This window comes from Camelus ferus, chromosome 35, assembly GCF_009834535.1.
Source record: "Camelus ferus isolate YT-003-E chromosome 35, BCGSAC_Cfer_1.0, whole genome shotgun sequence".
Lineage (NCBI taxonomy): Eukaryota > Metazoa > Chordata > Mammalia > Artiodactyla > Camelidae > Camelus > Camelus ferus.
Genome location: NC_045730.1, coordinates 22,977,061 through 23,121,239, shown reverse-complemented (window position 1 = coordinate 23,121,239; position 144,179 = coordinate 22,977,061). Strand labels below are relative to the sequence as shown.

The window sequence follows — 144,179 nt, the reverse complement described above, 5'->3', positions numbered from 1 at the left end:
ATGATGGAATGATTTTTATATTTTTAAGAAAATAGTGTGATGTCAGGATTTAATCTGAGTTTTGGAAGGATGATTCTGACATTAGCATAGAGAATATATTAAGAAGAAAAAAAGATTGTAGACAATAATGTTCATTATAGTGGAAACTTTAATAACTTGGGTGATAATGATGATGATTTAAGCAAGAGTAGGATCATTGGCAATAGGGATAGGGAAGTAGTCTGGCCAACCATTCATCCACCCTTACAGCATCCACCTTTCCATCCATCCATCCATTTATCCATTTATCCATCCACCCATTCACACATCCATCCATCCACCCATCCATCCACCCATCTATCCATCCATCCATCCATCTATCTATCCATTTGCTCAATCAACAAATATTTATGAAGTGCTACAGCCAATTCCAATGCTTTCCTAATAGCCGTTTTGTACCTTTTAAACAAATCTTGATTTATTTCTGATATTGGGTGACCATATACTTTTAGAGAGGCTGGAATCATTCTCAGTTCCAGGCAGTTGATCTCAATTAGTCTAAATTATTCATTCATTCATTCAATATTGATTGAATGCACCTTCTAGGGCACAGGCACTGTTTTCAGGACTGAGAAGAGAGACGTGTCATGAGTAATTATGATTCCTTCCTCCAGTCAAGATGCTCACATTCTATTGTTAGGGATATTTACCTTGACTAGACAGAGTATATCAAAATTCACTGTGCTCAAACTTGTTACATTCATCCACATTTTAAGCTTTTCCCCCAGGTGCACATTTACAGTCAGGCAGGACCAGAGTGACCATTTCTGGCCAATGGGCTGTGGATGGAATTTCACTTCTGGGTAAGTCTTTTCCTGTCATGTTCTTCCGAATGAATGGTCCTGTTCTTCTAAACGAATAGACTCCATGTTCCAGTTGGTACAGGTACAAGAATCATTGTTAGCTGGGATCACAGTCTGCATGGGGAATGGGTGTCCTGCAGAATCACCATTATCTGAACAGACTTCGCTTGAAAGAGAAGTAAGCCTTTGTTTATACATAACAAAGATTTGAGGAGTTGGTTGTTACTGTAACATAACCTAGCCTAATATGCCTGATATGATGATTAATGATAGTATTCAGGGTTGAGCTAAGTGCCATGGAGCGCCAGGAAGGGAGTAACTCATGGTCTGAGGACAAAGTCAAAAGGAGGACTTTGGAGCAGATAACTTGAGCTGGGTCAGGAAAAATGATCAGGAGTTAGGTAAGCAAATAGGCAAGTGAGATGTTTCAGTGTATTGGAAACATCCCAGGCCAAGGCTTGGGGGCTTGAAATAGCCCGCCATGGTGGGATAACCATGCATGGAGATCTTTGGCTGCCCGAAGAGTGTGTGGCTGGGAGAATGCCCTCTGTCAGCCCAGTTCTGCTCATTACCACACAGAGCCTTCCCAGCATGTTGATTATAGATGGCGGAAGGCAGCAAGAGTCCCAAATAAAAGGAGCAAATCAAATGTCAGAGCTTAATCATGATAATTAGGGGTAGAATTAAGGCTTTCCTTTCCACTTCAGAATTTCAGCCTTTGCTGTCACTAAATGCCATTAAATGAAGTGATACCACCTATTAGGGTCTTTCAGAAAATTCCCCCCTGGGCCCATGGAGATCTCTTTAGAGAGATTAAACTTTGGAACCAATGTTGTAAATAGGAATTATCCAGGCAGAGTTAACAAGAGTGGGCGGATGCCACTGGGAGTTGTATATATTTATAGTCTAAAAAAAGAAACCTAAAAATAACCATATAGTGGTGATATGTTTTGTGGCAGATTTAGTTCTATAGAAAGGGGCAGTTACACCATTCACCAGGCATAATTCTTTTTAAAATGTCTTCTCTGTGCCTCACAAACTTTATAATAAAGAAGTACATGCTGTCATAGAAATTGTTAGACGTCTCAAGGAAATGAATTGGCTGGAAAATACTCTTAAGTCACCTTGCAAACCTAAAAAGAATGTTGCTTTTCCCTTTCTTGGTTAGTATTGGTTAGTTTATTTTTGAGTTGATCACATGCTAGATATAATCTAAAAAGTAATATACAAATGCAACAAATTGGGTGTTCCCTCTTTATTTCTTCAAGTTAAAAAAACCATTGGAACTCATAAATGATTTCTTACCACTCAAGACTGTAAACTTCTCTACTTGAAGGCAGGACTGTGCTAGTTAGTTTTATATTTCTCCCAGAGCCTAATACAAGCCAATAAAATTAGTTAATTTTCTTTGAGCTTGCAACAAATATTTGCCCAGTGCATCCTCTGAGTCATGCTGTGTTCTAAGAGCTGGGGGAACAATGGTCAGCAAACTTGACATAAGCGGTGCCTTGAGAAACTTGAAATTGAGTTGGGGGAAGAGATGATGAGCAAATCAATGAATAAATGTAAATACTGTGGAAGGTAAAAAGGTAAATAATGGCAGGTGGTGGTGAAGGCTGTGGAAAACAGCAGAGGGGGTTGAGTGGGGTTTACTGGGGCTTGTTGGCTATTATATACAGAGCAGTTAGTTGGGGAGGGGCCTCACCTTATGGTGAAATTTGTACATAGACTTGAAGACAATGAGGTAAAGCCCCTGTGGATTTCTGGGGAAAGAGAGATCCAGGCAGAAGGAACCTCGAGCTGGCATGTGCTTGGCATGTTGTAGGAAGAGCAAAGAGGCTGGGTGGGGGCAGGAGAGGAGTGGGGAGGGGGCAGAATCAAGGTCACAGTGGTCTTAGGATCAGATCCTCAAGGGCTTGGAGGTCACTCTAGGAACTTTGCCTTTTCTGCATAGTGTTAAGGGAAGCCACTGAAAGCTTCAAGAGGAGTGTGTGCTCTGGCTTTTATAGGCTGAAATGTGCCTCCCAAAAATTCACAGGTTGAAGTCTGAACCCCTGGGACCTCAGGATATGAATGTATTTGAAGGTGGGGCCTTTAAGGAGAAAATTTAGGTAAAATTCAGTCATATGGGTGGGCCTGCATCCAACATGATGGCAGCCCTAGTAACAGGAGGGGATGAGGACACAGACTTGGGCAGAGGGAGGACTATGTGAAGACAGGAGGAGGACAGCCATCCACCAGCCGAGAAGGGGAGCTTCCTGCCAACACCTTGATCTTGGACTTCTAGCCACTGGGACTGCGGGGAGGAAAGAAATGTCTGTGTTTAAGCCCCCCAGATGCTAGCACTTTTTTATGGCAGCGTGAGCAGACTAAAGCCCTGACCATCCTTTTCAGACAAGGTCATTCTATCCTCTGTGTGCGGGCAGAAGGCAGGGGGCGAGGGCAAATGCTGCATGAACAGGTAGATGTTGGTTTAACAATCCAGGTGAGCTTTTCTGGTGCTTCTGAGAGGTAGAAGTGGAGGAGGAGTGATGTGGTCAGATTTGGGATGTATTTTGAAGTTGGAACAGACAGAATTTGCTCTTGTCTTATGTACTGGGTGTGAGATGAAGAGAGGAATGATGACTGTCTCTAAGGTTTTGGGGCCTGAGCAACTAGGAAATGACATTACCATTTTCTGAGATGAGAAGGACAGGATGTTGAGCAGGGTTGGGAGGATGATGTGAGAATCAGGACTGTGGTCTGGATGTGTGACTCTGACATGCCAATTAGAGAGCCAGTAAGTGCATCTCCAATGCCAGGTAGTGGGATTTAGAGTTTCAAGAGCCTTTGTCTACTGAGTACCCAGTAGGTGATTATACAATGCTCACAGAATCAATGAGTATATAAAACTGCAAATGAGGATTTTAGCTTTGCTCTTTTTCTTTTGTCTTCTGGAAAAGCGCATTATCTCTCTGTTTACCTCTGGAAAAAAATTAAATGCTACTGCGGAGATTTAAGTGGTACTGCAGAGTTCTCTTGCTTCAAGCTAAATTTTTTATAAGTTATGATGTGATGGCAGCTCAGGGGTTCACACTGTCAAAAAAATATGCTGCATTATTGTTTTTAGGGAATTTTCCAAGTGTATTAAAATAGGACACATAATTTGAATATCAGAACATTGGCTGTCCTGTCACTTCTGGAGCAGTTCTTGGTGCTTCTCTCCCACTGAGCTTTTAGTCCATTTTGTCCCCTTCAGGTCTGGCTACATCAAGGCCTCCAGGGAAAGCACCCTTCAAGTGTTACCCTATGCAGACACGCCTAACAGTGGCCACTCAAATACTCTCTCCGGAACATAGTGAAGCCTGCTTCAAAATGATGTACACTGGCCCCTAAAGGAGATAGAATGGGTTAGAGAAATGTCAAAATTCCACCCAGCTGATGCACTGTGACACAAATATTTGTGGATTAATTTTTTTTCCAGCTGTGATTTTTTTTCCATGACACTATTTTAATAACATTTAAAACTTACAAGAAACTTTCAAGAATAGGACAAAGAACTCCTGAAACTCCTGGTGACCCTTTACCCCAAATCACCAACTGTTTACATTTTATCTTCCTCTCTCACTCTTTGTACACATACACATTTTATTTTCTTTATTATGTGAAAGTTGGGGACATTATCCCCTTTTACTCCTAAATACTTCATTATGCCTTTCCTTAAAACATGAATATTCTACTATGTGGTCATACTATCATGATCAAGCTCAAGACATTTAACCTTAATAAATTGCTGTTATTGAGTCCACAGTCCATACTTAGTTTCCTCATAGGTGGCAGTCATGTCCCTTTGAGCCATCTTTTCCCAGCCATTTTTAATCTGATGATCCAAGATTACAGATTACCTTTATTTGTTACAGCTTGTTTTTCTTTAATCTAGTTTCTCAGCCTGTCTTCATCTTCCTGATCTTGACATTTTTGAAAAGTAGAGGCCATTCATTTCATAGAATGTCCCTCTCTTTGCCTCATCAGACATTCCTGCATAACTAGATTTGCGTTGTGCATTTCTGGCAGGAAATGGTGCACCATGTCAGGAGGCATACGTCTGTCTGTCTCAATATTGGTGACGGTGACTGCTCGTTTGGTAAAGATAGTGCTTCTGAGGTCTCTCCCTTGTAAAGTTCCCATTACTCCCTTGGTAGTGAGTAAGTAATTTGTGGGGAGATACCATGAGATTTGTATACATGTCCTGTTTCTCATCAAGCTTTCACCTACTGGTTTTAGCACCTGTCTGTGAGTTTCTGCCTCCAGGTTGATTGGCCTTTGTGGGTTATCCGTTGATGAGTTTCTGTCTCCTTGTTGATTAACATCTAAATACATTGATATGACATCTATAATTCAACATTTGTAGGATTATTCCCTCCTAGATTTGTGTGTGGAGCTTAGTGGGTCAGAGCTGAGGCCCACATGTACTCCTGGGCTTCATTGGTCATGAAGACCATGATTAATTAAAATATTTGGCAAGGTGTCCTAGAATTAATGGATGTCCTGGGGAGCCAAAAGGGTCTGTTGCAGTCCTTATTTAATATTTGAAGACCATCTTTTTTTTTTTTTTAACATTTTTTTATTGATTTATAATCATTTTACAATGTTGTGTCAAATTCCAGTGTAGAGCACAATTTTTCAGTCATATGTGAACATATATATATTCATTGTCACATTTTTTTCTCTGTGAGCTACCATAAGATCTTGTATATATTTCTCTGTGCTATATGGTATAATCTTGTTAATCTATTCTACAATTCTGAAATCCCATCTATCCTTTCCCACCCTCCACCCCCTTGGCAATCACAAGTTTGTATTCTATGTCTATGAGTCTGTTTCTGTTTTGTATTTATGCTTTGTTTTTGTTTTTGTTTTTTGTTTTAGACTCCACATATGAGCGATCTCATGTGGTATTTTTCCTTCTCTTTCTGGCTTACTTCACTTAGAATGACATTCTCCAGGAGCATCCATGTTGCTGAAAATGGCGTTATGTTGTTGGTTTTTATGGCTGAGTAGTATTCCATTGTATAAATATACCAATTCTTCTTTATCCAGTCATCTGTTGATGGACATTAAGGCTATCTCCATGTCTTGGCTATTGTAAGTAGTACTGCTATGAACATTGGGGTGCAGGTGTCATCCTGAAGTAGGGTTCCTTCTGGATATATGGTCAGGAGCGGTAAGTCTATTCCTAGTCTTTTGAGGAATCTCCATACTGTTTTCCACCATGGCTGCACCAAACTGCATTTCCACCAGCAGTGTAGGAGGGTTCCCTTTTCTCCACAGCCTCTCCAGCACTTGTCATTTGTGGATTTTTGAATAATGGCCATTCTGACTGGTGTGAGGTGATACCTCATTATAGTTTTGATTTGCATTTCTCTGATAATTAGTGATATTGAACATTTTTTCATGTGCCGATCGATCATTTGTATGTCTTCCTTGGAGAATTGCTTGTTTAGGTCTTTTGCCTACTTTTGGATTGGGTTGTTTGCTTTTTTCTTATTAAGTTGTATGAGTTGCTTATGTATTCTGGAGATCAAGCCTTTGTCAGTTTCATCTTTTGCAAAAGTTTTCTCCCATTCTGTAGGTTGTCTTTTTCTTTTGTTTATGGTTTCCTTTGCTGTGCAGAAGCTTGTAAGTTTAATTAGGCCCCATTTGTTTATTCTTGCTTTTATTTCTATTGCTTGGGTAGACTGCCCTAGGAGAACATTTTTGAGATGTATGTCAGATAATATTTTGCCTATATTTTCTTCTAGGAGGTTTATTGTATCTTGTCTTATGTTTAAGTCTTTGATCTATTTTGAGTTTATTTTTGTGTATGGTGTAAGGGAGTGTTCTAGCTTCATTGCTTTACATGCTGCTGACCAGTTTTCCAACACCACTTGCTGAAGAGACTGTCTTTATTCCATTGTATATTCTTGCCTCCTTTGTCAAAGATTAGTTGACCAGAAGTTTGTGGGTTCACTTCTGGGCTCTCTGTTCTGTTTCATTGGTCTATATGTCTGTTTTTGTACCAATACCAGGCTGTCTTGATTACTGTAGCTCTATAGTATTGTCTGATGTCTGGGAGAGTTATTCCTCCAGCTTCTTTCTTTCTCTTCAGTAATGCTTTGGCAATTCTAGGTCTTTTGTGGTTCCATATAAATTTTATTATGATTTGTTCTAGTTCTGTGCAGTATGTCCTGGGTAATTTGATAGGGATTGCATTAAATCTGTAGATTGCCTTGGGCAGTGTGATCATTTTAACAATATTGATTCTTCCAATCCAAGAGCATGGAGTATCTTTCCATTTTTTTTTAAAGTCTTCTTTAATTTCCTTCATCAATGGTTTATAGTTTTCTGTGTATAGTTCTTTCACCTCATTGGTTAGATTTATTCCTAGGTATTTTATTACTTTGGGTGCTATTTTAAAGGGGATTGTTTCTTTACTTTCTTTTTCTGTTGATTTATCGTTAGTGTAAAGAAATGCAACTGAGTTTTTAACATTACTCTTGTATCCTGCTACCTTGCTGAATTCTTCAATCAGCTCTAGTAGTTTTGTGTGGACCTTTTAGGGTTTTCTATATATAGTAACCTATCATCGGGATATAGTGACCCTTTTACCTCTTCTTTTCCAATTTGGATCCCTTTTATTTCTCTCTCTTGCCTGATAGCTGTGGCTAAGACTTCCAAGACTATGTTGAATATGAGTGGTGATAGTGGGCAGCCATGTCTTGTCCCAGATTTTAGTGGGAAGCTTTTGACTTTTTCACCATTGAGTACTATGCTGTCTGTAAGTTTGTCATATATAGCTTTTATGATGTTGAGATATGTTCCCTCTATACCCACTTTGGTGAGAGTTTTTATCATAAATGGGTGCTGAATTTTATCAAATGCTTTTTCTGCATCAATTGAGATGATCATGTGGTTTTTGTCCTTTCTCTTATTGATGTGATGTATTACATTGATTGATTTGTGTATGTTGAACCAGCCTTGTGTCCCTGGGATGAACCCCACTTGGTCATGATGTATAATCTTTTTTATGTGTTGTTGGATTCTATTTGCTAAAATTTTGTTGAGGATTTTGGCATCTATGTTCATCAGTGATATTGGCCTATAATTCTCTTTTTTGGTAGTGTCTTTGCCTGGTTTTGGTCTCAGTGTGATGGTGGCTTCATAGAATGAGTTTGGGAGTATTCCCTCCTTTTCAATCTTCTGGAAGAGTTTGAGAAGGACTGGTATGAGTTCTTCTTTGTATGTTTGGTAGAATTCCCCAGTGAAGCCGTCTGGTCCTGGACTTTTATTTGTAGGAAGGTTTTTTATTGCTATTTCGATTTCATTTCTAGTGATCGGTTTGTTCAAGTGGTCAGTTTCTTCTTGATTCAGTCTTTGTGGACTGTATGTTTCCAGAAACTTGTCCATCTCCTCTAGGTTATCCATTTTGGTTCCGTATAGTTTTTTGTAATATTCTCGTATGATATTCTGTATTTCTATTTTATTTGTTGTAATTTCTCCATTTTCCTTCCTTATTTTGTTAATTTGTACTCTCTCTTTTTTCTTCTTTGTGAGTTTGGCCAGAGGTTTGTCAATTTTATTTACTTTTTGAAAAAACCAGCTTTTGGCTTGATTGATTTCTCTATGTTTTTTTTAAATCTCTATTTTATTTATTTCTTCCCTAATCTTTATAATTTCCTTCCTTCTGCTGCCTTTTGGGGGGTTTTGTTCTTTTTCTAGTTCTTTTAGTTGGTGGGTTAAATTGTTTATTTGAGATTGTTCTTCTTTTTCAAGGAAGGCCTGTATTGCTATAAACTTCCCTCTTAGCACCCTCATAAGTTTTGTGTGGTTGTGCTTTCATTTTCATTTGTCTCAAGGTATTTTTAAATTTCAGCTTTGATATCCCCATTGACCCATTGTTTTTTTAAAAGCATATTGTTTAATCTCCATGCTTTCCTTGTTTTTCTCCTTTGTTTCTCTGTTGTTGATATCTAGTTTCATGGCATTGTGGTCAGTAAAGATGCTTGAGATAATTTCTATCTTCTTAAAATTGTTGAGGTTTCTTTTGTGCCCAAGTACATGATCAATCCTGGAAAATGTTCCATGTGCACTTGAAAAGAATGTATATCCTATTTGGGGGGGGGTAATGCTCTGAAAATATCCCCCAAATCTAATTTTTCTATTCTATTATTTAATTTCTCTGTTGCCTTATCTATTTTCTGTCTGGAAGATCTGTCTAGTGATGTTAATGTGGTGTTAAAATCTCCAGCTATGACTGTATTCCCATCAGTACCCACCTTTATCTCTGTTAGTAATTGTTTTATGTATTTAGGGGCTCCTATATTGGGTGCATATATATTAACGAGTGTAATATCCTCATCTTGTATCACTCCTTTAATCATTATAAAATGTCCTTCTTTATCTTTCTTTATGGCCTTTGTTTTACAGTCTATTTTGTCTGAAATCAGTACTGCAACACCTGCTTTTTTTGACTTTTCCATTTGCATGGAATATCCTTTCACTCTCAATCTATATGTGTCCTTCTCCCTAAAGTGGGTCTCTTACATACAGTATATTGAAGGCTCTTGCTTTATTATCCAGTCTGCCACTCTATGTCTTTTGACTGGAGCATATAGTCCATTAACATGTACAGTAATTAATGATAGATGTGTGTTTATTGCCATTTTGAACTTATCTTTGCAGTTGATTTGGTATTTCCTCTTTGTTCCTTTCATCATTTGGTAATTTTCCTTTGTATTATCATGGATTTTATTTAGTTTTTGTGACTCCCTTGTAAGTTTTTGGCTCGTGGTTACCCTTTTCTGTAAGTCTATTAGCCCATTACTGTATCTTGAATCCATCCTACTGAAAACAAAAAATTTAAAAAAGAAAGAAAAAAAATACTCTGTATTTTCTTGCTTCCCTCTCACAGTCTTAATGATTTAATGTCTTCTTTTACAATTTCATGTTTATTTTATTTGTAATTCATGAATTATCACCTTTCCAGTTGTGAGTTTCTCATTTCTGTAGCATCCTGCTGCTTTTCTATTTAGAGTAGTCCTTTCAATATTTCTTTTAGCATGGGTTTAGTGTTGCTAAACTCTTAAAGTTTTTGCTTGTCTGTGAAATTCTTTATCTCTCCTTCTATCCTAAAGGATAGCCTTGCTGGATAAAGTATCCTAGGCTGCATCTTTTTTTCATTCAGGACTTTGAATATATCTTGCCACTCCCTTATGGCCTATACTGTTTGTATAGAGAAATCAGCTGAGAGCCTTATGGGGGTTCCCTTGTAACTCACTCTTTGCTTTTCTCTTGCTGCCTTTAGGATCATTTCTTTATCCTTGACTCTAGCTACCTTGATTATGATATGTCTTTGTGTGAGTCTGTTTGGTACCCTTTGAACTTCCTGTACTTGGATATCTGATTCCTTCTTTAAGTTTGGGAAGTTTTCAGTCATGACTTCTTCAAAAATCTTTTCAATCCCCTTTGATCTTTCTTCCCCTTCTGGGACCCCTATTATGCGAAGATTGGCATGCTTTATATTATCCCATAGGTCCCTTAAATTGCTTGCATTTGTTTTTATTTGTTTATCTTGCTGTTGTTCTGACTGGGTGCTTTCTGTTGTCTTGTCTTCTAGGTTACTAATTCGTTCCTCTGCATTATCTAGTCTGCTTTGTACAGCCTTTTGATCCGTTTTCATGTCAGCCAATGAGTTTACCAATTCTACTTGGCTCTTCTTTATAGCTTCGATTTCATTTTTGATGTATTTTATATTTCTAAACACTTATCTCTTTTAGTTCCTTTAATACTTTGATCACTCCTTTTTTGAAATCTTGATCTAGTAGGCTATCGAAGTCTATTTCATTGATTGTTCTTTCAGGGGATTTCTCTTGTACTTTTAATTGGGAATAGTTTCCCTGTTTCTTCATCTTGCTCATATCTCTCTGGCACTGTGGCTTATGGAGTATCAGTTATCTATTGTAGTCCTTTAAGGAGTTTATTTATTTATCTATCTAATGCCTATGTAGGAATAAAACAGATTTTTGGCATCTTTGTGTTTTGAAGAGGACGATGTTCTGTCAGTGTTCCGAAGGTGCTATTTGGCTGAGTGGGTCCATGGATATGAGTCTTGGTGTATCTGTGGGAGAGGGTGAGCTACAAGCATCCTACTACTCTGCCATCTTGGCCTCCCCCTGAAGACCATCTTATAGCACTGGCAGTTCTATGTAGAAGGTACGTGATCTACATATATATCTGGATGGTATAAAAGAAGTTACAAAATAAATTCCTGATATGAGTTTGCTTGGTTTTCATCAATCTTTTCTATTCAAAAGTGGAATGAGCAACATTCCGTTTACTTGAAGGTTCTGTTTATGTTTTCATAAATCAAAGTGCCACATAGCTAGATGTAAAAATGCCAATTTCTAAGCCATTTTAAGAATCTTTATTTCTTATGACAACACAGAAATTATGGAAATGCTGTTGCTCATATATGTATATGGTGCCCACCTCCTCTTCCTGTTACATAAGTTTTGTAATATAGCGAACATGCATTACCCTTTTCTTCCTCAGTTTTTTTTTCATAAGTAACAACTTTGCAATGCCATGAAAACCAAATTGAGGTGCAATTATTATGTGTTTTAAGGGTAATTCATACAAAACAGTGAATATTGTTGATGTCAAGTATAGTAGATCTATTCAAAAACAATGTCTTATAAATAATAAAGTTACTTTGTAAATATTCAACAAAATGAAAAAAGTATTCTCAATTCTCAGTTCTCCTGTGTGTCTCAGTGGCTTCCAGGTTACTAGGTTTTATGGGAGGGAAGGTATAGCTCGAGTGGTAGAGCATATGCTTGGCATGCACGAGGTCCTGGGTTCAGTTCCCAGTACCTCTAAAAATAAGCAAATGAACTTAACTACCTCCCCCAAAACCCCTCCACATGTTACCAGGTTTTTTCAGTTGGCTGTAACACTTCATGTTAATTCTGCCTTGGCATGGAGTCTGACCAACTGGAGCTCTGGCCTCACCCATCTAAGATCTGTTTGCCAAGAACTGGCCCCCTCCCAGCCTCTTTCCAGCCCTCCTAGGTACCCATACCAGACTCAGGGGCTTGCATGAGAGGTCTGAATAAATGAAAGAACAGAACAAAGACTTGCTGACAAGGATAGTAAGTGCAGAGCCACAGAATGCTCTCACTGTGCAATCTGCCATGGGCTTTCTGCAGGACCGCAGGCTGAGTGAGATAGAACCAGGTTTTCATTTGCATGCTGTTGTGGGGTTTGTAAGCAAGTCTCAAGCATCACTTCCAGCAAGGAATGTCAGAGACTTAGAATTTTTAATGTGCTTTTACATTGTGAGGTTGAACTCACAATCTGTTCAGAGACAGCAAGAAACAAGTTATTAGACTCTGATCTTTGTTGCATGTGCTTAAAATGAGAACTCCTGGGTTACAGTTGGATTATAGTGGGAAAGATGAGGATGCAGACCCCTACCAGAGTAGGGGAGCATTTCATTATGAGGACAGCCCAGAGTTAAATCCTTTTGGAGGATGGGCTATTCAGTAAGTCTTCAAAAGGAATAGAGACACGCAGACCTTGTTCTCATGCTAGGATTATCATTTTAAGGAACCTCTAGCTTCCTTAATGTGGACTGAATATTATTGCATCACAAAAGGCTTTCTTTCCAATGTATTCTGTACTTACTGTGCTTTAATTTATAGGACCAGCAAATCCAGCACTGCAGGAGTGAAATACTTCTTTTATAATATTTGGCAAATGGCCAGGAAGTTGAATAGTCGATAAAATAAACTGCTCTTTTTATATAAGTGTATGTGTATCTATTTGGTAACATTTTCAGCAGCATGCTTGGAGGTTTCACTGCTACTTAGAGGAACTGGAAGTCAATCACTCAGTAATTCTTTTTTTTTAATGTAAAATCAAACAAGGCAGCTATAGATCCAAAGTGAAGTCTTTACTTTCTTTGGGAGATTGCTCATGGAGCCAGGCCTGCCTGGCTGCCTCTGTTAGATGTCCCCACTGATCCTGTTCCCCTTCAATGCTTGTTTATTGAACTAGTGGGCTAATAGGTCACTGTTTTATTAAGTGGAAGGGTTTATGGGCAGCTGGATGGTCAATAACATTGACCACTTATAAATCAAATAATTAAGTCAAATGAAGCCCACACAAGGTAAGCTGACAATCGCTTAGAAAGTAACTTCCCACAGGTACTTCGACTGTATAGTTTATTTTGATAGACACCAGGTTATTCTGGGATTAGCTTGGAGTGGTAGCTTTGGAGTTTGGAATGTGGAGTAACACTCATGGCAGCTGTAACTGGGTATTTGTGTTTGTTCTGCCACTAGAGTGAGATGGGGCTGTCACAATGAGTGAGCTGTTATTCCCCCAAGGACCCTCCACAAGGTACTTCTGGATCTGCCAGGGCTCTGGCAGGAAAACCGAAGTCACCACACCCACCTCGTGTTCCTGCAGAACTTGAGCTGTTTCAAAGGGGCATTCTCGCTGGCCATTTCCTCTGTGGAAGAGCACAAATGTTCTCAGCATCTTTTCTCACCTTCTCTCCATGGAAAGACCAAGGTCAGGGAAGCAAAAGACTCCTATCAAACTCAGCGATGTCTTTAGCTTTAAAAACCCTAATGATAATAATACTATATTTGCCGTTTGTGAAGCATGTGTGATGCACCAAGTGTCGTGCTGTAATCTTCACACACATTGACTCAGATGCTCAAGATGACCTTACAGGTGGTGTCTTCATTTTACAAATGAGCTGGACTCTGACTATAAAATGATTAGGTTAGGATTCAAACCTGGATGATTCCTCTCCATAAATATTTGGATAGAAGAATAAGCCAAGGTCAGACGATTCTGAGGTTGGAGTAAACCAGCACTGCTACACACATTTCTAGGGCTTAAGCCTGAGCTGGCAGTGTGAGAAGAGGATGCTGAGATGCAGGGACCAGCATCTCACTGAGCTCTGTGGTCCCAAGGGGACAATAACTAACATGCAGTGTTTAGTAGGTGCTGGTCATCAGTCCAAGCTCTAAATATACAATTATGCAACAAATCCTCATTGTGGATCTATGAGATGCATACTGTTAAGTTCCCCAGCACACCTGCTTAGGTAGCCAGCAGGCTCCCCAGTGCTCCAAATCTTGATGAGACAGCAGAAAGTCACTGAAATCTGACCGGAGAGTGAAAACAACAGCTTTTTCTGAAAAATTCCATTTGTTATAACACTTCAGGTCAATTTGTGCTTTGTCTAGTAAAGCCTAAGACAAGTGTCTGGTACATGCGTTTTGCATTTCACCATTTGTCTGTTTTAATTACAAGGATTTTTTTTTTCAAAACACACTTATGTTTAAAAAAATTTTTTTTGAACCAAAATCTTTTCAATGGAAGGACATGGAATCTCAGATAATCCTCACTCTTTGGGTAAGTCAGGTAGTTTAGGAGAAATCTGGAGGAAGCCACTACGGAACAGAGGCAATCTTGTTGACAGCAGGGCTTGGAGAACACAGGCCTTTAGCTGTAGCAAAGGGAATGGTCCCTCCCAGCGCTCTTGATAAAAACTGATTGTGTCTCTGAATTCCATGGTAGCACACCCACAGGATGTCTGAGGGAGATTCAGAAGCCAGGAACATTTCACCTGCCCATAGACAGATGTCACAAGGAAGTTATTAATTCATATGAGATAACATGTAGTTTGAAATAGAACATTGCTGATAAAAATTACAAACATCTATCATGCAAAAAATTTAGATAACACATAAATTCTCATAACATTATTTATAATTTTCTTACTATTCCAGTAATATATGTCCCTTTAGGAAAAATTTAACAATTAAAATAAGCAAGAATAATTTTTTTTTAATTGTCCAGAGTTCTATGACTCACACACACAAAATCATTGGTTGTTGTTTTTCATGGTTTTATTTCCCAGGACATCTGTGTTTTTCTGACACAGGCTAGCAACCGTGTGATTCTGCTTTGCCTAATTACTCTTGCTGGTAAGGAGCTGTCTGGATTTCTAGTCACTTCCAACAATCTCCCTGCTAAGAGTGGTGGAAAGTGGGAGGGATGTACCATTTTTGCCAAATCGTAGGAAAGAAAATGAGACTGAAAAGGTATTGGTACGTTAAGATGATCTATTTCAGCCAGAGATAAAATGCTTCCTGTAAAGGGACGCAACAAATCCAGCTAGAACAGAACCAGAGCCTGAGACTTTTTTTTTTTTTTAACATTTTTTATTGAGTTATAGTCATTTTACAATGTTGTGTCAATTTCCAGTGTAGAGCACAATTTTTCAGTTATACATGAACATACATATATTCATTGTTACATTTTTTTCACTGTGAGCTACCACAAGAGCTTGTATATATTTCCCTGTGCTATACAGTATAGTCTTGTTTATCTATTCTGCACATGCCTGCCAGGATCTACAAACTTTGAACTCCCAGTTTTTCCCTTCCCCGACCCTAGACTTTATATCCTTCATTGCTCCTTCTCCATCCTCTTGGCCGACACGGGGAGTTCTGGCAATGGCATACACATTCTTCATTTTGGCTCAATTTCTCTTTGTCTTCATCTCAAGTCAAAGCAGTAACTTTCTTGCTTCTTATTATGGGTCCTCAGATGAATGGGTTTTCTGCCTGGGAGCATCTCCACTTAAATCTTTGGTATTTTAAGCAAAGAATTTTAGTTGAAAATGCAGCATGTGTTCATATGCTACCATTTAGTGTTCAATTCAGCTTAATTCCCATAGTAACAGGTGAGGGATGGAGGGGGGTCATTTGAGAGGACAAGACTAAAGGGACAGACAAAAAAGAGACAGTCACCCACTGGAGGTCAGATGGCCATGGATGGGATGAAGGGCCTGGAGGTGAGAAGCACTCATGGGGTGGCATGAGGGTAGAAATCAAATCAAGGGAAAAACCAACATGTGGAAATAAGAGGGGTCGAGAAGCCCAGTGAGAGGGTCTGGGCTCAAGAGAATTGGGATCCAGATATTTCTTCCACCTGATTTTATAATTTAAAAATAGTAGTAGGGTGTTAATTTTTTAAAATTATGTTTTATTGAGTTATAGTCAGTTTAAAATGTTGTATCAGCTTCCAGTGTAGAGCACAATAGTAGGGTATTAATTTTTATTGGAATGTAATTTCTTTTTTTAAAGGCTATTTAGACACACCTACAGCTGACTATTGTCATCATTTCCCTTGTCAATTAACATTTATAATGAACAAATCTAAACTTTATATGATATTTGTAGTCTTCAAGCTTGATCCTTGTGGTGTAAGTATATTCAATAATATTCTCATTTCATAATAATCTACGGAAACAGGCTGACAGTTTAGAATTCAGCATGACTGTGTCAAGAGTGGAAAATATGTCTTCAGTTAAGAAGAAAAAGGAGTTCATGGTCAAATGACTGTTCAAATATAAATAAGAATTGGAATGAAGAAAAAAATCTAGAGAGGGTTATAAAATGTACACAGTTGGCAGTGATGCTAGTTATGATTTTGATGGCCAGGAAAAATATTGGTTCCCAGGCCATCCAAAGGCTAATATCACAATTCATGGACCATATAAGATGTTTTATTTAAACTCCTGGGAAATTTTAAAGCTACACAAGCCAAGCTAGTATTTGAGAAAATAAAGTCTTGTGTTTTAATTCTGTGAGATGGTATAAAAATTATTGACGTGTGGAAGTTCACAGCTCCTGATCCCCTTTGCCTCAGCATCTCCTCCAACCCTGCTTTTTCTGAGGAAGAAAAAGACAAAAGCCACATGCACAGATGCTTGTAAAAGAAACATTTCTTGGAGGTAGAGGGAGTAAGGCAATGTACATGGAGGATCATGGGAACTGGGGGCAAAGATGGGACCAGGATAGGGTAGTTGGGGCGATTTGGTTAGGGCAAAAGAGTGAGCAAATCCCTGGAGACTTGGGGAGCCAGAGAAGTCTAAAGGAGAGAAGATCCTAATAAGAGTTGCATGGATCAATTCTCTGACTTTCCTTAACTGCTGAGAGAGAAATGAGGATGGAAACTCCCTTCTGGACCAGTCTTCTTTCACTGAAGCTCTGATCCACAAGGTGCAGTAAGGGTTAGGGCCACAGAAGGGGTGTTAGCTCCAAGTGACAGGAGATCGTCTCAACCCTAAGTGAGATCCACATTGAAGTTCAGAAGCCTGCTCATTCTGAGCTTAATGCATGTTATCATATATAATCCTCATAAAACCTGTCTAATGCTGATGCTCTTTAATCTCACTTATGGGTAAGGAAAACTGAGATTTGGGGAAAATGCTTGGGATGATCAAGTACCAACAACTTGTACCCATACTCAGTCTCCAGTGGGCAAACCCTACGCTCTGAACCCTTTCCACTCTTCCTAAACAAACTTTTCCTAGCTCAAGATCGATTCTTCTCTGTTCTTTTGATTTGGGGGACCCCATCAAAAGTCTCCTCCTTCTTCCCTAGAAGATGTTCTGCAGAAAAAATGGGTGATGAAATGTTAGCCTTATGTATGGCTTTGCTGACTGGCTTGTTTGATCTCAGGGGACTTAAAGTCTCTGCCTCAGACTTTGCCAAGTGAAAAACAGACATAGAAACATCATTCTTATTCTCACAGAGAGATCGTGAAGATTGGCAAGGCAAGAGCTCCCATTCAACCCCTCAGGAGAAGAGCACTCAGTAGAATCAACAAGAATGGGATCCCTCCCATGGTCATCCTGAGGTCTTCCTCATAAAACCTCAGTAAATGAATGCCTTGGCAAGTCAAGGACTGACTGGGACTCTGGTTCTGTTGCTGAGGCAGAATGTAGAACCTGAGCTGCACTTCTGCTACGTGAGAAGTGGAGGCGAGAAGGGATGGGGCCAGAAATGGTCTCAAGATGTCCGTGTCTTCAAGTTGACATGTTCATTTGTGGACTTGAGTACCAGACCCCATAGAATAAACACTATCCAAACATAGACGCGTGACTTGATGGGTCACAGGTCATATTGCACACACGAGTAATCCTTCTTTAGCTGCTTCTATTTGGGATAAATGGCGGTGTCAGTAATAGGGACTTAAATTCTAGGCCTCAAATCAAATAAAAGCAAGTCAATTCTCTTGCCCATGTTGATTTCATGATAAACACCCATCCAGCGAGGGGCCCTTCTTACTTTGCAAGCTTTTCTGTAACTCAGGGACTGCTTGGATGAAGAGCAGTGATTCCTTTGACACCAGGAGTTGCTCAGCACCCATCTGAAGAGTAAGAGAACCCAAACTCTTTGGCATTGGGAAGATCTTGTGTTTTGTGGTCAGGCAGCCTTATGGTGGCAGATTGCCTAACTTTCCTGAAGCCTCTGAGACCAAGAAACTCAGAGAATAAAGTCATTCCATCCAGAGACTTACAGCAATTTGAAAGTTTCTTTGCTTTTTCTTAGAGCTGATTCCTAACAGATTGGATCCAAGAGCAGTGATGTATTGATTTGGTGGCCTCTTGCTGAGTGTGGTGGTAAGCTGATGGTGAGCTATGAAGTGTACTAGACAAGCCTCTGGTATCCTAACAGAAGCCAACGAAGCAAAACAATAGGGCACAGAGTCCAGGCTGACCCCTGGCAGTCAGCGGGCAGTTCTGGGCACTTTGTCCTGGTGAGGGAAACCACTCATTTCAGTCACAGGGTTCATTTTTCTTTTAAACTTTGGAGGCTCTCTCCAAAGGGAAACATCCTCTCCAAGCCCAGAATCATTAACGTTTCGGTGGGCTGACTTTGGTCCTTATCCTAAGAGGAAGAGAACATTGATAGTAAATTCAGTGTCCCCTTAAATTACCCCTTTATTTAAACTTTTAAATGTGCTTCATTTGTTATTGTTATTTTTAAGCCAGAATGCTTACCCATCGTTACGCCATCTATTTTGGGCAACCATGAGACAAAGAGCTGAAATCAGTGCTGGCTGTGGTTTTCTCAATTAGTTCAAGGGATCCACGAATCCCTATGTGCCCTATGCACTGTGTGTTAACTATATAATAATGACTTACACACATATGCAGTGTTCAATTATTGCAAGAAATAAGATACAAACCTGTTTATAAACAGTATTAAATTCATAGTAGATTTTACCTCATTCAATGTGTATTAACAGTATAATGATTATCATGATATTTTTTTGAAAAGTACAAAGGAATTCTAATGTTGGGAAAGATTGAAGTTAGTGGAGCAGAAAATGAAATTCAGGATAGCACCAAGTTCTCCAGACCTACCATCACTTTATTTAGCTCATGAAAGTAGAACGTGTTCCCCTTACAGGAATGACCAAGAATGGACCATGGAATCAAATGACTTGGGTTAGAATTCCAGCCTGTCCCCTCCACTCTTAGCTATATAACTCTGGCCAAGTCCCACAGCCTCTATTTGCCTCAATTTTCTTATCTGTACTATGGGAACAATAATAGAGCTACTTAGAGTTTTTACCATAAAGCTTGGAATGCCATTAATAGTCAATGAATAAAAGCTATTTTTTTTAAAGATAGCAACAGCTGTAACTTTTCTAAGAGGCTAAGACTGTGACATTTCATTTTAATTGGACAGAACCGCAGTTTATGGTCAAGTGCTGTCAGGACTCTGCTTTGCCTGGGTTTGGTAATGGGGAATTCCAGATGTGGAAGAGGCTGCCTTCCCACCAAGGATAAAATGCAAAAACGATCCCCAGGAAACAAGGCTGATGAAAATGTCTAGTTTTGTTCTGATGGAACAAACTCAGCACATGTTTAGTGGTTCCTTTATTTTTAAATTTAAAGGAAAATGGAGGAGCCGAAGGCTTCCAGATAAACTTGCTTGACAGCTCGGGTTCACTGATCAAGGGTGACCACTGAGCATCCAGTATCCCGTTGGGCTGCCTGCCTGTGTCCTTCGACCTTGACAGCAGGTTCTGGAAGACAACCTGGCTGCCCTCACAGTCCATTAAGACAACAGATGCAAACACACTCAGAAGCCAACTGCTAAAATCAGGTTAATTTCAGCCCCGTCCTGAGGCTGCCCGCTCACAGCCAATGCCAGCTCAACCCAGAACTCCCAAGGTTAGGTCATGGTAAAGCTCCCACTAACGGACATTTCTCAGTGGGACATCTGCTAAATAAATGCAGACCTGGGTGGCTGTATGGCTTCTATTTGGAATAGACATTGCCAGCCTATCATTAGGAGATGGAAGTACAGCAGAACACAGAAAACAAGAGGCAAATGCTCAGAAGGAGAGGCGGGCGAACAGGAAAATATCTGAGGCTTGATCTGCGTTCATTTCCTGGAAGGTGAAGTTGCTTCAGAAACAGTGGACTTACTTGGTCTGTGTGACTGAAATTTTTATGAAACCACAAGGTTTATACGTACCTTCCCATCGCGACAGTGGTGCGTGTCCACATGGAGAAACAGAAAGAGAGAGCTGAGCAGTCCAAGGATCATTTGTCTTTATCTTTTTTCACTGCACTCTCTTTTGCTTACTTGTTTACTCAAGTTTGTACCTACACTGTGAAAATTTCCTCTTATTTTTTTCTTTTGTGATTCAGAGTCAAAGTGGTTTGAACTGAAATTTTGGAAAGATGAAAGAATTTCATGGTAACAGTTACGTTGCCCCTCAGGGAAAATGCCTTTCCATTAGTCTGAAAGGGAAAATAATGCGCTTTTTCTCTCCCACAATTAAATGTCTGCTGATTGTATTCCTCTGATGGGCTGGTCCTCTGCCCACCGTCGGCTCCTTTCCTTGGTGGTGCCCTGACTTCTCTCCCTTCTTTGCCCCAGCACCCAGTTCAGTGTAGCTCAACCAATGGCCATGAGCCCCTGCTCTAGACTGGACATGCGGCTGAGCATTTGAGTATATGAGATAAGCAAGTCTGATCCTTGCCTGTAGAAAATCCATGGTCTAGTAGTATAAGGCTTCTCTGCCTCTGGAGGGAAAAGCCACGGCCAAACGCTGGGGGAATCCCAAGTGAATGCTCCTTACTCTGTGATTCTTACCTCAAACATACTGTGGGCTCATTCGGGTGGGTGGGAGTGAGGGTGAACAGAAACTTGCTTAAATGGGCATTTTCCAGACTGATGTTTTCAGTAGCAGCACTGTCCTTAGTTAAGTGCCTGGGCATTGGAATTAGATAGGAATGGCTTAGCTTTGGCAGCCGCTGGGTTTTCTCCCGTGGAAAGGAAATGGCGTGTTTAGCCGGCCAGATAACCAAGCTGCTCCCATCAGAGCCTTTTAAACGGAGCTTTGCAAATGTGTTCCATGCGGCCTACGGTAATGAGATTCATGCTTCTTCAGTGGTAATCTGCCACCAGACAGCATTTTAAATCTTTTCCTATTTGGTGCACAGAACTGAGGCCCAGGATATATATATTTCCAAGTGTCATTTTTAATTTAATGCATGATTGAATGTATTACCACTGGCACAGCTAAAGAGTTAAACTAGAATCCATCAATTTGTCCCAAAATGTTGACATGCAGGGTAACGCTAGGTTAAATTAAATTTAAATATAAGAATGACAGGCAGCTTGGTTTCCTGGCAGCCCTGGGGCCCACTTTGTCAGGGAGGCCTGGCTACAGGAGGAGAAGGACATTTTAAAATATGAGGTGCACTGTGCCCCTCCCCTCCGTATGGCTCAGGGAATGTGCTGATTCTGTTGTATTTTGGGTTATTTTCCCTGACTGAGTGGCAGAGCGGACCAGGTGTCCAGATTCTGGCAGGAAGGCATTGTGCAAATGTGAAAGCAAATCAGTGTTAATAGGAAAAACCTGCTTTGCAAATCATAACATTTCAGAACGAGAACAGATTTGAGAGACCCCAGAATGTCAGAGTCAGGGAGACCGGCCAGAGCTTTGGTCCAGTTCAGGAAGGCCAGGAAACCTGCCCAAGGACATCTGATTTGAGAACAGGGCCCTCCAACTTGGAGCAAATGTTCTCTCCTCCACATCTTATTACACTTTATGCAAAGACGTGGTCAAGTGTGCCCTGCTGCTCATGTCTGTGAGAACCTAGGCAAGTGAATGAGTCACTCGGAGGTCAGTTTGTTGTCTGCTAAATGGGGATAAAATCACTAGCTGTGTCATGCGGGGTCAGGACAACTACATGAGCTCTAGGTGTGGAAGGATGAGAACAGCGGCTGGCACTTGAGATGAGCTCAGTAGACAGAAATTATTCTTGCTGCTGTTGTTGTATGAAAATAACTTAGGTTTTTTTATCCAGTCAAATGACTATAACTCAATAAACAATGTTTAAAAAATAACTTACTTTTATTATTGACTCAACATTTTCTCTGAGTTGTTTTCTGGGAGTAGGGATGCTTGTGCCATGGAGTTTGTGCTCCATAGCCTGGTCCTAAGGTGATCCCTTGGGGAGGATCTAAGGTGCCCTGAGCATTAGTCTCCTGAGGCTGCTGTAAGAAGTAACTGCAAAGTTGGTGGGTGAAAACGGTAGACATATATTATCTCACAGTTCTGGAGGCCAGAAGTCCAAAGTCAAGGGGTCAGCCGGTCCGTGCTCCCTCTGAAGGCTGTAGGGAAGGAGACTTCCTTGCCTCTTCCACCTTCAGGTGGTACCCAGAGTTCCTTGGCTTGTGCCCACATCACCCAACTCTCTACCTCCATCTTCACATTGCCTTCTTCTCTTCTCTACATGTCTGTCCTATGTGTGTCCCTTATAAGGACATTCATCATTGGATTTAGGACCTATCTGGATAATCCAGGATTTCATTTCATCCCTGATCTCACTGTGAGATCCTTAACTTAATTATACGTGCAAGACTTTTTTTCTAAATAAGCTCCTGTTCACAATCACAGTTCCAGAACATGGCCATACATTTTTGGGGGCCAATGTTCAACTCTCCTCATCTGACTATTGTTGGGGTGAGACCTGGGTATTGGAAATGGAATAAACCTAGAAGGAATTAAACCAATAGACTTGGCTTTGGCTGAATGTTGTACTAACCCACCATAAGTCTCTGGTGCTTAGAGGTGTAGATGTGGTAGAAGGAGAGAGATCTGATTAGAAAGACATCATTTAACTGATCAAAATGAGAAATCAATGAAATAAAGACTAAAAAAACAATAGAAAGAATCAATGAAACTAAAAGCTCGTTATTTGAAAAGATAAACAAAACTGATAAACCATTAGCCAAACACATCAAGGAAAAAAAAGGGAGAGGGCCCAAATTAATAGTCAGAAATGAAAAAGGAGAAGTTGTAGCTGACACCACATAAATACAAAGGATCATAAGCAGCTGCTATGGGCAATTATACATCAAAGAAACCTAGGAAAAATGGACAAGTTCCTAGAAGGGTACAGTCTCCCAAGACTGAATCAGGAAGAAATAGAAAATATGAACAGGCACATTTACTAGCACTGAAAATGAATCAGTAATTAACTGATCAAAATGAAACATGAATTTTGACTGGTAAATAATGTGGCCCTCATTGATTCATTCAACAAACATGAATTGAGCACCTACTCTGTCCCTGGGACTACTGTGTGCTACATACCAGGGATAGAAAGACGAAAAAGACACTGTTTCTATGCTTATGGAGCACTAATCTGGAGAGGAACAGGCAGGAAAAAAGTTTTAATTATAAAACAATACAGTGAGTCCACAGCTTGAGCTATTCTCAAAGTATTATGAGTGCCGAGGGGGAGCATGCAACCAAGTGGGGGATGGGGGTTGAGTGGTTTGTCACTTCAGGCTTCCTGAAGGAGGTGATAGAGGCTCAAATCTGAGTTAAGGAGTCAAGTTGGACACAAAAGATATCCATGGTGGAGAGAGTAGTAAGAGGGTAAGGGCTTACCAGGCTCAGGGAACTGACTGCATGAGCAAAGGCACTGGGGCACATCAACCAATATAAAAACCTAGAGCCAGTACAGGGTTCTCATGACACTGAGAAGGGAGGTGGGAGTGCTTGATGAGTCTATGGCAGTAGGCAGATTATGGACAGCCTCGCTGTGCCAAGTATAGTGCATGGCTCTTGTTCTATGGGATATCCTCGAGGGTTCTTTGGCATTTTAAGCATCGTAGAGTCAGATTTGCTCAGTAGAGGATGCTCCTGGTAATGCAGAAGAGATTTGAGGGAGAGGGGACAGGAGACCAGTTCAGGAAGATTTTGCAGAAATTCAGTCAAAACATGATAAAGACCTGAATTTAGTTACTGAATACCCTGAGAGAAAAGGAGAGAGAAAAGTTGTCCTCTAGATTTCCAGATTGGGTGGCTGGAGGAATGGTGGTGGCACCAAGTGAGTGAAGGGCACAGGGAAGCGGAGTTTGAAGGGGAGATTCTGATTTCTATAATGAGTATCCACATGGAGGACATCCAGGTCGAGGAGCCAGGTGGAAACATGAGTTTGGGGCTTGAGGAGAGGGCTAAGCCAGTGATATTGATTTGAGAGTTATCACCATCAGTATTAGTATCCTAGAGATGCTGTAACAAAGAACCACAAACTGGGTGACTTCGAACCACTGAAAGTTATTCTCTCACAGTTCTGGAGGGTAGAAGCCCAAATCAAGGAATCAGCTGGGTTGGTTCCTACTGGAAGCTCTAGGGAGAATCTATTCCCTGCATCTATGCTAGCTTCTGGTGGATGCCAGCAATCCTTAGCATCCCTTTGCTTGTAGACTCATCCCTCTAACCTCTGCCTTCATCTTTATATGAACTTCTCTGCTGTTTCTATCTCTATCTATGCTTCTCCTTCTTCTTTTACAAGGAAGGGTAGAATGCCTAAATACGGGATATTAAATAGTTATTAACAATAACTTAAAATGTTCTCATTTCAATCCAGATAACGTCACATTTCATGAATTCTCCATCAGTCCCACGCTGGTGAAAGGGAAACACATAAGCTGGGTGAAGGTGCTACGGGTCAAGAGATGTAGCTAAATGGAAGTGTAGTGGACTAAGGAAAATATGTGAATCCCCAAGGATTGTTGATGGCTGGTTACAGCCCTTTCCTGGAGTGGAACTGACCTCTCCAAAGTCACATAGAGGATCAGTGGCAGCGCAGGGGCTATGCTGAGATCAGTGCGCTGACTCAGATGTACTGTCCATGACCGAATCCTGATGACTGTGCCTTCTCAGTGCATCTTGTCACCCATCCCTTCTTTTCCTCATCCTCCGTCTTAGTGCTCACCCTCATCACCTGTGCTAGACTTACCTAGGAAAGATCTAGGTGTTGTCCACACTTCTAGTCCTCTCTCCCCTGATTTTGTTTCACTGGTCACAGAATCATGGAGTTTCCAGAGAAGAAGAATGAGACTTTTGATGGGTTAGAATATTTCTAGAGTTTGCTACTTTCCCTATTTAAAAGTGTTTCATTAGTGGTTTTCTGTCATTTGTTGTTTGTCTGGTACCAGGTACTACAAACAACCTCTACTTACATACCTCACACAACCATCTCGAAACTGCTCTGATTACATTCGTGTGTACCTGGAATTCCTCACTTCTTGTCTCCATTTATGCTTATCCAACATATTTTCAAGCTCCAACTCACGTCCCATATCTTTTGTGATTTCTTCCCTCACTGTTTCAGCCTTATACCAGATTTTTTTTTCCTTCTGGCTTCTTTTAGCTTTTAAAAAAATTTTATTTTTATTTCTTTTGCCTTAATCGAAGGCACTGGGGATTAAACCCAGGACCTCGTGCACACCAAGCACATGCTCTACCACTGAGCTATACCCCCTCCTCTTTTGGCTTTTGTTTACTGTTCATGAGGCATATTTTATATAACACTTTGTATTAGTCTGGCTTTTTTCCCGCATTTCTTTTTCTCCCAGGTAGATTGCAAAATTCTTGGGAAAGTCAACTTGGAATGGTGGACTGTCCTGAAGAGAGGGTAAGACAACCTGAGTATTACCCTAGTTGCATCAGCTACTCTGTGACTTTGTTGTTTTGCTCTGTGGTTGTAAGACCCACACTCACCGCTTCTCCTTCATCCCAAGCTTGCTGAGATCAAGTGAGGTCACGCATGGGAACTGTGCTGCCCTGGTAAGATGCCCTCACATGCTAAGTGCTCAATAAATAGCTAAATCTTTATTCAGAAATTCCCCTCGGATCTTTGTAAAATAAGTGACATCCAGGGGTGAGGGACCACTTCTATTTCCCACGTGGCTCAGAACACAATGGCAGCTCAAGTGAAGTTATGCCCAGAGTACACCCACAAGGATGGTCTGTTTTAAAATTTTGAAAGGAAATTGACTCAATGTGTTTCCTTACTGATTTTCATTTGCTTGTCATTTGCCTGGTGCCAGGTACTGCAACAGAGCAATCTCTGCTTCCATACCTTACGTGATTTCATAAAATGAACCAGAAGTTGAATTGAGTCCCTTGTAGACTCTTTCAAACCCGAGTTCCTGCTGGAATATCCTGCAGGAAAGTCTAATATTTGGATTGTGTAGGAAACAAGGCTAAATTCCCTGGTTGCTAAATTGCTTGGACTTGCATCTCTTGTTATTTTTTTTTAATTGAGGTATAGTCAGTTTACAGTGTTGTGTCAATTGCTGGTGTACAGCACAATGCTTCAGTCATACATGAGTGTACATATAATCATTTTCATATTCTTTCCACTGTAAGCTACTACAAGATATTGAATATATTTCCCTGTGCTGTACAGTGTAAACTTGTTTATCTATTTTATTTATACCAGTCAGTGTCTGCAAATCTCAGACTCATCTTTCGTTACCTTTGAAGCCGAGACTTAACGGGTTTGGGAAAAGAAAGGTAAGGCCCCTCTAGAGCAGTGACATCAGACACAGCTGGCCGGCCAGTCCTGCCAGCCCCACTCAGCCTGCTGTAGGCAGCGTTCAGAGCAAGGGAGGTGGCTGGCCAGCCCCTGACGTGAATTTATCAGCTGTGCAGCTGTGGGCTCTGGCACGTTGCTGCTTGAGCTCGGTGGTAGCCTGCCAGTCCCTGAATTGCCTGTGATTAGGATGAGATGCCCAGCACATGGGGCAGATCTACGCCATGCTGCTTGTGGTCAGCAGCAGCCACTGTTATCCCAGTCCTATTGTGATTTAAGTGCTCAGGTGCTTTCTTAATTCCTTTGGCCCCTGGCCTTTCAGACAACAGGCAGATTTTGTGAGCTCTTGACGCTTTTCCTTTCTATAGTCACAGCTTTCTCAAGCCTCTACCACTGAGGCCAACAGTCCTGGGGCTGATCGTGCCGTGATTAGAATCCAAGATACTTTTGAAGCTGACTTTCATTCCCTGTTCTTCTTATACGATGCCAGAACTTGGAGTGTTCTGCATCTCAGAGGGAATTTCAAAGCCGAAATAACTAATAAAGCTGTGAGTTGGGGGTGGAGGTGGGGGAAGGGATACCAGACAAATCAACAAGAAGGTGGGAGAGTAGAAGGTCTCCTGATGTGTGATGTCAAGGTCACCAGGATATCTGTTCATGACCACCAGGTCAAGGAGTCCTGAAATTTGAGACCAACAGAGAAGCATTCTCTTGACTTAAGCCTGTTCTTTTATTGAAGAGCAAGGTCGTCTGTTTTCAGACACGTCTACTTACAGATGCATGCGTTTGTCAGATCACTTGCCGAGATAAGATTTTGTTGGAAGGCTGAAGGAGGGAGAAAGACAGCACTGGACATTTGAGTGGTGTGAGGAATCAGGAGAGGGGCTGTGAGTAAAGAGTGAGGCTAACTTCATGTACTTTCCTGGGCTTGGCACCATTAAGGAACAGAGTGATGGAAAATCAGGATGTCTTGGATGACGGTGGCAGTGAGAAAGAAGGCTCGGTTAGAATTCTGCTCTCCTAGAGAGACTACCCAGCCTGTGGCTTAAAATACAGCAGTGTTGATTATGGTCCAGGGGCTTTGTCTTAGATGATTTATTTCTGGGTGTAAAACACAGCTTGATACTTTTCAATATATTCTATTTCTCGTTCCTCCCCTCTACCCCCAACTCGACACAGCATTTCATAGACCGCTGCTGGACGCTTAGACCCCTTCCTTAGCTCTCCTGATGCCCTGTTGGGAGGAGGACAAGGACTCTCACACAAGGTCATGCTATGAGGGCTACTTAGTGGAAAATTGAATGCTATGCTTATATTTTAAAGTAAGAGGTATGGACTGTTTTGTAACCCTTGGGTTGTAAATATTGTCATGTCTCCTTTATCTCCCCCAAGTAAATTCAAACTAGCCTGTGAAAACAAAAAATGGTAAGCTTAAAATCATATTATTACAGTCTTGGTTAAGACTAAAAGAAATGAGTTTATAATGGCTTTGATGGGGTCCAATCTTGACACAAAGTTTGCTAATAAAACTGGTTAAGAATTCAAAGTGCAGGGCTAAGAAATTCCAAATCTCAGTGAAGAAAGAATGATTAAATCAAGCGGGCTCATACTTGGTGAGTCAGAAAACACAATGGACCGATGACCCCCAGCCCAAGGGAGAAAACTGGTCTTTTAAATTTTTATGTCTTTTAAATTTTTACATGCTCTGACTCTTGCAGGTATAAAGATGGTTCCTTCTCAGTTTTGATTAATGAAGGGCATAGAGCCCTTTAGAGGGGATCTGGCCTCTCCTTCAGAGATTATTTATTTTTGGATAATTATCACCCAGGGTTGGAACTGACAGTCATCGGCCTGCATTAACCTCAAAGTTTATTTAAAAGTAGTTGTTAAAAGGAACCACATTTATTCCCTTAAACTTATAAACCCTGGCATAGGAAACTGAATTTACTCACTAATAATTGAACTTCTATCTGTGGTCTTACTGGCCACAGTACTAAAATAAGGTATGTTCTCTTGCTTGTCAGAAAAATATTTCACACACCAGAATTTCTTCCCTGAGAGTCAACTATACAAGCGAAATAAGATTTTGTTTATGTCCAAAACCATAAATTCTCATTATTTCACAGCTCACCCCCACCCCCTCAAGATAGTAGGGAAGTCCAGTCTTTCCTGGGAGGAGGGGGGTCTCTCCTCCAAGAAACAGGAGAACCCTGGAGAGCTTATAAGGTCTAACACAAGGCCTGTCAAACCTCGTTCTTAAGGCTGCACGAGTGTACCAGGCTTCCCCATGCGTTCAGCCACCAGAACCCAAGACACTGATACCTGGTTTTCTGATGCCACTGAGCAGAAGTGGGGGAGCTGGGAACATTCAAACACTCCCTCTTAAGTCAGATACAAGAGCCTCAGTAAACTTAATGAGATTAATATATGTGGATGGGTCTATGGTCCACCTGCATCCAACTGGGAGTCTGATTGATTTTATCTAAATTAAAGTACAAAGTCAGGGCTATGTAGTGAATACAGGGCACTTGGGATAGCCACCTAACTTGCTCAGGGAGGCCACGTTTTAGACTTTCAGCATAAAAATAGCCTCGTAAATAGTGTGTATGTGTGGACTGAGCGAAGATTCCTCCTATGATTCATGTGCCTTAGAACTTGATTATTTACACACTGCACTGTACATTCTGAATTCTCACTTAACACCCATTAAGCTTATTAAACCCACAAGAGATCATTGCTAGAAATGATACCTTAATTCTTCTGGGATATCCAGTTCAGCAAACCAAAAATATCAAGACATTTTTTGCTTATCTTGAGCTGCTGAAGGTATGCTGAACTGGAGAAACAGGCATTTGACCAACCATTGAAGTTGAATTCTTGGCTCATGACCTTTGAACGAGGCTTTTCATTGGACTCTTCCAAGGTCAATGTCTCCATCCAGTCCAACCAAGTTCTGCTCACACTTTTTGGATTCCATAGTGTATAACCCGGGGTGTGTACTGTACCTCTCCACACTAAGTGCTTCCCGCTTGAAATTATTTCATAAACTCTCCTCCGTTATAAAATGCTATTGATTAATTGACTCTATTCATTCAGGGTTTTTTTGTTTGTTTGTTTAAAAATAATGCCTGGATTTTTCTTGCCCACTAGTCCAGAGTTAGTCAATGTATACTTTTTAAGCTCTAGGAATAAGGCAGTGAGAAAAATAGACATATTTTCAACTATCACAGAGTTCACAGTCGAGTAAGAAATACGGATTTATAGTAAGTATATAATGTCATTATACTAAGCATATAATGATGACTAATTAAATGCATGATTACAGGTAAGTGAAGTGCTGTAAAGGAGAACTGGGTGCTATGGGAACATTGCACAGGGAGATCAAAGTTGGGGAAGTCAGGGAGGTTTCTTCGAGGAAGTTTAAGCTGAAATGAGATAGATGATACTTATTTATCAGTGTGTAGCATGGATGCTGATTTTACTGGGTTTTAAGATGTGCTTGGGTCCCTGAGTCCCTCTTACTATGCTCTGGTGGCACCTTGAATTGGCCATAAATGTTGTTCCACTTGTCCCTGCATTTCCAGGAGTCCGTGAGTCAATGGGCCATGCATGGAACTAGGGAGCCTGCGCCCAGGTCAGGGGCTACACGGAACGTAAGGGTTTCCTTCAATTTTGAGTCATGGCTGTTAGGGATTTTTATCCTCGAGTATCCCGAGTTGCAGGATAGTCAGTGAGTTAATGAAGAGCCTTCCTCTCTGCCTGAGTACTAATGACAAGGGTAATTCTGGTTTCTACTCCCCTCTCAGTGGGAAGGGAAATCACGTAAATGTGGATCTCACTCACAACGGCTTCTAGTCCACAGCTCCCTCTGTGAGTATGACCTACACATCCTTGCCATCCCAGCCAAGGATTCTTGGGGGGGTCTCCTCCATCTACTTCTGAGTGGAGTGACTCTGAGAATCCTTTCCCGGCTGTCCCAGAAGGATCCCCCCATTTTGCTCACTGTGTGGTTTCTTAACTGTGCCAGTGCCTTTGCGAGAATGCCAGTGTGTGCCTTGCCTCTGAGTATTTTGAAATTAACTTGGGTCTAGGTTCCCTTGTTCTGTTGAAACGAGGCAGCCATGTGCTTAGGGTTAAGAAGAGCATCCATGTTGGTCATCTTCTTTCCTTTGAGTCAAGGTTCCAGTTTACTGTAATCAACCCATTGCTCCTTCAGAAGTTGCACAACGCCCCTTGGGAGAAAAGGAGAGAACTAAGAAGCAATATGATCACCCCTAGAGCTGCCCACCTGTGGTCCCCTTTCCCACCCCTGCAGCCCCTAACACACTTCTTGGGTGACAGTGTGGACTCTTCAGTTTGGAGAAAGAGGTCAGACCCAAATGAAAGGACATCATGTCTCTGAACTCAATGCAGATCATTTTTGGGAGGGGGAGGGCCATCTATTACACACCAGTTTAAAATTTCCAAAGCTCTGTGTGGGAGCGGCTGTTATAAATCCTGTTATCTGTTAATGGGATTTGAGCCTGAAACGCCCACATGCTGCTTTGAAATGTTCCTCCATCTGTTCAATTCTGCAAAGCTGATTTATTTATTTAGGATAAGAGAAGTGGCCTACTAGTGTCCCCAGCCGAACAACTGGGGTGCTAGATCTGAGGAGGAAAGAGAGAAACTGCGTGCTGGGGGGTTCCTGATAGTGACTTCTTCTGCCCCCTCTTCTGGTGTCTTCGGGTGAGAAGGTTCTGGTAGTGGGGTAGATTAGTGGTTGATTAGTGGCTGACGTTCCCAGCATGGGGATTCCTACAGGTTAACAGCGTGGTGTCAACAGGGACAGCTGGAAACTGAAGTAAATAGTTCCAGATCGCAATGCTGTGTAGACCAAAAAGTAATGGGCCAGGGCTGTCCACATGGCTGTGAGAAATAAGATCAAATAAATACTTTGAGACTCAGCTGTGACTCGACCCAACTTAGACCTACTTCAGAAAGGAATCTGTTCCTTAATTCACCTTTGGGAAATTTCAACATAAATTTTGTCTTTTTTTTTTTCAATTCAACTTCTGGATTTTTTTTTTTCTTATCTCCTTTGTGGTTATGAGTCCAGCATACCTCAAGCTGCTTCTCCCAGAATCACTTCCCTCCCCTTTCATGCCAGGTGGGGTTTTGGCCCTGATTCCTACCCAGGTTTTGGACCCATGTCCCAAGCTGTTGTGGACAACCAGAGCCCAAAGCTCTCAGAGCCCCAACCCTTTCTCTCATGTCCCTGCTGCTCTTGGCCACAATCCTTCTATAGACCCAGTTTTCTTTTCAGAAAAAAATGGAGCACTACATCTTGTAGTTATTTCACGATCATAAAGCACTTCCTGGATGTTTAGTCCTTTATCAGATATTTACTGGGTGTCCAATATGAACCAGGCACCTGGGGAAATGAAAATATAAACGAGGTTTCTGTTCCCAAGAAGCTTACAGCCAAGTGGAACAGATCTATATGAAACGAGAAAGTATATGTATGCTCTTAATTTCCCAATTTGGAAAGTGTTGTGAAAAAGAGTGAAGGGAAAATCATCCAAACTGGGGGCCTGATTGAGATGAAGGCTTCCCAGAGGAGGTGACTTTCTGGCTCAAAAGGGTTACTTCTCCATTTACATTATGTTTAGATTCCACTCCGATTAAGGGCATGTGATTGAGAACTGAAACAACTCTTGTAGCTATTAAAAATGAATTTGGCCGGGCATTTCCCCCCATCCCTGTCACCTTTAGTGCTTGATGATTGAGATCAGAAAACCACAAAATATCCAGAGATAATCTATTTTTTAGCACTGGGTTTTTAGAATCCGAGCAACTCATTTGGAAAGTGCTAGAGTCAAAGTCCTACACATTAGTCCTTTTTTCCTGTGATGGTGATGAGGAGGTGATGAGGTTCCTGGGGAGGGAACAGGACTGATAGAAAGGGAGGAGGAAGACTTTGCTGACAGTTAAGACTCCAAGCAGCCAGCAGAGACGCCTTTCTCTGCCGCTCCTTTAGGTAGTGCCAGCTGCCCTACAGGCAGAAGGTTGGTGTAGAAGAGAATGAGTGACAGTAACTGGCTTGGGGATCCACCGTGAAAATCTTTGAGATCTACTCCTTGGAAACCCCAGGCTTAGATGAGTGTTTCCCCAAGACTCCACAAAAGGGGAAAAGTCCTGGAAAGGAGATGAGTGACCTCATATCGACCACTCGGGATGAGCCCCAGAATCTGCATTTCCCTCAAGTTCCCAGGTGATGCTGGCATTGCTGGTCCTGCAAGCCACCTCCATAACTGCTCTCTGGTTTCTCTCCCTGGCCCCTCTCTGCGCCCCTCACATTTTTCACTTCTCATGTGGACACATTTTCACCCACACTTCTCATCACAATTTCTCCTTTCTGTGATTCCACCAGCCCCACCACTCACACTTTGGTCACTTCTGAAGAGAATGAAACAAGGAGAGATACTCGTTTTGCTTTTCCAGCAACACAGACATTGCGTTTGCGGCTTAGAGGGGGCACGTAAATCCATGCCATATCTAGAGAAGACGCCCTTTATTCTGTCCCTTTTGTTTTCTCCGTTAAGATTGTTTCACCCTTACTGTTTTTCTATTGCTTCAGCTGTTTTCTTTCTCACTAATACTTTTAACCTAAAATAAACTTACAAAACGGAACTGCATGTCTATATGGGCACACATTTATAATGAAGTTTCATTACAGATAATTCCACTTTAGTGAACCATTTTTGGATTTATCTGACCACAAATTTGGAGAACTCAGAGGATTTGGAAGCAATGATTCACACATCGTAGTTTGGATTAGGTAGCTGGATTACAGAACTAATGATGTCACACAATGCAATGTGTTAATTTTTACATCTCTAGTAACCACACTTAAAAACGTAAAAAGAAATGGGTAAAGTTAATTTTAATAGCGTACTTCATTTAACTTAGTTTATCTAAAATATTATCATTTCCACAGTAATCAATATAGAAATGATTGATATTTACATTTTTTTGTACCAAGTCTTTGAAATCAGTGAGCAGTCTGGACCAGTCACGTTTCAAGCACTCTGTTGTCACGTGTGGGTGGCTGTTTCTGAATCAGCACAAACAAAGCATCCTTCTCCATTCTGTCTGTGGCTGCCTGGGCTGAAAATGCAGTCAGCCTCTGTATCCCAGGATTTCGCATCTGCAGATTCAACCAATGGAGGATGGAATCTGCAGATGCAGAATTCCTGATTATGGAGGGCCGAGTGTACTGCACCATTTTATTTAAGGGACTTGAGCGTCTGCGACTCTGGTATCCATTTGGGTGCTGGAACCAATCCCCTGCAGATACCGAGGCACGACTGAAATGTCATTTAAAAATCAAAACAGTCTTTCAATATTATTTAACGCATATCCCATATTTTACGGATAAGGGAGTTGAGTCTGGGACAGGTAAAGTGACCTGCCAAGGGTGCGTGGTAAGCTGGGCACAATGTGGGCTCTGAACCCATGTCCTGTACCTCCTTGGTCAGGGCTCTTTGCAGATGGTTCTTCATCCCTGGGGTGTGGTGACCCATGACACGTGCCTAGACAGGAACAGGCCAAACTTTGCAAATGGCTCATTCTTTCCTCTGCCTCTGACTTGAGATAGGACCAATCTCATATCCTTCTCCTGACAAATTCACTTGCTAACTCAGTTCATTTGACTGCCTGCTTCTAGAGATGAGCATTGCAAACACACCCTGGAGAAACTCCATCTGCGGGGGACAGATAGCTCTTACAGCATCAATTGCAACATTACAAAACACGGCGTTAAGGACATAAGTGTGCGTAAGTTTCAGAAAGCTCGGAGATCGTCAAGGAGAGGACTGAGGAAGACATGGTCTGTAGAATGGTGTGCGTGTGGAGGAAAGCCATGCAGAACGGACACATGCCATTGATTCCTAGGCTGAAATTTAGACCTTTATTCATTCGTGCAGTATCTGTTTATTAAGTTTGTATCAGGCACCGGGAAATACAGTGAGAAGCAAGACACACAGTTTACATATCAAAGAAGGTTACTATCTAGTGGGAAACACATACCAAAATCAATATGTTAAAGTGAATAAGTTATAATGAAAAGAGGACAAGAGAAAACCATGGTGCCACAGAGAATGAGGGAGTGGTGGATAGCTTTTTGACATTGGTGGGATGGAGAAAACCCCTGGCTGAGATTTGTGTTAGCATGAGACAAGTGTTTTAAGCATAACAGGAACACCCCCAGAACAGACAAGGGCTCGAAGACAAGTTTTTTCTTTTTCTTTACTCACATAAAATCAAAAATGAATATTTCTGACCAGCAGTTGGCTCTTTTCCATTCAGTGATTCAGGGACACTGGCCTCTTCCATCTTGTGGCTTCTCAGTTTTCAGTAGGTAACTTTCATGGTTGCCATGCTGTTATGCATCATGATTTTCTTCCCAGCTGGGGGTAGCAAGCCTGTGAGTGATGCACATTATTTTTGTTCACCATCGCTTGACACATCTAACTGCAAGGGAGGCTGGGAAGTAAGGTCCAACTGTGTGCCCAGGAAGGAGGAAGAGGCTGGTGAACATCTAGTTTCTGCCGTAGACTTAAAGGATTTAAAGAATTTATGCCCTCAAAGAAGAGAGGGGCAAATGTTCTTGACGGAGGAAAAGATACACGCAAGGCTCTGAGGCAAGAAAGCACTTGGTAGGTTTGAGGAGATGAAATAAGAACAAGGTGGCTGGAGGGGAGGGCACAGGTGAGCAGTAGAGCACATGCTTAGCATGCACGAGGTCCTGGGTTCAATCCCCACTACCTCCATTTAAAACAAACTAACCCAATTACCTCCCTCATAAAGACATTAAATAAAGAAAAAAAGAATAGGCTGGCTGAAGCACGGAATGTGGACATGCAGCAATGTGAGAGAGGTGAAGAAATGGTCAGGGGTCTAATTAGGAGAGGGGCTCGGGGTTCATAAATTTTAGATTGTGGTAAAATATACGTAACATCAAGTTTACCATTTTAACCATTTTTAAGTATATAGTTCAGTGGCATTAAGGACATTTCACATCAATGAGCAGTCATCACCACTGTCCGTCATCCCCAGCTGAGACTCTGTACCCACGAAACACTAACTCCCAGTCTCCTCTTCACCCAGTCGTTGGCAACCACTAGCTTACTTCCTGTCTTTATGAGTTTGACTACTTTAGGGACTGTGTATAAGATCAATCAGAATTTTTGTGTCTGGCTTATTGCCCTTAGCACAATGTCTTCAAGGTTCATTCGTGATGCAGCACTATCAGAATTTTATTCTTTTTAAAGACCAGTTAATATTCCATTGCATATATATCCCACATTTTGTTTATCCAATCATCTTACATCAATGGACGATTGAGTTGTTTCCCCCTTTTGGTTAAATAATGCTGCTCTGAACGTTGGTGTATACATATCTGTTTGAGTCCCTGCTTTCAGTTCTTTTGGATATATACCAAGAAGAAAAATCATATGGAAATTCTATGTTTTTTTTGAGGAACCACCACAGTGTTTTCCTCAACGGCTGCACCATTTTGCATTCCCATCAGTAAGGTACAAAGGGTCTGTTTTCTCTGCATTCTTACCAACATTTATAATTTTCTGTTTTTTTTTTTTTAATTACTGGAGTAATGGGTGTGAAATGGTACCTCACTATGGTTTCGATTTGCATCTGTCTAATGACTAGTGATGTTGAGCATATTTTCATGTGTTGATTGGCCATTTGTACATCTTTGGAGAAAGGGCTGTTCAAATCCTATACCCATTTTTAAATTGAGTTGTTTAGTTCTTCTTGTTGTTAGGAGGTTAGCATTTTTTCTCAGTGCCGTGGAGAGACATCATGGTGCTCAAGCTGGGGAGAACTTGTGCCTTTCTCCAAGGGATTCTGTCATATTCTCCAGCAATGCTGGCTGCTGGGACTAGAAGCAGTGTGGGTGGATACTGATGACATCACTAGCCACAAGAGTTCCCTGTGAGCTAAAAATGTAGTAGAATTAGGACAGAAGGCTTGAGTTCTATTTTTCCTCCCACAAACTTCAGCAACGCCCTATTTTCCATGCTGCTCCCATAGTGTCCCCTATTTCCCATAGACTGAGGCTGAGATGGGGTGGGGGTGGGGCAAAGACAGCTCTGAGCCTGTGAGAGTGGTTCAATCTCCAGGGTCCATTTAGCGTGTGATTCTTAAAGGGCCCGACCAGGGCAGCCCAATTCGTACCAGTGCTGGTATTGGTTGGTGTGATTATGGCAGACACCTGTTCCTTGGGAAGCTGGTAACACTGTTAATTCATTTCACACCAGCCCGAACAGGAACAGCTGAATAAGAGTGAGAGATCATTGATGGGGAAGCAACAGGATTTCTGCTCTTGTGAGAGCCAGATCCCCTCACCCCGGCGGTCATTTGGTTTTATACAGCCTGATACATTCAAGTCAGAACTCGGTGTTGACTTGACAGAGCGCTTGATAATTTGACCAATTTTTCACATTTCATTCTTCCTGCATTTTCTTGTTTACCCACCAAGGCGGTGGTTCTCAAACTTGGGTGCGTGACAGTCGGAGGGCCTGTTAAGTTACAGAGTGCTGGGCCCAGTCTTCCCAGACCTCTGACTTGGTGAGTCTGGGGTGGGCTCAAGAACCTGCCTTTCCCTCAGGTTCCCAGGAGTTGCTGTTGCAGCTGACGTGAGCCCCTTTTTGAGAGCCGCCACATGAAGACACTGAGCATAGCTCTTTGGGGTCACAGAGCAAGCTGATTTTGAGTTATTCAAATCACAGTCGTTGCAGGTGCTGTGTATCAGGGCTGCTGGCCTTTGGGGAAGTTTTCTTCTGCACTATGATTTGCAAGGGGTGTGTGTGTGTGTGTGTGTGTGTGTGTGTGTGTATGTATACACACTGACATGGGAGCCCATAACTCTGGGGATTCTTCAAAGCCTGCTGCTTTTCTGTGCAGAAGCAGCAAGTCCCAGGAAATGTCCCAGGCCGTGAGGTAGCTGGAAGAAATCACTCTTTTTCTACTGTTTGTTTCATGATGAAAAGGAATAGGGATATTGTCTTTATGGCTCAAGAGTCCATGGTCATTAACTGACACCCATTACAACCTTTGATTTCATTCATGAAGTTTATAAAAAAAAAATACTAATCAAACATCTACCTTTGTTCTACATGCCGGAAATACAGCAGTGAACAAAACAAGTCCCTGATCAAGTGGGACATTTTTCCTAGTGGCAGGGATATGAAATAAACAAATAGAAAGGTGAATATGCTGTATGTCCAATGGTGATAGATGATGTGGGGGAAAATAGAGTGTAGGAGATAGGATGTGGTGGGAATGGAAGAATTTGCCATTTGTATGTGGGGGGTGATGTACACACATGCACACATGCAGTGGTCAGGGAGGCATCTCTGAGAAGGTGGCCTTTGAGCATAGACGTAGAGGAAATGAGGGAGTGAGCCACATGGAATTCTAGAAGAAAAGTGTTCCAGGCAGAGGGAGCAGCACGTGAAAAGGCCCTGGGGTGAGAGCACCCTTGGCATTTCAGGGAATAGCCAAGATGCTAGTGTGGCTGATGTACAGCAACAAGGAAAAGGGAGAGGGTGAGAGGGAAATTCAGAGAGGTGACCGGGACCAGATTGCATAGGACCTTGTAAGTTAATGTAAAGATTTTGGTGGGTTGGACATCACTGGAGGGTCTTGATCCAAGGAAGGGTACAGTCAGATTTACAAATTAAAAGGCTTCCTGGTTGCTGAGTGGGGCGTGCACTCCACTCTGGAGTTATGCTGGTGGGGGTGGTGGGGTGGGGAGGTGGGCAGCCGGGGTGGGAGCAGGAAGGCCAGTTAAGATGTGGGTTCAGTAACCAGGGCAAGTAGTGGTGGCTGAGCGGACAGGATGTAGAGGTGAAGGGGTGACAAGTGGGAGGGTTTTGCAGGAAGAACCCATTTAGATGGGAGGCAAAAGAGAGAGGAGCAAGGATGACTCTGCGTTCTTTGCTGAGCAGCTGGAATTACAGTTGCCATTAATTAACAGAGACGGAGACTCTGTGGGGGAGGCAGGCCTGTGGTCTCGCTGGGTGCCCAGGAGAACAGGGAAATGTCACAAGAAGAGGAAAACAATATCAGATAACAGAAGGGAAATCACCCAGATCCTGCAGCCTCAACAGCGCTGGCATTTTTATATTTTTGTGATTATTTCCATCTCACATTACTATTCATTCCTGGTTTACACACAGGAAAAGTTAACATCACTGAGTGGTTAGTGTGTGCCAGTCCCTGTAATAAGCATTTCTCATGCATTATTTCCTTGAATCCTCACAACACCCCAGATTAAAGGCCACAAAAGCTTGGACAGGTTGAATAACACCCAGCTAGGAAGCAGAACTCACTGGACCTGAAATTTCACCCAGGACTGTTAGACTCCCCAAATCCCAGTTATCCTCCCACCACTCTGCACCTCTTTATTATGTACATATGTGTATAAAACCCCGAGAATTCTAAGTCTTGTATCTTTTGGAGCCATTCCTGCCTCTCTCTGGTACTGATGGAATTCCTCACTTTCCACAATATTCCTGTCTACTTTCCTGAGGTCGCTTTTTCCTGGAATAGCTGAAGTAAAGTCGAGATCAGCAGGGCTACGTGTGTCATCCCCCATGAGGTCTGTCGACTTGTTACAATGGGGGAGAATGCTTCAGGGGAGACACAAAGGGGGTGCGGAGGTTATCACAGGACCGGGGGGTGTGCAGAGGGATTTAGGAAATTCAAATAAATCAACTGTTGTGATGGGCTCGAAGCCAAGTAGGGCTGTTGTAAAGGAATGAGGGGCAGACTCGTTTCCTTGGCAACTACAGGGTAAAAAGAAGTGTAGCCCAGACCCCCTGATCTGATGCTCTGCACCTGGGTTGGAAAACCAAGCAGCTTCTCTGCATCAGGGACAGCTTGGATCTCCCAGGTAGGGATGGGATGTTCCATCCTTATGGAAACGGTGTTGAACAAGAAAGTTTCTGGAAGTTTATAATTTTGGAGAACACAGTTTCTCAGGGCCATGTCTTTTTGCTTGTTAACAAAAGTGGTTTTTCACAAGGTCTCAGAATGAAGCTGGCTTCGCTGCTCCTCACCCTTGTGCCTGGGTCTCTGGGTTATCTTGCCTACCCGGCTCATGCGACGGTGGTCCAGTGTCCTGTCCATCCCATAAGTCCTACTCACATCAGCTGCTGATGCTTGTCTGTGTGTTTGGGGCCATGGTGTGGGGTTATAGTACCATGAACATGATGCTGTAAGGTGCACTATCAAAGTGATTGGCATAAAAATTGTTTCGTGCCTCAAGGAAATTTGTCCATCGCAAATCTTGCATACAGCCGTTTCCTTAGGGTTCTCCCCTCCCATTAAGTTTCTGCATCTCCTAGCTTTCCTCTTCTCTCCCATTTTGGGGTTTCTACTGTTCTGTTCAACACAGTATTCTCAAATATGCCCCTGCTTTCTTATGTGCTCTACCCTGTCTTTTCCTTTTCCTTCCAAATCATGACCTGATGGCTGATGGCTCTTTCATAGGTAAAGCGGCTCCTTGGGGCAGTGGGATGGGAGCCCGGCTGCAGGGGCTCAAGAGAGCAGGGGCAGGATGTGGGGGGACACGAGTGACGTTCTCTGGGGTACGGCCACAGAAAGTCCTAGCTTCTCCTGTGCGAGTCACGCCATGATGATGGTCTCTAACGATGCAAATGCAGGTGTAGCCTGGTTTATTTAAGACAGATGCCTCTCTTGGATTTACAGTAGCATTATGTTAAAACCATTTGCCTGGTTTAGAATTGATGAGCCCAGGATGAGGAGCCAGTGTTCTTTATCGTGAAGACAGGAGAAGCGGATTGGGAGGAGGCGGCCTGAGCAACGGCATTACCTCCCTTGGGCGGGAGCTTGGACCTCTCAAGCTTGGGCACGTGCTTCGTGTCATTAAGGAATTCCAGCTGGGCTGCAGGGCCGACCCAGTCCAAGCAAGGAAACAGGTTCTGACTCATTTCACAGAGCAGCCACTCGTTTACCAAATGCAAGTTTTATTGCTTTCTGAGAGCGCCAGGCACCCTGCCTGGCTTGAGTAAAGTGCATACCAACTTGTCCTCAAGAAGCACAGCCGAGCAGTAAAGAGAGACAAAAAATGAATGACTTAAAGAGAAAGCACACAGAGAGCCACGGGGGAAGAACTTTACTAGCATGGTACCCAGGAACTACCGGGCATCAGAGGAGGAAGGGAACTTAGTCTGGATTAAAAAGTCGGTACAATTAGATGAGGCTTCATGGACACAAAGGGAGCCGAGTGGGAGAGGGAGGTGAAGGTTCGGCTGGCTCCCATGGCCCATGTGGCAGGGGTGCAGGGAGCAGGTAGGGGGTGCCTGGCACCCAGGCTGGGCGAGGAAGCAGGAGCTGCTGGTGAAAGTGTTTGTCAGACTGAAGAGCCGGCAGTTGTGGGGGAGACAGTAACACTCCCTAAGCTGCCCTCCGTGAAGACAGGACGTCTCTGATACCCCTTTAACCCTCACGGGACATGGTTCAGAGCACGTAAACAGAGGTGAGCAAGGAGGTCCCTTTCGCCCTTTAGGAAGGACATCTGGCTGCCTGCAGTTAGGAGGTGGTGTGGACCGTCCAGGTGAGGGCTGGGAGAGCCAGCACTGAGCAGCTGTCGGGGGGTTGAGGGGGAGCCAAAGTCACATCCAAGGAAGCCCTGAGAATGTCTGAGAGCGACCGCTAGGGAGACTTGTGAGGTAGCCAGAGCCTCTCCGAGGGCAGGAGCCAAGCTGGGGAGGTGACTCTGTAACGATGGGAGCGTATGGCCCTGGGGGCCACTAGGAGACACTCGCCACCACCCACGTCATGGCTGGTTCAGGCCGACAGGAGAGACCGTTTTGGGGTTGTTTTCTGTTTTGTTGGGCTTGTGCATCTGACCTGGTAGGTGGACTGGATGGGGGATTTCACCCTCACTTCACTTTTTTACTTCATCGGCAGAGTGGACATGCCCGTCAGGGTGTGACTGGTGCTGTCCATTAGCTGCCTGGGGCCATGAGGGGTGCTCAATGGTGTGTAATTAATGACTGCTAACAGCTTTGTTATGATGTACCCTCGAGAGTAAACTGTCACATTTACCTTCACCACATGAGTAAGAAGCATCATTGGATGAGATGCTAGAAGAATTTACTGAAAGAAATGCCCGTGATATAGTGTGAGGGTGAAGGACAAAAGGATGTCTGGCTTTTCTTAAGGTGCCTGACACCATTGATTCACTCAACAAACAGGATTTGAGGGCGTACTCTGTGCCAGGGACTGCACTAGCACTGGGGATGGAGCAGTGAATGGGGGAGGCGAGACCCCTTCTGACGGCAGAGAGGCAGGTGATGAACAAGTAGTCAACAAACAAGCAAGATAATCAGACCGTGGTAAAAGCAATGGAGAGAATGAATTCACATTATGTCCCCGGGTCTCAGGGCTGCGGTGGGAGGAAGGAGGACTGGACAGAGGGCTTTGGACGCCCTTGCCTGGGTTCTTCCTCCTCCAGTCGTGGATGCTGACCTGCCTGCATCACCTCGGGGGCTTCCCAGTTGTGTTGACAGTCATTGTCATCCTTGCAACCACAGCAACATGCCTGAAGCGAAAGATGTACCCAGGACCACAGAGAGAACTTATTACCTTATAGCCTACGACTTTCTAGAAAGACCGAGCAAGGATCACATCAAAGGCACACAAAATGAGAGAGTCATCTATATGTGCGTGTGTGGGGACACATCTGTTCGTGTGCATATATATATTTATATGTCTAAATATACTTTATACATAAAAATTTTAAATATATTTTATGATATATATTGTATTTTTTTGATAACATTTTAAATGTATCAGCCATTAGGTCTCTATAGAAATGAAATCTTTTGAAGGTGACTGTCCTTCCCCCTTGATGTCCAGCACAAACTACCTAGGATAGGATGCTTTGGTGGAGGAGGACCAGCGTCCCCTGCTCTTTGTTGATGGAAGTCACAGCGCTTGAGCTGTAGGGACGGGTGCTTGGGGCACTCTAGGCTGACATGCCTCAGGCAGCCGAGGTCCGAGGGATCAGAGTTCACCTCTGGCGTGTGACTCAGCTCATAACCACTGCAGCTCATGGGGTTCCAGCTGGCTATGCTGACCTGGTCGAGACCTCTGTGAGCTCCTTCATTCTGTCACTGCCCAAGTCTGGCTGGGAGCAGATGGCGTGGGAGGGCCCTGGACATCAGGGGAAGCTCCCTGCCCGAAATGATCCCCTGACTGTGGCATCAGACACTCTTTGTGTTAAAGTCCAGCAAATTAATTGCTGAATTATTTATATTGAAATATAGTTATATTAGTTTCAGGTGTAAAGCAGAGTGATTCAATATTTTTGTAGATTACACTCCACTTAAACTTATTATAAAATATTGGCTATAATCCCTGCATTCGGTACATCCTTGTAGCTTATTTATTTCCTGTGGGATCATTTGTACACCTCAGTTCCCTCCCCACTGGGAACCACTACTTTGCCATCTATATCTGTGAGTCCATTTCTGTTTTGTTATATTCATTCATTTGTTTGAATCCATATATGTTATAAAACATTTGTCTTTTTCTGTCTGACTTATTTCACTAAGCATAAAACCCTCCAGGTCCATCCAAGTCGTTGCAAGTAGCAAATTCTTTTATTAGTAATTTTCCATTGTATATGTGTATGTGTATATACATATGTATGTATGTATATGTGTGTGTGTGTGTATACACACAGACACACACAACACACACACACCATCTTCTTTACCCAGTCATCTTCTGATGGACACTTAGGTTGCTTCCACATCTTGGCAATTGTAAATGCTTATGTGAACATTGGGGTGCATGTATCTTTTTGAATTAGTTTTTTTTCCAATTTATACTCGGGTGGAATTGCAGGATCATATGGTAGTTCAATTTTTAATTTTTTGAAGTGTTTCCATACTGTTTTCTATAGTGGCTGTAACAATTTACATTCCCACCAAGAGTGCACAAGGGTTCCCTTTTCTCCACATCCTTGCCATTCGTTAATTGTGTTCTTTTTGACGACAGCCCTCCTGAGAGGTGTGAGGTGATATCTCATTGTGGTCATTTCTGACTGTGCTGGAAGGTGGGGGGAGCAGTTTCTAGACTGTCTTCTTTTCTTCTGTGACCAGGGAGATGAGGTCACTTATGGAGAATGCATCTCCGCCTTCCTGTATACATCCAGCTGGCAAATATTTGAAGGAGTGCTGTGTACCAGGCACTGTTCACATGTGGGGACAGAACAATCAGCACAGCAGATAGAAGTCCGCGCCCCCACGGAGCTTATATGCTGGTGTCGGGCGGGGCAGATAATGAAGAAATAAATAAGTAGAATGAATAGAGTGTCTAGAAGGTGACAAGTATTTTAGAGGAAGACAAAACAGGGAGGTGACAGTGGAAGGGGGATTAGTGACGCCCTTGTAAGTAGGAAGGCCAGGAAAGTCTGAAGGGAGAAGCAACGACCTGAAGGAGGAGGTGATGCAGTTGTGGGGGTGGGAGGTATTCCAGCTGGAAGGAACAGCAAGTGCAGAAGCCAGGAGGTGGGATTTGGGATCGTGATGGTGACTGAGGAGCTGCAAGGAGGCCGGGAGGCTGGAGTGGCGGAGGTGGGGAGAGAGGAGGGGTGAGGTTAGAGGCTGGAGGATATCAGCTCATGCACAGCCCTCAGCCCTCAGCTTGGAGAGTAGTGGGCACCACTGCAGGGCTTTGAGCTGAGGAGCTGCATCGTCAGACATAAAGGGAAATGTATCACTCTGGCCACTGGGGTCAGGATAGACAGAAGTGTAGACCGTAGATCAGCTGGGAGGTTCTAGCCACAACCCAGGTGGGAAATGACAGTGGGGACCCTGCAAAGGAAGGTCAGTATGAGGGAGGATTCAGGGACCCTGAGGACAAGAGCTGTCTTCTCCATCACTTGGTCTATTGTGAATTTTCCCCCAAATCTCCCTGCCTCCCAGCAGACACGCCAGGCTCTGGAATCACCAATAAGCCCACGGGAGGGGTCACCCACTCCCGCTGCTGTCCCAGGCCCCAGGGCTGGGACCGTGTGTTCCACCTGCCGCACGTGTCCTGGTCCAGGAGCACTTTGTGCTGAGGTGAGCAGCACCCTGCCGCCTCCTACACAAGAGGGACGGACTGAGGTCTCCTTTGTGGCCGGGCTGGGGCCACTGGCTCTCCTTACCTCTTTCTAGTCCTTGACACCTGCTAAGCTCTGGTCTTGGTGACCTCAGACATGCTACTAAATACATAAGCTCCCCGAAGACCAGCTCTCGTGAGGAGGGTGTTTGAGCTGGGATTCCTGTGCTGGTGCAGACAGGAGGCGGGAACCCTGGGCTCGCAGAAGGGCATCTGTTGGTTGGATGCAGATGGCCATGGCTGTGACTCCACCCCAGTATGTTTGCTGAGGTCCAGAAAGGCAGCTCCTGCCCCTCCCCACCCATGGGCGGGAAACCACAGATGGCCCAGCAATCTGATGTGTTGTGATATTTTCAAAGCTCCCGGAGTGGCGTGTGCAGCCACACTGCTTGCTTCCAGGAAAGGGCCGCCGACGTGGGGAATTTGTCATTTGTCTGCAGCTCCATTAAAAGCTGTGTAGTAGTACAAACCCCAGGCAGAAATGGCCTTTTTGTAAATGCCAAGAAAATCACTGGGTTCAGATGCTCTGTGTTTGTAAAAAGAGCTAAGCTGGAGTGATTTTTCACACCTGGTTCACTGTGAATGTGACAAAATATTCCAGTGACAGTCAAATCATTTGCCCTGACTATTTTCATGGTCTATTTCCTTAGAAAAGACAATCTTCTTTTCATCTTTAAAAAATCTGATTGTGAATTATTTTGAAAAACTGATTCTTTCAATACACAGTAGATATCCTTCTTCAAATTTAGATTTCTTTTTTTTAGTTTTAAGTTGAGGAACGCTGTGCTTTAATAGTTACAAAATGACAATTGTATTTGCCCTTTCGTGCAGAACTCCTACTTTAGGAATTTACTTTATAGGTTTACTTTCCTGTGTATGAAATAACTTCAGCACCATATGTAATGACAGAGGATTTTTTAAAGCCACGCCTGACTGACATGGTAATGCTTCTAACATTTATGGTCTTCCATTCTTGAGAGTCCTTAAGCACATTTCAAACAGTCTCGTCAACATACCCAAAACTCCCCTCCAAAAGTCCTATGAGTAAATTAGATTCACCCTGTCTATTTACAGGCACAAAGAAGTGAAACTGTATTTTCTGCAAACATGGACATAAGTAGGACCCAGATCTATTTATGTTCACAGATTAAAGTTAATATGCACACAAGGAGTTTGTTAGTTGCTCAGAGGTTTATAAAGGAAGATTCTGGTATTATTTCCTTGTCTGTTTTATCTTGGTGCTAACAGGCAGAACTCGCGGTGCTTGCCTCTTCCCTCCTGCATTCATGTTCCCATCTGGCTCTTTCCATTTGGCTCTCCTGGGTGATGGAAGCCTCATGGGGGGGAGGGGGGCTCTTTCCCCCTGGTCATCACCACCAGACACTGGGCTCCCATTCTCTGCCCCTCCTTGCCTGCCACCCCCAAAACAGGTACCATAAATGGGTAAAACAATTCCTTCAGCATCTACTCTCATTGGTGGGAAGGGTCAGGTCAGTACAAAGTATTCAGTGTAGAATTAGAGGGCTGCTCCTCTGGGGATGTGACTCACAGCTGACAGGCAGGGCACAAGACAGCCCTAGAACTTGCATATTGGACTTTGCGTATATTGCCTGTGATTTTAGGAAGACTATTTGATGAAGGCTGTATTCTGGAGTGAGACTGCCTGGATTCAAATTCAGGCTTGGCCACTTTCTTCCTGTGTAAATTGGGGCAAGTTCCTTAACCTCATCTGCAAGTGGGGATGACAGCCAGTCATGACCTAGGGGCTGTGGAGACAGGAGAATGCTGTATACATCAGATATGCACAGCATCAGACCTGTTCCCATTAAACACATGATAGATATTTGCTGGGTTGATTAAGTGATGTCTTTCAAGGAGAGTTAAAGCTTAGCTGTAACCCAATGTATATCTTTATAGGCACAAGCCTTTCTCCTCAACTAGATTATGGGCTCTCTAGTTTCTTTCTCCATCTCTTATTAATCTCAGGAATCTTCTTCCAAGTTTAGCATGCACCTGTATCAGTTAGCTTTTGCTGCATAACGAACAACCTTAAAGCTTATTGACCTAATAATGATTTACTTAGATGATCGTTTTGCAGGTTGGCAACTTGGGCTGAGCTTGGCTGGGCAGTTCTGATCTAGGCTGGGCTCTGCTGGTCTCAGCTGGGCTTTTTAATGTGTCTGTGGTCAGCTAGACGGCCATCCAGGGGAGGGCTGGTTTGTCACAGGCCCACATTGGATGGCTGGATATTGGGGCTTCTTTCCACGTGGCCTCTGATGCTCTAGCAAGCTAGCTTGGGCTTGCTAACAGACTGGTTCCAGGGCCCAAGAGCACCAAAGAGGCATAAGCACTGTCTAAAACCTTGCTTCTGTCATAGTTTTCTACTGTCCTCATATGCAAATGAAGTCACAGGGTCAAGTTCAGAGCCAGTGGAGGAGGCGATACCCAAAGGCATAGAGACAGGAAGTGCAAACAAATTAGGACCTATCATTGAATCAGTCTGTGCCAGACCTCAGAGTACAGTTTTCATAACTGTTTACCAATTGAGTGGTTACAGTCTGGTACATTTTCCAGGTTGGGTAGCTGTCAGAGGCCACTGAGATTTGCAGATACTAACTGCTATATATAAAATAGATAAACAGTAAGTTTCTACTGTATAGCACAGGGAACTATATTCAATATTTTATGGTAACCTATAATGAAAAAGATTATGAAAGTGAATATATATGTGTATATGTATGACTGAACTATTATGCTGTGTACCAGAAATTAACACAACATTATAAACTGACTATACTTCAATAGAAAAAGAGGATGCCATTGAGGCTGGCATCCTAGTCAGCTCTCTGCAGCATTCTGGGCTCCACAGTGGCAGCTAGGTGTGAAGTATCTACCCCTTTTGCTGGCTCCACCTAAGAAGAGAAGAACGGGTCCTTCTCATGATGAAGTCCAGGGGTCTATGCTGGAAGGAAGGAAAGGTGAACTAGCATTTATCTAAGGTCTGTTAAGTACCGGGCACTTTATATGTTACTTCATGTAATCCTCACACCAAAGCTGAGTATGGTAGGCCAATTTCTGTAGAAGCAGAAACTGGAATTCAGAGAGGATAAGCCACTTCACTTTTTTTTTTTTTATATGAATACACTTCCTTAATTGTGCAGTGCACAGCCTGTACAACTGTATGTGCCAGTGCTGAGGCCTCAAACAGAATCTCTCTCTAGTGGACATGAAGGGTTTCCATCTCTACTGGGGAGCTAGGGCACTGGGTGGTCAAGGGGGAGAGGGAGAGTTTGCACGGCCACAAATTCTTATTTGTTTTCGAAGGAGATTAGTCTCTACATCATCTTCATTATCTGTAAATGAAGCAGCTTGTACCAGATTCTTTCGGGTAAGTTTCCTTCCAGCTCTAACGTTCTCAGTATTTCACAAAATACAATGTTAATGACACTGGTTAACACCACTCTGGTTGAGGGGAAGGAAGGAAAGGTGAACTAGCATTTATCTAAGGTCTGTTAAGTACCGGGCACTTTATATGTTATTTCATGTAATCCTCACACCAAAGCTGAGTATGGTAGGCCAATTTCTGTAGAAGCAGAAACTGGAATTCAGAGAGGATAAGCCACTCACCTGAGGTCACACAGATGATATCCAGTGGGGCTGGGATTTGAACTCTGGTCTGCCAGGCACCTTCCCCTCTTCTGTGCTACAGCAGAGCCTGGGCGTAGAGCAAACAGCTTGTCTATAACACTCTCCCCAAGAATTCCACTGACAGCCCCCTGTTGCCCACAGGGAACAGCAGTTGTCGACATCAAACCTGGCGGGGAATGGAGGCCTTGGCATGTGACAAGGCGCTTGGAAGAGCATCGTGAGTAAGGAACTAGTGCAGCTGATCACCTAGGCCGGAAGGCAGATCACTGGCCGGCTGCCGGCTTTGGGGAAAACCAGCTGTTTACTGGAGATAATAAAACAAGGAATATTTCAACATTAAGGGAGTGAGTTTTGGCAGGGAAGGATTTGATGACTTAATGGCAAGCACTGGAGGCTACTCTGAAGACAGCAGATTCTCTACCTAGAGCACTAGGCTGAGCTATTAAAATGGAGAGCCAACATGCCTGGAGAGAGTATTATTTAAATTGGGTGGGACAGAGGATGCTCAGTGCCAGACGATGGCTTTTATTTCTATTTAGGATTCATGATGTGATGCTGGGCCTGTTCAGGTCAGCGGCCTGGCTGTGTGGGTGGCACTTCCCAAGGGCTCAGTTGACGGCAGGCAGCTGGCAGCCCTGCCGGGAGGGTCCTCTGGTTTTAGAAGGGGGTGTGGGAGAAGCTGGGACGTCAGCAGTTTGGTGTAGCCTCCCTACATCTGAGTGCCCAGATGCCTCTGGAATTACAACCATCGCTGAGTCACCTGAATAGAGGCGGGGAGTTTGGCTGATCTGTGGATAACTGAGTGTTTCCACCATCGCTGCTGGTGTACCCATCTGGGCTTGGTGCTGGGTGTGAAGATGAATGAACATTTCCTTTTCCTGGCCCCGCCTACAGCATAGTTTACAGGACAAGGGCAACCAGGCAACTCCAGTATGACAAGCTAAGTGACTGGCTAGTGCAGGCACGGGCAGCTATGGATGGGGGAACACCAACCTGTAAGGCATCTTGAGGAAGTGCTAATTCCCCCAATGGATGGGGCTGAGGGAGCCCTGGCCGGCCGTGGGAGGCTGTATCCTCAGGGCCACCAGGGCTCCCACCGGGAGGCATAGGGGCACTTGCCTACCATGATGCCAACAGTGTCACCAGGCTGGTCATCTCCCTCACCACTGTCCGGCCCTACTCGGAGGCCATGTGCAGAGAGGGACATTAGGATGGTTGGGTAGGGGTACTTGGTGGTCCTGCAACAGCAGCTCTTTACCAAGTAGTGTAGTGGTGTCACACTGTAGCTTGAATTTGCATTTCTCTGATGACTAGTGATGATGGACGCTTCCAGTGTGTATACGGCCATTTGGAAATCCTCTTTTGTGAAGTGTTGGGTTCCAGTCTTTTGCCAGTTTTTCTATTGGGTTTTTGGTCTTTTTCTTATTGATTGGTGAGAATTCTTTACATATTCTGGATATGAGTCATCTGTCAGGTCGATGTACATAAATCCTCCCACTCTGTGAATTGTCCTTTTACTCTCTTGGTGGTGACTTTCGATGGACAGAATTTCTTAATTTTAATATAGCCTGATTTATCAATTTTTCCTTTAAGTTCAATATTTTTGGTGTCCTGTTTAAGAAATCTTTGTCTATTTCAAGTCATGGGGATGTTCTTATGGGGCTTCACCTTCGTCTATTCTATTCCATTTTTCAGTTTATCTATTCTTACGTCTCTTCTATTTTCATAATATCTTAATTACTGTAGTTTTAGAATAGGTTTTGATATCTAGAGGTGGAAGTCCTGCAGCTTTGCCCATTTGCTTCACAACTGTCTTTGCTCTTTTTGGCCTTTTGTATTTCCTTCTGAATTTTAGGATCAGCTTGTCAACTTCTAAAACAAGAAAAGGAATAAAATTCTAGGATTTGAGATTGGGGATTGCATTAAACTTATAGATATATTAGGAGAGCACTTGATATGTTTATAATATCATGTCCTTTGGTCCATGCACATAGCATGCCCCGTGATCCATTTACTTTTTCTTTATTTTCTCTCAGTTGCATATTTTTAATTTTCATTGTAGAGCTCTTGCATACCACAGTGGCTATTGAGGCTCTGACTGGGTTCAAAGGCAACAAAAGGAAAAACTGAGAGGCTAGACACATTCCACTGAGTGAAAGTTGAAATGTTTTTCAATTAACTCAGCAACCACCAAGCTACACAACCATTACCGCAGCAAGAGTCTGGATTGAACTTCAGTCCTCTTTTACAAAGGGAGAAAAGAGGACTGCTGTGGGTTGAATTATTTCCCCTACAAAGATACCTTGAAATCCAAGCCCCCTTTACTTGGATGCAAGAGAGTCTGAGAAATACAGCTTTTGACATTTAAGTCTCTGTATGGCAAGAAGGCACACAGAGCAGTGGGAACGGCTGCTGAGGGAGCCAGCTGGTGGCACCTGCTAGAGGTGGAGGACATTTGCTGCCTTGGTCTGTGTCAGGAAGAGAAAGCCTTCTGGGCCAGTTCAGAGGGTCTTCCGGATCTCAGAACTTCTCCACGTTTCCTTCTTTGGGCATAATATTAAGTTCCATCTACCTCTCACTCTTTGTCCCCTAGCAGTCTTGGGTTTTGAGGTTTACCTCTTTCCTGCCCTTTGCTTTGTGAAGGTGACATTAGCACTCTGGTTTAAAAAGCTCTGACAATTCACAGAATCTATTTCAAGTCCATAGGAGAAACTACCACGCGTTTGGTTGGTCTGCCTTCCCAACACATTCAAGGCAGAAGGTGATTCTCGAAACCTCTAGGCACCTCCTCCCTTTGCTATCACCTTTGTTCTCACAGTTCTGTTCCTGGGACAGGCTGTATCTTTGTCTGACGATAGCACCGCGTGGCATTCTGCCTCTCAGTCTACCTCTGATCGGCAGTGCATAATTCTCTCCCCTGGTGCAGCTGACTGTCGGGCGCTTTTGAAATAGGATCAACAACACATGCTGCTAATTGGCACCAGTACACACTCACACATATGTAATGTGTGTGGTCTAGCCACTCTCTTCCACTCTGGCAACTGGGGCACAGACCTTCCGAGATCGCTCTCACACAGCCGGCAGCAGCCAGTGGTGTGTGGATGGGCTCTAGCAAGGGCACCCAGGTGGTCCATGGAGGGACATGTGAGGTTGCCATGGTACCCAAACCCAGGCACCATCTTGCCCCTTCTCTTTGAGTGTGAGAATGGCAGATGAGCTGACTGCATTTGCATTGCTTTGGTGGGAGGTAAAGAGAGAGGAGTTTCATGGGCTTCTGTGACTTTGGCTCCATGTTCTCCTAATGAGCAGGCGGCCCTGAAAGCTGCTCTCTGATCTTTCCTAAGCTCTTGGACAGGCAGAAGTTCGCTGCTGCAGCTGCTCAGATCACATTTCATCTTGGGAGGAGAGACTAGCACTTGCACATGACAATACGGTGTGATTGGTTGAATCAAGTTGGCTGTTGCTTCCTTGATTCCTTAACTTGAATTCATTTTTGCTGTGTATCAGCCAGGGTCCAGGCAGGAAACAGATGGACAACTCCAATGGAATAATTGCAGGGAGTTAATTAAGGTGATTTTGATAAAGTGGAGAGGAGTGATGTAGGGGTACCAACAAGGGACTGCAAAACCCCCTTTGGTGAGCTGAGCTGTTATTTTCCCTGAAGGGCTAGGAGGAGGGAGCAATTCTGAGAACCTGGGGAGATGGGTTGTAAGGAGAGGGCTGCCTGACCAGAGCTGTGACCTTCAGTTCAGAGAAGCAGCCACTCCATGCACCCAGCAGGGAGGGGCTTGGGGGAAAAACACACTAACCTCACATTCTTCCTGCCCTCCAACCTCTCACTGAGCCAACCCAGCCAGAAACCAGAGGGCAAGGAGCTCACAGACAGCCTGTGTAGGTCCGCCTCCTACCTAGGGTACAAAGTGGATGTGGAGAAACAAATGGAAAATCACCAATGACACTGGAATGTACTAGAATGAATTTCTCCCACTATGCTTGGGCACAAGAAATGCCTCATTGCTTTGTTTTTCTAAACTGAGATAATAATGGCATCTTGATCTAGTTTTATGGTAGTTCACAAGTGAGTATCAGTCACTAGGAAGCTCCCTTGTGTGACACTGTGTGACAAAATGTCCTGGCTCTCTGTGACTATGGGAAACACTGGAGGTGGCCTTTTCCTTAGCTCACAGTGGGTCCTGTCTGTAGTAGACATCTGTGTTCCTGCCAGCTTGCTCCTTTGTGTTAGCAAACAGCCTCTCACGTTCACTTGGGAAATGACTTCCCCTCGGTTGTGTCCTGCCTGGGGGGATTTTAAATGAAGTGCCCTGACTTTCCTTTGCCATGGGGTGGGTAACAAGCCCACCAAACCAATCACACCAAACCAATCACACTCAGTTTTTTAAAGTTTGGACTGAAGCCTAGTACTTGATATCTGGACAGAAAATACTTGAAGCCAAAGCATCCCAACACTGGAGCTCTGAGGGGAGTGGACACCACTGGTTCTTTAGAACCCTGGACTGTCTTGATTTATGTCTTTCTGGAGACCTGGTTTTTCAGTTTTCTCTTGATTCTCCCTTTATCCTTTTTAATCGCCAGCATTGTTTTTATTGCTTATAACTTAAGCATCCTGATCACTACACCGTTGTTGCCATGGCAACATCTGCTACACAGTGCCTTTGCTGCCCTGGTCTCTCATCTCCCAGCTGCACCAGGAGAGCTTCACAGAGCTCTCTGCTAAGGTCTTCCCACAGGCACTTTGCCAGAAGGGACCCTTGGTACATCTTGTAAAGCTGCAGACTTAGTGTCCAGCCTGTCATTCTGTCTCCAGGGAGCTGCTAGTGGACCGAGGGCCCATCCCCACCACTTGTGCGAAGAACTATCCCTTTGTACCCCCGTCCCTCTCCTTCAGTCCTGAGGAGTCAGGACTGGGTTGGGCCAGTTCCCTCTCTTCCAATCCCCAGCACTCTCCTCTTTTGGACAAGTGACCTCTCTTACCTTGGTAGCCCACATTTTTAAAAACAAAATATAACTCCTCCCAGGCAAGATATGTCTTGATTTCTCGGGTTCAAAGGCCTTGGACTGTCTTCTTAAGTGGTGGAGTGCTGGGGAAATACATTATTCTGTTGTGAGAGAACTTCAGTACAAAACCAAAACAAAACAACACAAAGAAAGAATAGTTCATTTCTCAGTTAATTTATCCTGTAACATTACTTTCTATGTCTTTGGACAGAATGGATCTAAACCTACAAGAAGAGTACCTGTGGGGTCTTTTCTCTCTCTCTCTCCCCTCAGATAAGATTGTCATGGGTATAATTTACTACTAAGATCTAAGCGGGTTTTAGGTGTGCAAGTAAATTACACTTATCCATAATTGAGTATACGTCATTATATATAAACAGTATTTCTTTTGAAACTGCTAGAAAAATGAATGAAATAATACCTACGATCAATGAATCCCTACTTATTCACTAACATTGATCTTTAATGATCTTACTCAACATCATTAAGGCTAAAACTCACTGTTCTGCCCCAGCTTGGCCACTGTACTCGTTTGTCATCACTCACTTGTGTGTCATGGCTACTGAGCTCATCACTGTTCCCAGCCTTCCCTGTAAGCCTCTGTCTTTCGTAGGTAATCTCCCTCTGGTAAACCTTTTGTCCTTTCATTCTTTTTTGTGTCCAAGTCATATCTCAGCACCCCTAAGAAAATCCCCAAATTGATTGGAATTTTGCCTTTATATGATATGAATGTGTAATATAAATCCACATATGTGTTCACTGTTTCTTCCACTCATGTGTATTTATGCCTGTCTCTAATCTTTCTATTTGTCTGGCTATCTATCTATCTATCTATCTATCTATCTATCTATCTATCTACCTATCTATCTATCATCTATCTCTGTGCTTAAATAAGCAGATGCTTTGTTCATGTGTTAAAACTTAATTATGACAAGTTTCTACTGTACAGCACAGGGAACTATATGCAATATCTTGTAGTAACCTATAATGAAAATAATCTGAAAATGAATATATGTATGTATATGTATGACTGAAACATTATGCTGTTCACCAGAAATTGACACATCATAAACTGACTATACTTCAATTAAAAAAAAACTTAATTATGAGTAAGAACCCATTTATATATATATAAACAAAAGAAGAAAATGGGAGAAAAACTCTTCTTTGCCCTGAATATGCCAATTCGCATTTATTAAAGTCTAGACAAATGGACATAATTTTCTCTAATTTGCTTTTTGAAGAAAGGAATTAAAACTATCTGTAATAATTTAATGGTAACAGATTAGGACTTTATCTTGACATAGGAACCATGAGAATACCAAAGGGCACAATGCCAAAGGTAAGAAAAGTTGATCTAGGAAGGACTATTGTCTAAAAATTTTTAAACGCTAATTGTCTAAAAAAAAATGAGTAATAATTTTGGTAGCCTGGAAGATGGAAAAATTTCTTGAATTACTGAAAATTCAAGTTAGTGTTGGGAGAAGTCAAAGAATACTGTTTGTGATTTATGATTATGAATCATAAAATGTCCAATTTTAATGTAAAGGAGAAAATTAGTTATGTTTACATTTTATGTCCCAGGAAGGGAAGAGCAATTTCAGATTCTTTGTGCTTTATGTCCCTCAAGTACCTTTCAAATAATGCTTCTCAGTTTACGTGTGTCTGCAGAAGTTGACAAGACCCACGAGAAAAGACTTCTAGGTACAAAAAAGGTTTTCTTTGCTCAGGGGTCACACAAATTGAAATTCTATTAGAGATGATTTCTTTGCATTATATGTTGTCCATATTTTCATGATTTATTAATTTTGCAAACCTTTATTGAGCACCAATGTCTTCGGGGAACTGTAGAAGAACATAAAGATGCAGAAGACTTGGTTCTGCCGAAGGAGACGTAGCTTAGTGGGCCCCACGGGCATGTTAATAAATAACCGTACACAGCAAAGCAGGAAATGTGCTCCCAGAGGATTTAAACACAGTGGTGAAGGAGGGAGCCGGGGGAAGGAGCGAGGAGACCCCATGGAAAGACATCTTCAGGGGTCCTGCATGGGGACTTGGAGAACAACAGTCCCAGGCCAGAGTCACCAGAGCACAGGGTGTCCCACTTTGCTTAGGACTGGCCTATCTACAAGATCACTAATGGAATTCAAACTTGCTAGGAGCACATGCCCTGACATTTGAAATCAGGCCTTCTCAGATGGGTGTTTGTGGAACCTCATCAAGTATTCTGAGCCTCCAAGTCCAGAGGTAGGGGTGTCGGCAGGCAGTCTGACTTGTTGAGTTGGAGTTTGCTCTACTGCCTCCCTCTTGCTCCCAGTTCCCACTCTTTCCTTGCTGAACTTTTCTGAATTTAGTCTGTGGGTACCTCTTGCTGCCCCTGCCTCTTAGACTTGTCCCCATTCTTAAGATGTCAGTGCACCAACCACCTGAGGACCTGGGAAAGTTGAACAGTATCCAAAATCATTTTCATTTCATCTCATTGGTCCCAACTTAGTTACAGATACTCCAAGGACTGCTTTCACCTGCTGCCCATTGTATATGCCCCTAGAATTTCCCTGCCCCTGCAGGAAGCCCTACCAACAAAAAGGGGTGAATCGAAAGGGAAAATTCAATTCTGTTGCCTTTCTAATAAGCCCATTGCCCAAAGTCTGCTAGGCCAGCAGCGCCTCTGGTCCTTTGGGCTCTAGACCTTCGGGCCAGTGTCTCTTTTTATACTTGGGTTGCGGAGTTGAATTTGGACTCTGGGAATAGGAAGGGGTCTGAAGCACAGCTTTGGCCATTGCAGCAGCCAGAAGGATGCTGTCTGAGTTTCCACACTGCCAGCCAGGATTGATGACTCAGCAGCACTGATGCCTGCCTTCCATTCAAGGTCGTAACAAGGGATTTGTCCTGGGAAGTGAGCCAGCACACCACCTGACCCAGAGCTCTTAGGTTCCCTCCCCACGCAGAGGGGCCCTGCTGCTCAGGAAAGAAGCAGTTGTGTGACCCAGCATGTAAATGATGTCTTTAGAATGGATTCTGGAGATTTGGCAATGCTGCCCCTTTGCAGATTCTAGGAGAAGGCCTAGTCTTGTTTACGAAACTCTTTTAGAAAGTGTGCAAGCCTAGGAATGGCTTTATAAGGCCCTAATGAGCAGATAATTGGGACATAAGGGGACACTTTTGGTCAATTTGATGGAAAATGAGAGAGGTAGATAGTTATTATGTAAGTTAGTCTTAATCACATTCCATCCACATACTCAACACCTAATCCCAGCAGCAGCTACAAACAGAATGGACAAAACTCTAGTAATTGAAGTAGAATTCCCAACATTTATGTATTTTCTCTCATTCTATGTGAACACATGGTGTATTGGAGCATTAATATTTAACATAACTGCATAGTTGAGACATTTCACGATACACGGCTGGAGGAGTCTGGAATTTACCATCTACTTATTGACCTTTTGGGCATTTGGTATTAATTATTTTATGTGGAACGTTCTCTGCATATTTTTTTTCAGGGACTAATTAGGTTGTGTTTCTGTTTCCATTTGAGAAGCCTCACAGGGGGAGGGGGGCTTACCCCTGAACATTACATAGTTAATTCTTTCTTAGGTTTTATTCTAGCAAAAACTCCCCCATCATTTCCCCACTCCCTCCTCATCTGTCTTTTGCTCTTGCATTGGGCCCGGCTCAGGGGCTCCTAGGTCCCTCTCGTTAGCAGCCAGGAGGAGGAATGAGGTGCTGGCTGCCAGCAGCTGGTTTGATTCTCAACTAGAAGCACAATATTTAAATTCCATGTGAACACTGGCCCTGCCCGTATGCAGCCCTGGGAGAAATCATTACTAAGACAGGAATTCATGTAGGGAAAGAGCAAATGACAAAAGTGGAAATTAAGTACTTAGTGAACTATTTCATAAGGCAGTGTAATAATATTTAGGAGAGACATTAGATTTTCTCTCTTGGATTATTTGTATTTTTAGGTTGATTTCCCTCTGGTTTCTATATTGCATGACTTGAATAACTTTGGTTTTAAAAATACTCTGGAATGGAAAATTTTCCTATATTGCACTGGGTCAATTGAACTAGTTTCCCCTTTAATGTCTTTAGTATTTTTAAGTTAACTTCTTCCTGAGAACGTTAATAGAAATATCATATTTAGCATATTCCTCTGAAATATGAATATTGCTCTCTTGTTACTTTATTAAATATTTAATGTATAAAAACATTGAAAAATATAACATGATAATGGTGGATTAGCTCATGGTCATTGAAGCTGGACCTTTGGAAATAACTCCTGAGATTCATTCGCAAACCACTTCATGCTTCCTTTGATATGAAAACACATTGCTCAGGAGTGTTTGGTCTCGATTCTCCCGTGAGGGAAAAATTGGAAGTCAACCCTGAAAGGTACAGTCACAGAGGGTTGCCATATAGGGATTTGTCTACTCGAATTCATAGCAAGGCTGAGTCTATAAACCCCAAATTTTCTCTGCTCCCAGCTCTTTGCTTAATTTTTCCCTCTTGACATTAGCTCAGGGTAAGGAGTAAAGAATGATAATGTCAAGTTGTGGGTTGTATGTTTTCAACTTATTGACCTGACAGAGCCCAGTCCTGTTAGTTCCCATGGGATGGTGATGAATTTAACGTGTGTTCTCCAGTGGCAGGAATTTTTCTTCTGGCTGATGCTTTGATCTCAGTTGTGTAATTAGGGCTGGAGATCTCTGATTTTGTGGTGATGCCTTGGCTGTCTGACACCTGTTCTCTAGGGTGATCTTTGGTTGAACACCACTGGATAGCCTAGTCTTTATAGACTTCCCTGGTTTTTGATGACATTACAGTTTTAAGGAGCACTATTTGGGTATCTTGTAGAACATCCCTCAATCGGGATTTGCCTGGTGCTTTTCTCATGAGTAGACTGGAGTTGTGGGTTTCGAGGAGGAAGACTGTAAAAGCAAAGTACCACTCTCATCACATCATCTCAAGGGTACATACTATCAGCCTAACATATTAATGTTGATGTTGATCTTGGCCTGGCTGAGGTAGTGTTTGTCCGGCATAGCATCCCTTTAAAAGGCAAATTCCTGCTGCGTATTTAAAAGACAATAAAGAAATTTCTTTATGTACCACCTATCAAAACATAGATTTATTTGAAAGAAATTATATCCATAATGTTAATGTGGGGCAGTGAGAGATTGCATGGATGTGGAATGAACCAAAACTACCGAAATTGACAAAATTATTGCCTTTTCTGACTAGGTTAAAGTTTCATTTGATTTTTAAATATTTACAAGTAGGAGAAAGACAAAAAAAATTTACTTGTAAGTATTCTGAATCCTGTCCTATAATAAACACCAGATTATTATCCACCGAAAGACAAAGGTTAATGTAATTCATTAAAATATTTGAACACTTCTCTGTGCTGTTATCACAGATACATGTGTTAGAATTAAAATCTACCTTTCACTTTTTCTTACCTGTGGGTCTATTATTTGTAGGAAATAGAGATTAGGGAACCTGCCAGATGTTGGTGAAAGGGTCAGGTTATTCAGGAGATTAAAAGAAATTGTAACTCTTGGGCTATGTAATCTAACTATGAAACATTGTCTGCATAGAAGTAGTTGTTGATAACGAACTCCCATCAACTAACCCAGACACAATCATTAATCAATGTTATATATACAAAGAAGGCATATTCACAGGGGCCAATCTAAAATATGTCAGCAAAGCATTTTCTCCTCATCTTGCTTAGCCTCATACTGGCCAAATCATTAGCATTTCCTCTTCTTTGCTCTCTAGGGGACCAACCATTGGCCTGTATCCATGAGAAGGCAATACGCCCAGTTGAACAATATTTCCAATATTTTTAGAAATATCCCTGGAGATTAATTTCATTTTATCATTTAACAGAAAAATGTTTAGCAAAATACATTAACACTCTGTAGGATGACATAGTATGGAAAATTACACCTGCCTGATGAGATGTTTAATAAAACTGAGCACTAGTTCCCAATCAAACCTATGAAAAGAAGGAATAAAAATATTCTTCTTTAATATGATAAAAAGGTCCACTTAATATCATAGGTAAAAATCATACTGAATTTACATATATTCAGAGTGAGTCACCCTCAACTTGATACAAAACAATTTCATTCAATACAGTTCAATTCAATACTTTCATTTGATGCGATTATGTATTGAGGACCTACTTTCTAATGTTGAAGAAAGAGTAAAACAGACAGAAAGCCTTGTTCTCTGAAGCTCATATTTAAGTTTGAGGGGGTGTGTGGAAAGGAGATAAGGAGGGAGATAAGAAATAAATACACATATGCAAGGTCAAATGGTGAAAAGTGCAGTGGAGAAAAGTAACGCAGGAAAGGCTAAAGAATCACAGGGGAGGAGGATGTAACTTTAAATAGGGGATTCAGGGGAGGCCTCACTGAAAATCTGATATTTGAGCAAACCTGGAGGAGGTAAGGGGGTGAGTCATCCAAATACCCCTTGGAAGAGCTTTCCAGGCATCCACAGCAGCAAGTGCAAAGGCCCTGGGGCAGGAACATATCTGATACGTTCCAGCAATAATAGTCTCCCATAGCTAGAAAGAAGTTAGTGAGGAAAAGAGATGAAGGTTGCACAGATGGAAGAAGCAGACCATTTAGGGCTTTGCAGGGAGTGATCAGGACTTTGGAGGTTTTGAGAACAAGTGGGATAATATCTGATCTAAGTGCTCAAAAACTACTCTAACTGTCTTTGGGGCTGTGATGAGGAGGCCATTGCAATAATGCACGTGAGAGAGCTTGGCGGCTGAGGGGGTGGAGCAGAGATGGTAGGCAGGAGTGGGACCCTGGGGGTGGTTTTGAAGGAAGAGCTAGCACATTTTGCTAACAGATCAAATGTGGCTGTGAGTTTCTTTTCAGCGTCAGCAGCCAGCAGGATGGAGTGGTTTCACAATCTCTATTTTGTAGATATTTCTATTTTCTTGTCCACATAATAAAGTACAAAAAAGAAATGGGCTTTAAAAGGAACTCTATTAGAAAACTATGATTCTACACCTAGGAGAGCTGAAGTAATCAGCCAGAGCTATTAGAGATATTAGAACAACAGAGAAGAATTGCTGGTCAGAAGACAGAGTCACACAGATAAGTCCTACGCTCAATGCCTTTATTATCCAGATAAAAATATAACAATAAAAGACTTCCAATTTATGTGAGCCATAAAATTAAATTATGTGTTAATTAAACTTGTGTGAGGGTATATAACATATATTAAAAAAAACTTCTCAATTTTAATGGTGAAAAAAGGCCTGAATAAATAGAGAAATATGCCCTGTATCTGAACAAGAAGGCAGTTTTCAAGTGGAAAAGGCAGTTCTTTTCTGTTTAATTTGTAGTTTTAAGATAACGTCAGTTAAAATACTAATGATGTCATTGGCGTTTTATAGAATTCAAAATAATTGGTTCTGCAGTTTACTTGGAAAGAGAGACAAAAATATTAAAGGGCTAATGAAGAACTAATCATTATCTCATTAAATAGACTGTTTAAAAAACAAAACTAACTGAGTCAGTGTAACCCTGGATTACAGGGAGAAATATAGACCACTGAAATAAAATTGATATACATAAGTAGTTTTTAGTACCTACAAAAAAATGATATACGGCAAATGAGTATAATAGAATTATCAAGAACATAATTATTTTATACATGCTTCTAGAGTAACTTTATTTCAATATGGCAATAAACCAAATTTACCTAAAGAATTAAAATAGAAAATTAAATCATATGTAAAGAGATAATTTATTTAACCAAAGACGGAAACCATTTTAGATTATTAGAAAAGTTATTAGGAAAAGATGGGCAAAGGGTTTTAAATAAAATTCAAACATCTGTACAATTAAAATAAAACAAAGACAAAATAGCAACAAAATAAAGAAACTATTTTTGTTTTATGTACTTGAAAGAAGTCCAAGTGTCATATGGGCAGTGTTATTAAATGTCCTTTAGAATTTCTGATGTTTTACAAATGTACTAATGCAACAGGTAGAAATTTAACATATAAAATACATTAAAGAGCTGATATATCTGAAAATCCCACCAAATCTCCAATAGATAAATATGTACGTGTACATATATACAAATATGTATAAACAAATAAGTCACATAAAAAAGAATTTAACCTCATTTGTAAGAAATTAAATAGAAATTAAACTAGTTCCAGGGTAAATCACACATCTATTAAATAAGTCAGCATCAGAGGAAGTGCTGGTGAATCTCGAAGGTGCCTCATGCAATAGAGATGATGCTATAAATGGACTCACTTCGTCAATGGGGCAATATTTTAGGCAACATTAAAATATTTTTAGCTTTATTCTAGGAGTCTTACTATTGGGAAGTTTTTGTACGAAAATAATTTAAAAGAAAATATACTACCTGGGGTAGTTACAACAATAATGAGAAACCAAATAAATGTTCAACAGTTGAGAATAATGAAGTAACTTTTAGTTTAATAATCTGATACAAGGCTGTTTATTATGAGCCTGAAGTGAGGAATTGGGATAACAGTTATCAGCTAAGTATTATAGGGAAAAATAGCAGAACACAAAATGTTGACCATGATCCAAATATCACAAAGCATTTACCTATGGTTAAAGGTAAGAGATGTTATCAAGAAAGGTAGTTGGGTCTAGGTGAAGGAATTTGGGGTGTAATTTGTATAAATTTTTTTTAAAAATCAGCATTAGAGAATTATGTAAATATCCACATATATTAAGGGGTTCATTGGAGGTATTTGGGTGTTACAGGAAACGTACTGATTTGCCCATTTCCTATGCTTTGTTTTCCCTAAGCAGTATCATTCATTGTATTTTGGAAGTGGGGTGGCGGAAACATCAAGGCTGTTGCACCTTTTTTCTGTGGGCTTTTGGCGTGGGGAGTCCTGATGTGGGTGGGGCTGGCTGTGTGTGCATGACAGGCACATGACCTAGGATTTGCGAATAGGGTTGGAGTCTCTTTGGAACTGGGATGCTAGGCAGGGGACAAAGGCAGAAGCCAGCTACATGGATCCTCCAGTGCAGCAAGGACGTGGCAGATGAAGGCTGTGGGTACCACATATTCTTGGGACAATGCCAGTGCACTCCTTGCTCTGGTTTAGAGCTGGGAAGGACTGCATTTGCTGGTGAGAGGCATCTGTAATCCCCTTGGGTGGCCCAGGGAGGCCAGGGTTGGGGCTCTCATCCACAGCTCTACTTCAGAGGAGCGGGCAGAAGCCTGGTGTTTGAGCCTGGGTCAGAATAGTTGCTGGGCTGGGGGCTTTGGAAGACTTTAGGAAGAGTGCCCTGGAAAGCCTGCCCTCACGCAGGCCTTTATGGGGCGGCCTCCTCTCTGGAACCCTGTGCATTCAAGTTAAGCTACAGTTCCATGTGGGGCTGGCACTGGGGAGGAGGATGGAGGGTGTGAACCATCCTTCCAGGACTAGCATCTAGCAGGGCATGTTATCCTGGTGAAGCAGAGGAATAGAGGGAGCAGAAACCCAAGATCTCTCTGCTGAGATCAAGACCCTTGAATGAAGTGCTTCACGCCCTCCTTAGCAGATTGAAGTACCTCCATTTCCATGCCTCCTCCATGATTTCTCAACACTTCTCTGCATTTTCACCTTTCTTTTCATTTCATGAGAAGACACAGCACTCCTCCCAATGAAAAATAAACCCTCTGTCTGGGATTCCACTCTCCCTCAACTCTTTTGGGATTTAAAGAGTCTTTTCTACGTTCCTGTTATGTGCCTTAAAAGACACCCAGGGCTTCTTCTGCCTTCAACATCACCACCACCAAAATAACAGCAACAAACAACATCTTCTCTTGACCAACTAGCTCCTCTGTCTTTAGCTTCCTTCTTATTTAGCATTAAACAATTTCTAAAAACATTATTTTAATTATTGAAAAATCTGATGTAAGGACAAATTCAAACAATTTGAAACAGGAAAGAAATCACTCAATCTCACCATTCTAACAGAACTAATTTAATTTTGGAGGGGGTTATTATTATACCATAATGTCCCTGAAAAAAACAACTTTACTGAGGTGAAAATGACATGCAATAACCTGCACATATTTGAAGTACACAGCTGGAAAAGTTTTGACACATTTACACATGCATGAGACCACCACCATAATGAAGATAAGGACATATTCATTACCCCCAGAAGTTCCCTCGTGTTCCACAGTAATCCCTCCCTCCTGCCTACCCCTTGTTAGGTGTTCATTCCTTCCCACTCCACCCCTGTGCCCCAGGCAACTACTGATCTGCTTCAAATCACTACACTTGGTTAGAATTATCTAGAATTTTATATGAATGGAATCACACAGTGTGTTTTTTGGTTTTTTTTTTTTTCGGTCTGGCTTCTTTTACACACTATAATTATTTTGAGGTTCATCCCGGTGATTGCCTGTGTTGATAGTTCATTCCTTTTCTTTAAACAATCCAGCTTTTAATGGTACGATTTGCACATAATAAAATTCACCCACTTTAAGTATGCAGTTCGATTGGTTTTAGTGCATTTCCATAATCATGCAACCACTACCACAATCCAGTTTTAGAATACTTCCACTCGCCCAAAAGACCCTTGTGCCCATGTGCAGTCACTCCCATCCTAGTCTCACAGGTTTACCTTTGTTCAGATGTTTCTTATAAACGGAATAAAAGTGTGTCTTTTTGCACACAGCCTCTTCGCTTAGCTTATGCTTTTAAGGTTCATCTGTGTGGTAGCAAATGTAAGAACCACATTCATTTTTACTGCTGAATTGGATTTCATGATATGAATATACAATTTGATCAAATATTGACTTTTTGATGGATATTTGGGTCATTTCAGGTTTTGACTATTGCAAATAAAGCTGTCACTAAGATTCGCGTACAAGCCTTTGTATGAACTTCAATTTTTCTCTTGGGATGGCTGGATCAGACGGCAGGTGTGTGTTTAACATTTTAAGAAACTGCCAAACGGTTTTTCAAAGTGGGTACTTTGCACTCCCACCAGATCTCCGCGTGCTGCCCAACACTTGGTACCATCAGTCTTTTTAACTATGGCCATCTAATAGGTCTGTTGTGGTGTCTCATTATGATTTTAATTTGTGCTTTCCTAGTAACTCACGATGCTGAGCACCTTTCCGTGTGCTTGTTTGTCGTACATATATATTCTTTGGTGAAGCATTTGTTCAACTGTTTTGTACATTTTTAACTGGGTTGTTTGTTTTCTTAATATTATTGAAAGGCATTTATATATTCCTGATACAATATCTCTACCAAACCTAGGCTTTGCAAATATTTGCTGCTATTCTATAGGTTGTGTTTTCATTCTCTTAATGTTGTCTTCTGAAGTGTAGAAGTTTTAATTTCGATAAAGCCCAATTTATCGATCTATTGTTTTATGGATTGTGATTTTTGGTGCCATAGCTAAGAAGTTTTTGCTTTACCCAAAGTAATAGGATTTTCTCCTCCATGTTTTTATCTACAGATCTTATAGTTTCAGGTTTTATAATTAGGTCTATGTTACATTTTGAGTTAAATTTTGTATATGTTGCAAAGAATGGATTGAAGTTTATGCTTTTGCATATGGATACCCTATTGTTCCAGCACCATTTGTTAAAAAGATTTTCTCCACTAAATTGCCTTCAAAAATCAGTTGTCTATGTAAGTACAGGTCCCTTTCTAGACTCCTTTCAGCTTTGTTGCACTTTGTCTGTCTTTCTGACAATATTACACTATTCAGATTACTGTAAGTTTATAAGAGATCTTGAAGTTAGGTAATGTTAGTTCTCCAATGGTATTTTTCTTTTTCAAAGTTGCTTTGGCAGTTTTGTTTTCTGTTCCGTATTAACTTAGAATCAGCTTGTCATTTTCCACCAAAAAAAAAAAAAAAAAAAAAATCAGCCAGTATATTGATTGGGAAGCTGTTGAATCTACAAATCATTTTGGTGAGAATTGGCACCTTAATAACATCAAGTTTTCTGATCCATGAGCCCAGTGTATCTCTCCATTTTAATTACTTTCAGCAATGTTTTATCATTATCAGTGTACAGATCTTGCACATCTTTGTCAGATTTATCCCTAAGTATGTCACATTGTCTGATGCAATTATAAATTGTATTGTATTTTAAATTTAAATTTCCTATTGTTCATTGTTGGTGTATAGAAATACAGTTGAGTTTGGAATATACCTTGTACCTTCAACTTTGCTAAATTTGCTTATGAGTTCCAGTTTTTCTTTCCCCATAAATTCCATACGACTTTCTACATGAGAGATCAAGCTGGTTGGGACTAAAGACCATTTTACTTTTTCTTTTCCAATCTGAATAGATTTTATTTCCTTTTCTGGTCTTATCGCACTGTCTGGTATCTCTGGTATGATGTTAAAGAGAAGTCCAATGAATAGATAAACTTGACCTGTTTTTGATCATAGCGGAAAGCATTCAGTCGTTCACGTTAAGGATGATAATAGCTGTAATTTGTTGTAGTTGCTCTATATCAGATTGAGAAAGTTCCCTCCATTCCTAGTTTGCTTAATTTTTTTTAAAAATCAGGAATAGATGTTGTATTTTGTCAATTACTCTTTTTATATATCTGTCGAACTAATTTTATGGTTTTTCTTTTTTAGTTTGTTTAACAGCAAACTAAACTGGTGAATTATGCTGGTTGCTTTCAGAATGTTAAACCAACTTTGTATTCTTGGGATGAGCCTTGGCTGGGCATGGTGTATTCCTTTTAATATATTGTTAAATTCTATTGTCTATAATTCTGTTTGGAATTTTTACATCCTGGTTCATGAAGGGTAATTAATTTTTAGTGTTCCTTTCTTATATTGTCTTTGTCTGATTTTGATATCAAGGTAATGCTGAACTTATAGAATGAGTTCACAAAATTTCCTCCTCTTCTGTTCTCTCAAAGAATTTATGTAGAATTTTTATTTCTTCCTTCAATATTTGCTGTAACTCACCACTGAAGCCATTTGGGCCTGAAGAGTGTTTTTGTTTGTTTGGTTTTGGTTTTGGTTCTTTTTTGTGGGAAGTTTTACTTCTTTATTTCTAAACTATTTGACTTTTATTTATATTTCTGAAAAAGTCTTTATTTTGCTTTTGTTTTTGAAAGATAATTTTGTCGGATTATAGAATCCTAGAATGATAGTTTTTCCTTTAAATTTTTAAAAGAATGTTGCTCTGCTGTCTCCTCGCTTATATTGTTTATGGTAAGAAATCTAATGTCACCCTTACCTTTGCTCCTTTGTGTGTCATATATGTTTGTCTCCCTCTGGTTGCTTTCAAAATAGTTTCCTTACCACTAATATCGTGCAATTTTCAGCTTATAATTTGGGGAAGTTTTGGACATTATTTCTTCAGATATAACTTCTGAGTCTCCCTTTCTTCAGGGATACAAATTACAAGTGTATTGGGCTACTTGAAGGTGCTTTGTTTAAAAAGAAAATTTTTCAGTGTAGGGGTAGAGCTCAGTGGTAGAGTACATGCTTAGCATGCACGAGGTCCTGGGTTTAGTCCCTAGTACTTCCATTTAAAAAAGTATTTAAAAAACAAACAAAAATTTAAATCTCTATCTTTCAATTAGAATAGTTTCAATTTCAATAGAATAGTTTCAAGTTCACTAATTTTTCTTTCTGTAATGTCTAACTTCCTTTAACCTGACCTAGAGTGGGGTTTGTTTTTTTTTTTTTCTTTTCATTTTTGACACTGTAGTTTTTCCCTCTGAAAGTTCACATTGGTTCTTTTTTTATATCTTCCAGGTCTACATTTAACTTTTTGAACATATTCTGCAGAATTTTAGTAACTGTTTTAATGTTCTTTTCTCCTCTTACATCTGTGTAAGTTTTCGATGATTCTGATTGATTTGTCTTTTATTTAGTGGTCATAATTTCCTATCTTTTTTCCATAGCTGGTAGTTTTCATTAGATACCAGACATTTTAAATTTTACCTTGTCAGATGCTAGATTTTTTTTTATTTCTGTAAATGCTCTTTAACTTTGTTTTGAAACACAGTTAGCTTACTTGGAATTAGTTTGATCTTTTCAGATCTTGCTGTTCAGATTTGTTTGGCAGACTTGGGGAAATAATCAATCTATAACTAATTATTCCTCACTACTGAGGCAAGAAGCTTCTGAGTATCCTACCGAATGCACCATGAATTATGTGGCTTTCCTGGCTGAATGTGTGAACAGGCACTCTTCCTGGCCCCGTGTGAGCACCGGTCACCAATCTTTCTAAACATTTTAGGTGGTTCTTCCCCTAGCTTCACGTAGTTTCCTCTCAGTGATCAGTACTCAGCTGAATACCGAAAGGGACCCTTTTACTGATCCCTGAAATTCTCCCTCTCTGTGCTTCTCCCATCTGGTGTTCTGCCTGTGAACTCTGTCCGTCTTGGTCTCCCTGATTCTCAGCTCTGTGTCTGAAATGTAGGGAATCTGTGGATTTCACTTGGGATCCCCTCTCTGTTCTGTGACCTGGAAACACTCTTAATTCAATAATCTGGGACAATTACAAGGCATATCATGGCTTATTGTCCTTTGTTGTCCTGCATCCAGTATCTTGAAAAGCAGAGGTTCATATATTTTGCCCATTTTTTGTTTGTTTCACTTGGTCCCTGTTACTCCATCCTGGCTGGAAGCAGAAGTTCCTTCATATCCTCTTAAAATACAAATATTTACATGGTTGCAATTAGAGTATATGTATCATTTAATGATCAAATAAACATATCTCAGGCAGGCAATTTCTGTATTTCTAAATAATTTTCATAATTGCCCTTTTAGTAGCTGCAAAATATTCCACAGTGTGCCAAGTTTATTTGAGAGCAGCTTATACATTAAAGAATGATTGATTCCAAAATAGAATCTCAGATGGCTTACTGACAAAAAGACCTACTAAATAAGAGTAATACATTATGAATTAAAAGGAAAAGCAAGGTTGAGAAAAATCAAGGAAGTAATAAAGCCAACTATGATAATGTCTGCTCTAAAATTGAAAGTAAAATTAGGCTTGGGGTATTCTGGCAGCCAAATGCACCAACTGTGATCAGTTCCATTACTTTCATTATCTGAGTGTAAAGGAGACTTAAGGGGAACTATTGGTGACTGAATGCGTACCATGTGCTGCTTAACCAAAAGCCTAAGAGTATTTGATTTGATGTTTACCTTACCCTCATGGTGCTGGCCCGGGGTCACAGAGCAAGTGACAGAATAGGCTTTCTGATTTCCAAGAGAAAAATGGCACAGCAGGGGTTCTGAGCCTAAAGCCATCAGCCACCCAGGTCACCTCAGGAAAGACAGACAGACAGTTTCCCTGTACTAAATTCCAAGAGAAATTTCTTATGTGCGGCAATTTATACAGCCAACAGTGTGTACCCAACCCAGTCATCAGATTGGGACAACAGCTTCATACTAAACACAGAAGAGGGCTCTATTTATTTATTTATTTTGTGGTGACTTTGGGTGGAGGTGACACTGAACTGACGTTCAGTGGAGGAGCTACACTAAAAGGAATTATGTTGTTTTCTCGGGAGGTAACATTAGCCAAGGATGGATCTTAGAGGAGAGGATTGCTGTCCCCCAAACCGTCTACTTTTGTGATCTTTTTTTGGCAGGGAGGGTAGTTAGGTTATTTATTTATTTACTTTAATGGAGGTGCTGGGGATTGAACCCAGGACCTCATGCATGCTAAGCACACTCTTTACCACTGAGCTATACCCTCCCCCTCTACTTCTGTGACCTTGATTGCTCTTGGGCAAGGTCTTGAAAAGACCTAGAGTGCTCATATCTCACTGTTTATTCGATGAGGCTCTGTTTCACACTAATTGACTCCTCTTCCTCACAGATTGCTCCACAATCCTTCCTCTTTGATTTCTACATTCGTAAGTGTACTGAAAGCTCTGGGCATCTTTGTGGAGGGACCACTGTCACTGGAATTCTGAAGTCCTCCTCTGTCAGACTATGAGTTTTCCTCACAAACTCCCCGCGTTCTACCCAGCTCTTCCACAGTGCTGTCTTTGCCCCCTCCTTCTTGTATTTAACATTTTAGTGTCCCCATCGATGCCCAGTTTAATGTTATTGAGCATCTACTACTCTGAGCTGACACTCAGAGCTACAGGAGTGCACGGAGAGGGACGGTACCCAGTTCTGACAGCAGGTTGTTCTCTCTCTAGTTGGAGGACAATAAAAGAAAATGAGTCATTGTCATTAAAAAAAAAAAAAAGAGTAACTTAAAAGTTGTACAAATAAAGCATTTTTGAATGCCCAAAAGGAAAAAATCAGGAAATATTGCATGCAGGATATAACTTTCCACATTGAAAGTTACATAAATGTATACACTTTCACCAGACTGTTTATGCTCCTCCCAGATTTCCTTGACCCCCTCATAGACTCTGGTATTTAGCCCTTTGCTTGGTGGGGAGCCCAGCTGCTGTCATGGTCATTTCACTTTCTAGCACTGATGGCCGTCCCAGCCTCCTCTAAGGTGCAAGCCAGCATGTGGGACAGCTTCCATCACATGTGCTGAGGAAGGACCCTCAGCAGCTCCAGTGCCCAGATCCCATCTAACTGACCCACAGAGGCTGTGGGGTGTCCCTCCATTTCTGGGCTCAGATGTTATGCCTCACTGTCCACGGCTACCTGGAGGAGCTGGTAACATAACTGAATTGTAAGGGAGTTCACGACCTATGGAGTCCATTGGACCAAGAGTCAGCTGATGGGCAGGAGCAGGCTGGTAACCCCACCTTCCTCTCCTTGATGGACCATCCCAGGGAATAAAGTTCCACACCTGTCTGGATGCCAGTCCTCACCTCCGAGCATCTGTACTGTGACCAGCTTCGTAGGTACCACCTTGCACCTGCTCTTGCCCCTTCCCAGCTCCTTCACTCTTGCTGCCCTGAGATTACACCTCCCAATAATGGCTTCACATGTGAGATCTGCTGCAGGCCATTTTCTAGATTCTTTCTTGGCAAAGATTCAGGGTGAGTCTTTCCAAGCAAAGTACGGAAAGAGGAAGTCAGGTGTGCCGAGATCCAACATTTCGAGGTGGACATGGAATCTCTCAGGCCTCCCTGTCAACCCTGAGTGTGTCCTGGACTTCTCCACATCTGGCACTGCTCTGGCTGGGCCCTCTGTGGGGCACATCACCCCCTCTGCCATGTCTACCAGTTGAATAGCACCGATATTCAGGTTTTTCTTCCTTATGCTTTCTGTATTTCCAAAGCATGTGGTCCACATGGAATCATAAAGCAGAAGCCATAAGAAAGGTGTTCTGCTTAGTCTTCAAGTTCTAGCTCAAAAATGACCCCATTCATGAAGCCAAAAGTAAACTCACTCTGCTCTGTGCTGCCTGAGTCGTTTTTAGGTCCCTTTACGGCATTTAACACATGTTGTCTTGTATCATAAATGATTCTTGGTATCATCACATCTACCAGAAAAAAAGCTCCTTGAAGGGAGAGATTATGATTGAGTTTTGCATCTTCTGATTAATTTGGTTAATTCTGAATCATTTTCTGAAACCCACCAGCAAATCTAGAATGTTCTGACAGCTCAGTGCATAGCCACACACACGACTCAGATCATGCTGTGAATCTCAAAGAGCCTGACAGTGGGGAGTGATTCTCTGAGGTTTCTGAGGTCAAAGGCATTAGAATCCAACCAAACAACATGGAAGGGAGTTTTGACCAATTGGGCTACCATAGGATAAACAATGAGAAAAGAAACTTTTCATTCATTCAATTAATATTTTTGAGCACTTACTTTGTGCCAAGCACTGTGATCAAATAAATGCTTTTGAAAGTATAAATTACATAGGGGCAGCGCTATTCTTGCTCACAGGAACGTATAAAGCTTATTCATTTCTTCCCCCCACTTCTTATTTAAAAAATTAATCTCCATGTTCTTATACTCTGCACTGTCTCGTTAATTCCAAGGAAATTTTGGAGTCATTACAGCAGGTGAGTGAAGGAAGAAATCAGAAAAGGACACAAGAAATTGTTACCCAAAGTATTTATAATTACCATTTTTAGTTGAAAAGTGAATTCTATAAGAAAATATAAACTTGACAGTGTTCAGTTTTAAGAAAAGGATGCTTTAATTTTCTTAACTCTTTGAATCTGGGAAGGCTTTGAGCCAATCATCATATAAAAAGACTGGGCAGATTCCTTTTTTTTCCCCCATTGAAAATGCTGTTTGATATAATTTTTGAGGCTAATTTGCTTTTTTTGTGTGTCTTAAGCAGTGTCCCTTGCTACAAATTAGCCTCCCAAAGCTAGAGAGGCTCCTCCAAAATTCCTAGCAGGCAGCCTGGTGGAGAGATGGGAGGGAAGGGGAGGGAGGGAGGCAGGAAGGGAGGGAGGGAGGGAGAGAGAGGTAGAGGGTGTCTGTCTGCTCTGTACATGTGGTACAGGCAGGGAGATCAAAACGCTCACAGAACAGGCAGTGTAATTACATGTTCCTCCGAAGTACGTTAGCCTAACGGCGAACTCAGCGTGCCAGTCTCCTTGGGGAGGAAAAGTAGATTTGGGGATGGTGGAAGGGTCGGTTCATCCCCGACGTGCTGCTCGGTTATGGTGAGGGCATTTGCTGATCTCCAGTGACTGCCTGGAGCTTGTGGTCAGGGCTGTGCTCTCTCTCGCTCCCAGATACTTGATTTTGCAAAAAGGGACACACCTTTCTGCAGGAAGGAAGACATTGACCAGATTGCGAGCGGTAGGTTGACATCCAGCGTGTTTCTGCAGCAGAATTGCTGAAAGATGATGCAGAGAAGGCGAGGGGGTGGAGGGTGGAGGTTGTTCGGGCTGGTTGATTTATCTGCAGTAGGAAATGTTTAAATTGCCAGTTAAAAGAAGAGTTGCTGCCTAGGCAAAGGTACCAGTTAAACATCCTATGTTCTAAGCTTTCCTGTTTCTGTTTGATGTGCTTTCTGTGCTTGTGCAGCTTGGCGGAGCTAGGCAGGGCTCACCTTTAAATAACCTGCAGCTTCCTATTTTCCTTTTTTTCCCCTCTCTCCCTATGCACGATTCCCACCCCTTCTTTCCAGCATCCCCCTGAGCTCCCCAGCTACCCACTGTGAAATGCGACCTCTCTTTATCTTGAGTCCTTTGCGCCCTGAGTCTGGATTCCTGGCTGTTTTGCTGCAGGTTTTTGTGGATGCTTTGCGGTCACCCAGGGCCCAGGCGGACTGACTGCGGGAGCGTTCGTGCATGGGAATCGGAGACCATGGCAGTGCAGCTGGTGCCCGACTCAGCTCTCAGCCTGCTGATGGTGAGTGCTTGGGGAGGAGGTGGGGCCCAGGCAGCGCCCAGCTCCGGCCTCTCCGCATCACACACCGGGGGCTGCTGCTGCTCCCGCTGCTTCCATGGCCGCAGACATGTTCCAAATTGCTCTGCTTTATCCCATAGGCTCCCTTGAAAAGATTTCTTGGGTAAGCATCTCAGCCATGACAAAGCTCTCCCGGGTAAAAGGAGCATGCAATTTGCCGTTTTAGAAACTTGTTGCTTAATGCTATTTTGAGAGATGTGCTTGCAAACAGGTGCTAAGAGCCCCTGGAAACAGATTCCCACCAACGCCTCTCCCTGGATCCCAGCATCCTTTCCCCGCCCCCATGCCTTTTGTATCTAAATCGAGGTAATCATGTTGTTCAGTTTGTTTATCTCTTCTCATGGCAACTGTGGAATTTTTTGCCCACGGGGTAATTGAATAGAGTCTTCTTTCCAGAGGCCCCTGTGTCTGCACAGATCACTGGAGGAGCAGCCAAGGGGGTTGGCTGTGGCCTTTTGTGACACTTGGATTCCAGAGCTGAAGAAACCTTACCTCCCACCATGAGTCCTTGGGAGACCCTGGCAGGCCTTGCCTGGATCACTGACCTACTTTAAGGGACTCTGTCATGTCCATTATGTTAAAAAGGCCTCCACTCTTAGTCTGCTTATGCAAACAAGGTCAGCGGGCATTGCCTTATTTTAACTCGATTGACCTTTTTCTGGATGCTGGGTTCAGAGTTTGCTTTTGCTCTGCCCTGTGGCTCCTCCCTCCTCCTCAGCTGATAGCCCATGTGCCGGGGTAATGCTGGCGGAAGTCGCCCATATCAAGCTTAGTGTGTGAATGGCTCTCACAGTGACACAGCAGATTTCACACACCAAGTACAAGTACCTCCACTCTGAATATTGCTCTCTGTTTTCCAACTGAGAAGGGGAGATACGGCTTTGCGAGACCCGAGGGGTTTATTGAGGTGACTTAGGAGAGGGGCCATTTGGGAGCCTGTCTCCTGGATGGCGAGCAGCCAGGTCAGACTAAGAGACACATACCTTGGTTCTGTGTTATCCCAAATGTCATTTAGGCCACAGAGATATTTGAAATGATTGAGATCTCATGGGCCTCTGCTAACTTCTGATTTCATGGGGGGAGAAGGAGTGGAAAGAATCAAAGCTCTTTTCTGGAGAAATTACCCTCTGTGTGTTTTCCTTTCCTTGCTACTTCTGTGGTGTGATGATACCTGCATCTCTGTTGTCCACCTGTGGTCACATGAGGGGATGGGAGAGGCAGGCATGGGAGTGGTAGCAACTGTGAGGACCAGGAGATGCCCGGGAAACTGGGAGTCTGGGCTCTGTGCAAAAATTTAAAAGAGATGTATCTGCTCACATGTAGGTATGCAAATGTGAATTATCTAATATTGTTTAAATAATACAGAAATAAATCCTGTATTGTGTTAGTACAGAGAAGAAACATGTTCTTGAAAAATGGCCTGCTTGCCTCTAAATTGCTGCTCTGAATTCTCCCCTGTGCTTCTGAGCACTTGGACATGTGTCTGGTTGACTGAGAGCCCTAAGGAATGGCATCCTCAGCACCCAAGCAGTTCAGCATCCTGGTCCAGCTCCTCCTGCCACATACACACCCAGGGCCTCCTGTTCCCGAAGACCCCCAAACATCGTGGCTGCCATCCTGGAGTCTCTGCAGCTCTGACTTTATCCTCTGTTTGTCAGCGGCCTCTGCCCCTAGATCTGCCCCTTGTCCTCACCTCCTGCCTGGATTAAAGGACTGTGTGCATGTCTCGCTCAGAAGCCAGGGGAATAGCTCTTGACTCCGTGATGGGCCATTAGATTAGAGAACCCTGAAGCGTGTGTGTAATCGGAGTCAATGAGTGTTTTCTGGTTCACATGTGGTTCACAGGAATTTTCCCCTACGGACTTCATTGCTTTTTTTTTTTCATTTTTGAGGGTAAACCTCAAAGTAATTGCTTCCCTGACCTACTACATGATGAGTCTTGAAATTTATAAGCAAGTCGAGGAGGAAGGAAAGGAGGAAAAGAGCAGAGCTGCTTTGGCTTTAAGTTCAGGAAGGAAGCTGTAAACCTTATTTATTAGCGAATCAACCCCACCGATCAGTTCTCAGTATTTGTGGTGCACTCACCGACCAAGGGAAGTAGCATGGTATAAGACCAAGAACAGGAGCTCGAGAAAATACCCAGTTTGGGGGAAGTTCACCGTCAGGTTGTCTGACTGCAATTCTACTTCTGTGCCTAGAGTCACTGGGCTGCAGGGAACCCCGAGGGGCAGGCCCAGGAGCATGTGGCCATACCCCTTCCTTTTGGTTAAGGAGGCGGCCAGAGGTTATAGTCAGTTCAGGGCAGAAGATGTTTATTTCATTACGGAAGCGGCAGCAGAGTCTGGACTCAAAGAGCCCTACGTTCTCTTCCCAACTTTCCCTCTCACTGGGTGATCCTGGGTATGCAGCTTCTTCTCTCCGTGCCTGACTTGTGTCTTTTGCAAATGGAGGGGGTCATCCTTGTCACTAGGATCCCTTTCAGCTCTGTTAAACATGATCTGAGACCTCTCAGAATGGTATCTAGATCAGAGCTCCTAATGCTCCATTCCGCATTGTGTCTTATTATTTGTCCCTTAGCATGTGAATAATGGTCTTTTTAGATGGGAATGTGTTCCCTTCCTTGTGGCTTTTATGCTCAGGTAAGTATGTTTCACAGTATTTGCTGGAATGGGTGATCATTAGGGTTCGTTCACATTCTGAGGTCAGGACTCCTACCCTATGAGAGCCTAAGTTATTCTGTTGGACAAGAGCAGGTGATCTTTGAGGAGTGCCTCAGGTGACTTTCCAAGCTGGTGCTGGCTTTAGGCATCTGGGAGGGGTCCTGGGTATGAGCACGCTCTGACTGTCTCTGGGTAGGAGGATTTCACTGATGCTTTTAGTGGGGAGTAGCCCTGTGGGGGATGAGCATCTGTGCAAGATGGAGCCCCTCAAACAACCAAAGAAGTGTGGTCTTGGGGAGATCGAGTGCTGGTAGTAGAGATAGGCTCCTATGCTGTGGAAGAGCCCATCTTTGCAGAAATCTTGGGAAGCAAGAAAAGATACTGCTGTGTTCAACACACTGTTGGGAGTCTTCAGCCTGATGTGACTAACTGTAGAGCAGAAAGCTATTGGCTGTGGGTCATTTGCTGAAGTCACGTGAGTTTGGGGGAACACTAGAACAGCTGGAACGTACCAGAGCCAGAATTTGTTGACTATTTAGTGACCAGATAGAGATGCATAACCAAGGGGCTACCAAGGTGGTATGAATACATTTTGGCTCTTAGATTCTGAAAGATCAGGCACTGATTAAAATGGTTTTTAATGTAAGTTGGCTGGCTGGGTAATAGTGTCCATTGTGCTATTCTGTAAGCAAAATGTTTTTGTATATATTATCTCATTTAATCCCTTCAACGATCCTATTTTTAAGACAAAAAAATTGCTAATCAGAATTTGGGAACCTGTTAGTGGTCACAGATCAAAAATTGATGGTGTAAAGTCTCAAAATTGAGGTTCTGAGACTCTCAAGACAGTGCTTTTGTTGCAGAAAAACATATTACAGCTCAATGTTACAGCTTGGTGTTACAGCTCAGTTGTGACAGCAACCTTGATCTGGGCGAGAGACCAAGCAGCACTCAGAGAACTCAGCACTGGAGAACTCAGGTTTATTACGCCAGCAGGCCCAGAAAAGTTAACACTCCAAGTTTACACAGGCTTTTATAGGCTGCCAGTTTACACTTTGCAACATCATATGTAAATAAGGTGTAACAAAAGTTGACTGATTAGGAACAGGCTTTGTACAAATGGACCAATCAGGGGGGAGAGAAATAACCAATCATGAGTGAAGGAAATGGACCAATCAGGAGTGAGGGAATTAACCAATTAGGAGTGAGCTCCATGCAAATAAAGTACTACAAATCAACCAACCAGGAGTGAGGGAAATGGGCCAATCAAGAATGAGCTCCACTTTCCTAGAAATTAGCCATTTCAGAGGCAAAAAGTGAGATAAAGCCACTGGGTCAGGGAACCAGATGGCACTGGCAGGAGAGTAGTGGCCCTGCCTGGGGGTCCTGCCTGTCTTTTTATGGGGTTTCCCACCTCACTTTCTCTGACACTATACCAAAGGTTGAGAAATTGGCTACCAGGATTTGGAGGTCAGTCCCTCAAGAGGGCTGATCGTGAAGCCCTTCTGCATTTTCCATGTTTCTAGGTCAGTAATCCTGTCTTCCTGGTTATCATTATTCTTTTCCAAGTAGAAATGTAAAATCAAAAATTGATACCACAAATATGGCTCAAGACATCTGGTCTGACTCTAGCAAAATGAAGAATCTCTTATATCCATAAAAGACTTGCCATGTTTTCAAGGTCCCATTCTGTTGGACCCTGTTTCTGAGAAATTGCCAAGAGTCATGTTTTACAATAGAAAAATTAAATATGTAAAAACTCTAATTCATAAGTCAGAGAAATTAGTAGGTGGTTATTCTCAGTGAATGAAGGGTGTGAATTAGATTGCCTGGCAGTTTCTTTCCATTCCAAAAATTTTATTTCATATTTCTGGAATTCTCTCCAGTAGAGTAGCTCCTTGGTCTGTTTTGACAGTTTCCAATTGACAACCTGCTGTCCTGTAACTTTCTCTCCTCATTTCATTTCATCTCATTATAGATTCTTCTGTCTTCAGCCATTTTCCTCATCTGGACATTTTGCTGCTTAGTTAACTCACAAATATTTGCTGAGTACCTACTTTGTACGGGAAGAGTACAAACCAGTCACTGGCTGTAGTGGACTTGAAATCTAACTGGAGAGACAGGGTAGATGAAGACTATCTGAAGGAATTCACAGGACAACTTCAGAGAACCACATAGGGACTGGAATAACCCAACCCATCACCAAATGAGCCCTGGGGTGCTCTGAGTTCAAAAGCACAGCAGGATGGTTAGGTTAGGTGATATGTTGAGGGATAGATGAGTCAAGAGAGCACATTTGAGGTGAGGAGAGTGATTGAATTACAACCAATTCTAGATTGTGTTTGGGAGATGGAAAATCAACTGGTTTGGATAGAGTTTTGTTGGTGACAAAGGGCTGATAGTCAAAAAGGCAGATTAGGGGTGTGACCAAGGTTCTTGTACTATTACTATAACCTAATTTTTTTTCATTTTTATATTCTTTTTCATTATAGGTACTATAAGATATTGTTTATAGTTCCCTGTGCTATACAGTATAAACTTGTTGTATATCTATTCTATACATAATAGTACCTGCAAATCTTGAACTCCCAATTTATACCTTACCCCTTTCCTCCCCTCTCCTGTTAACCATAAGTATGTTTTTCTGTGTCTGTGAGTCTGTTTCTCTTTTGCAAATAAGTTCATGTCTTTTTTTTTTTTTTTTTAGGTTCCACATGTAAGTGATATCATATGGTATTTGTCTTTCTCTTTCTGGCTTAACTTCACTTAGAATGACGATCTCCAGGTCCACCCATGTTGCTGCAAATGGCGTTATTTTATTCTTTTTTATGGCTGAATAGTAGTCCATTGTATAGCTGTACAACAGCTTCTTTATCCAGTCATCTGTTGATGGGCATTTAGGCTATAACATAATTTTCATTTAAGTTCAACCAGTGACAGGTCTCTGTTCAGAATTTCTGATAAGACCACAGATTTTCTCCAGATCCCAGTTGGCAAAGGGCACAGGATAAAACTGAGTTCCAGCCTGAGGAATCTTGCTCTTGAATTAATAATAATAATCCTTATGTTTTTCAAAGTGGTTTTGTATCTGTTGTCTTACTAGATGTCCTCTACAAGCCAAGTGGAACGAGGACTCTGTCTTTCTTTGATATGGTGAAACTAAGATTCAGAGATGTTAAATGACTTGCCCAAGATGACTTAGCTAATTGATGATGAAGTTGAGATGTTAGCCAGGTGTCCATGAAGGCTAACTCATAAGTTTGAAAATGTGACACTGACAACTTCTGTGGAAATTCAGAGAATCAAACAGAGGGTAGCCATCTAAAGCACTATACGTGGAGTGGGGCCATCTAAGCACAGGGCTGGGGGTGGGGCCCCTGGATGTCCTGGTCTACTGCTGTGAATGTTCTTAGTATATTAATCTTTCTGGTTTAGTTAAAGTGGAGTAATTATCCAGAAGCCTCTGGAAAATGTCACATCATTGTTACAACTAAGTCAATGGCTAAAAATCCTTCTTACACTCAATTATCCAGTTTCTAAGGTTCAATTTCCTGATTGACATATCTGAAATATTGATATTAACAATTTTTGTCATAGTGTTTAATATATAAATTTATCTGTCTCAGAGGGTAAAATTTGAAATCAATGACAGTCAAACCCCCTCTCTCAGATCACTTTTTTGCTGGATATATTTTTATTTCATTTTACATCAGATGTGTCTCTCTGGTTGTGACAGATACCTACTCAAGCTACCATTAACATAGAGGGAAAGGTATTGACCAATGTAACTGAGAAGTTCAAGAAATGAAACAGCTCCAGGAAAAGCTGGATCAAGGTCCTGACAGCATCAGAGCCCTGTTTTGATTCTACTTTGTTCTGTGTTGACTTTAGGCTCTGGTAGATTCCTCCCCCAGAAGCTCTAGGGTTACTTGTCCTTGGAGTTAGTGAACCCAGAAGAATGAGCTAGACTTTCCTTACAAGTTCATCTCTTACTATCTGTTTGTCCATGTTGGATAATAGGTTTGTCCCAGGCCTCACTGGGTCCCGGGATGGGTTCTTTGACCAAGCAGTTTGGCTTCTATTTCTAGACCTCAGGCGAGGAAGGAGTTGGGTCAGTTGGCTAATAATTCCATCTGTATAATATAGTGTGGGAAGGGCAATTTCCAAAAGGAAAAGAACTCTTTTACGAAAAGATAGGAAAGGATGTAGCAAGGCAGAAACAATGTGTCCATTATAATGGTCTTTGCACCTTGTGTACCGTTACAGGGCTCCTACGAAAATAGTCAGGGTCATATGGTAAGTCTATTCCTAGTCTTTTGAGGAATCTCCACACTGTTTTCCATAGTGGCTGCACCAAACTGCATTCCCACCAGCAGTGTAGGAGGGTTCCCCTTTCTCCACAGCCTCTCCAGCATTTATCCCACCCCTGGGCTTGTATCCAGAAGGAAATCTACTTCAGGATGACACCTGCACCCCAATGTTCATAGCAGCACTATTTACAATAGCCAAAACATGGGAACAGCCTAAATGTCCATCAACAGGTGACTGGATAAAGAATATGTGGTATATTTATACAATGGAATACTACTCAGCCATAAAAACCGACAACATAATGCCATTTGCAGCAACATGGATGCTCCTGGAGAATGTCATTCTAAGTGAAGTAAGCCAGAAAGAGAAAGAAAAATACCATATGAGATCGCTCATATGTGGAATCTAAAAAACAAAAACAAAAGCAAACAAACAAAAACAAAGCGTAAATACAGGACAGAAATAGACTCATAGACAGAGAATACAGACTTGTGGTTACCGGGGGGTGGAGGGTGGGAAGGGATAGCCTGGGATTTCAAAATTGTAGAATAGATAAACAAGATTACACTGTATAGCACAGGGAAATATACACAAAATGTTATGATAACTCACAGAGAAAAAAATGTGACAATGAGTGTGTATATGTCCATGAATGACTGAAAAATTGTGCTGAACACTGGAATTTGACACATTGTATAATGATTATAAATCAATAAAAAATGTTAAAAAAATAAAATTAAATAAAATTAAATCAACATGTAAAAAAAAAAAAAAGAAAATAGTCAGGGAGGTAAAGAATCAGTGAACCCGAAATCATAGGTTCAGTTTCCCTTAGAGTAAAGTTAAATGGAAAAGCCCACTTGTCTAAGTAGTTTATGCTAGGTTGAACAAGTCTCACCATCTATAAAGTGGGATAAGAAGAACTGCTACATATGACTGAGAATAATTCACTGAGATGTGCATGCAAAGTACTTTGTACTGTTCCTGGACCAAAGTCAACACACAGTAAATACAGTCGTCCCTCAGCATCTCTGGAAGATTGGTTCTAGGCCCCCCATGGATACCAAAGTCCTCAAATTTCTTAAATAAAATGGCATAGTATTTGAATATAACTGACATACCTCCTCCCAAACATTTTAAGTCATCCGTAGATTACTTATGATACCTAATACAATGTAAATGCTATGCAAATAGTTGTTATTCTGTACTGTTTAGGGAATAATGACGGGGGAAAAGGTCTGTAAGTGTTCAGTACAGACACAACCATCTCAGGCCTAACTACATAGTACATGTCAGCAACAACGTAATATTAGTAAGGATTGCTTTCATTTAATGACCTGAAAGAGAAACACATAGAATGAAACATGGATTATTTAAAATATAAGTAAATAGAAAATCCAATTATAAATAGAGAAAAAATATAAATTTATTCTCCCCCTCCTTTCTCTCACTCATACACACACCAAAATCCTGGATCTGCTCTCTTGGTAATCGTGTGTGATGATGGTGGTAATGATGGTGATGATTGCTGTATGGTGCTTACAGTGCTGATGTGGTGAGGTGACCAGTTGTGTGGGCTGTAGGTGAGCCATCAGGCTGACTTGAATCTTCTCACAGGATGTGAGAAGAATCATCTATGTCAGAAGAACTGGGTTCTGATTGTAGATGTTGATGCTTTGGAGGAGGTCAGTAAGACTAACATCGGGATCTGTGGAGGTTGAGGACTCAGGATCTTCAAGTGTGGAAGACTGATATTTCACAGTTGCAAATACTTTAGTTAGCAACGTTTTAGGAAGCTGTTTCTTCTTTCTCTTTGCATCATCAAATATTGTGGTGGTTGTAGGCAAGTTATTATCCATCCCTCTGGTGACACGGAAGCTTTGTTCCATTGAAGGATTGTGCTCAAAAATCATATCCTTTCACATCTGTGCCTGTTTAAAACCTGCTTCAGATTTTTCAATGTCCAAATTAATGACTCTGCCTCCTCTAAATTTTCTGCTGCATCATCACCACCATCACCATCACCACCATCACCACCACCACCACCATCATCATCAACACCAACATCATCACCACCACCCCCATCATCATCACCATCATCACCATCACCACCACCATCATCATCATCATCTGTAGAGAATTTCAACGGATCTTCAAGTTCCTCGTTGGTAAGGGTTTCTCTATGCTCTTCTACATGTTCCTAAACATCATCCTCAATCATGTCAGAGAATTCTTCTCCATGAACTTTCCTGGCACCATTCAAGGTGTTCTTGACATCTGCATCAAGAGTAAAGGGAGCACCTGAAATCACTGGCTACCTCACTCTATAATGGCTTCCGACATGCATTGACTGTCTCGGGCTTTAGGGCATTGATAGCCTCTGTAATTGTGAAGCACTTCCATAAATCCATGATGCTCCGGTCAGTTTGGCCTCAATGGCAGCCCCAATCCTCCTGCAGGTGAGGCAAGTGTAAGTCACCTTAATGCACTTGATGATGCCTTGGTTAAGTGACTGCAGCAGGGATGTGGTATAGGAGGCAGGAACATTGCTTCCTGTTACTGAAGCAGAGAGGTTGGGGGTGTCTGGGAGCACTGTCAGTTATGAGGAGGACCTTGAATAGCAGCTTCTTCTCCAAGGTATTTCTTCACTTCAGGAATGAAGACATGCTGGTGGAATCACTCCAAGAACAAGATGGCCATGACCCAAGCCTTCTTGTTGTATTGCTAGAACAAAGGCTGGCAATTTTTGTCTTTGTTTTTAAGGGCCTGTAGATTACTTGCTCATTTGTTCATGTGATCTGTTATGTTGCTACACAGCACCAGAGTCAGACAATCTTTCCAGGCTTGGATCACCAGGGACGGCTGGGCACTGATAATCGTGGATGTAGGTATGATTAGACACCTTCCTCCAGAACAAGCTTGTATCATCAAAGTTGAAGACTTGTTCTGGGAGGTAGCCTTTCTCTTTGGTGAGTTTCTTGAGCTCTTCTGGGAACTCCGATGCTGCCTCCGTATAGGCAGTGTGGCTTCTCCCATGATCTTTAAGTTCTTGAGGCTGTAGCACTACACATAGCTAGCCAACCATCCCTCACTAGCTTTAAATTCCTTCCTCTTCTCGACCCCCCTCCCAGTAGTGCCCATCCAGGCTTAATGCTTTTTTTATGCATAACTTTGCCATCAACAGGGACATGCCTCTGGGACATGACCTCTAGCCACACACTTAATGATTTCTCAGTCTTGGCAAGTACTTTGTCAACAACCAGAGTGACCTTGTTTGCCATCGTAGGGGCAGCACAAACACTTTCATGAATTTTGGTTTCTTTCTGGTTTATTTTCTGAATTCATGCTCACTGACTCTATGGCTCACTTTGGCAAGTGACATACCACTTTTCAAAAGATCTAAGATTTTAATTTTCTCATTGAGAGATAGCCCTTTATATTCTCTGTTAGCCTTTGAGGGATGGCTTTGACCTTAATTGCTTTGTAAGAGCCTTTTTTTTTTTTTTTTGGTACAGAAACAAAGGGTGTACACAACACAAGCAGTGAATGAATAAGACATGAGGTTGAATTAAGACTCACACAAGGAGTGCTGGGGAGAGAAGGAGGATCTGTGAGGAGGCGGAGGCCACAGCAGGGTGTGCCTACAATTGTGTGTATTCAGCATAGTGCTTTGCATGTGACAAATTCAAGTTTTGCTTTTTGGAACTTTCTGGACTTTTTTTCTGCCTATTTTCTGTTCAGAGTTGGTTGAATCCAGGGATGCAGGACCCATGCATATGGAGAGCTGATTGTATTAGCAATTACTTTCTTTGTCTTAAAATGATGTGAAATGACCATCCACCAATCCACTCATCTCATTGGATTCCTGCATGAGGCAAAGTCAACCTAAAAGAAAAAGTTGCCCAATTCTCTCTTTCTGCAACCCAGTCTCTGGACAATCAGTGACCGCTTTTGGACAGGCAGCCAATGGTTTTAGAAAAACAGGTGCTCCGAGGATCAGGTGAACGATTGCACTTGTGAGCAAATTGAAATTTGCATTCCTATCTTGAATAACTAACAAAATTTTCTTACCCTCTGAGGGGTGATGATTAAAATATGGGCTGCAATATGTTCTCTCTGGCAAATGCAAAATGCAGGCCATCCAGGCCTGGTACTGATGACTGGGCAGCTATGAGTGCATCTCTGCTAAAAAATTTGTGCAGCTGCTTTGCAAAGGTTAATAGTGGCATGGAGTGCATATGCTACTGGTACAGGTAGCAATTTTTCATTGATTTCTTTGCCAAAATAGGAAGTCTAATGGAACATGTGATATTTAATCTGGTTATCATCAAAGGTCCTGGAAACATGCTTGACTGAGACCATGTGAGGACACAGTTCCAATGTCAAGGTAATAATGACCTGCATCTCATGTTGCACAGTAATGAATTGTTCTTTATGACCCTGGATATTGAAATCTCAGTCTCGCCGTCTAGACCTGGAGAAGCAATTTCCTGAGTGGCAGATGCACTTCCTCTCCCCAGGCAACGTCACACACACTCATGGTTTTAACTCTCATCTTACATTCTTGACTCTGATCGTGTCTGTGGCTCAGGCTTGCTCCCAAACCTCCTGATGCCTGCCAGTCCCAATGATTATCACGTTATCCTCCTGCTTGTCCCACAGGAACCCCAGACTCAAGTCACCCCAAAAAGGACTTATATTCTCCTCCCTAGTCTGCATGTCTCAGCTTCACTGGTGAAAACATCCTTTTCCCTGTCTTCCTAGAATTCATCTTCGACTCTTTCTTTGCCCTTATCCAACTTGTCCAGTTATCACCAGGTCCTGTTGCTTCTGCTTCCTCCATTTTTCCCTCATCTGGCGCATCCCTTCCATCCCCCTCCCTCAGCCATAGTTCAAGTCTATAATCGCATGCACTTGAGCCACCTGCAGAGCTGTCTACCTGGTCTTCCTGCCTCTATGTCTGTCCTCTGTACATTTTCCAGAGTGATATTTATAAAATGAATGTCTACTTTCTATACCAAAGATCTTCTGATTACACCTGATTACACGTAGAATAAGGCTCAAGCTTTTTAATATTACCACATTGGCCGCTTCAAGCTCTGGCCTCTGCCCACCTGCCCAGCCTCATTTCCCACTGCTCCTCCACCACCCCCTAAAATTCTACTCTAGTGTTGTATGTACCCCTCACTTCTCACAGACGCCATGCAGGCTCAAGCCCGTGCACTATTGGATGTGCTCTTTCTACTATCTGGACTATTATTATTCAGTTTCTCCTTTACATTTTTTCTGTCATCTCACTTATTGATGACAAGTGTCTGACATTTAACTTTTATATCTATTTTACTTAATAGAATGTGAGCATACCAAAAATAGAGAATATCTGTCATCCATTCATTCAACAAATATTTACTGAGCACCTACTGTCTTCTGGGCACTGTTTTAATGTGAAAGATGCAGCAATGAACAAGATGGAGGGGGATTCCACTATCCTTAAGCTCACAAGGACAGCCGGGGGAGAGATCAAAATAAATCTATTGAAAATAAATAGAAATCTCAAAGAATCGTAAGTTCTCTATTGGGAAGATAAAACAATGATGAGAAGGTAATACTTGAGAGCAGGTAATCAAGGAGGCCTCCTCCAAGGAGGGGGCATTTAAGTTGAAGGGTTATTGGTAAGGAGAGAACAATGGTTGGAAGCTCTGGGATGGGCATTCCAACCAGGGAAAAGGCAGCAGGAATGGATGGAGTTTAACAAGCCCTAGCACCTGGCAGTGCACTCAGTAGATTCAGTAGATTGAGGTCTAGATTGAGGTCTAGACTGAACACTTCCAAGCTTCAGCACTGGATCAGGCTCTGGGAGGAATATGAGATACGTACAGCACATGGCCCTTACCCAGAGTTAACTCTCATTAGAGAAATGGAATTACAGAAAACATCTGAGTAATACTGCATGAAAGGAAATGGCCCCATGTTAATGGGGTTGGTACCAGCAGTATATAGGGAGGAATTCAGAGGAGTGGTGGCAGATGGGGGTGAGACTTAGAGACCTAGTTAAGATGGAGTCTACAGAAGAAAAGGACAGCAAGCCATTTCAAATGCTGCATTTTCCCCAGCTTTATGGAGATAATTGACCTATAACATTGCATAAGTTTAAAGTGCACAAGATGTTGATTTGATATAGATAAAAAAATGATTACTATCGTGGTGTTAGCTGACACCTCCATCATGTCATATCATTACAGGTTCTTTTTTCTGGTGAGAACATCTAAAATCTACTCTTTGAGCGACTTTCAGGCATGTAATACCTTATTAACTATAGTCACCATGCTGTACATTAGATCCCAGAATTTATTCCTCTCCTAACTGGAAGTTTGCACCCTTTTCCCTCATCCCCAGCCCCTGGTAACTGGCATTCAACTCTCTCTTTCTGCAAGTTTGGCTCTTTTAGATGATTCCACGTGTAAGAGAGATAACACAGTATTTCCTTCTCTGTCTGGCTTACCTCACTGAGCAAAATGCCTTCAGAGTCCACCCATGTTGTTGTAAACGGCAGGATTTCCTTATGTTTATGACTGAATAATATTCCATTGTGTACAACATTCCACATCTTCTTTATCTATTCATCCGTTGATGGGCATGTAGGTTGTTTCCCCTGTCTTGGCAATTGTAAATGATGCTGTGATGAACATGGGTGTGCAGATATCTCTATGAGATCCTTTTTTCATTTCCTTTGGATACATACCCAGGAGTGGGATTGGGGTGCATTTATTTTTGATGAGAGAGGGAGGAGAGAAGTTGTCTTCCTAGCAAAGGGAACAAAATGATGAGGGAGATTCAGGAGGAAGTGTGAAGAGGGCAGGAGGGAAGGAGAGATTGGTCAGAAGCATATGGGACTAAATGAAGGAGAGGACTTGGGTTGTAGAGGAGGAAGAAAGCTGGTAGCATCAGGTGAAGGATGATGAAGAAAGATGCTGCAGATGCTTCTGTGAGCACCTGGAGTGGAGCCTGGGCTACCAAAGAGCTTTTCTGCTTTCTGGGGTGGGACTGACTTAATGGGCTTGGGGATGGGGATGTGTAGAGTCACTTGCCCAAACTCAGGAGGGAGGGGAAGAGGCAGCCTGGTGGTGGTTGTGAGAAAAGAGGAAAGTGGAGGAATTCAAGGAGCTTTCTGAAGGCAGAATCATCAGCACTGTATGAAGGATTGACAACAGGAGACCATGCACAGGGAGGAGTCAGCCAGGACGACGGAGGGTTGGGTATTGGAGCTGCAGGGAGTGGTGACCGACAGGAACCACTCTGAGGTGGGAAGTACAGTTTGAAGAAGACTAGGCTGCAATTAACTTAGGATCACGAGTGGAAGGTGCTGAGGTCATAGTGGGAGTTCCCAGCAGAGATGGCTGATGGGTGTTTGGAGATTCTGGTCCCCTCAGGTCTATGATTAGATCTGGAGGGCAGAACTGAGAGTGAGACCAAAAACACAGGAACCCTAAAGAAAAGTGGTAGAGAGAAAAGAACAGGAGGCCCAGCCTGCGAAAGGGGAATTCCAATGGCTCTGGTTAGAAAGAGTTCATAATACCTTGGTGTACGGCCACATTTGGACCAGATCAATGTTACCTCGACTGTGGAATCAATTTTCCTTACATCAAATGTACCTCAGGGCCTCACTGAAGCAGCCAAGGAGCTTTTTTTTTTTTTTTTTTTCTTTGCTAGATGTAGGTTAAATGTGGTTTCAGCAAATGACTGCATGCACTTGGAGGTTTCTGTAGTGCATGACCAAGTGTACATTTGCAAATTATTACTAAACTTCACAGAGCAGCTGGATGTTTCTATCTCTGTGTGTACCTTTGTGTGCCTTCCAGTTACTACGGCTGCACTGCAGCTATCCCACACTCTGTGACTTAACACAACCATTCTGTTGGGCTCACCAGTTCTATGGGTTGGAAATTCCAACAGGTGACGGTGGGAATGGCTTGTCACTGCTCAACAGTGTCTGGAGCCTCAGCCAGGAAGAGTCGGAGTCCGGGGTCACCGGACAGCTGGAGTCTGGAATCTCTTGGAGGTGTCTCCACTCATTTAGTGGCAGTGGGGGTTACTGTCAGCTGGACCACAGTTAGTTCTGTTGACCACGGTGCTTGCCCAGGGCCTCGACGCATGGCTTGGGCTTCCTCATGACATGGCTGCTTCAAGGTAATTGCACCACTCACGTGAGGTCTGAGGGCCCCAAACTGAGTATCTGAGCTACCAAGGCAGAGCTGTCTGACCTTTGGTGACCTAGCCTCAGCAGTCACATAGCCTTGCTTCTCCTGAATTTTCTTGTTTGCAAACAAGTCACTAAGGCTAAACTCAAAGGGAGAGGATTAGACCCCATTTCTAGAGGCAAATGTGTCAACATATATTAAGATGTATTTAAAACCACCATAGTGGGGTGTGGAGAGGATAGCTCAGTGGCAGAGCACATACTCAGCTTGCACAGGATCCTGGGTCCCACCCCCAAAGCCTCTGTAGAGGGATAAATAAATAAATAAATAAATAAATTTTATTTTTTTTAAAGTCATAAAAATAAATAAATATAACCACCACGGTCTGTGTTCATTCTTTGTTACCTATGGTCATGGTCCTTGAGGGTCTTTACTTGTCTACGGGACTTTGCTCCGTGAAGCATTCCATAGACAGTTATTGATGGAATGGTAGGCCGATATCAGAATAAGCTGGTTTGATTGATTGATTGATTGATTGCCTATTAGCAAAGAGTCGCCTTTGAGTGTTCAGGTGTTCATCTAAACACCATCTAGGGAGTCCCATGTGTTTAGTGCTACCAGGTTATACCTTCAGAGAACACCCAGAGGATGTGTGAGTCATGAGGAATGGTCTAATCTGCCTGATCTGTGATCTCTGAGGTCCCCGAGTTTAGTCCCTCCTGATGACTGGGAGCTGATAAAGTGATGATGTTGCTTCCTTTACACACTTGATATTTGGACTCATCATTTGTTTTGTGTCTTTGTGGTCCATGTGTCAGGGTAAAAAAAAAAAGGGAATGTAGCTCAGTGTTAGAACTGGAACACCTTTTCCCCCCTCTTGAGGAGTGTGAGCATAATTGAGCTGTAATGAACACGGCTGAGGTCATTTCCCAGGGATTAATGACAGGGAGAATGTGTTCATGGCCTGAGGCTTAGTCTTCGGTCATTAACCTAGCTGGTCATTAATACTGTCCAGGAATGCTTTATGCGAGGCCATTACAACTATGGCCATATGCTGCTACAATTGGGGACACGGACATTACCTGTGTCAACACTATTGTTTCTTCTCCAGTCCGCATGATTGCTGAGCCAGGCAGCCTTTTCCATACACACTCCAAAGGCATAAAGCACCAACGGCAGGGCAGATTTGAAGCTTCCCTTCCCTCCTCTTCTCTGCTCTCTCCTCCATTTCCGTCCTCTCTCCTCCCCTCCCCTCCTCTTTCAAAGCACATTTATGGGGTGTAGCACTCAGAGAGACATTATGGTGAAGCACTGAGGATATGGGAATATACATGTAAATACCACCTGGTCCCTGCTCTCAAGTTTGGAGTTTCGTTGGAAAGGACATTATTGCAAACAAACCATTCCAACAAGTGAGTTACTGTTATGACAAAGAAATCACTAAAGTGCTGGGAGGAGGGCATCGTTCAGTGTTAGAACACATGCTTAGTGTGCATGAGGTCCTGAGTTCAATCCCGAGGGCCTCCATTTAAAAAGAAAGAAAGGAAGAAATCATCCAAGTGCTGTAGAACACAGGAGCACCGAGCAGCAGCCTCTCAGGAGTGCTAATATTTGGGGTGAGTTTTGAAGGATTAGGGGTGGGAGGTGAATGATGTGGGGTGGGGGGCTAGTTCCAGATATAGGGAGCTGCATACACAAACATGAGAGTGTGGTGTGTTTCAGCAACTATGTGATGTTTTGGTATGGGAAAAGCAAGAGGGAATGCAGAGATGAGGCCAAAATCCTGGCTGGGGTGGACACAAACTATCTTCTGAACAAATGATAAAGAGTTTGAACTTGAAACTTCCTAATAGTCATTAACAATTTTAAGCAAGGGATGATGTGATCAGAGTTGAGATAGAGAAATATCATTCTGGAAGTAGTACGGAGAATGGTTTGAAAGGAGTGACCTGAGGGGAGAGAACTGGGATAAGAACTTGACAATCCTGTTGAACGGATGCCGGGTCAGTGGGCATGGAGAAAGGGATGGACTTGTGGGCCACTAAAGTGGGAGCCAGAGGCGGGTGGTTTGTCATGGATCCCATTAATAAGTAAAATAAATGGCTGCTCCAACTGGCTGAAAACAGGGATATTCCTTAGTTTGTATATCAAGCCCAAAGTTAAAGCAGTTTCCAGGCTCTGGTCCCACCACCACTCTCACTTGCTTCCATCTCTTGGCCCTGCTCTGGTCTGGAGACTGTCTGCAGGCTGGCTTGCCTCACATGGTCACAAAGTGGCTGCCAGCAACACCTTTTCAAGCCCAGGGGAAGAGAAGAAACATTTCTCTTCAAAATAGGAGCAATCAATTCTTTCTTTCTTTTTGAGAGCGCCAACTCAGGTCGTCTGCCCTCCCCAGGATAAAGTCACATGCCAATTGGCTTAAGCCTGGGATTCTGAACTGGTCACTAGCCAAGAGGCATGGAGTCACCCTCCTTGGCTTGGATGTATCAGTATTTACCATGGCAGCTGGGAATGAGGTCAATTTCCACTGTCTCACATAAAAGGGAGGGAAGAAGGCGGGTGTGTTCGCTGTAGAGACAACCAACTCTATCTATGACTGGGGCACAGGAAAGGGCCCTCAACCCACCCAGGAGACTTGGAGGAAGAGGGAGGTCAGTATGTGGATTATAAGTTTTTTGAGAGCAGGATCTGTGTCTCATTCACTGTTGATTCTTTGGCTCTGAGCTCGGTACCTGGCACATAGTAAGAGCTCAGTAAGAATTTGTTGACTGGGTGAAGGCATCTAAGGAGACCTCGTGCCTGAGCTTGCAGGCACAGGCCATGAGACGAGGTAGAGGAAGTGTTTTAGGCAGAGTTAAATGAATTGGCAAAGATAAAGACTTTCACAGTTGCATAGTACATTTCAGAGAAGTCAAGGAGTTTAGAATCACTGGCACAGAAGTCCAAGACAGGGAGAGGCCGAGGAAGAGGCCAGAGAGGTAGGGAATGGCCAAACTTTGCTGAGGAGCTTGGATCACCTCCTACAGAGAATGGAAGACACTTGAAAAATTTAAGCAAGAGAACGAAATAATCCTATGTGCATTTGTATAGATCACTCCACAATGAAGTGTAGTAGAAAACCACTGTAGGAACATGAGACAGAAATGATGAGGTGAAATCAGCTGTTGATTAGTTTTTGATTGGATGTGTAAGACAGAGCAAGGAGTCAAGGGTGACCTGAGGTCTTTATGTTGGGTGAGGAGGCAGGTGGAGATCACAGGGAAGAACAGTTTTCAAAGGCCTAATGGTACTTTCATTTTGGACAGGTTCATTCCAAGAGCCAGTGAAACATTCTGGGGGAAAGGGGTTTTTAGCCATGGTCAGAGGTATATGTATGTGAAATTGGGGAAGATTTCTGGGTAGGATAGGCACATTCAGAGTTGACAGTATTCAGGTGAGGGTTAGAACAACACAAGAGAATGAAACCACCTGGGGAGTGTAGACTGAGTGGAGCCGTGAGCCATGGGTGAGGCATTGAAAGGGTAGGGAGTGGGAGCAAAGTCCAAAAAAAGAGGCAAAGAAAGAAAAAATCAGGGAGGTGGAAGGAGGTCCAGGAGCATATACTGTCTTGGGTGACAAGAGAGTAGAGTTTCAAGAAAGACCAAGGAGCGATGATGAAGACCGTTGAGTGTGGCAGAGAGAGTAAGGAGAATAAAAACTGAACATGCTTTTTGGGTTTTCCAATCAGGATGGCAATGGTGCCCTTACGGTGAGATGCTTCATTGAATGTGATAAAATCAGAAGCCAGGTTGCAAGTGAATGAAGTGGGAATAGGAAGTGAGTAAACACAGGATGTAGCAGATGGGAGGAGAGATGGTAGCCTGAGAGGTGGAGGGAAACAAGGGAGGTATTTCAGAGAAGAAATCATGAGTATTGCTATAGACTAAAGGAGAGGCACAGAGAGATGGCAAGATTAAAAGTATAAGGGCTTTGGGGGGATGTTGGCAATGCTTGTCCTCACAGTTCCAAGATGGCTGCTGCAGCTCCAACCGTCATGTCTCTCATTCCTTTGTTCAAAAGTGAACAGAAGAGGAACAGTAAAGTGAGCTCTCCTTGTGTCTCTTAATTTCTATCAAGGAAGAAAATCTCTCTCAAAATTTCCCCAGAATTCTCCCCCTTATTTTTCTTGGTTGGAGCACAGTCACTTATGGGACATGTTGTAGATTGGTTAACTCAGCCCCCTCCCTGGAATGCCCTCTGAATTTATAGCCTGGGGATCTAAAAAGTGTGTTTTCCACCCTCGCTTGCAGCTGGAGTTCTGCATGTGATATGACTTCCACCAAGCAAGCTCTCTGGCACAAGACTTGGAGAAGTGAAATGAATGGGTAGAAGTGATGATTGCAGATCAGATTTTCTTATGAGCAAGATGGCAGAGTGTTAAGATTCTTTGGGACCTGCTTTTGTGAAGGTGCCATTGCCCAGTCTCTGATGTCAGAGGTGGTAGCTGATTGACACGTTGGGGTCTAGAGGTATGCTTTGGCATTCATCTTAACTCTGTGGTGAATGACCTTGGTCATCTGATTTTCACATGTATTCTTCAACTGCCTAGTACCCTGTAATAATTTCCTTTTTGCTTACACTCATTAAAGTGGATTTTGTTGTCTGCAACAAAGAACCTTGTACAACATGCAAGACCGCTCCAGCAGTCAGGGAGGCTGGGAAAGAGAATCACTGGCTTTTTTAAGCTCTTCTAGTAGGGATGATGGTCATGGCTATTGTGTCGGGAACCAAAAGGATCTTCCAAAGATGCGTGGACATAGATAAGTTTGTCAATAGAACATACTAGTTGACTGCTTTATTTGATACATGAGGTTTTTAGGGGAACATCAAAATAATTCAAGTATAGCCTTCATTCTACAACAGTGGCTTATATGAAAGAGCTATTAGTTTAAAAGCTGAACCTATTTCATCTCTGTGGTCACTGCTGTAACCGCCTCTGAAACACCATTCATCCCACCATCCACATTTGAGAGAATCCAAGGAGGGGAAGGGAGGAAGGAAGGAAAGATTATCTTTTTAATAAATATTATAATTTTAATTATGATTATGTAGACAAACAAGCAATATGGTTTTTGAAACTCTTGGTAGATATTTAGCCATTCAAACCGTGGATCCAAAACTAATAACATTTTTTTGCAAATTAAAGTTTTTTGGCTATTTTTTAAAACAAAAATACCTTTATATGATATATGTATCTGTTTTATATATATATATATGTTTTTCACCCTTTGGAGAAATAGGTGTATATCTACCTCCTACCCTAATTCCTTAATCCCGTAGATTATTGGATATCTTTTCAGAAACTGTCTACACATATGTAACGTATTTTCTGCATAGTGCTATCTCATTCTCTTTAAAGGATATATAATAGTATATTATATTATGACTGGCTCATAATTTTTTAATCAACCCATTATCAATGCACATTAGGCTATTTTCAATCTTCTGTAATTATAAATAGTCCTGCAGTGAAGTTTCATGGGCCTCCATCTTGTGCAGATGGCTTGAGTATACCATAGGATAAATTCCTAGATAGAGAATGATGAATCAGAGGTATATCATTTAAAAATTCTACAGAGATCGTCAAATGACTGTCTTCCAAAAGGCACCATGCAAGTTTGTTTTTTAAAAGTCTATTTTTGAAGCTCTCGATACATAAGAACCCATTCCTATCTGCTGGTAGAGAATATAGGGACTTTAGGAAAAGTGAGCTATTCTCCAAAGGGCATTTAGAATTTTACTGTATAAACAATTAGCACATTAAATGTCTGCAAAATTCAAGTGGCAAATGAGCAGTGAATATCAATTACACATCTGTTCCATCTCAAAGGCAGATGGCCTTTTAATTTTATATCCCAAGAATTGTACCCAAATTTCATCTCTTCCTCAGATTTACGTATCAAATTAATTTTAACAGGAAGCACAATGAAACTGACACATTTAGTAAGCACATATCTGGGACTGGGATTTAATCCATTAACATGCATGGAGTTCCAGTCATTGTTTAACGCCGAGGAGAGACATCCAAGAAAAACTATCAGGTCTCTACCTTCAGTGGTCTTACAGTCTGGGTTGAGAAATCAACATATAAAATTTAAATGATGAAAGGCCAACTCCAAATCAGTATCTAAATGCTACAATGCATAGGTTAACTGTTCGTACTTGGCAATGCAAAGAAGGAAGAGGTGGCTTTGGGTGGAAGCCGCTGGGGATGCTTTGAGAAGGTGGGTGTTGGCCTGGGTTTGCAGGGGTAGGAGAGGAAATGGAGAGGCACCCGTGGGATGGGCTGTGACCACGTGACCAAAAGCGATGCTTGTTGGTAGGACTATATAGGAAAACAGAAGCTGAGTGTGATCTACTGGAAGGGGCGTTTGGGAGAAGGAAGATGTCTAGTGTGTGTAGAACAGTCCTCTAGATCTAAAATGGCTCATGGTCTGGGCTCTCACACTCAGCCACCTGAATTTGAAGTGAACCTTTCTTAGGGTCCCCTATGTAAAGTGGCATCCTTCTTTGTTCCAGAGCTTTGTGAACTGATCTAAATTTGTCCAACCTTTAGAGAAGGAGATAGCTGTTTTTCAGGACCTGAATAGATGTTTAAGAAAAGATGGAAGACTGGGGATGGTGGTGGGAAGAGGAGATTGAAGCTGGGGCAATGGGCGGGGAGCCCCGGGCAGTGTTCCAGGTGCCCGGCTACAAAGGTCCTGAGCTGAGGATGCACTAAAGATGGACAGCGTGGGTGGAACGCAGAGGAATATCAAAGGCAGAAGCCACAGACTTTGACACCACATGCCGGTGGGGGGTGCATCTGTTAAATAATCCAGAAAGTATTAACTGCTGGTCTGCTGTGCTCAAACCCCATGTTAGAGGCTAGAGTGCAGTCAAAAGCCAATCAGGAGATCCTGAAGGATCTACAAGGTGGGCAGGTTGAGGGCACAGAGAAACAAGGCCAGGTAAGATGAGAGCCCAGGAGAGGTCTCCACAAAGTGTTGCAGAGACTCAGGATAGAAACGAGCCCCAGCTGGCTGGGGGTCCAGGTGTTGCTGGAGGTGGTGGGCCCTCAGGACACACTGGAGTTCAGCTTGCAGGGCTGATGAAGAGGAGCTGGGAGAGGGGACACCCAGCAGAGGGGAGCATGTGAGCCCCTGGTGCACCAAACAACAGTATATTGGAAGAGGAACCTGTCGTTCTGGGAGGTTCCACAGATGGCGTGCAGGGGGCGGCTAGGGGTGGGGTGGGAAATAAGGCCAGAAAGGGATCTTCCTTCAGGCTTTGAACTCTAGGCTGAGGACCTTGTTTTGAACTAGGTAACAAGTGAGGATCCACTACAGATTCATGAGCAGGGGGTAGGTTTGCCAGGGAGGGGAGATGGTAGGAATGGTCACAGGAGTCCTGAAAGACACAAGGAGCCTGTGTGGTGAAAATGGAGTCCCCTCTGTTGGACACGGAACTGGGAAGAAGGGCTAGGGTGGCTGGAGTTTCAAACACCCACTCAGCAAAGCCCTAGTGACAATGAACTTTGGGCTACCTCAAAGGTCCTCAAAACTTTAGATAAATGGTCTGTTTAAAATCCAAGTTCCAGGGCCATAACCTCTGAGACTCTCATTCTCTGGGTCTGGTGTGGCTCCATGAGTGAGGTTTTTAAAATCCCCTCCAGGTAATTCTGTTGCAGGTGGCCGAAGAATCTCATGTTGGGGACATTTCTGTACCCTGAATGTTTATGAACTGACTGTGGCTTCAATACAGGCTGACACACAGCATTTTTCTCCCAAGGAAGAAGGGGGTGAAGGGAAGGAAAATGTCAAAGAGGACACACTGCTGAATCCTTGAATAGCTCTTCAGATACATTAAAAAGTGGGCATCTGCTGAATTAATGTTCACAGTTCCTGCCAATGTTAGCTGTGACCTACAGATGATGTCTGGCAGGATGATTACAGCAAGGCTGATTTGACAGGTTGCATTTTCAGTTTTTGTGAAAATGGTTTGTCTGGTTTCTTCAGTCCCAACCTGATTTTTGTCAGTGCCGTGTAATTATGGGGTGGCATCTGCCCATCTCCACTGGGAAGACACCAGTACACAGGGCAGTGTTTCACAACAATGGCTGCCACAGTCCTGAACACACTTCCTGTCAATGCCTGAACCTCTGCAAAGAGTGTGCTTGTCTTTCAATCTGAAAATAGACTTAAAAGAGGAACCGTAACTACTCAGAGATGAAAGATATTTGCAGGAGAGAAAAACCTTGAATTTGTAAAAGAGGTAACTCTTTCACATGTAAGCCAAGCTGTATTTCCCCCTCAATCTGCTCCTGCATAATTTTATCCTACTTTTCTAATTATGGTAACAGAACAAGAAAAATCCAGACTGCTGCACACATTCTCACTACTTTCCTTAAGGAAAAAAAATAATAAATTGGGAGTCAGTATCTATGCCAGAGGAAGGGAGACAAAGACGGCATCTAAGTTTCCTCTGTGTGAGTTATCCTTGGTACATTTCTTTCTCTTCTCTTCCCAAAGTCATTTAAAGGAGTGTCACTCAAGACCAATTAAAGGGATTTGGTTGAGAAACTTTGAGTTTACAACTGGTCCCAATCAATAGTACAATTTATCCATCAATAGACTTTGAAATGCTCTTTAAAACTGACTGCATTTAACTGTGGCTCAGTGATGAGAAAATGAAATTCATTGGGTGAGTCCTCCTTTGTCTGAAAGACTGAGCTTCAGAGCACTGAAAATCGGTTGTTTTCTTCTTTGTTTGTGTCCAAGTCTGTCAGTTGGGCAAGGAGACACCATTTGATGCATCTTAGAGACTTTCCAACATGAAGATTTTGCCTCTGACTTTTCAACACATGTCCTGTGATGAATCCTGTGGAGAAAGGAAGTGAGAATTGGGGCTCAGGACCCCAGTAAAGACTAGGAACCAAGACTAGAGTGGGTTCTAAGATAAAGGCAAGTATGTCTTTCTTACCCAGGGAATGTGTTTAAACTTAAAGCTCTGTTAAGATCAATCCCTTGTCTTCTCTGGAGTTTGGGAAGGCAAATAAATGTTGCTAGACAAAAACTGTCCATAGAATTTCCCCAGTATTTTCTTCTCATTTCTGAAAGAACCTCAGTGGAGTCCATGTTCCCTGTCATACAAGTTGTCATTCTGTCTTCCCTTTGGGTTTTTTTCCTGCAGTTACCTGAAGCAGCAGGTAAGAGAGGTGTTTTCTTACCCCCAACAGAAGGGACAGGGGTAGGTTTGTAGTTCTGGCTTGCAGGTCTGTAGGTCTGTAGAAGGTGTGGAATTAAATGGAGAAGAAACAGAGGTTTAGTATTTGTATTTCAAGGTTGATTTTAAAAACACTGTGTAAATGTCATGAGTGGCGGCCTCAAGCCAGACCAAGTAGAACATGTCGTGTGACCATGTTCTTCTTTTCATGGCTTCTTTATGAGAAGAGTGATTTCTCACTTGGGGACAGTCTCCTCATTTAGCATATTAGTCAGCACGTGGGGCTGTCAGAACAAAACACCACAGACTGGGTGGCTTAAACAACAGAAGTTTGTTTCTCCCAGTTCTGGAGGCTGGATGTCCAGGATCAGGGTGCCATCCAGTCGGGTTTCCAATGAGGGCTCTCTTCTGACCTTGGAGGTGGCAGCCTTCTCGCTGTGTCCTCGTTGACAGAGAGAGCGAGAGAGCTCTTGGTGTCTCCTCCTCGTATAAGTACACCAGTCCCATCAGATTAGGGCCCCACCCTTACAATCTCGTTTCACTTTGGTTACTTCCATGAAGGCCCTATCTCCAAATATGGTCACATTGGGGGTTAGGGCTTCAACATGTAAAATCTGAGGGACATAAGCATCAGTCCATGAGGACTGGTTAACATAGCTTCATGCAAAAAAAAAAAAAAAAACAACAAAACACCTTTCTAGGGTGTTGTTTTCCCTTCTACTTGTCTCTGCTTCATCCTTGGTTTTGAACTAATAGCTTTATTAATGTGTATTTTGTTTCTAGTGACAAATGGATGCAAATGTGTTATCAGAGAGAAGCATCAGGGGTCAGAAATTGAGAATCAAAGAAAATTGACAAACGGTATTAATGGCTAATAAGTGTGAATGCATTCCTGAATAGCAAAAGCATTTGACTTTTATCAACACAGTTGCTTTTCGGCTCTTTTGCATTTTCCTGGCTCCTACATTAGTCACAGGAGAGACTTTTTGAAAGCTAAAAAATTTTTATAGTGTCTTGATTTTGCTAAATAGTTATCAAATATCTCCCTGGTTCCCCCATCCCTGCTCCCACTATGTCCACTCCCCAACACACACGCACATTGAAATTGCTTTAGGTTCAGAGTTTCAGATGTATAAAGTCATAGCTTCTGAACTAGTGGACAAATCATTTTACCTTTTCAAGAGCTGGAGAAATTTAAAATAAAAATGTTCATCACCACACCTTAAACAGGTAAGTCCTCTGAATATTGACTGAGTTGTTAAATCTACATTTCTTCTTTGTTGTAACGTATGCTTTTCCTTCAGAGGGGTTCACATTATGGACCTTCATCAAAATATCAGAACAGGCTCTGTTCTTTTCTATGGAGGAAATGAGCAGATATCTGGTGGGGAGAGCCTCCAATCCTCTGTGTCCGCATCCTGAAATTCAGAATTGTTTGGGTATTACCTCTGCCCACTACTATAACATCAATAACCTGGAAACGGAACATTGGATCTTTCTAATGGCATCTCAGTTTGCTCAGCTGTTCGCTACATTGTAAGTGTTAAATGGCTACTATTTTTGGCTCCAGCTTAGAGTGGTCTTCTGGCTTCTCTTGGGTAAACGTTTACTTTCCCACCAGGTTAGCACTGATGATCTCTCAGTGTTGGGAGAAGATATTTCTCAACCACTTCCCTTCTTTTCCATTTTGAACTTGGCTCATTTTAGTTTTAACTCTCCTGCTTGAAACATGTATATAATTCCCTTCAGGAAAACTTATTTTGCTCATCTAACAGTAGCTTTCCATAGTCTGACTCTTGATGTAATGGTTATGAACCAGATATTTATGAAGGTGCAACTAAACACTAAGGGGAACCCAGTAGAGAGAACATCTGGTACGCAAGATTACCATGGTTACAAGCTGTATTGTCTTATTACCAGCATTAAACTCTATAAGGATGTTTCCTTGGCATGAGAGGTATATGGGTTCTAAGACATATTACATTGTGCTGGAGATTCAAGTATTTTTAATGGGAAAAGGTACAAACCATATTACTTTAAATGCTTTGCTATTTTTCCGCAATTTCCTGTGTACAGGTATGCTACCTTGAAATATTTTATAATTTGGGGTGAGTTTCTGGGGCATAAGAATTTCCTCGAGGCACATGCATATTTAGGGGAAATGTGAATAATAGAACCTGGCAGAAAAGTTTAGGACAAAGCACAGACCACCTTGAGTATTGTCACAGACCTAAAAATCTTTCACTAACTTTATTCACAACAACCAAGAACAGGTGTGCGCTATGAGCAAGTACTGGTAGCTGAAAGAAGTGTAATATTGTATTATTACTTGGGTTTGGGTTCCCCCCAGAAACAGACCCTGAGGCCAGGAATTGAGCACAGATTGTTTATTTAGGATGTGATCCAAGGAAATGTTTGTAGAGAAGTGGGGAAGGGAGACAGGAAAGGAAAGGAAGCCAGAAAAGGAGGCATTGGCAGACTAATTTCCACTGTGAGCATGAACCACTCAGTCGAGAAAAATAATTATTGCATGACTGTATGATAATACAGCAACTGTATTATTATAATCCAGTAATAATACAATATTAGTAGCTATAGTCACCATGCTGTATATTAGATCCCCAGAACTTGCTAATCTTATAACTGGAAGCTTGTGCCCTTTGACCAATATCTCCCCATTTCCACCCAACCCCCAGAACCTGGTAACCACCAATCTACTCTGTTTCTATGAGTTTGGCTTTTTTTTTTTTTTTAAGATTCCACATATAAGTGATACCATACAGTATTTGTCTTTCTCTGGCTGACTTATTTCACTTACAGTAATGTCCTCAAGATTTATCCATGTTGTCACAAATAGTAGGATTTCCTTCTTTCTCATGGCTGTATAGTATCCCATTGCATTTATACATACATCCACATCTTCTTTATCCATTCATCCATTGATGGACATTTAGGTTGCCTCCACTATCTTGGCTATCGTGAACAATGCTGCAGTGAACATGGGGATGCAGGTATCTCCGTGATAACCTGATTCCACTGCCTTTGGATATACCTGGGATATTCATATCCCATTGTCCCTTCTGTGAAGTCAAGATGAGTGTTACTTTCCTGATATTGATGTTTGATAACATGCACAGAGTATTGCCAACCAGGAAAGCTCACCCAAGCCTTTGGTGTCAAGAATTTTCAGTGAGCTTCAATCATACACTTCCCACATAGCTGACCTTCATATCTCAAGCCTTGCAGAGATAGAATTAATGCAATGTGGTTCAAAGCCCCCATCATAAATCATATTGCTAGACTGTCCATTGGCCAAAGCCCACATGCAAACTAAGACACTCCTGCCAAGCATGACATTCCGGGGGCCTACAGATCACCTCCCAGTAGCTGAGGCAAGGTGAGACCTCTCTAAGGGTAAAAATTCTTCAGTACACCACCCATCACCTCCTACCTAACATTCAGGCCTCAGTTTCATTAGCCTTTCTTCAGGAAAGCTTTTTTATTCACCTCAGACTGAGCTGTCCTTTTGTTCTGTGGTCTCATACACACCACCTTCATAGTATTTCACATTTTTGCATCAGTGATCTGAGTAACTATCACATGAACGTCATCTCCCTCACTGGATTTTGCATCCTGTGCAGGTGGGAATTGGGCCTGCCTTGGTCACCTGTACAGACCCAGCTTTTACCACAGTGCTGGGCTCATAAAATGACCTAAGACACAGATAAGTAGAGATTACTGCCTGGAATAAAAAAAAAAAAAAAACACAACTTGCAGATTGACTTATCACTTATGTAATCTCAGACAGGTGAATAAAGGACTGAATGTTTATCCAGTGCTTGACACAGGACCTGGCAGAGTGGTACTTGTGTTAATCTTTCATGTCTCCAAGTCTGTTCTCTTTCGTGGAGTTGAGAACTGACTCTGGGTAGAATTAAGCAGCTCAGTTTCACAAGTGGGAGACCCGGGGTAGACCCAGAGGCTGGAGAGACCTGGAAGGACCTTGCATTTTGCACTTTGCCCACGAAGTGCATTCCACTTGGAAAGAGGGAAAACAGAGGGTGTATGCATTCACTAACCTTGCTGGGTTGATCTTTCTGGACTACATCCCACAGGGTGGGTGCCTGGCTAGGTTCTCTCTGGATTCTAGGGTTCCTTGAGAGATCTTTCTAGAACCTTCTCTTTGTGCTTCCACTTTCCTTGCACTGTCCTGAGCAGAGAGCCCACCCATTCTATAATGACTTTGCTTTCCTGCTCATCCCCACCTTCAGCCTCCTCCTCCACTGGTCTCAGCATAGCCAAATGCTGCGTATTGAATTCTTGTAATCTTTCCTGACAGATCAATCCTGCTCAGCCCTTAATTATTCATGTGGCTCTCCTCTGAATTCCCTCTAGGCTACTGGCTCTCTTCTGACAGTTGATGTGTCTTGTCTCAAGCAGCTCGCGCAGTTCTCAGGAGGTGGGCATTGGTGCTTATGGCCAGGACCCTCAAAAGGACAGATGAGGGGATGGCTGGATTTTGGAGGGGAGGGTGTCTACTGTGGCAATAAAGAAGGGGGCAAGCAGGCTACATATTTCCATCACTGACTTAGGACAGGAAGATCATTCGGGAGTGAGAAGTTGCATTAGTTTTCTTCTCCCTTGCTATTCCTCTCTGGGACTGTAATAAAGATAAAGCTATAAAAAAAGAGCCTTCTGAGATGGAGAGATGCCCAAGAGGGGACTGAGTCAGGGAGGAGAGTGGTGGTAATTTATGGTGATGACTCTCAAGAAAGTAAATGAGAAGGTAGAGAGGAATGCATGCATTAAACCCCCTTTGGCATTAAGCACTTGGTCTCTCTTCTTCTCACTTGCTTTCCACATTAGCATTTTATATTAATAAGCAGCAAGAGGTACAAACCCATTTTGCTGGTCAGTCTGAGATCATTTGAATGTTACAGACAATGTAGGGAGATGGATCTTGCTGGTACCCAAGGGCAGATGGAGGCTAGAACAAAGGCTTAGGGATCAGAAATGTGACTTCTAGATGGACAGAGCCACAGGACTGACAAGGCAAGAACAGGAAGGCCTTTCTGAGCAGATGACAAGCAGGATGGGGAAGCAGGGAGTTCCTATTGCAGATCAAAGCACATGCTGCCCCCATACCTCGGAGGAAGAGGCCAACCATCAGCTCTTTCTCTTGAGCCCTGGCCCCTGCTTTTCTGTCTGCACGTTCCTGCCTGCGAGTGTTCTCATCGGGTCAGGACAGAACTGTATTTCTTTGGCCAAAGGCCTTTATAGGAAATATCCTCATCCAACAAGTGTTCATGGCTCTCTGTACATCACCCAGTCCCTCTTGGCTCTGTTTTCCTTCTGGTGGGAGGAGGAGGTGAGTTGTGACTGCAGTAGCTCCCCTGCCATGCCAAGGGCTTCAGTTTTGCATTTTCTCTCATAACTTAACCTTCTTGTGAAGTAATTAAAAAGGTAGAAATAGTAACTGGGAAATTTTTTTTTTCTTAACCAAATGCTTAGGCAAAGAGAATTATATCATGCCACTCCATTTCCAAAAGGATTTTTTTTCATTCTGTTTATTGTGAACTAGTTTAAACTGCTGCCTCCAAATTATTTTGGAGGTAATATAGCTTTTTTAATGCTTTTTCTAGTACATTTGTATACATTTTAGTATATGCCATGGCTTTGGACATTTAGCAGGAAATTTTATCCCTTAAGACATTAGTGAAACTAAAATTTCTACATTTCCAGCCCACCTCCCTCCCCCAAGCTTCTTGTAAAACTATCCATCCATTGCCCCTCCTGCAGCCTTATTTTATGTGCTGTGCTCCTTCCCCATTTCCATTGACATATGACCCTGATGGGCCTCTCACAAAACATGAGCTGGGGGAGCAGATTCCTTGGCCTGGAACTGGGAAGCATGGAGAGACTGAGGCAGCAGAAACTGACATGGAAAATTCAAGAAATATCTGGGGTCAAAGAGACTACAGTGAGCCTACTCTTTGCACCCCTAAAAGCAAAGCAGACACAAAATTAGTCCGTGTTTTCCTCTTGATGTGTGGGTTTTTTAATCACTTGACTTTTTAACAAATCAGAGCTTCATGGTGAATTAGCTCTTTAAAGGAGGTTAGGCGTTTCAGCAGCTATGGTAAATCCTCCTGATAAATAAGGGCATGACACAGGGAAATGTGAAATCCAGGGACAGCTTTCCCATGGGCCAGAGGCTATCACGAGGGGCTCGGCCCCCTGAGGCAACGTGGAAGCGTCACATGATGTTGATGTGGGGCCTTCACCATCTCTTCTGCTCCATGTTAACTTGTCCCTAAGCTTGAGTTTATAAAGGTTGACCCTCCTCGGAGTCACTACTTTGAGGAGGGAGAGAATTAATCTCATCACAGGCACACCTTGAAGATACTGTGGTTCACTTCCAGACTACTGCAATAAAGCAAATATATCTCAATAAAGTAAGTCGTGAATTTTATGGTTTCCCAGTACACGTAAAGGTTATGTTTACACCATAATGTGGTCTATTAAGTGTGCGATAGCATTATGTCTAAAAGAAGATATATGTCCCTTAATTAAAAAATGCTTTATGCTAAAAAATGCTAACCCATCACCTGAGCCTTCAGCGAGTCATAATAGTGACATCAAAGATCACAGATCACCATAACAAATATAATGAAAAACTTTGAAATATTGCAAGGATTACCAAAATGTGACACAGAGACAGAAAATGAGCAAATGCAATTGGAAAAATGGTGCAAAGAGATGTGTCAATGCAGGGTTCCCACAAATTTTTACACAATTTGTAAAAATCCCATTATCTGTGAAGCACAGTAAAGGTCTGCCTATATGGGAAATGCTTTGTCTCTGTGTCTGACCCTAATTTCCCCCCTTACAGAAAGCAAGGAACCCCGCCTCACCCCACCCCCAGTCGCCAGGGTAGGGAACGACCAGTGTGAGAGACTGAAGGAGACGTGCTGAGTGATCCTGAGGGCAGATGCATGCAAATGAGGGACGTAATAGGAGCAGCGCCCGGCACACCTGAGCCCACCGTAACCTTTGGGCGGCCTTCTTGGAAATAAGATGGGAGCGGATATTTAATCACGCTTGTGTTTCTGAGAAGACCGTGGTGGGGAATCTCACCAAGCAGATTTAGGCTTCGGTGACCTTTCTTTGCCATTACAAATAGTGTCAGCGGGTTAACGCAATGCAGAATGTGCTCACTGTGGTGGAGAAAAAAACCCTTTATGTCTTTATTAGACTATTTTTTTGAAAGATACTGAAGGCCTCAATTTCACTGGTCTGTCCATTTGGATCTGCCTGACTTCAGGGCCAGTTTACACCTCAGATGAAGGGAGCGTGGTAATCATGCCTCTATCAAGGGTCAGTGAACTATGGATTGCAGTGCTTGGCAGAGATATTACATTTACTGCAAAGCCACAGGCATGGCCTTATTGTTTCATCTGGAGGACGTGGTGTACACGTAATACATTTACTGGGCCCTTTTTTTATTAGTCTGTGCTAGACCATTTGGATTTCTGGTCTTCAAGGTCCTGACTTTTAGCATCACTGATGGTTTAAGGCAAAGCTTGCCTATTTCCTTTTTTAAAAAGTAGGAGATAGAGCGTACGTACTAAAGAATATATAAAATGTATGTCCATTCTAAAGAAGAAGAATTAAATAAATACGCATCAGTCTGAGTAGGAGACAGAGTATCAGTGGCATTTAGAAGTCCTGGGTCCCCTCCCTGATTGCACCCTCTCCCACCCGACCCAGAGGTAACAACCTGCATTTTACATTAAGCATTTCATTGCTTTTCTGGGTAGTTGCACTGCATGGCTATCCTCAAACAACACATTTATTTTTGCCTGTTTTTGAATTTTATAGAGATGAAATTATCTTGTAAGTATTTCTCTCTGAGTTTCTTCTTTAACTTGACAGGATCTTTGATGTTCCTTCACAGAGATATAATGCTCAGTTGTGAACATGCCATCATTTATTTATTCATTTGACCGTCAATCAGCATCTGGATTGTTTCTAGATTTTTGCTAGGATGACAAAGCTGTGTGAACATTCTTGAATGTGTTCCCTGATGCACACATTCAAGAGTTTCTCCAGGGTTCACACCAAGGAATGGAGTTACTGGGGCTTAGGGTAAACACAATGTGTGTAGTGCAAAGTGTTGTCAATAAAGTTGCCCTAATTTAACCTCTAACCAGCCATGGGCAAGCATTACCTGCTTTGTCTACATCTTCATCGAAACTTAGAATTGCCTCCCTGATAGTGTGAAATGATAACCTAACTCTAAGTGTGAAATGATTTTTGTTATTTCCCCTAGTGTGAAATAAGGCATTTTTGTCCATCTGACATTCGAGTTTCCTCTTCTATAAACTTCCTGTTCTTGTCTTTTGCACATATTTCTATGAATTGCCTTTTTCTTATTAATTTTTAGCAGTTTACTACAAGCTCATAATACTTACACTTTGTCAACTGTAAGTGTTGCAGTATCTACATTTGGTGGCTTATATTTTCACTCTTAAGATCATAGCTTTCAGTGAACAGAAATTCTTGACGCTGATGTAATCAAACTTTTCAATCTTTTCTCTATGGATTACACCTTTGTGTGTGGTTTAGGAAATTCTACCTGGAGGTCATAAAGATAAACTCCCATTCTTCTGAAGTTTTATCATTTTCCCTATGGAGTTTAATATAATCTACTAGGAATTTACGTTTGTGTAGGTAAGAAGGAAGATAGGTGTTTTAATTTACTTCATGTGGAATGATCCTGTATCACTTATTGAATTGCTATCCTTTTCCCCCTCATCTCTGATGCCCTTCTGTGCTAAGTAAAATCTCCATATATGCATGGGCATATTTCTGAGCATTCTATTCTGTTCATTTGGCCTGTTTCTCATATCCCATGCCAATATGTCACTGTCTTAATTACAATAGCCTCATAAAAAGTGTGACATCTGCAAGACAAGTCATCCTTCCAAGTCACCCTTCAGGGCCATCTTGGTTATTCCTAGCACTTTATGTTTCCACATAAACTATAGAATCAGCTCATCCAGTTCCATAAAATATCCCTTTTGGTATTTTCAATAATACTGCATTGAATACATGGAACAATTTGGGGAGAATTAACCTTTTTACTACTTGAGACTTCTTAGCTATGAATTATTTAGGTTTCCATTTAAGTCTCTGAAATCTTTTATTAACATTTTCTCATTTTCTTTATAAAGCATCTATATGCACTTAGTTAGATTTATTCCTGAGTAATATGTACATGTGTGATGGTAGCTTTAATACAAAGCATTTTAAAATTATGAAATTTAAGTATTTAAATTTAACCTTTATAATCTCTCCTATTCATTGTTCCTCTGTTGATTCCTTTGAGTTTTATATTGATAGTGAATTATGACAGTTTTTTTTTAAATTTCAGTTCTTATTTATGTATATATGCTTTTAACCTACTGTGCCAACTAGGACTTCAAGAAGAGTAGTGGTAGTAGGAACTCCTAGCTTGTTCCTGCTCTTACACAGAATGCTTTTAACATTTCACCAGTAGATGTGTTACTTTCTAAAGGTTTTTATATAGATAGACTTTATTAAGATATTGGGGAAATGAAGTTCCCTTCTACTCCAAATTTGCTAAGATTATTCTTAACATGGATAGATGTTACATTTTGTTAGATTATTATTATTATTATTAATTTGCATGTACAGAGGTGATCAGATAGAATTTGTCCTGTAAGCTGTCAACAGGGTAAATTAATCTATTAAGTCAACCTTGCACTCCTCATATAAAGCCAAGAAAACATGATAGATAGCCATTTTCATACATTGCAGTGTAGTAGAAAGATCCAAACCCTAAGTCAAAATATATTTGTCTGCCTCCTGTTTACTTTTTTCATAACAAAATCCAAGTCTCAATGTTGTTGCTGGCCACCAGGTTTTAACTGAATAAAAATTAGTTTCCCTCTCATTTTCAGTTTCCTCATTTGTAAAAAATTAGAAAATTCATTAAAATTTTTAGGTGCTGCTACAAATATACATAATTTGTAAATTTTAAAATTTTTGTATTTTTATTATTATGAAAAAATCAATGTTCTTCATATATATTGACACAAGTTGAAAATTGTAAGAAAAATCACTGATCTACCTTGAATCTTCCCTTTTCCCATGGTCTCACTCTCAGGAAGTAATGTTTGAGTGTAAAAGATCACAATCCAGGTTTTCTCATTTTATTTCTCTTCCCAACTTGCTATGAATAAAGCCCACATTCCTCAAGGATCAATTACTTGTAATGGAGTCAAAAATCAACTTCACTACAAGTAATAGATACATTTGTTGAGTTCTTCCATGTCAGGCATTGTGCTAGGCATTTTGCATATATTTTACACATTTTAAAACACAAGACCCTGTGAGGTAGCTATCATTATTCCCATTTTCTGGATGAGGAAACTGAGTTTAAAAGAAATTGGTTGACTTGACCAAGATTCTACAAGATGGAACCATGCACCATCATGCTCCTTCAATGCCTCATTGCTGCTTCCCTCAGTTTACTGAGAATTGCTAATACATGGTGATGGCTTGCTTGGACTGAGGAAAGTCTAAATTCCCAGCATGAAAGTACACCTATTCCCTCTTGCATGCTAAGTTACCATTTAATTGGAGCAAATCCACCCCCTCTTCTCATATCCCCTCAACTCTAGGCAAACCACACTGATGCATCCCAAGAGGGCTGGAGACTTACTTTACAGTAAGGATTTGCATTTTCTCTTTGGGAGAAATGGAGCATCCTATTGCTTCACTATCAGAAAGTTGGACTGTGAGCGAATTGTGATGAATGCCCCACTCTTAACCATCGCATTAAATATTTTAGCCATACTCACGAAAAAAGCAATGGTGAAGATGAAGAGGCTGGTGAGGGGGTGGGTTGGCATACATCTTTCTTCTCAGGGCCATGGTCTTTTCATCCCCATTTTTTTTTTCCTGGAGAAAGTCATTTTATCTAGAGAATCAATTTCCTCTGAAAGCAGAGGAGAAACTTCTCCACAGGAGTCCAGGGAGGATTCTGTGGTTAGTTTGTAAGGCACTTTGAACTTCTTCAATAAGAGTTGTTTTGTCATTTCTGACATTAAGGAATTATTATCTTAACATTCTGTTTCTCTTAAAACTGACATTTACTGTTCTTCCCATTTGCTGGGTCTTTGCAAAGAGACCTCAAGAGTGGGAGATAGGAAAGACTTAAAAAGGTTGAGAATACTTCTCTAACAGGGTGTGTGGTGTAACAAGAAAGGGATATGGGCAGGAGTAAAGAGAGACCTTGTTTTCTCATTGATGAAAAGACAAGTGTCTTCACCATAGGAACTGTCTCATTTATATGAGTTGGTGGTGTCTTCCAGTATGATTGGGTCTGAGAAGTGTTGGGTAGGGTACCCTTCCCCCACAGACTGACATCTCACTCCTTGGATCCTAAATGTTTTCTGATCCTTTGTAGTCTCTTTTACAATGTTTACATGTCTGAGAGAAATATACTGCAGATGTTATCAGCTAATATCTTAATTTATTTAATTGTTTTTAAAATATATTCAGTAATTACTAAGTGCCAAAACCAATGCAAAGGTCAGGGAAGATACAAAGAAAGGAAACAGATTCTTTTCCCTTAAGGACCTTGCAGGCTGGTGCAATACACATAAGAAAGCTATAATTATAGCAACGGGATTTGTGTCCACACACACACACACACACGCACACACACATTCTATAGAAACTCAGAAGAGTCAGAGAAGGGTGTCCCAATGGCCAGCCTATCCCACAGCAGGATGACCTGATGGCCATCTGGGAGCATGAATGGGTCACAGAGGAGGTGCATCTGAGAATAAGATGGTAGCAAGAAGAGATATGGGGACCCTGGTAGATGAAGCTAGAAGACAAACTTTGCCTACTTTGCAATTTTATTAAAGATTGACCCAAGCAACTAGAACTATGCTCTTTGTGAGAATGAAAATGTGCTGTTTCTTCAGCTTCACGGGAGACTGTGTGGCCTTCACCATTTCAAGTCTTCGAATGACCCCAGCTACGTGGGCAACTGGATTCCTGTCCCTGAAAGTCCTTGGCAGACTTCCTTACGTGGACATGGTCTCCTCCCACCCCCTCCCAGCCTCCAAGTCAATTGATTTTTTGAAAGGTGACTTTTTTAAGCTTCTTGTGTTCAGAGCAGATCAAGGGTTCCCCACACTTCCCATGCTGGGGAGAGATGGTGGCCTCCCTTTGCAGCAATGAAAGTGACTTCTGGCTTCGAGGCAGGTGTGCTCCCCCAGCCTTGTACTGGAAAACACAGCTGCTTGACTTCTGGGGGTGATTAGAGACTCAGCCTCACTGGGGACCAGGGAGGTATCTTTTTTTTCATGTAGCTCTTTACCCATCATAACAATTTTGGTTTTACTGGCATATTTTTTCCTGAAGCCATTACTTAAGAGAGAGCAGCATGAATATGCATAATGCAATTGGAGCAGAGAACTTGCAACAGTAAGAGGCTGAGCTGCTGGGGCTTGTTCAGCCCGGAGATTTGACAGCACTGCTGAGGGACACAGAGGTCTTGTCCTGCCCATGCTTTCATTTAAGAGACAATTAGGAGATCATTGAGTGAGACTAGAATTCAAAGCTGATATCCTCTCCTTCTTTTTTTGACTGTTTCTCATTGAGCAAAGAAATATCTCCCAAGCGTTTGCAATTCCTTGTCTCAGGCAGCCAAGTACAGATCCATGTACTGAATCCAAGAAGAATGGGAACTTAGATGAGAATGCCAAAGCTTTGCAAAGCAAAATATGGAAGGGCAGTTTCTGATCTTAAATTAGCACCGTAATGCATGAGGAGAATGCTAATGGTGCACATGTTTTGTTGCGTGGCTGTGATATTTTAGGAACTTCGAAGTTCTCCCACAGATCCGCCATTTTGTGTTTTTTATTAAATCAGTAGGAAATGAGTCTTTCCCAACCTAGGGCTGTTCAGACCAAAACACTATTTGATGATGGCCTTTGGGGTGAATGGAGCCTCTGATCTATCGACAGCCGGTCCGCCGGCACTGACCCATAATCTTAGACCATGGGATGAGAGAGTCAGATGACTTTTCAGGGAAAGCTGGTGTTGGGGAAGGAGAAGACCAAGGGAACAGGTATTTCTTGTGCTACTGAGTGCTGTGTCTCACACGGCACTTTCTGTAATCCTCACCACAGCCTCAAGACGCATTATTATCCCACTTTACAGATGCTCAGATAAGATCAGTAACTTGCTTGTGGTCTCACAGGCAGCATGTCTGTGACGGAACAGACCAGTGGCATTCCGAAGTTTCCCTCTTCCCGCTACACCAAGGTGGAGATGGGAGCAGCAGCAGCAGCTCAGATTCTGTGTCCCGGCTGCCACAGGGGTGTGCAATGTCTCTCAAGTGGAATTCTGTAACACTCCCTTCAAGTCGAAGGAGAACCCATCTCAGAGCCCCACTGTCCCCTTCAGCTGAACCGCACTGTCCCACCCACGTCCTTTCTTCTCTCTGGGCTATTGGCAGCTGCTGGAGCCTGCAGCTTGTAGCCCCACTGGGACTCTGAACCTTGGAATTGGGCCCAGGCCCAAGAACGTAAATATGGAAACTTAACAGATGAGCTAGGGGAGTCCTGCTGGAGGGGTTCACTTGGGGGTCTGCAGTACGCTTTGCTCATTGCCCCAACCCTGGCCCTTCACTGTGGCCTTACTGGGAAGTGGCATTACTTATTCTGACACAAGAAGTTGAATGAATGTTAGACTTTGCAATACTTCCACGTATTAAACCCTGCTTTACACTACCTCAGCTATTCAAGTCATTCAGAACTTTAAATCAGCACATCCAAAGTGTCCTTTCATTAAATAAACAATTATTGTGTATCTTCTATATTTCAGGCCCCATGTTGGACCTAGGTATCAAATGTTTCCTAAGATGTAGTTCCCACTCCAAAGCACCTAGGGGAGATCTATACTAGTGCAGAGGAGAGGGCAGCTCCCTTCTGCTGTGGGTGTAAGAGAAAGCTCCCCAGAAGAGGTTACATTTGACATGAGCCTTGAAGGATGAATAGGAGTTTTCTAGGAAGAGAAGGCAGGAACGAGGACTGGAGATATATTACCACCACACAAGCATGTAGAATAAGTCCTGCACAAGTGCGTAGAGCACCACGCAAGTTTTGCAGTCACATCACGTATTTTATTGCCAATGTGTTTAGCTTTGCAATGGCATTTTATAATTGGTTTTTGTTGCTGTATATTTCAGTTACCACCATCACTATCTAAAAGTATTACTTGACATGCCTATGTTAAGTTCAAGTGAGTAGAGTTCATTCATCAGTGATATGCACTGTGACAATTTGGGGCACCTTAAGGAAGATATTACGATATTATCAATTTAATATTTATTGCCTGTCTACTTTGTGCCAGCCTCTGTGGTATTGGTTACATATGTAATCTCATTTAAATTTTACAACAATCCTATAAGTTGAGTATTTTTGCTCTTATTTTACAGTTGAGATAACTAAAACTCAGAGAGGTACAATAGCATGTTTGGACTGTTTATCTAGGTCAACTTCTTACTTAGTAGTTTTTGTTTGGCTATGAGCAAGTTACTTCACCCTTCTCAATAGTATATTTATCAGAAGTCTGTTAAAAGATCAACTGAGATGATCTGTGTTCAGGCCTTGGCCCAATGTAAGTGCTCAATAAAGTGTAGCTCTTTTTAGTTATATTATTACAAGGGTTAAGAAACTTGCCCAGACAAACAAACAAAAACAAAGCGTAAATACAGGACAGAAATAGACTCACAGACACAGAATACAGACTTGTGGTTGCCAGGGGGGTGGAGGGTGCAAAGGGATAGACTGGGATTTCAAAATTGTAGAATAGATAAACAAGATTACACTGTATAGCACAGGGAAATATACACAAAATGTTATGATAACTCACAGAGAAAAAAATGTGACAATGAGTGTATATGTCCATGAACGACTGAAAAATTGTGCTGAACACTGGAATTTGACACAACATTGTAAAACGATTATAAATCAATAAAAAATGTTTAAAAAAAATAAACTTGCCCAGAATTAATAATCACTGTTCTATCTGATTCCAAAGCATGGATTTGTGTGTTTTAAAATTAGGACTCAGATTCTGTGACCTACAAGGATTATTTGCAAAACAAATGAAGTTCTTGAAACAACATGTATTATAAGTAAACAGTTGAAGGTCAACATTACACACAATCAAAGGGATTCTTGTAGTTATGAGGGGTGAATAAATGGATGTGAACCGAGAGAAAATAAATACTCAAGAGATTTGAATGCCAATATATGGGCCTGATCTAAAAATCTTCCCTTCTTGGGTTTATTTGAACCTGTCTGGTTGGTTGAGGGTTTTTTCAGGTTTTTTTTTTTTTCAATCTTAATATGGTTAAAGCAATAATATAATTAATATATATTAAATATAAATATAAATAGATATAAAATTTTAAATAATTGCCTTATTTCTTTTCACTTATGAACTCCGCCATTACCAGTTTAAACTCTGCTGCTTCAACCATTTCAAACTTTGGCAGAGATCATTCTGATTTGAAGCCATTCAAGCCCTGAAATCTAAATTCAAGTCAGCTCCTACCGGGAATCCAAATCTGAGGATGGACGATTTAGCTGAGAATTATGGGTGGAGGAGAATTTGTGAACAATGTTTAGCAAGCACTGCTCTCTGCGGATGCTGCTGTTGGATAATCCTTTCATATTTGTGAGTTGGAGCTTCAAGCTCATGCCTGGAACTCAAAAGAGACACTGACATCCTTTGAAGACACAGCTCTGAGTGTCCAGTGACAACGTTATTTGGACTTTAGCTTTCACAGTCCTTCCTGGAGGGGTGCACTTTGATGTTAGGGCAAAGCCCAAGAGACTCCTTTCTCTGGTTGTAGCTAAGGTGTAAGAAATATTTCCAGACACAACATTCTTAGGAAAGGAAGGAAAGGGAAGGAGGACCTTCCAGCTTGGGTAATAAGATCTCTCTGAGAGCCATAGACAGAAGAGAGGGGGTTGTGTATATAAATTTTCACTTGGAAGAGCCTGATTTCAAGTTCTCACCATAGCCAAATGATTGATAACTGGAGAGCAAACTTGTATTGAATCTCTTTCCAGAGACGTTCTCATCAAACCTGTATCTTTCTGGTTACAAAGTTAATCTATGACCAAGAGTCTGAGCTCTGCGGAGTCTCAGTTTCTTTATGTGGTTTATTTCTGCATTTTTATCCAGGAAGCTTCCCGCACTTTTCACTCCATTTAACTTCATTTAGCTTCTAGGGAACTAAAGCACATGTCTTTGGAAGCCTAGGACAGGGCTGGATTAGAACGCACTCATTTCCCTGTCTCTCCTTCCAATTTGTTTCCCTGCTGAGCTTTTGCTGCTTCCTCATGGCGAAAGCCAAGGTGATTCCTCATTTTATTAGAGTGCTTGCCTGGAGACTTCTGAGCCTTCTGGAAAATATGGATGAACCCCAGTTGCTAGTTTATCTTATCTGCAAGCAGAGAGTTGATGTAGCAAGACACCAGCTTCTTGGGATCACAGTCTGGATCAAGGCCCTGCTTTTAAAAAGGGCACTTGCCAACCCCTCATAAATGTCTTCACACGTATTTCCTTTAATTTATTGACTTGCATGTTCCTCCACGTCCCTGTATGGGTTTACTATGTCTGGGTTAAAACCAAGTGAGAAGAGGTTATAGTGGTCCAGAACAGGCAGACACTTGCCCTGCATGTGGTTAAGAGTAGATTAGAATGGAAAGTCGCTGTGTAATGGGTACCGAGTTTCAATTGCAGAAGATGAAGTTCTGATTTGGATGGTGGTGATGGTCCTACAATATTGTGAAGGTCCTTACTGCCACTGAACTCTAGACTTAAAAATGATTTAAGTGGTAAATGTCATGTTATGCATATATTACCACAGACTGGGTGGTACTTAAGCAACAGATCAAGCAGAGGTGGCTTCTTCTGAGGCCTCTCTCCTCCCCTTGCAGGTGTATCTTCCTCGTGCATCATCTCACGGCTTCCCTTTGTCCTTATCTGTGTCCTAGTCTCCTTCTCTTAAAAGGACACCAGCCATATGGGAACAGGGCCCATCCTGATGACCTCATTCTAACTTTGCTGCCTCCTTAAAGACCCTATCTCCAAATATAATCACACTCTGAGGTCCTGGGGGCTAGGACTTCCACATGTGAATTCAAGGGAACACAATCCAGCCCATAAGAAAAATAAACTTTTAAAGAGTTGGTTGGATATGGTTATCAGAAGGAGCTGGAAACTTCCAATTTTTAACTCAGTGGATCTCAAATGAGGCATGAGAATGGGCTGCAAGTTCTTCAAAATTCAGATACCTAGGGATTTTCAGCATCTTGATATATGGGCCCTAGGTATTTTGAAATACTTCCCTGGGAGCAAAGTCTGACAGGAAAGGAGAAGAGAATGGATCCAGTCACTTACTTTTATAGCTAAAACTGGAGCTGTTTGAAAATGATTACTTTTTAAAATTTAAATATTGATTTGGGTAAATTGAGATTATGTGGTTTATACCCACAAAACACTTACATGGTGGGCTTGGCCTTGGTGTGTCTGAGACATTAGAAATTTCATAATGTGCATCAAGGTCAGGGTGGGAGGAAGCCAACCCATCAAGAGGCAGAGTCATCATGAGGCTTTTCCTCCAGGTTGGGCTACAGGGAAGGTGGGCAGCGCCCTCCCTGCCCCACCTGCTCTGTTCCATCACCACATGGCACTCCCCAACCCCAGGCTGTATCGTCTATAAAAAAATTAATGACCAGTTATGTGCCCATTGGGTCAAATTTCACTCAAGATAGGTAAAGAGCTGTCAGGAGCCTTGGGGTGGTCTAACCACTCCGCCACCGGTTAACATGGTGATATGGGACAGTGTAGCCTCTCTGGGCCTTAGCTTCCTCATTTGTAAAGTGTGAGACATGGACTCGGTGGCAAGAATGTGTAGTGGTTACCAATGTGGGCTTGAGCCAGGCAGACCTGGCTTGGAAGACTGTGTGTTGAACAAGTTGCTTCATTTTTGACCCTCAGCTTCTTCAAAATGGGGGAAATGGTAGACACTCTCTTTCTCATCGAATTGTTGTGTGGATCTGTGAGATAATGTGGGTAAACTCTAGCGCATAGTAAGCATTCATGACTGTCACCATCAGCACTTTCACCATGTAAGCTTCCACCCCAAATACAGAACCACCTGGCTGTCTGAGTCTAAATCACCGTGAAGGGGACTCAGTTTGAGTAGATGAGTAACTGTCTCTTCTGGAAGAAGTATGAAGGAAGAATGCTATGAGCAGTAAATTTAGACTCTTGGCCTGAGTTTCATACAAGTCAGAAAACCCCACTTCCTCAAGTGTGGTGGACGCCATTATCAATGGAAATAGCTTCTGTTGATGTTGATATAGTGGCTTTGGGTTGCACCCACTCACGCTTTCTAAATACCCACAGATCAGTGCCAGCAGGTACCCTGAGATGCGGCCCAGGCCAGGGGTGATGGAGCCAACCCTGAAGTGGCTCAGATGCTGCTGGATGCCCCTGCCTCCCCCGAGCTGATGCACCAGGAAAACCAAAGTACCAGAGAGAAAGGGGAGACTTACAACAGCACAGCTGTGACTAACTAGAGAAAAGAAATTCCATACATTTCATCCTAAGAACAGAATTGAATGCAAAAAAGCAGAAAATAAAGATTGTCTTCCTACAGTCCTCGCCACAGGTCTCCTTTGTAATATTTGTCAGACAGGATGGGATTGATGGCCTCACTGGGCCAGGGGCAAAGCTCCGGGAGCTGTAAAGACTGCACAGTCCCATGGTCACCTGGAAAACCCACACCCTCCCCCCTCAAATTCCAGGTGGGAGGCCAAGCCGGATTCTTTCCCCCATGTTATTCAGAGAACCTCTCAACACATGCCACTTTTGGAGGGGTCTTCATTTTTGTTCCTAAGGAAAATGGAGTCTCTGGAGGAAGCTCTAATTCAAAAAGATACATGCACCCCAGTATTCATAGCAGCACTACTGTAGCCAAGACATGGAAGCAACCCAAGTGCCCATCAACAGATGACTGGATAAAGAAGATGCAGTATATATATATTTATACAATGGAATATTACTGAGCCATAAAAAGGAATAAAATAACGCCATTTGCTGTGACATGAATAGGCCTAGAGATTGTCATACTAAGTGAAGTAAGCCAGAAAGAGAAAGAAAAATACCATATGATATTGCCTATATGTGGAATCTAAAAAAAGACACAAACTTATTTATGAAACTGAAACAGACTCACAGACATAGAAAACAAACTTATGGTTACCAGGGGGCAAAGAGGGTGGGAAGGGATAAATTGGAAGTTGGAGATTTTCAGATACTAACTACTATATATAAAAATAAACAACAAGTTTCTACTGTACAGCCCAGAGAATTATATTCAGTATCTTGTAGTAGTCTATAATAAAAAAGAATATGAAAAGGAATATATATATATATAACTGGAATATATATATATAAAAGGAATGTACATATATAACTGAAACATTATCCTGTATACCAGAAATTGACACAACATTGTAAACTGACTACATGAAATTTCAAAAATAATAAATATTTTTTAAAAATGAAACATTAGGAAAAAGAAAATGAAATAATTACTTATTTCAACAAAAGATTGTAGGAAAAAATGTCTTCAAAGCAGTTTGGAGGAGTGGCTGAAATATAGACGTCTATGAATGTGAGGAGAGGAGATTGTTGAATTTTCTCATTGAATTATGGGGATAAAAGTTTTCCAATTGACCCTTGAATAACGTGGGTTTGAACTGTGTGGGGTCCACTTTAACATGGATATCTTTCAATAGTAAATGTTACAGAACTGTGTAATCTGTGGATGGTTGAATCTGCAGATGTGGAGGAATGGATACAAGGGCAGACTATATATGTGGATTAACCCCCTGCCTTGTTCAAGGGTCGGCTATTGGGGGAAAAGTTACCAGTTGATTTAAAGCTATCTTCAGAGACTTAGGCTCAATAGCCCACTGGGGAAGGTGGGGACCCACCTTGGTGTTGGGGACAATAATGTAGGGAAGAAACTAAACATTGACTTTTGGAAACTATTTGTAAGTTAGAGGATCAGAGCAGAGTGGAAAAGGAAATCTAGAAATAAGTTAATTTAGCCCTCATTGGTTAAATCCTAGCAAGTAGTGTTTCAGGCAAGGACCACTTTTAATCTTTATACCTTGGACTGAGTGACCTGAGTATAGGAACCCAACAGGGTCACCCTTTGCTCAGGAGAGCCCCAGTTTCGAATTCTTAGAGCATCCAAACTGATTGGAAATGTAGGGCTCCAGGCTGTCAAAGAGGTCCCTGTAGTTAGAACATCAGAAAAAAGTGATTGGCATCATGGTGGCCGATCCTGTTGCTGGGAGCTGGGTTGGCATCAGGTTAGGTGTTAGCTGATGGACACGGGCTGGGGGAATTGGATGCCATTCAAAACCTGGCAAGTCACAGTGTGTTCCTTTGGTGTTGAATTTAACTGCAGTGTTTACAGGTGCAGAGCTCAAGCCACTAGGAGGAAATGACCTTGAGAAGCCAGCAAATGCCTGGGCACCCCTATCCCCATGCCCTGCTGGGCTGGGACCCCTTTCCCGGCAGGCAAAGAGTTTATGGGTCAACAGAGAGTGTCCCTAGTGGGCAGCTCGGCATGAGGGGGAGGAGGGGCCAGGAGGGGAGACCAGACAAGAGTACAGCAACAGTGTGGAAAGGGTTCCTTGCCTCCTGGTTTGCTGAGATGATGCTCTCCATCTCTAAATCTGATTTCTCCATACTTCCCAGCATTCAGACTCAGATTCAATCCTTCCTTCCTGACAACTGTGGGGGCTTCTCCTGAGAGTCTCATCTGGTCGGGGCGAGCATGGGGGTGGGGAATTGCGCCCACCGCACCCCCTACAGTTGTGAGAAATGTTGGGGCAGACACACTGCTGATCACATCCAAAAGGAAGGGGAGGCTTAAAACCATAGAGAAGCAAACAAATAAACAGAAAGCAAAGAAAACTCTCTCTGGCTTGTCTGGCTCCGGTGATGTGAGGGTTCTAGCCTTTTCCTCCTGTCCATGGGGGCCCATGACAAGGGGCAAGCTTTCCTCAGACGATTTCCAACTTCCCTGGGCAGCAGTAGAAGCCAGAGGCAGAGGGCCAAATGACAAGCTGGACCTTGAAAATGAGGACACGGAGTTTCTGAGCTGAGGCCAGAAGACGGGGGCCTTCTCAGTAGGAGCTGCTGGAGGGAGCGCTCTCCCTGAATGGGTTTCCCAAGAGGGCGGTGAAGTTTGCTCCAAGTGGCTTTTTGTAGGAATCCTGGGAAGCCTCCTTAGAGGAAGTTTTCAAGTTGGGTCAGACTGGGCCCAATTGTGACGCTGGTCACATGTTAACTTTCACTCAGCTCTCAGAAGCACATAGTGCCCTCAGATGGCCAGTATTCTTAGTCAGGACACTAAGGCATGCATTTTAGGGCTAAAAGGATCGTTATGGGTTAACGTAAAGTACTGTTTTCTGCTGGGGAAGAAAACACCCCTTAGAGGTAATTTGACTTGGTCAACGTCAAACGCTGGCAGGCCAATGCAAATCCTCTGTCTCCTGATGCATTCTGGAGTTTGGTGTTTTTAAAGACCAGGGATGGACTTCTGACGGAAAAGGCTTAAATTTGTACCTAAATACAGAAACGTTTGCATTTAACTACCTTTATCATCTAGTGGCGTTCTGATTGTACTTCAGACAAGACAGAAACCTCACAACACACTGAAACAGCTTAAATATCATCTGAAAGTTGTGAGTTGGCTTGATTCTCTGGTCTTGGACATTTTTCTTTGCTTGTCCTTTTTACATTCATTCACCTTCTTTGCGTTGCCTGACATCTTTGCATATTCAAATAGCCACCAATCAGGTGGCTGATTATGGAAATAAAATGTGTGTTTGAATATTTTAACTAAGAAAGGCAATATTGCTGTACATGCTTCCTGATATATTTTGCCTATCTATGTCATAAATCATCGTACACTTTTAATGCTCTCCTTTTAAAGGTTGGGTGGCTTTTATTTTCTTTAATCCTATTGGGAGAGGTTGAGAGTTTGACAGTCACCATTAAGTGTTGTTCAGTTAGTCTAAGTGCCACAACCTTAACATTAAGTCTGGGAGGTCAGTGATGGATGCAAGGTTTTCTTGTTGGTCTCCATATGGGACAGAGAGCCTGACACCCAGGAAGTCAGACTCTCCCCTCATGGAGACAGGGTGGAACCACCTGGCACCAGCTGACAGCTGGAGTCAGAAGTTGGATTCTGAAGTGTTGACCGGAGCAGGAAGTGTCCTACCAGCGACTAGGAGAAACAGGAAGACCAAGACTAAAGCTTGAGGTAGAAAGGCTGTCAGCCTGGAAACTGAAATTCCAATGCCAGAGATCAGAGTTCAGGGGTCAGAACCAACTTGGGATTTAGCTGACAAACTGAATCTTGATATCCAGAGATTTTATCAAAGGACTCAAAGTCCTATCCCCATTCATCCAGAGAACGTGGAGTCCTGTTTCAAATAAGAATCCTGGAGTCAACTCTGACCACCCAGAGCCCTGAGCTGAAGGTATATAGAGAGAGTAGATCCCACCAAGACTCTTGCCATATCTGTGTCTGGATCTGGAAGGTCTATGAAAAGGTTAGAATCTACCTTGAATCCAAGCTGTATTTTAATTTGAAAAGGTGAGCAGCGAAGATGGCTAATTTCATTCATTCAAAAAAAAAAAAATCACCAGCTCTATGAGCTGATAGATTTTATATCACCTATTTTAATATTTCATTTGCAAAATGGACTTTGTTGAATTTTGTGGAAAGCAAGTGTTATGACTAAGAGATGAAGATTGAATATTTGAACACAGACCAGCAGAATAACAGGGACTCTTTCTCTGTCTGGCTGTGTAACGTCATGTCACCATAACTCTCTCAGGTGGCAGAATTGGTTACTTCCTTGCCCCCAGGAGAGGTATGTCTTGAAAAGGTAACAGGAAGGTGTTTCAGAGCCTGAGATGTCTGTTTGAGTAAAATACTTCCCAGTTAAACTGATTTAAATATTAACTTCAAACATAAATGAGAAGGTGTCATTCAAGCCCCTTTGTGAAGGTATGAGCTTTGAGTGACTCAACATTATCCACCATCCAAAATGTAAATAATTCATGGGAAGACACATGAGGTGGCTTCAAAGTGTCAGTCACTGACATTGCCATGACTTTAATGGAAATTAGTTGTTTTAGGAAAACTTGAGGGACTCTGTCTTAGAGAAAAATGAACCTACCCTCAGAAAAGTCTAGAGATGCGAAATTGCAGAGCTGCCATAAAAGTGTTAGGATAGAAGGTGGCCTGGTTGGTTTAGCTACAGGTCACTTTTATTTCTCCTTCCCTTCATTCATCTTTCACAAAAAGAAGGTAAAGGAAGTCAGTGAAAGGGATGAAGGTGATGGAATGGCAAAGACCATTAGCCCTGACCATGCACACCCCTGTTTCCCAGCACCCTTTGAAGGCAAGTTAGGGTCATGTGACTATTTCTGGCCAATGGTCTGGGAGGGAAGTGGCACTTGTCATTTTCTAGCTGAGGCAGTTAAGAGCAGGTATGCCTTCTCCATCACTTTCCTCCTACTCACAGCAACCTTAGCTACCATACTTTCCAGATGGCATAGCTACAAGTAGGGGAAGTTTACCTTGACCTGCACTGGGCTTTGTGTGAGAAAAAAATAAACCTTTATTTTATTAAATTTTTTGGAAATGTCAAAATTTGCTTGTTCCTGCAGGATAACCTATCTTAACCCAATTAATATGATAGTTCCATTTAAAATTTCTCTGACAGGTGGCTGGGTAAAGTAACAAATAAAATATATTATTAATTAATTAACATTAGCTAAAATTAATTATAAATGTGATTATTAAATATATCTAATTAGATAAGAGTTCCACTGAAAAGATTTTTAGAAATGACATGATGTTGGCCACTCTATAGTTTCTGGAGCAGGATAGGTTAATTTTACCTCAGCTAACCACTTATAAAGTACGTTTTTTAAAATGCAGATCATGTCACAGAACATCAAGAAAATGCCTCACTACCATCTCCATTGGCTTAAAATTTTTACGGATGCTGACTATTAAATAAGAAAATGATTTAATGCAAAGATATCCCAAATCCAATATTGTAAGACATTCTTAAGGTTGTAATTGAACACAGCTGTATTTGAACAGTTGTCACAAAGGCATTTGCCAGAAGAAACTTTGAGAATTTGCTTTATAAATGAGTAACAATAATAATGGGTTCTCAGTGTTAATATGCAGCAGGAAAATTGCTTCTGCTGTGATTGGAAGGGACTTCCTGTTAAAAGGGATGAAAGGAGGAAAGATCTGAGAATCTTCTGATCATGGACCATTTTGGTAGGCAGGTTAGTAGTCCCCCAAACATGTCCTTAGCCTAATCTCCAGAACCTGTGACTATGTTACCTTACCTGACAAAAGGGACATAGCAAATGTGATAAAGTGAATGACGTTGAGATGGGAGTTGGGGGGACTAGCCTGGATTATCCAGGTGGACCCAATCTAATCACATGAGTCCACAGAAGCAGAGAACTTTTCCCAGCTGGGGTCAGAAAAAGAGACGTGACAATGGAAGTAGGTCAGAGAGATGTTTTTTGCTGGCTTAGAAGCCAGAAGAAGGGGCCAGGAGCCAAGGACCGTGGACAGCCTGCAGGAGTCAGAAAAGGCGAGGAAACAGACTCTCCCCTAGAGCCTCCAAAGGGCATACAGCCCTGCTGACACCTTGATTTTATGTCAGTGAGACTCGTATCAGATCCTCACCTACAAAACAGTAAGGTAACAAATTTGGGTTAAGCTACTAAGTTTGTGGTCATTTGTTACAGTGTCAATAGGAAATCATACAAACATGGCAGATATTAAGGCAACTCATAAAGCTATGATGTGGTTGCCATTTCAAGCCTCTTCTTTGTTGCGCATTTAGTGAGAGCACCCACCTGTCCCCCACTCCTTTCAGGAAGAGTCACCAGCCCAGCCCATGGCCTTGTCCAACCCACAGCATCCACAGAGCTATTGTGTGACTCCATGGTTCAAGATGCAATCACCTAAACACAAAGAGAAACTGAAATTTTTCTCAGGTTCCCCTTCTCTTGCCCCTAATTCCTTTACCCAAATCTAAGATAGTTTTATCACTGGCTGTCTGTTCTTGGCTTTTATCCCAAGAGATAGCCTTAGTGGACAACTCTTACCCAATGGATGCTTCAAATATGAGGCTATTTTTTTTTAAATCTAGTTGCTCTTTGATTTGGAACATTTGTAAATTGAGGATAAGCACAAAATATGTAGAAACTCTGAAAACTTAGCCTTCGCTCTGGGTGGTTTATTATGGCAGGAAATGCTGACTTGCTTCTATTGGCTGTTGGCTTAGCTTGGATTGAGCATTGCCTCTGACTGTCTCATGTATGCACGTGAATTGCAAATGAAGAGCCACCAAGATTTGCATTTCCATAGGGATAGCATGGAGATTTTCATAATGCAGCAGATATTTCAGACCTGAAGTGGCTTTCTCCAAATATCAGTTAATCTTCACTAGTTTGTTGGAGCCCCTGGTAGGTAGTTCATGAAGAGCTGGAGCAATTTCATTGCTATTTTTTTTTTTTTTGATGAAGATGAATGAAAAAATAAATGAGTTAAGAGAGTCCTACAGTATATTACATTTGCAGTGTTTAGGCCTATTTGCAGAAAATAAATAGACCTAGGACTGAAGCATTATTAATGGAGAGAGTCCAAAGTGTTCATTGATCACAAAGAATTCATGTTCAGTTATCTGTCACGCGTATCATTGTGGGCACTGTAAGTGGCCTGCAACGTTGGAAGAAATTGCCTTTTGCTGCATAACATATTTGTTGAAAAGTATTATTTGTTTCTTGTTTATAGCTATGTGATGATTTGACAGTTGTATTTTATACTTGAAGCAAAAAATGAAACAGATATACATACATACATATATACAGGTTATCCCACTAATAAGTGCCTAAATCTGAGCTAGATACTTAATATATGTGTTCTCTGTTTATTTAATGTTAGATTGTATTATAAAATTTGTAAAACAGTTATTTAGAATCTAGGCTGCATTATTTCCTGTAAAATAATCCTACACAGTGATTGGGTGTCTAGGGGCTAGGTCATAAATGTCTATTTATGTCAGAATAAGGCATTTGAGTCTTCACAAAGCTAAGTGACATTCTCCAGGATACACAGCTCATAAATTGAAAAGCCAGGAATCAAATCAAAATTCTGATAAAGCATTCTTCTGCTTCTATGTATTTATGCTAACACGTACATGATTTATAAACATTTTGCCTAGAGTATTTGGAGTTTTAAAAGAGGTTATGTTAACTTGAATTCTTAATTGGCTGGACTACAGACCCTGAGAAGAAATGAAGAGAGTAGTCCATTCTGGGCATAAAAATAGATATTTTGGCCAGAGAGTCTATCTCAAGTGGCTTATGAATAAGAGGAGGGCCTTGAAATTTGACAAAGCTATAGTGTCCTTATTGCCGGACATTGGGCAAGTTACTTCATGGGCCTCTGGTTTCCTCATCCTTAAAATGGGCCAATAGCACCTTCTTCCCAGGAATATTATAAGGATTAAAGGAGATGATATACAACAATACAGCTTTAAGCTACATGTGTTTTTCCTTCTCCTTTTCCTTCTTTTCAACCTCCACACATGTGTTCACAAGACAGAGTGCACACACACATTTGTCTCAAAGATACATGTGCTATATAAAACAATAATTTAAAAAATCCCAAAGTCTTGCACTCTTTCCTTTTTTAACCTCTCTTTCTGTCTTCAGCCATAGACTTGATTTGTAGAATTGGAGTCAATTATGTTTCTCTGTGTGCTTTTGTTATCTGTTCATTGCATCTCTCTGCCTGCTACAGGCACTGAGCCTCTCGAGTAAAACGTGTTTTGTCAATACATGGTGCTAGCAGCCCTGAAACTTAAATGCTGCTTAGGAATTCTGAAGAAAAAATAGTTCTATTCTTGATTATTTCCACGATGTAGTGTGGGAATTCATTATGTGTAATGCTAGCTCAGTGCTATAAATTGTATATTGACTATAACATGAACATTTATACCCATATATTCACCCTAAAATTCTTAGTGTTCCCCAGAGGATAGTAAAAGGATATAATTTATAATAGTATAATTAACTTTTTACTATATTTGCAATTACATTTCTTGGAGTCACTTCATAAGAAAAAAAAATAAAGGGAGTTAAACTAATGTATATACTCAAGTATGAAAATACGATTTTTTTCTCCTCCATTTTTTTCTCTTTTATGAATATATTCTCTTTATGTCATTAATCTTTGGGGGAATGTTTTTTGGACAGCTTTTTCTGCTTTCTGCTTTTCTGAATGTGTGAAACAAACCTGCATAGTTTTACACACACACACACACACACACACAGACACACACACACACACGACACTGGGAGGTCTAAGCATTAAAGAAGAAATAGAATCATTTAATTCAGTGGTTCAGCGGTATTGTACCAGAAAATAGTATTAATAATCTTAAGGCATCTCAAACTTTATCTGACTTGGAAAGAAACTTCTTCAGGGATAAGTAGTAGTTTTCAAATGGGGGCTATTCCCCTCCGACCAAGACCCACCCCCTAGGGGACATTTGGCGACATCTGGAGAGATTTTTGGTCGTCACAGTTGGGGAGGAGGTGCTATTGTCATCTAGACAGTATTGACCTGGGTGCTGCTAAACTCCTATAGTGCACAGGACGGCTGCTCAGTACAGGGAATTAACCAGCCCCAAATATCAATAGTACAAAGATTGAGAAACCGACCTGATTCAGCTTACTGGTTCCCATGACTCAGCGGTTTTTATATCAGCTATCTTAAGTTTACTTTCTTTGTTTCCGAGTCTGAAGACTTGTGCTTGTTGCAGAGAAACGTGTTACAGCTCAGTGGTCACAGCAACCTGGATCCGGGCGAGAGACCAAGCAGCACATGGAGAATTGGAGAACTCAGGTTTATTACACCGGCCAGCCTAGAGGAGTCAACACTCCAAGCTCTGGGCCCCGTCTGTAGCTTTACACAGGCTTTTATAGGCTGCCAGTTTACACTTTGTAACATCATATACAAATAAGATATAACAAAAGTTGACTAATTAGGAACAAGCTTTGTAGAAATGGACCAATCAGGAGGATAGAAATAACCAATCAGGAGTGAGTTCAGGGAACCAATAGAATTTTAGGGGTAAGTTCCACTTTCCTAGAAGTAAGCCGTTTGGAGGCAAAAAGTGAGACAGAGCCTCTGGCCCAGGGAACTGGATGGTTCCGGCAGGAGAGTAGGGGCCCTGCCTGGATGTCCTGCTGGTCTTTTTTTTTTTTATGGGGCTTCCCACCTCATGCTGTGGCCAAGAGGGGGTTGGGGTGGGACTGGGGGGGAGATGCTAAGCAACTTTGCATACTTCTTTATTTTCAAAGTATATCACAACCTCCTCTCCATGTCTTCCTCCAGCAAATGGCTGCTGTCACCCAGTTGACATCTGGACTATGCTTTCTTAATTAGTATACATTATAAGGTCATTTTTCATCATGTTCACCTGTTTTTTTAGACTGAATAAATAACTCCTGTTGAAATAGTAGGGAGAGATAGACATAGACCATTGTTAGAGTGGCTCTTGGGCAGGCAGAGGTGATGTCTTTGCTTCAACATGAATGGGGGTGGTGCGGGGTGATGGGGCAGCACCCGGTGGGATTTATGATGAATGGTTGCTTCTTTCTTTTTAGGTGCTGTGACAACCCGCAGTGCACACATGCGAAGTCACAGCCCCAGCCTACCTGGAGGGCACTGATTTGGGATTTTGATATGCGGATCAGAAAGATCTCTACTTCCTAGAATTCCATAGCTACATGCCATCACTTAGAACCATTCCTAAATCCTTGTCATGTAGCTAATGGGCCATTCAGTTTTAACCCTGGTGGGACTATCAGAAGTCACTATAGAAATAATCAGTTTTGCTTTTCTGCCCTCAGAATGCACTGGACCTTTTTTTAAAAATATATTCTCATTATTTCTAGCTAGTATATTTTATGTATGAGCCTTGGTTCTAAAGTTTATAGGATTTACTTTAAATTTTTTTTAAATCTAGGAAGTAATGGGTTTTTCTGAATATAGCATAAATCCAAAAACATCTGCCAAATCTGCATGGAAACTTTTAGGTTAAAAAGAAAAACTTATTACTTTAGTCTTACAGGTAGAACCAAGGATAAAATGCCATCTGTTCATTTTAACCAGGCATAACCTTAAACTAAGGGCATTGCATGAGAGATTTTTTTTAAAGGACAATGATAATAATAATATTGACATATTTGTTATAATTGTGTAGAGCTTTAAAATTTTAAAACCATAACAGTTTACATTTATTTGGGGGAATATTATGGGGCAGGTATGCATATTATTTTTTTGGATTATTATATTTTATCCTCACCATCCCACGAAACACTACCACTCTGAATCTGCTTCAGAGATGGAAAAACTGAGGGCCTGGAGATGTTAAGTATCTCATCAAAGTAATAATGGAGTCAGGATTGGAACCCAGACCCAACTGATCAGATTCTGGGTTCTTAACTACATGCTTTCACGAGCACATCATACTGGCTAGAAAGGGGGCAACATAAGGAGCAGCCACGCCAGCTCCCACAAAATAAATGTAGATCGAGCACCTTCATTCATCTCTATGCTTTTTCCCTGACATAGATCCATCCTATCTCTGCTACCTGTAAACATGACATCCATGTTTGATGCCACAGGGCAGTGATGGCCATGCTAGTTGGTACCTTCGATCTATGGACCTCAAAATTGAACCCTGAGCCTTTCTGAGATTCCTTCTAGTGCTGGTTGACATTGCCTCCCAATTGGACAGAGATGTGACAGGAAAGTTTAGAGCCACAGCATCCCTCCAGCTGTATCCCTCAGCAGTTCGCCACAGTGAGCTAGCGGGAGGTGTGTCATGAGCTTGACATCACTTTAGGTGTTGAGCTGGAGCTTAACTCCATAATACGGTCTTTATTGTTTTACTGGAAAATTATTATTTTAAATCACTTACCATGTAGTTGACTTAACTTCCACCTCCTGAACCTTTGACAAGAAAGAACACCCTAGAAAGTCATATGTGGTTCACCAGAGGTTTCCTATTGCCTGACACAAGGAATCATGCCTCCTACAGATGTCCCCTATGCATTGGGAACAAGGGGATGTTTGCCTCCTTGCTCCAGCCGTTAGCATAAGTGGCTGTAGGAAGAGTTCAGAGCTATTAGTGGTCAGGAGTGTCCTTTCTTTTCTAAGACTTGGGATAACATTAATAGATTACAATATTCAGTGATTGATTTGTTCTTGTGTCAATGAAATATAGAGGAAGCGGAAGTTGAGGGTAGGGAGAAGATGCAACAATTGGTTATTTTAATTAAATCTTCTAGAGGAATTCCCTATATTCAGATTAGGAATACTACAGCACAACTGAGGGGGCATACACGTTATTTTTTAAAATCCAAGTTAGCACTGAACACAGGGCACAATATGGCATTTGAAATATGGAAGGCATGCAATAAATATCTGTTGATTAAATTAATAATTCATTGTTTTGGCTATGAATTGGTCATCAGCAAGAGTCTAGCAAGACCTCAGCTATAAAACAGTAACTTTTGGGGTAATGACTACTTTACAATGGAACTGGTTGGAATTATGTGACTGAAGACCCAGCCTCTATTTTCTACCCTCTTCTGGGATACTCATATCTGTGGGAAGCTGGGACAAAAGAAAGGATGGGAATAATGCAGCTCAGAGACCTGTGCTTTGCTTTACAGAAAGAGAAGGGCTGCAATGTGCCCAGAGACCCCAGTACCCCTCTGCTCAGTTACTCCATCCCTGAACTGGGCACAGTCATAATCACCAGCTTCATGGGAGGGCCATGTGGATTAATGAGCTAATCTTGTGAAGTGCTTGGCAGGTGGAAAGGTCTTGAGAGGTGCTTTGATTGGGCTCATTAGTTTCTCTAGACATTCCGGAGTGAACCTTTAGCAAGAAGACATGTCATCAATGCCCAGCTCTTTCTGGGTAACATGGTGATGTTCGCTCAGGGGAGAAGAGCCTGGTGCTGCTCTGACCAGTCTCTTCCCTTTGACACCCTCTGACTGTTTACTCCTCAGCTCCAATCTACCCCCGTGTGCCCTCTCTGGAGGGCCTCTCCTGACAACTGACCTGGCTGCCAGAATATCTTAATTAGGTTTGGGATTTGCTTATTGTCTTAGTCTGTCCAGGATGTTATAACAAACTCCCAGAGGCTGGGGGTTTTATTTCTCATGGTTTTAGAGGCTGGGAAGCCCAAAAGCAAGGTGCCAGCAGGTCTGTGGCTGGGTAATAGCCCGCCCCCTGGCTCACAGACAGCCGTCTTCTCATGTCCTTGCAAGGCAGAAGCGGCTAGGAAGCTCTCTGAGGTCTCTTTTATCAGGGCGCTGATCCCATTCATGAAGGCCCCACCCTCATGACCTAATCACCTCCCCAAAGCCCACCTCCTAACACCATCACATTGTTAGTTCAGTTTCAACGCATGAATTTTGCAGGGACATGAACCTTCAGTCTGTAGCACTTATCAAGGGCAGGCGTGAGTCACAGTGGAAATTAAGGGCCTTACAGCTTTTCTGATGACTCTGAGGGCTTCTGTGAACATTGTCCCTGCTCTGCCCAGACCTCAACCCCAGAATACTAAAGAGTTCAGGGAGCTTCATCTGGGACCCAAAGATGCCACCATGGATTCTGCTGCCTCTGTGACCATCCCTGCAGCATCTTCTGGGGGCGGCAGACAGATGGTGTGTGGTGCAGGGACAGATGAAGGAACCCTGAGCTGGCTGAGGGTGGGGATGACTTTCTGGTGAAGGGTGAAGGTGATTTACAGTGAACAACCTGATATCCTGAGATTCCAAAGCACATCGAATGGATCCACTTACTAATGTTTAGAGAAAGGAGAGTTTATGAAACAAAGGAAGAAGATGGAAATTTGGGGTGGTTCTTAGCAGCAAGCCTGTCCAGTAGCTTTATGAGTGATTTATGTGGTCTGCCCCCCACCTCAACTGGCTGAAGTCAAGACCATGGGCTCGGTTTCTGTGCAGAGGCCTCAGCCTGACCAAGACGGCGCTTCCCTCGAATGGGGATGGTGGGAGGGACCACGTGGGCCATCCGGCTGGGCTGGCTCGGCAGCTCCCAAGAGAGATATCAGTGTCCTGCTTTCTTGATTTAAGTTGGTCCAAAGCTTATGGCTCTGCCTCCTTAAACACTGGCATTAGAAAGACAGCACATGAGTCCCCTCCAGGCTGTTTGTCCTGAAAGAAAATTTCTGAGTAAGGATGAAACGGGGACCCAGGCCAGGGGGGACGTTGTGCTGGTTTATTTACCCTCTTTGCTGCTCTGACTGACAGAATGAGCACAGCATGGATTGGATTTGCTGTTTACTTCCTTTATGGCTGGCCCTCCGGTTTCCCCGATGAATTGGAAAGCTGTCCAGCATGCTGACTTGTTTAATTTACTTGTAGAAAGAAAATGCTCTTTAGGAGGGGTTGCTGTTCACTGAGATGCTCAACACACCTGAAGTCCTTCATAAACGGCACAGTGGGCTGAGGCCCCAGACCACCGCCCTCGGGTTTGTGATGCGCTGTCGGTCCTTTTCCCCTTCAGGAGAGCACTGTAATTTCTCTCCCAGCCCCTCAGAGAACAGGAAAGAGGCTCATTCCAAATTCCTTCTGCTGCTCACCACCCAGAAGCCTTTTGTGTGTTTGTAAATCACGAGCTCTGTCTGGCAAGGCTCTGAGTCAGCAGAATGAGGTGAAGGCGATTTAGCCCTCTCAGGAAAAACACTCCACTCCTGCTCCTTTACGCTGACTGCACCGTATATGCGCACATTCCAGAGCCTTCTGGATAAGCCTCATTACACAAAATATCATCACTGATATTTACATATCATCATTACCAAGAATTTGCACGGTGCCGGGTGCTAAAATTTTAACACGCACGACAACGTCGTTAGGTAGGTATTTTTATCCTGTTTTACAGAACCAGGATTCAAAGGAGGAGGTAACTTGCCCAGAGTTACCTAGGGAGTGTTAGGGGTCAAGAGAGGAGATAACCAGGCTAGGTAGGTGATGGCAAGCAGTTTCTCAGCCCCAGTTTTCACGTCGACATTTGGAGGAAAGGACAGACTGAAATACGACATCTATTTGCATTTTGTGGCTTTGCCCGTGAAAATGGGTTTTCCCCCAAATTCTTTCCACTTGCAAATCAAAAGTTATTCCTCAAATTTTGGAAGTGTGTAGAGATAGAAGAAGTATGTTGAGGATTGAAGAAAAGAGATGAAGAGAGACAGAGAAGTCGAGAGTGGGGAAGAGGGGGAAATTGTGTGTGTGTGTGTGTGTGTGTGTGTGTGTGTGTGTGTGTGTGTGTGTGTGTGTGACAGAGACTGAATAGCTACTGCCCACCAGCCATTGTTTGGTTAACAACCTCCCTTGAGACCAGTTGGAGGTCTCTGGGTTGGAGGTCTCTGGGTTGGAGCTTCTCAGTTACTATGCTCTGGACACAAGTGGATTCAAAAGAACCTGGTAGAGTAATTTTGAAAGATCTTTACTAACTACATCAATGTTGAAAAGAAAGATCCTTCCTGGCTCTCCTCTTCAGGTTATAGATCAAGGGACGAAGGTGCAGAGAAGTTAAACAACCAAGTTATCATCAGCAGAGCTGGGACAAGAGTCCAGCTCTTCCCTCCTTGTACGGTACCTGCTGCCTCCCTCCCCGGGGGCTGACACACACCAGGCTGAAATGCAGGTGAGCCTGCAAGGGCATCCTCCTTGGGAGGCGAAATATTTGGAAAAGGCAACTCTTGGGAAAAAGCTTCTCTGACAGCTGTTTCAATGGCGGAAGCAGCAGCTTTGATTTGGGTCCTTGAAAGGGCAGAGCTGGGCATTAGGCGCCTTGGTGAGTAGGTCATCTTCCCGTTCAGGGCTCCCTGGACAGTGTGACAATCAATTTTGCAGCAAAATCCATTCTGGGCATTGAGTCTGATGATCAGAAAAAAGTCATCACTGGAAAAGGATTTGCTCTCAAGTGACTCCAGAAACTCCAGAATGTCAGGCACTTGGAGATGCCTTGGGGATATCTGTTTCCTTTGAGCATCCAGCCTGTTTTGTATCCCTTTTATTATATTTCTCCTTATAACAGGGGAGATAGTGAATGGAGAATAATTTTAAGTATTCACTCCCACACACTCGATGCAGGTCTCCTTGGTGGCAGGGCTAAGGACAAGGACTTGGAAGTGAAACCACCTGGGTTTGAATCCTTGCTCTCTGACCCTGTGTGGAACCTATCATTGACCTCTGCTCAACCTCTTCACCTCACTTTCCACATCTGTAAAATGGGGGTGGAATAGCACCCACACCATAGGATTGTTCAGAAGGATCAAATAGGCTGACATTCATAAAACATTCAAAACTGCCTGGCACACAGTGCAAGTTATGTATATGTATTTGTTAAATAAATAAAACTAATGTACTCCAAGCCAAGCAGAAATACAGAGGTGGTGTTAGGAGTCCAATGCGGGTGAAGACTTCATGCGGTTGTGACGTGGTCCATGGTCCCAGGTTCACTTAGATTCATGGAATGTGGCCATGTGTTGGTGAGTGCTCCAGCCATGAAAGTAAATTCTCCCTTCTACTAGCCTGGATGAGTGATCCAAATAGCGCGGCACTCACCAGCCTCAGGTTAATAAGTGCAGGGCGCTTCTTTTTGATACTCACAGTATGAAGGCATGAGTTCTCTCTGGAATTAGCTGCCCTCAGTCACACTGCCCAGTTTTTCCAGGTGTTCCCCAAAGAGGAGCCTCAGGTGCACTTAACGTTTTACGTGTGCTCCCCTGTCAGTCCCCCCTCCTCCCACATGCACTAGACCGGTAACCTCAGAGCTGCTCGGGGCAGCCTCATCCCAGCTCCTGCCCTTCATGGGAAGGTCGTGTCCATGCCAGAATAAGTCAGCCCACATGACTCAGATCAGGCCTGACATGCAGTGAGTGCTCAATAAATGCACTGTTATTAGTAAGACCACTTTCTCTGGATTGATGCCTCCTGAGCTTCTGTTCCCCAGGTGCTGTTGCCTGGTTAGTGTCTCTGCAGATGTGGGAAGACTAAATACTTTCTACTCAGAAAATTTTTATTTTCTGGGTGCTGCTACAACTAGCATTTTACTGTGTTTCTCTTGAATAGCTGGGTTGGTCTCTGGGCCATATTCCTTGCATGGAATCCCAGTAAATCTCTCCTGAAAACCTTTTGTAGCTCTTTTTTTCCTAATCATATGGGCTCACACTCAAGCCAAGAGGCCAGATCATAAAACCTGCCAACAGTTATTGAACTCTTGCTACATGCCAGGCACTCTCGTAGTGAAAGTTGGTGAAATCATTTAATCCTTTCAGTGACCCTATCAGGTTGGAAATATTAGCGTCCTTTTTACATGTGATGCAGCTGAAGATCAGAGAGCATACCTTCCCCAAGGTTACCCAGCTGAGAAACGGGAGAGTGAGAACTCAAACCAGTGGTCTGCTCTGCATACCAGTTCCTGACCAGTTCACCACAGTGACGGAGAACAGAGGTCATGCTACCCTCATCATACCCTGACCCTCCTCCCCTTCCTACTTTGCCCAGTGGTACCAACATTCCTTCTTTACTCCTCACTTCCAGTATGAATCCTTCCCTGTATCTCAAACTGGAGTAAACATTTCCTGGGATGGGTTGGGGTGGAGGAGTTGGTTATGCCTTTGTAGCATCAGCTAGATATCAGAACTCTGTGTTAATAGGAGCTGGCGTCATGAAGCACAACTAGTTGAGTCATATGGCAGAGGTCTTGACCCAGGACCGAGAATGGTCTAACTCGTTATCCTTAAAGGTTCTGTCCATTGTCCCATATGTCACTGTGCTCGCTGAAAAACGGTGTTGTACTGCTTCCTGTGTAATTGCTGTATATCTAATAGAAATGCCTACTAAAGATCTCTTCTTCACTTTTTGGTATCTGTTCGTTCGTTTATTGGTTTCTGCTGATGTCCAAGTAGATGAAAGCAGTCAAGTTAGCTACATTAAAACATGGTCCGCAGAATCCTTCACGTGTAGTTTGTTCATTTACTTATTCACTCATCAAACAGGTGTTCAGCCCACCACGTATAAAGAATCCATAAGCAGGCATATCGGCAAATGTAAGGGGGATAATGATCCCAATGTTTAACCAGTATGTTTCAATACCCCTTTAAATCATGACTCCATGCAGCCTCTGTCTCCAAGACTGACTCATGAGGCATATTGCCCCAAGGAAGGAGAGACTGGACACTGTCTGAAACAGATACCAGGGAACACATTGATGGCTCAAGGCCAGATTCTGGCCTCTCAATATCACACGTTCATTGACCAGATGCCATCTTGTCTTAAAATTCTCCCCAAGTGGTTAGGCAAAAAGCTTTTAAAGATCATCTCCTTCTAGACACTCACTTTACCAGTGAGAAAATCGACTTAGAGAAGTGAATGGCATACTCAGAGACATTAGTGGCAGAGGCAAAACTTGACCTTAATGCTCTGTTTGGAATTTTGTACCCCTGCATCTTCTTCAATCCTTGAGGAGATGTCCAGGTTTTCACCCATATTCATGTTTTATTTTTAGCTCGGTTTTATGGTCAAAGAAATAGTTTGCCTTGACAAAATCCACATCTCATCATTGCTGGGTGTTTGTCTTAAGAACAAAGGTGGAGATTATGAGCCCGGCTATGAATATGTTTGTGTGTTCTGCCACTTGACTAGAGGTAGCCAGGGGTGGCCAACTTGAAGTGGTTAAAATCAGCATGTGTCTTGAGTGGTAATCATTCTGGCTTCAGTTCTCATCTTCACAGTGACTTGACACTGTCACTGAGGTGTCAGGCCATGAAAGAAAACACTATTTCCTTGTGGTTTAATGAGTGTTTAGGACAACTGGTAACCCTCTGACTGGATCAGTGTGTGAATCTTCAGCCCAAGAGGAATTTGCATGCTTTCTCTATGTTGTTACAGCTGTCCCGGGCTTGGCCCGTTGACACAGTCACTGTTTAGTATTCATATCTGTAGACTGGAGAGTTTCCCTCTGCTAGACTGTTTGGCTTGTGGGGATGAAAACTTCTTTATTGGTTTACTAGAGGATAAATAAATCCACATCTAAAACTTGGATTACTGTGAAAGCAGAAGAGTGTCCACATGGTATAGAAGGGGGAAGGGGCAATGGTTGGAAGTTGGATCATTGTGGGCTGGAGTCCGAGCCTTCCCATGACCTGATGAGGCTCCACTACACGTCACTTCCCCTTCATTCATTCCACTTTATCCCTCTTCCTGCATGATGTCACTTATATCCTGCCCTGTGAGTCTGGGTTAACTGCCAACAAGACGAGACATGGATTTTTTTCCTTCTCTAGACCTTATCTATGATACAGAGAGCCTTAGTTTTTTTTTTTTTTTTTTTCTTAAGAAGCTAGTATTAATTTCTTCTGAGTAGTGTTAGGAAGTGGTAGAGGCATATGTGGGAGAATAGGCTGGAACCAGTGTGGTTGGGAGACGCTGTTGGGACACTGTGGTCATCATGGTGTTCATCCCAGCAGCCCTGTAGAAGCAGATCCCGTGGTGATAATGAGCCACGCTCCCCTCCCCCACCCTAGGAAGCCCATAGTCAGTAGACCTAGAAGGTGCATCCAAGCCTTGTGCTTGTACCTTTGCAAAATAAAGCTAATTCAAATATTTCCCTTTTTAAGAATGCTTCCTCTGATGAAAAAATTTATGGTGGCTATTAAAAATGTGAAAAGAGGAAATTGTAGGGGATAAAATTAAGATGATTTCATGTCACAACACCTAGAGATGTAAAAATTTTAATATTGATGAATGGCTTCTCTGAAAAGTTTTTCCAATTGCATTACCATTGCTAGAATATGAATGATGGTCTCACTGTATCAGTGTCAGCATTAATTATTAAAATTGAAAAGAAATGCCATTTTTATCAATGAGAACTGGTGGGCAAAGCATTGTTTTAAATAATATTTTTATTAATATAATTATTCAAAAATTATATATATCTTAAGTTGTGTTTCTTTTACACTTTTGAATATTTTTAAAATTTATGAATGTATTCTTACTGATTTTTAGGGCCACTTTATGTTTGGCACATTAACTGTTAGTCATTGTTATAAATATTTCCCTTTTTTGCTTGCCTTATACTTTTTTATGATTTCATTCTTTTTTTTTTTACAGTTATTGAGCTATGATGAATGTACAGTATACTACACTTATTTAAGGTGTACATTTTTTATGAACTTTGACATATGCATAGAGTTGTTAAACTATCACCACAGTAATATTAATGAACATATCCTTTGTTCTAGAAGTTTCCTTGTGCCTCTTGTAATCCCTCTCCCATGCTCCTCTCCCCATCCCCAGTAACCTATGATCTGCTATCTGTCACTGTATATTAGTTCCCACTGTCTAGAATTTTATATAAGTGGAGTCATACAACATGATTTCTTTCTTTGTGGCTTCTTTCAACTGGCATAATTATTTTGAAATTTATCCATGCTGTTGTATGCATCAATATTTCCTTTCTTTTTAATCACTGTTATTTCATTGTATGGCTATACCAGAATTTATCTATCTTTTAAACATTGGGCATTGGGGTTCTTTTCTGTTTGTGGATATTACACGTAAAGCTGCTATGAACATTCCAGATCAAGTCTTTGTGTGCCCATATGCTTTCAAGTAAATACTTACGTACAGAATGACTGGGTCACATGATGGGTGTATGTTTAACTTCTAAGAAACTGCTAAACTGTTTTCCAAAGTGATTGTACCATTTCATGTCCCCACCAGCAATGTAAGAGAGTTCCAGTTGCTCAATATCATTACCAACAGTCGGAATAGTCAGCATTTTAAATTTGAGCAGTTCTAGTGGGTGTGTGATAGTGTCTCACTGTGATTTTAATTTGCTTTTTCTTAATAGCTAACAATGCTGAACATCTTTTCACATGCTCATTGCCATCCTTATATCTTCTTGGGGGAAGTGTCTGTTAAGATCGTTTGTCCATTTTTTGTTTATCTTATTATTGAATTTTGTGACTCAATATGTATTTTAGATAAAATCTCTTTGTCATATATATGTTTGCAAATATTTTCTCCCAATCTGTTTCTTGCCTTTTTTTTTTTTTTTTTTTTTTTTTTGGTGAATGTCACTTGCCTCTTATTTTGTAACATGTTTTTCTAAGTGGACAAGTTTTAAATTTTGATGAAGTGAAATTTATTGATTTTATTTATAGTCTGTGTTTTTGTATCCCATTTTAGAAATCTTTCCAAGCCCAAGGTCACTAAGATTTTCATCTATGTTTTATTCTAAATGTATTGCAGAACATGATCCATTTTTAGTTAATTTTTGTTACCTCTTGAGAAGTAAGAATCAAGTTTCATTTATTTTTCCATATGGTTATCCAGCATCTCCAGCACCATTTGTTGAAAAGACTTCCTTTTCCCCACTGAATTTTGCATTAGTGTCCTAGGGCTGACATAGCAAATTGCTACAAACTGAGTGGCTTAAGACCCAGAAATCACTTTTCTTGTAGCTCTCGAAGATAGAAGCTCAAAATCAGATGTTGGCAGAGCCATGCCCTCTCTGGAGACTCCAGGGTGAATCCTTCCTTTCTGCTTCCTAGGCTCCCGTGGTTGCTGGCCATCCTCAGTATGCCTTGACTTCTAGCTGCTCCGGTTTCTGCTTTTGTCTCCACATGACAGCCTTTCCTCGATGTGTGTCTCTGTTTTCTCTTCTCATAAAGACACCAGTCCTACTGGATTTAAGGACCACCCTACTCCATATGAACCCATCTTAACCAGTTACATCTGCAAAGACCTTATTCGCAACTAAATTCACAGTCTGAGGTTCTGGGTGGACATGAATTTAATCCAGTATAAATTACTTGGGCACCTTCAGTGAAAATCAATTGACCATGTATGTATGTGACTTACACCTTGTGTGTTTTTGTTTTTGTTTTTCCTTTATCCTTTCATCCATCCAGTGATGGATATTTAGGTTGCTTTTATTTTTTTTTTTCACCTGGTGTTTTGATCATTGATTTTATGCTTTGCTGAGAGTCCTTTTTCATCCTGAGATAAGTTTAAATATTAACCTCTGTTTTATTCTAGATGGTTAAATGATTTAACCTTTAAAAATCTGGAGTAAATTTTGGAGTATAGTATATGGTTACACTGTAAAACTTTGTGTTTTCTCCAAAATAACCAGTTTACTTTTTTCATACTTAGTGTTTTGTATTTAAGGTTTTTTTTTTTTACATTTTTTTACTGAGGTATAGTCATTTTACAATGTTGTGTCAACTTCCAGTGTAGAGCACAATTTTTCAGTTTTAAATTGTAAATATATGAACATGATAATAATTTCATACAAATATCTGTATATGATTACATATACTTTTTAAAAAGAGCCATTTTCCATTTGTGGCGTAGTTCATCTCTTGACCTTTCTGTTGCTTCCTTCAAGTTCTGATAAGCATATACATTAGGACCAATTTAATGACCATTTTTTTCTATTACTATTTTTGAGATTTGTACCAGTCCTACACTCTTGTAATCATTGTAAATTTCTAATTGGCTTTAACAGTTATTAGGGAAAATCTCCTATTACTTTCTCTTTTTTTCCTGCTTATTATTCAAAATGAACTTTAAAATAATTTGTTCAAAATTGTTCACATTTAATGACCATTTTGTTCTATTACTGTTTTTGAGATTTGTACCAGTCCTACACTCTTTTAATCATGGGAAGTTTCTAATTGGCTTTAACAGTTATCAGGGAAGATCTCCTATTACCTTCATTTTTTTCCTGCTCATTCTTCAGAATGAACTTTAAAATAATTTGTTCAAAGTTGTTCAGGTCCATTGCAAATTCTACTCAACTAGCATTCTACTAATGCATAATTTTGTGGAGGACTGTCAATTTTTCACTTTCAGTCCCGCCATAGAGAAATCTGTGCCTTCTTTCATGGAAGTCTCTTACATCTTTCATTTAAAGGTTTATAGTTTTCATCATTTGGGTTTCTTTCACACAGTTCTTATTTGTATCATTCTTAGATATTTCTACTTACTGCTTCCCACTATAAAGTCTTTCTTTTTCCTTCTATTATATGTTTAACCAGTTACTGTTGGTTTATAGGATCACAAATGCTTTTGGTGTGTTTATACTTTATCTGGTCCCTTCCTTAGACTACCTGTATTAATTCTATGATTTTTTAAATTGCGCTTATCTCCTTTTGGCATCCTAATTTTAAACTCAGAGGGGGTTGTTTGGGGGAGTTTTTTGAGGGATTTTTTTTTCAGGTTTTTTTTTTCAGTCCCTTGAAGGTTATTTCTGATGGCTGGACGAATCTCCTTTTCAGATCTGCAGTTTGAGGCAGGTTTGTGTCTTCAGCCCATAACTAGATGCCCAGTGTCCGGCGAGCACTGTTCTGCTGGTCTGATTATCTCCTGTCTTTGCCGCTTTGTTCTCTGAAATTTGCAGCATTGTGGTGCAGTAAAATCTATAATTCCCAGTGAGCAGGACCACCAGGGCCTCTCTTGTGTCCCCACCTACATCTCCTTTTGGAGACCATACTTTGGCACAATGTCCACTACCACTTGCTGACCTGGGTCACTCTGGGTCATACTCTCTCTGTTTTCCTGAGAATTGCTCTGTCTAGTCAGTGGGGGAGAGCTGGTGTGGATAGCACCATGGCTGCCTTAGAAGCTGGGAGTTAAGCAGCAGACGGGCTGCTCAGCCTTCAGCTTGGTTCAGACTTGAAAGCAGAGAAAGCAGACAACAGGAGCAGCAGGGGTAGTTTTTCACCCACTTTATAGGAGGACAGATTGGTTCGTTTGCTAGCATTTTCCATCTTCCTTGCAGATAATAGAAATCCCTCCTAGATTTTAGCAACCAGTTGATAGCCGCTTCTAATTTTGAAATGGTGGTGAGTTCTTAGCTTTTTCTCCTGCTTCTTGGGGTTTTAGTGGAAAGCTTGAAAGCTTGCTTCCTGGGCTATGAGCCAGATGCCATTCTTAACAGGAAGTGAAGCCGTTTAGAGGCAAGTGAAGTCAGACTTGGGAAATCAGTGTTCTGTAGACTGGGATCCTCCATCAAGAAGCCTTCATGGGTAGAGGAGCGTTTTCTTGAACATTTGAACAAGACTTTGCTGCCCACCTGCCCTTCCCCTTGAAAACTATGTTACCATTCTTATGAGAATCTAACAAAGAGGAATAATACAACGCACAAGCCTTTCTTTCACAGCAAGTGTCAGACAATGCTTTCCCAGTCTTGAGGTCTAGAAGGTGACAAGACCCCTGATATTCTAAAGAAAGGTGCTAGGCATATCCAGGTGACCAGAACTGGTCCTTCCACCCTTAGCCAGATCCCGCTTCAAAGCCTGCACATCAGAGAAGCTGGGATTGAGATGGTGAGGGAGCCGGGGCTTCTTTGGAGATGGCTGCCAGGTTGTCATGAGCTTTCCCTCCTGAGAGGGATGTGCTTCTCCCACCTCAAACCAAGGGAAGGGCACTCACCAAAGACTCACGTGTAGAGCGCAGGGTTATCTTCCAGAAGGAGAAGTTGACGTATCATCCTCACTAAATGCATTCTGAACTGGAGAACCTGTGGGTCCACCCCAGGTGTGTTGTGATGAGTTTCTGGAAGAAACTGACCTTGGCTCCCTGGAGTCGAGGTGGGAGAAAGGTGCCATGATGTTGCGTGGATTTACCTGGGACAGGGTCTAATGGTGCAACGCGGATTGGAGCCCCATGAAGGGCGAGGGTGGGGAGGGGTGGCTTGCACTTCCAGAGTTCAGGGGCCAAGGCACTGAGTTTTATCTTGAGTCATTGGGTGTCACAGAAGCCAACAGAGGAGCCCAATCATGAGAGGTTAGCGAGAAAGTACATCTCTGGAGGATGCAGGCTGCTGGTACATGGATGTGGGCTGTCTCAAATGAACCGTTAAACCACCTACAGCAGAAAGACAGAATCAGCAACTGGCCCACAGAGGACATAGCCAAATTACAGCATTGCCCGTGGAGTACGAGCTTGCTCGTTCATCCAGCCTGCTGACTTTACCCTCCTCCTCATCCTTTGTCCTGGAGGAGGCAAAGGTAAAACGGGGACTAGTGGGAGAAGGAAAAGAAGAAAAGGATGAAGGAAGAGTGAAACATCAAGTTCTCCCTCCCCTCCTGTAGGCTTTAGAAATTCAGGTGTTTATCCTGGGCTGGGGATAGGGGGACACTTGAAACTGAATGAGAGATTGAAGTGATTTTTATTGGAACCGGGTTTTTGGATGTTTCATAATGAGGTTCTCCTGAAACCAGAAAGGACTGGTAAAGCTAGAGGATGTGTCCAGGACTGGGAAGGAGAAATTGGACAGAATTTATTTAAATGAAGTGATTTTTTAAAAAGTTGTTTTCCCGCACTCTAAATTCAGTCTGTTCTGTATGTCCATTTCACTTGTACATCAGTCCATATGAAAAGATACAGACATGTTGGAATTCCTTGCCAACCTGCTGATGAAATGTTGGGATCGCTTTCTTAAATTCTTAGAAGAGATGCTCACTGTTTATCTTGACTGCTTCATCCTGTCACGTTCTGCAGAAATGATTAATAGTGATGCCAGCCCACTTACTTGGTCTCCAGTGGAGCTAATCTTGACCACAGCACAGATGAAGACAATGAAGAATTCTTAACATGAGCAAAATCTCTGCTCTATTCGAAGAAAATATACCCACGTATTTTAGAGATGGATACATCTACTCTTGGTCCTTAAATGTTGTCAGAGCAATCTATTTGATTCTGAGCTATTCGGATTTACATTCAGTTTTCATACAAATTATGGAGAGTAAATATGAGGAGTGGGGGTCCTTGGGGGCTGTCTTATAGGCCACCTACCATGGAGTTTGTGTATTAGTTATATACACTGTTATGTATTTTTTTTAAATATATTTTTATTGAAGTAGAGTCAGTTAATAATGTGTGCATTTCTGGTGTACAGCACAATACTTCAGTCATATAGGAACATACATATGTTCGTTTTCATATTCTTTTTCATCATAAGTTACTACAACATATTGAATACAGTTCCCTGTGCTGTACAGTGGAAACGTGTTGTTTATTTTCTATATAGTAGTTTGTATCTGCAAATCTCGAACTCCCAGTTTATCCCTTCCCACCCCTTTCCCCCTGCCCTGGTAACCATAAGTTTGTTTTCTATGTCTGTGAGTCTGTTTCTGTTTTGTAAATAAGTTTGTCTTTTTTTATTCTCGTTGGATGTTATGAGCCCCTGAAAGAGGCCAGTTTTTGAACACAGCTAAAAACCATGTAATGGGGGAATGGGAAGGTAGCTTTCTAAGAGACAGCCTTCTTTGTCCTGGCAAGGAATACAAATTGGCCTCATGTTACCTCGTTCAGTCGAGTACCATGAGCCCTCTAGGTACTGGACGTTACTCCCAGATACCAGCAAGTGACTGGCTGTGACTTTGGGGCCTCCCCCAGATAATGCCCATTCCATCTCTGCTCATTCTGCCATGTCTTCATCAGCCTGTTTGTACTGGATTAGTGGACTCCCTGAGGGTAGACAATGTGTCATTCTTGCCAAACCTGTTACCTCCCACCTAGCATAACCCTGGGCCAGGGACTGGGTTAAAACAGCACTAGCTTATTCCCTGAGAGAGCATGATTGATTTTTGGCCAGAGCAGAGGGTCTGACATACGCCAAGAGCTTTGCACACTTGGCTGGTTCTGTAAGCCAGGCTATTATACCTGTGCAGTTGTGATGGGGAGACCACGCAGATTTTGGACTTGATAACTTCCCAGGATTACAGCCTTAATCTTTTCCCTTTAATTGGGAAATCCTTTTGCAGGGTAACACCTCTGGGAAAGTAGTCCGGGCAACAGTTTATAAAACAAGACTTCATTTCCACCCAGTTCTGTATCCTGTCATTCCATGTGGCCTGTTTCCTCTTTCTTTACCCCCAATTTCTCACTGTGGGGAATTATGGTTTTGAAATAAGCGTGACTTTTTGGAAGGGGGAAACAGAAAAGTACAAACAAGAAAATAACCACCTCATTTAATCCTATCACTCAGGGATTAATTCAGTTAACATGCTGTTGGGCTTCTCCCTAGCCTTTTTTGGTGTATATATGCTTTTTATTAAAGAAATAATAAAACTAGAATCATAATGCACAACCGCTCATTTTTTTTCACCTAATGTTTCAGCAATATTAAACACAGCTGCTCAGCATTCCATTGGGAGCATATAGTGAGTTTAACATGTCCGTCATTGTGAGTGTTTAGCTTGTTTCCAAGTTTTTGTCCTTAAAAATAATGCTCTCATGACTATCCCTGGGCTAAATCATTGTGCTCATTTCTGATGGGTTCCTTCTGATGAATTCCTGTAAGTGAAATGACTGGGACACAGGAAGGAATGAGAATCGTCATGGATTCTGAGAGCAGCTGGGAAGCTCTGGAAAGGGAGTCGGCTGCAGAAAGTGGACAGGAGGTCAGGGGCCGTGCTGGGGTAGCCCGGGCAGTGGTGCTGGCTGTCCAGCACATGGTCCTCTGGCCTGCAGTCAAACCCTGGCTCTTTGTTCTAAACAAAGTTACTTCAACTTCCAAACCTCAGTTTCATGATCTGTAAAATGGGGTTAATGAGCTCATGTAAATCAGAATGTAGGTCCAGAGGCTTTTACCAAAATCATCATGTAGGAAAGAAAGCATGTCCAAAAATTGTAATCCTTACAAAGTGTCTCAAATTTTGAGATGCTGTCTCATTGAACTAAAAACAAAATGAAAAACATGGCATTGTTTAGAGAAAATACACTGGCCTGAAATGACTTCCATTAGTGCTTGTTTGGGATGCTAACAGAGGTTTCTTGAGAGAGCCAGTAAACAGAAAGAAGGCAAATGAATTAAACAAAATTTAGCAATTATTCAGGGAATCCGACCCCATGAATGTGAATATTAGAAGCCATTGTAAACAGACCTTCTGTAAAAGGCAGTAAGATAAGTGGTTACTTTGTGGCATCCTAAGTACACACCTATAGTTTGCATAAATAAAACAATGGTCCTAAAGTCACATTAATGGGTATTCGTGGCTTGGAAATAAAATTTCCAGTGACAGTGTGCTGTATCTCAAACAACTGAGAAGCAAATGAAGATGATGTGTCCTGGAAAAAAAATGAATTGAATGACTCCAAGATCGGCTCTAAAGATAATGAATGTGCAGTGAATGACATTATGTAATAATATGTCAGAGTGGAAAAAGGCAATTTTTCTCCATTAATGTATAATTTAAATAGTCTGTGGCTTTAAATATGAATGTGCAACCGAATTAATAAATTAAATTTTATAAGTCATATTTACTTTAGCTACAGCCGTAAGAGTTTATGTAATTAACTGGATAAAAAACTGGTGCTGGGAGCGTGTTTTCATTGGGTAAGATGGGTCTCCCTGCATTGGGTGGATGCATTGCTTCTTTAACTCCTGATGTTATGTGGGGATACAAATGCAATATTTATCAGCGGTTGGCCCTCGGTCTAGCACCAAGCAAGTGCTTGTGCCATGGGTGGGGGTCCAACGGGAGATGCAGACTCTGGGTGAGCACCTGCTGGGAGCTAGTGGGTGGGGGAAGCAGGCGGATTTTAGGACAGAGGGAATATAAAACAAACGCACTGAT

At 42.1% G+C, this 144,179-nt stretch overlaps 1 non-coding gene across 1 annotated transcript; it reads right to left on the bottom strand.

Moving 5' to 3' along the window:
- Positions 1 to 25,470: 25,470 nt before the first annotated feature.
- Positions 25,471 to 25,542, bottom strand: TRNAT-GGU. Its single transcript has one exon. It is a non-coding gene; the product is annotated as a tRNA-Thr (tRNA).
- Positions 25,543 to 144,179: the final 118,637 nt, after the last annotated feature.